Source organism: Lytechinus variegatus, chromosome 4 (assembly GCF_018143015.1).
Source record: "Lytechinus variegatus isolate NC3 chromosome 4, Lvar_3.0, whole genome shotgun sequence".
Taxonomy (NCBI): Eukaryota; Metazoa; Echinodermata; class Echinoidea; order Temnopleuroida; family Toxopneustidae; genus Lytechinus; species Lytechinus variegatus.
In genome coordinates, this window is record NC_054743.1 from 49,583,199 (window position 1) to 49,709,978 (window position 126,780).

The window sequence follows — 126,780 nt, forward strand, 5'->3', positions numbered from 1 at the left end:
GGATGGGATTAAGGAGATTAAGTAGAAAGGATAAATGGATGATGAAAACTTGAAATGCCGCCAAAATCATAAGCAAATCAGGCGCCATTTTGAATCTGCTTTAAAAAAAAAAAAAATGATTACGTGTTTTTTTTTCGAGGGGGTGAGGTGCTTGCATGTCGTGTACATAAAGGGTTTTCGAAGCCAGAATTTTAAAGAAACGGAGTCAACGTTTCAGAATGGTATAAATGTTTCAGGTTATCATGAAATCATTCTTTCTCTAAGTTTGCTTCAATCATCATCAATAACTCCATCATGCCCCTCGATCATCATCTCCATGACCTTCATCTTCACCGTTGCCACAATCACCCCCAATCCTTATCATCTCCATCTTTATTATTCAAAATATAAACTGGTGTATTCATTTAAAGATATAACTATTCTCCTTTATTATAATGTATTAATCGATTGTTTAATGAGTTTGAATTTGCGTTGTCATTTATTTTGACACTCCTTCTGAAATTCTTAATGTAAGATTAATATTAGGTAATTGTTGTTTGGAATGATAATTTACTTTAGTACAAGTTATTAATGATTCATGGCAAAAAAATTAATCAACTTATTATGTTTTGTTATGAGAACAAGAAAATTGATACGAATGCAGAAGAATAGATCAAATCAAATACTCGCAAATATTCCTGAGATGTAGTTACGCAACTTTGAAAGCATTGAAATACACGCGGAGGTTGAAAGTAAGCACCCCCCCCCCCCCCTCCTTCCATTGCAGTCCCAAAGTTATGTGCTTTCGAGGTAAATATTCATTTGGACAGTTTTTCTAAATGTCATATCTTCTGGTTCTACAGAGTTAAAACATAAAAGTACGATATGAATGTTAAAGGTCAAGTCCACCCCACAAAAATGTTGATTTGAATAAATATAGAAAACTCAAAGTAGCAAAACACTGAAAATTTCATCAAAATTGGAAGTAAAATGAGAAAGTTATGACACTTTAAAGTTTTGCTTATTTTTCACAAAATAGTGATATGAACAACTCAAATAAAAAGGTCGATGATGTCCCTCACTCACTATTTCGTTTGTTTTTTATTGTTTGATATATACAATATTCAATTTTTTATCGATTTGACAATATGGACCAACTTGACTGAATCATATATTATTAAACAATCCTCATTCCACATGTTCAGGGAGGAATTAAGCGTTGTTTCACTTGACAATGAGGAGAAAAATAGAATATTCCCTATTTCATATAATAAAATACATAAGAAATAGTGAGTGGATGACGTCATCAGTCTCCTCATTTGCATACCCACCAGGATGTGCATATAACTGTTTTATGAAATTAAGCAAAATTTTAAAATGTCATAACTTTCTTTATTTTACATCCGATTTTGATGAAATTTTCAGTGTTATGCCTGTTGAATTTTTCTCTTCTTATTCAAATCAACTTTTTGTTCGGATAGACTTGTCATTTAAATAGGCACAACAAGGGCCAGCATTGGCTGTGATTTTGTTTATATTACTTTGATTAAAAGTAATATATTGAACACGACGACCCATGACAAGCTTTGAAATGCCAACTAAAGAAGGTTTTTATGTTTTCAATGAAACAGCGTACAAGTAACTGTGTAAGCTAACGATGACATGACCCCACTTCCTTTTGCAAACTCTTTATAATATCTGATTATAAATGTGATGTTTCAAAAGATGCAACATTAAGTTCTAGTGATGAACCAGACTGTGTTCAGACTTAATAATAGAACGGCTTGTCACCCCCCCCCCATCCCCTTCCCATATTTGGGCAATACATTGGACACTCATTGTTAGCGAAAACAATACTCTATATAACTTCGGGTTGTGCGAATGACATACACATTTTGATTATTACTGTTTCAGTTGGTATGAAGCTTATTTGTGTGTATAGCTGTATGAAAAGGCCCAATAGTGTATGAATATTCATGACCATGTTACCACTTCAGCGAAATTGTTATCAGATGAAGACAGAAGGTCGGTCTTGTCATCACTCTACCTCACAGTCATCAACAGGAGCGGTGCAAGAAGGCCAAAAGAGGGGGGGGGGGCAGGGGCGACCAATGGTTTATATAAAGGAAACGGAGAACAGAGCAGGGAGGGGTGGGGATGACTACCAATAATTATTCTATAAATCAAAAAAATAAAAAGGATAAAAAGCATTTCCAGGGGGCGATGTCAAAATGTTTTGAGGGCAGGAGGTGACAACCTCCTGTGAATTTTTAATGATTAATAAAAAAAGAAAAAATGACAATAGGGCATCACTCGTGGGTGGCGATGCAGAAAAGGGGGAGGGGGACAGGGTGACCCCCTCCTCCTCTCATGATTCTGCAATTGGTAAAAAAAATAGGGGGGGGGCAAAAATGGAGTCACTTAAATATAACACTCCTGTCATTCTATGGGGGAGAGGGTGGCTTCACCTTTAGAACTATTGCCCCCGCCCCCATTCAAAATCCACTGATGCTGCCACTATTATGTTGTAATGACGATGAGGGATTCTCGTGTTTAAGTGCTTGTAAAAAGTCAGGCCTGGGCGGTGTTATGCTGCCGCCCCCTTCGATTATAGAAGTATTAAAGAAGTGAAGAAAAATAGGAGGAAAGGTTAGAAGAAAACAATATATATACATGATCGAATAAAGAGATATGAGCCTTGTTATTTTATAATAGCCCCAGAAAAGAAGGGGGATAGGAAAATGGGAAGGAAACGAAATAAAAATCAGAAAATATTGGCCGTTTAGCAATAACATCCCTATCATTAAAGTGGAGAAACAAAATGAGGTTATCATGAGTTCACCTCGCCCAAACCGGTAAATTGCCAATTCCTCTACTGCCAACTCGTCCACTCACCACATGGTCTACTGACATTTAGTCTTATGCCATTCCGTCCATCAACATTTCGTCTATCAACCATTTGGTCCAATCAAGACTCTGACTCATCACCAATTCGTCTATGACCATTTCGTCTCATAACCAGTTGGTCTTATATCCATTTCATTTTCATTTATTTTGCCCAATTAACACTAATTAGTTTGGTCAAAATGGACCAAATGGAGTATGGACTAACCGGCTGTTGGACAAGTGGTTATTAGATGAAATGGTGAGTGGACAAAATAGCAAAAAGACCATGTAAATAGTAGACCGAATGATAGTAAACGAGTTCGTAATTGGACGAACTGGCATAGGACCAAATAAAGATAAAATCCCACCCCCTCCCCATATCTAAATACCCAGGTGCTGTCTCTGATTCAGGGTGTATCATTTTCGTAAGATATTTTCGTAACATGGGCCTACAACGAATGTTTGCAAGAATAGGAGACGAATTTCTCTTATCACAGAAGGAAGTATGCATAAGAAAATCCGTCAGCAAAAAATGGAATTCTACAAAAGTCAAACAAAAATAAATAATAACAGCCTTAAATGGGTACAACGAAAGAATGTGGGAAACTTACATGTATTTTTAGCGACTTCACACTCAATAACGTCAGGGATTCAATGGCAATTAATCATTGGTCTGTGCACGGCAAAAATAAAATTGAAGATGGAACAACGTCGCAAGTGATCTATATTCTACACCGCACCAACAACAAAAAGTGTTGGAATCATTAGCGCGCTTTGTGCAAAATGGTCATAAATCCACTGTAAGTAAATAGGGCATTTTAGTAATTACCTCGCCGACGCTTTCAAGAACGCAGAGAATCTGTTGTCAAAAGCCCTTCATCACAAAGCCACAAAGCAGTATAAACCGGTGAATCAAAACAGAAATATCGTCCTGGATTTGTGAACCAACGATATATTTGCACATTTTTTTGTCCAGTCCAAATCTTAAGACGATGTGCTGTCCCGGTCCACCAACTTTCGACCATGACCTTTCATCTGTTTGTTTTCAATAGATTCTGAAATGAATGCTGCACGTCTGCGAAGTAGATTCTAATATGAGGAAGACTCTGTATGGTGAATAATGACCATTATGATGTCAGACGTCCTCCGAAAAAAGTAACACTTTTTTTACGAGAAAAAGTTAAATTTTGCCACTTTGGTCAAGTGTTAACTTGAAGGTTTCTCTGATTTGTATTAAGGCATGTTCGCAATTTCGAAAAATAAAAAGAAAAGTACGAGTTGGTGTTATTCATCGTCGAGCTTTGCAATTTAACATGACGGAGCATGATATTGGTAAAAAAAATATGGGTGTTTAGTATGCCGTTGCTGTGGGTGCGTCGTGGTCTAGTGGTTCTGACTCCCGCCTTTCAAACAGAGGGTATTGGGTTCGAATCCTAGCCATGGCGTATTTTCCTTCAGCAAGAAATTTATCCACACTGTGCTGCACTCGATGCAGGTGAGGTAAATGGGTACCGGCAGGAAGTAATTCCTCAAAAAGCTGTACGCACCAGAATCGATAGACAAGCTTATCCGGGTTATAAGGAGCGCCTTGAGCACCTAGCAAGGTGGATACGTGCGCTATACCAATCCTCTATTGATATTTACAATATTGTGTAATTAAGGATGTCTAAAAACTGGCAAAAGGAAAGCAAAAAGTCAGGAAAATAACTGGAATTAAACAAATAAATAGGGGGTTGGGGGTAACCCCATATATCAACAATTTTTTTTTCTGAATTTCGGAATCTTTAAACATGTTAAGTGATTTACAATACGAATTGTAGACTTAATAACAAAGAAGAAATGCAATACATATTACAAGCTCTTTGCCATATGAAACTCATATATTTCGAGAATTTCCCAGGTTGCGTTTTTCCATTTATTATTTTAGCTTTTTATATTGTTTTTTGTCTTATTTCATGAGATGGAGTGACGAGCTCACAAAATTCATTGGCAAAAACTGGATTGCATCAGCACAAGACAAGCACCATTGGCACCAACTTGAGGAGGCCTTCGCCTTGCTGAACATGATGATTCATTCATTTTACTTTATTTTCTCTTTAATTCATCAATTTATTTCCTTGTGCTTCGTTCTTTCTATTAATTGTGTGTGTGTGGGGGGGGGGGTCAGTGTTAATGCTACTATTGCTATTTCTGAAGATTTTTTTTTAAATAGCTGATAAGCATCATAAATCCACAATGTCGAGTTAACACTTTCTTGCAGTGATCAATCCACTTTAATTTAACAGCAATTGACAGGCGTGTGCGCCCCGAACGACCTTTGTAAATATTCATCGTTTTTTTTTCTTAGTTGTAGGAGAAATAGGTGAATGTTGTTGTATGCATATCTGCATCGAAATGGCGCGTAAATGGAATTAACGAAATTGTATCGAACACGAGTTACCTCTGTTGCTTGGCGATATCGTTGAGTGTGTTTTCATGGCAGTCTGCAGAATGGTGTAATATAATGAATTGGTAAATGACAAAATAGCTAGCTGATGACACTTTAAAATGACATCATGTAGGATAGGGTAAAAGTATCACTGACGACTCATAGTGGGTATTTCAATCGTGTTTAAATAAATGATAAGACAAAAGCATGCGTTATTCTATTTTGCAAATACCTCATTTCTGTGTGTGTGCGCCCTACAAAAAAATCTAAGTGCTAAATTTACACGTTTAATACTTCGTTTTTATAGTGACCGCATTTTGCACGCTGGTTTGCAGTACTTGAAGTGTTAAAAACAGCATTTAAAGTACATAAATTATATTGAGCAAACAAGTGCTGAAAATAAGCACCTCAAAATGATGATTTTAGCATATACACCGTAAGTTCGTTATTTTGGGAAAACGAGGTAGTTTCGAGTAGTTTTGAAAAAAAAAATAGTAAAAACAAAACAAAAACCACACACACACCAACCCATCCCCCCCAACAAAAAAATCAAGCATTTGTACTTTATAGAAACGTGACTTTATCCCCCTTTTGTTAATTTTCTACGAAAATCAGTCTGTCTTTCAGGGCCTGGGGGGCACCACCCCCTGTGATATTTCAAATAGTAAAAGCAAAAGCTCCCCCCCCCCGGAAAACAAAGATAAAAACGGAAATATCTGAAGGGAGAGGTCTTAGACGTTAGGAAGTCTTTATCCCTGTTCAATTAATGATAAAAACGTCATCTTTAGCTGCCCCTCCCCCCATTAAAATACCCTGGCCCTGCTGATACACCACTAGACTACCCCCCCCCCCCACTCTATACAGTGCGTCCCAGAAAAAAAGGAAACCGGGATTCCCATGTCTCTCTTAATCAAATTCAATAAATTATGAAATTTCATTTACATAATCATATAATTCAATTATTCTTTATTTTGAAACCTAACATGAGGCGAAGACGAGTTTGAAATTTTAATTTCAAAACCAGGGTGCGCAGAAAAATTGGACAGGACTGGTTCGTGATACGGAGATCGTGCAGATTCGACGATTGGCTCATTAAGCACTTGTTTTGTATTCTTTGTTAAGCTTTTCTCACTTATCAGTGAAATGAGAGTGGATTCAGATTCACACGTGAGTTTCTGCGAAAATCGTTTCTGATATGCCTCAACGTTTATAATCTGCCATGCGTGAACAATTTGGAAAGCTGTTGGTTTCAAATGAGAGACGAGATTCCAATTTTGCCACGAGTATCAAATATATAGCAAAAACATATTCAATTAAAATCTATCTCTGAAAACGGGTTTCCTTTTTTGTGGGGCGCACTGTATTTTTCACAGCCAGTCACTTGTCATTGTATAGCCTATTTTCTCATTTTGTAGCCCTTTTTTAAGTGGCTACAAAATAGCCTCATTTTGTCCACTGACAGTCTCCCCACTTTCTCTCTCTCTCTCTCTAGTCTTTTCTTGCTTTCTCTGTTTCTTGCAATATTTGAATATGATCTGACTCCCGACCCTAAACTGATTTCTAAGTACTAAATATCTACTATGTGTCTCCAATCAAAAGTTCCAGATTCATGAAGAATTAAACCATGAGCTAAAGTCAATGAATCTTTGACAGGACTGACGTACAGTATTGTGCATTTAATTACTATAAATACTTTAGCATAATAGGCGATCTCCTTGAAGTACACGTGCTTGATCATATCATTAAATCAATCACATTATAATACGTTCTTTGTGACCACAGAAACAACTCATCAATATAATATAAAAAAGTGCAATTAAAAAAAAGATATGCTCTAATTTTGAGTACATTGGAATATCTTGCAAACAATATTATGAAAATGTCAAGAGTTGAAAGACAGAGTTGTTATTAAATACTGAAATATTATTGAATGCATGAATTGATGAAAATGATTATTTCTTATTCTACCCCTCACTTTCTGAAGACGCTCATGTCGATAGCCCAGCAACAGTATATACACACAGAAAAACGCAACTATACATGACAAGATATTTTGAAATCATATCACCAACTTTTTAGTACTGTCAAAATAGATAACCTTCACATCCCAAGGTTCCTACGTCCAATAACACATCTGCTGCGAATAAATTACCTCACAAAATACAGAAATAGATTAAATATGAAAATCATAATGTTAAAAAAAATAAGCTGAAATACATGTATACATGAAATCGACAACTACTTTTCATAGTGCCTTTTAGACTAGCATTTGAAAGGAAAAAGAAAATTTCTAAACAATTTCTAAAAAAAATTCTAAAAAAGTTTCTAAACAATTTTTCTCCTTTGTTTGGGGGGCGTGCTTTTCATATTTTCAATAAATATGTAATTAAGAGAAGATGATAAAGAAAGACAAACATGACAACAATCTTTGCTTCCAAAATACACAAAAAAAGGAAAAGAATAAAATAATAACTTTCCACGTAAAGCCTAAACACACATCACAAACAGAGGGGGCTATTTCACTTATTTTTTTACACAATGCAGACTAGCAACCATCACATACAGAAAAATACAACAACCTTCTAGATCCCTCAAAAGAAATTACAATACTAGAGCCATGTAACATAATATGTACAATAAACTTTACTGCAAGTCTAAGTATTATATCTCAATGAGTTACAATTAAAGGAAAATAAAACCATTATCTAGAAATGCAGTTATGGTCACAATTAGCCGGGATTTCAAAGAGTTAGTTTAATGAAATCATTGTTTGATGCAACTACATGTACATTACAGCTCTAAGTGTGACCCAGAAAATCATTCCAAGACCTATATTTGATTTTCTGATTGCGTGAAAATCAAGATCTGTCAAATTTTTCAGTTGTGCCAATTAGTGGCCATCATTTGCTCCGGCGACACTTCCTCCAATTTTAATATCTCAGAGGGCATAAGGTTAGAGTTAGAAGTGTAATAGAGTTTTGGGTTCAAAATAATGTTAAGATAAAGATTAGGGTTTCATTAGCTTTGGAGGTTATGTTATATGTTCGGCTTTATGTGTAGATTTTCCACTGGAGGAATTGTCGTCGGAGCATATATCTCATGGAAACCGTTTCATTTTGGAGTTGTGATTGAGTTTTGGAGTCGTCTTTAATTTTTGGAGTTGGCGTTTGAATGCAAACCTTTGTTCAACGGGCTCCACATCACATTTAAAATAGTGAAATCCTGCTTTATCACTGGTGTGTCACTTTTAGGCACACTTAGTATACAACCTCCAGTTTCCCGAAACCCATGTCTGTATCTGGGTTGGTAATTTCCCGGAAAAATATAGTTATTTCCTGCTAAGGTGGGAAATAATGGAAAACTTGCATATATTCTTGGAGGTACTTCAGATGTACCCAGAGATATGCTTGAGACAAGAAACAATAGCTGAAAATATTCAAGAAGTATATTTTGTAGCATTTCCCTGCATTTTAAACTATTTCCAATTTTCCTCACAAAAATATTGAAGTGGCATTTACCACCAGTATTCCCCGGTTACACATCGTAATTCCGAAACACGTAAATTGCCTATACCTCGATGTACGTTAATCCGAGGGTTCGTCAATCCGACTTTGTGGTGTTATTCCGAAGGTTCGATAATCCGAAAGCGAAATAAGGTTCGATGTTCCGAAGGTTCGTTAATCCGAAAACGAAATAAGGTTCGTTAATCGTTTTGTCTTCGGACTAACGAACCTTCAGAATTACGAACCTCATTTCGTTTTCGGATTAACGAACCTTCGGAATAACAAAGCTCTTTTTTTTTCGGACTAACGAACCTTCGGATATACGAACCTTCGGAATATCTGAACCTTCTCCTGCCAACCCTGGTCTGAATGTAACAGACCAATCAGAGTCATTTTCCCTGAGGTGACCTGTTGGAGATACTTACTAAAATCTCCTACTGAAGCTTTATGGGCACATCATGGTCTAGTGGTTCTGGCTTTCGCCTTTCAAACAGAGGGTTGTGGGTTGGAATCCTAGCCATGGCATGTTTTCCTTCAGCAAGAAATTCATCCAAACTGTGCTGCACTCGACCTAGGTGAGGTGAATGGGTACCCCGCAGGATAATTCCTTGAATGCACGAGCGCTGAAAGGCAGCTCAAGCTAAGGCCGGGTAATAATAATAATAATAACAATGCGCCTCAGAATAGATTGTTTTTAGATGGATGGCGCTATACAAATGCCTATCATTATTATTTTAATTAAATTTGATTTGATACAAGAAAATATATTGAAAAAAATATTGAAGCGCTTCATGAACCAATCATCAGACTTCAGTTTTGTCAAGATATCATATAAGTCTTTAAAAAAAAACATGGCTAACCCCCCCCCCCGAATAATAATCTTCTATCACATTCATGCATGGAAAATACAGAATGTGATCTAAATATAAATATGTTCTTTATAATTCTGATAATCTTATATACATATACATGAAACAATTCAACCCTGAATTTGAATAAATACTAAATAAAACATCAATCATCCTCTAATAGTTCCTGCAGATCCCTTAGTAATTCATCAAGTCTATCATCTTCAAGTAAATTAGTTGCTTTTGACTGTTCTTGAAGGGTGTGCGCCTCCTTCTCACTAGGTCTATTTTCTTTCTTCCTTTTGAAATCTTTTCTCAGTCCACTTCCTAATAGAGCATCTTCAGTTCTCGTTTGGAACTGAATTATTTTATCATCCATTTTCTCTTCTATTTCTCCCTCCCCTTCTTCTTTCTTCTCCATGTCATTTGCTGTATTGCTCGAGCTCTTCCCAAGCAAGTCCGTATCGATTCTCTTCTGCAATTGTATAACTTCATCCACTAAATCCTTTTCTTCCTCCTCCTCTTCTTCTTTCTCTTCTATGTTACCCAGCTCTCTATCCCTTAGCAGCGCATCCTCGATCCTCTTCTGGAAATGGATAATTTCCTTCTCTTCCTCCTCTTCTTCCTCCTCCTCTTCTTCCTCTTCTTCTTTCTTCTCTATCATGTTTACCAACTCTCTATCCCCTAACAGTGCATAGTCTGCCTTCTTCTGGTATTGGACAAGCACGTCCTGGTTTGTCTTTTCGGCATACTTGTCTTGATGATGAAGGGACCCTGTCATTGCTATCTTCTTCGAGGTGTCCATTTCCTCAACCAACTCGACCAATAGCCGCAATGTGTCCACATCCAGCGAACGTAATATGCGAAGGATATCAGTGTTGGTCAACTCATTGCTTCGTCCGTCAAAGGCCACATCCCCAAGTCCTTCTCTCTTTGCTCCTCCTTCTTGCAAATTGATCCCTCTGACGTCTTCCTCCAAACCTACATCCACCTCTCTACCTTCCATCACTGTGTCCTCCATCACGTTGTCCAGATCAAAGTCCCGACCAAGCATCATCAGAGACTCGTCATCCAGAGAGTTCAGGTACCTGAGGATCGGATCATTGGCATCCAGTCTTCTAGCGAACATGGCTAGCTTGACAAGACCCTGATTGCTGAGGAGGTTCCCATCAAAGTACTCTGTACCTATTCCTCCTGTGATCTTGTTGATGTTGTGGGCTCGGTTAGGCGGTAGGGGGACTCCATTAGCGATGTCCTCAAGGTCTAGGTTGATCTCTTCGCTATCCAGTTGTTCTTGGTTGTATATTTTCCTGATGGTGTTCCAATCACTCTTACCTGAAGACATACAAGAAAACAAAATGCTGGTGAAAGCAAACCCTACATTTCCATGGCAGGAAGTGTTATTGTTGCCAAAGAATGATTACTATGTGGGAATGTTATCAAGGCTGGTAATATGAAACTGCAATTGGCAATCATGATCACTGTTGTATAGACACATTGTGCAACATAACCACTATCATTTTGAATATGTTCTTCAGTGTATCAACTGCATCAAGTATGATCCTGAGGACTTGTAGATGAATGTGACAACAAAAGGAACCACAGATTGAAAATAAAGGCAAATAAGGCAGTGAAAGAAACTTACACTCAATCAAGAATAAAATGTACATGTAACTTCAAGGTCAAGTCCACCCCAGAAAGATGTTGATTTGAATCGAAAGAGAAAAATCAAACAAGCTTAACACTGAAAGATTCACCAAAATCGGGTATTAAGTAAGAAAGTGCACAACTCAGTGACATGCAAATCAGCCTTGCTCACTATTTCTTTTGTTCTTTTTGTTTGAATTACACAATATTTCAATATTCACTGATTTGACATTTTACTGATTTGACAATGTTAAATCAATGGTAAAACCTCATGTTCTGGGAGAAATCAATTTTTGTTGCGCATTACAGGAGAAAATTATATTAATTTCATATTTTACATAATAAAATACAAAAGAAATAGTGAGTGGGTGATGTTATCAGTCCCCATATTTGCATACCGATGTGCATATGACTATATTGTGAAATTAAGCGAAACTTTAGAATGTCATAACTTTCTTATTTTACACCCGATTTTGATGTAATTTTCAGTGAACATTATGATTACTCAGAACATTATGATTGCTGGATTTTTCACTTTTTATTCAAGTCAACTGTTTGTCAGGGTGGACATGTCCTTTTCGTTCTTCAATCGAAATCAATGTGTAGGGAGGTGTTTTACAAAGTTATTGCCAATGTGCATGTGATATGGGCAATTCCACAGGTTGGGACAAATCATGTAACGTGAGTAACCGACATATTCCAAAGATTTGCCAGGAGCATAATAGAATTTCCCAAGTTTTGTTTTTATACAAAGGATAGTCAGACTGTGTACTTTGTTGTGATACGGAGATGTTTAGTTCCTATCAATAATAATGGAGTTACAGCTCCAAGTATGAGTCAAGGTGTCTCCAAATGTAACGTGAGTAACCGTGGAATAGCCCATATGTATTTTGGGATCTTATTGCTGATTACTTGCTAGAGCGAATTCCCTAAAGGCAACCGCACACCTTATGATTGGTCTGCGACCCGATTTCAGAATAAAATGTAGTAGAATTTGATGATAATATTGAGACTTGGAATATCTTACTGTGTAATGTTCTAAATCCCCGTACGAATTCCTATGTTCAAATCTGTGAAAATGCTCTCATCCTTATAAGAATAAAAGCGAATTTAATATCTATTAGTAATGACGTCATAGCAGTCATACGATTGGCTACAATTTGAAAATAATTTGGCCGTTACTGCAATCTTTCAATATGGTTCTTTCTAGTATTTTTTTCCATTAATTTTAACCTCAAATAAAATGATATGTTCCATTCACATTTAAAGAAAAAAGGGAAAGTGCTATTTGTTCTAAAATCGGATCGCGAACAGTCGTAAGGTGTGCGGTGGCCTAATGCATGATCTGACCAATGCGGTGATGTGTTAATACTGCAGGCTAGTGACATATCAAGTGTAATTTCTAGACTGGATTTACATGTTAATCTTTGTTGACCAAACCTGCCCCCCCCCCCTAAAAAAATCAAATGTTGCTCGACCAAATATTCTAAAATCACAGATGTCAACCCTCCCCATTTTATCATAAGGCTCTTGAAAACTTGTGCCCTCCGCTATAATAGTGGACGGCAGGAGTCTATTAATTAATAATAAATACCACCACCTCCCCCTAAAAAAATGAAATATTGTGTGAAAATGCATACATACCATACATTTAACTATTACGAAATAAGTATGTTAACATAATGGGAACTAACTGCAAAATACATGTAAGGCTCAAACATAATATGATGTCGCTTGGAAATTTTCCCTAATTCTAATCTCCAAAAGTTGTCCTCCTTGTATATTCCACTCAAAATCTGATTAAAAACACCACTTACCCGCATCATCGGGATTGACAGCAGGATTCCTGTCCTCATCCTCCTCACCTTCCGCCTCTTCATCCACCACGGTGGTAGCCCCTTTAGCCTCGTCAACATCTGCAAGCTCACGGGGCTCACTGACTCCATATATGGTCATACCCCACATGCTCAGAGTAGCACGGTGGAATTCGACCCGAGGATACAGCTCGAGCTCCTCGTCTTCGGGCTGATCTGCATTCTCAGGGGTCGGGTTGTATCTAGGAAGTTAAAGTAGGGGGAAATAGTTATTGGAACATGTTTCATTTTAATAATGATCTTGTGTGCTTAATGGACCCCTCCCGCAAGTTAAGTTAGAGTTAACTCAAGAAGACATTAAAACAAATTACCTTGGTAAAGATTTCAGTGTTCACGACACTGCAGCAGCTGTTGCCGCTGACATAAAAAAAGCAGCACCAAAAGTCTTGCTAGACTAAAGCAGGCAAAACAAAAATGAAGTCTGCTGTTTGAGCACAGGTGGGGGAGCAATTCACGAAACAAATAGAGATTTTCACAGACTTGTATGTTGAAATCCTTTCATGTGATTGGCTCAGAACAAAATTCAGGGTGAAAATCACTTGCTACTTGTTTCATGAAATATTCCCCAGGGGCCCGTCTTACAAAGAGTTACAATTGGTCTAATCAATCGTAACTCTATGGAAATCCATCAGTGTCATAAATTTTTCTACAGGAAATTTGCACGTAAACAAAGAGAAGCACAGTAATATTTTAAGAAAACAATTAATGCATGAATACGCATCATAGCTAGAAAATATTTTGAATAAACATACAACCGGCGACTTCACCGACGCACACACCACCGCCACCTACACCTCGCTATAACCTTCGCCGACGACTCAACACCACATCCGTACACCAGGCCACCCACTCACCTGCCAAAGCCTACCCGACAAGTCCGCCGACCAACACGCACAGAGCGCCACCACTGATGTATCTTCTACGCCACCGACACACACACACGCCACCATAACTCGCCCCGCCGTCTACACACCACGTCCGCATACCAACACCAACTTGTACCCGCAAAAACTGCTGACCCACGCACATAGCACCACCTACGACGTCAGCCCGCCGTGACCGCCGGCCCAGCGCTTTCCCCTGCACGCACGCCACAAGTACCCCCACACGCCGAGCGAACACTCACTCCTGAAGACGGACAGTCAACCTGCCCGAAACGTCGAGTCTTTCTACTCGCCGACTCAAGCCAGCATCTCCTCATCCACCCTACTACTCAAGCTGTTTTAAACTCCTCAATCTCTTCTGGTTTACAGTCCTACATTCAAGAAAAGAATACTCTACTCTCAAATCTCCACTTTCTCGCCTATCCATTTCCTTTTTCTTCTTCTATCCACTGTTTCTATAACACTCCACATGGTGTACTGTAATCCACATCAGCGAAAACCGTACTGGTACCCATCTCCAAATCAGTCTACAAACCTGAATTCCAGGGTCCAGTCTCCGTTCGGGTCCTCACCCCAGTTATGAACGGTCATGAAAGGCCAGTCAGTCAGGCCCTCGGTGTGGCTATCGTGGATCCGGGTGTCGATGAGCCGAGATGGTGTACCGAACGGAGAGTAGAGAACTAGGCTGATGTCGCCGCGACGGTAGGCCTGGAGGCTTACGTACGATTTGACGTGCTCCATGCTGCGGACGCTGGGGCAGTTCACAGAGATGGTGACGTTCTTGGTATCACCCTGGCGGAGAGATCTGATGGGATGACAAGAAAGTGGGATGGAAGTGTGATTGAGATGGGGAATGAACAGAAGATCAGGCTCCTGTCTTACAAAGAGTTACAATTGATCCAATCAATCGTAACCATACAGAAATCCATCAGTGTTGTAAATTTATTCTACAGGAAATTTGTGAAATGCTCTTTGTAAACAAGGGGGAACACACCAAATTGTCAAGAAAACAATTAATTCACATACATACATCATATTCAGAAAACATTTATTGAACAAACATGCATTTTAGATGTGGGCGTTGCTGGCTTTCCATAATTATGGATGATCAGATCTATCCAACTTTTTGTGTTAAAGACGGGGCCCATGGGTCCGTAACACAATGGTAAGCAATTAATCACTAAATGAAATGGTCTAGCAAAACCATCGTTGCATGTGCATTTGCCCCGGGGGGGGCCACTTCCATTCACGAGTGGATACCATGCGTGACCATGGGGTCTCGAAAAGCACCCTAAACACGTAATTTCCATATTCTGAAAATGCACCCCTTAACAAGTATTGGCGTGTGAAACACTACCCTTAACAAGTATTGGAAACAAAACGATACTCTTGGCAAATATTCCCTGAAATGAACCCCTAAACAAGTACAGGAATGTTTTATTGTTACGGGTCCTTCGGTCGTCGGCTTTACCTTACTAGTATTTGGTTTAGTACGACCCCACCTTCTACACCTCGCGCAAATAGGACTCTAAACACGTAGTATTTGGGCAAAAGGACATCCTTTATAAAACATTTTAATTTTGTTTATCATCCCCGCAAATTCGACCCTAAACACGTAATTTTCCTAGCGAAATAGATACCCTTTTTTCATTATTTTTGTGTTTTTGACACCCTTATCACGTTACGTACGTAACGTGCCCTATCGTGAAAAGGACATCCTTTTTACGTGTTTTTTTTGGTCGCGCATGGTATCCACTCGTCAATGTAAGTGGCCCCCCCGGGGCATTTGCTCAGTAGACTGACTATGATCCAATCAGAATTGTTCTTTCAAAAGTAATTGCTAACCTATGTGTAATGGGGCTCCAGATTGGATAGGAAGAAGAATGGTCAAAGACAACATAATAACAAGAATATGGCGGAAGCAAAGGACATTAGGGTACAAATGCAAAACATTACAAGCAGATGAAATGAGAGGGAAACGATTACAAAATTGAATGAATGGCATTATTGGAATATATTGTCCTAAATCTGATAACACTCATCAAAATGTAGGAGACTTCAAGACTGCATGTCCATGATATATGGTATAGTAACTATTTTATCGAGGTTGTTTGAGTGATTCTCTCTTCAATATTAGACAGTCATAAGCCTACCCTGAATAGCACTTCACCAACATTTGTCTTCTGATAACCTTCTGTAATTTTAATTGGCTGAGCATTTAACCATTTGTCACCTTGATTTTGATAAGTTGGGAAGCATGGGAACCTGACCTTTACAACGCTATTCTGCCGGAAAAAGGACTGTTTCAAATCAGACATCCCACAAGTTCTCTCATGAAATGCTCCCCTCGTTCTGTTTTAGTGGCTGGCTCGAGGAGAGGAAAGCCGAAGAAGGCATTGAAGAGAATGGAGGAGGAGAGGGTTGGGATGAGGATAGAAGATGAGCTGAATCAGGCAAAGTGGATGGAGGGGGTAAGGCGATTGCTGGGAGCATGAGGTGAATTCGACCACACCTGTTTAAGAGGACAAAACCAGATTTAAAACTCAGAATTGATGATGATGATTTGTCTGAGCTAAATGAAGTGGGAAAATCTTCATTTTTTTTATTATGCATTTATCCTAAAAATCATTTTAACTGTTGCTATTCTGGACTAGATGTAACTTACAGGTCTGGGAAGACCGGATCCACCTCGCACATTTCCTGCGGGCCAACGAGATCCCAGGTGAGGGCTAGTTCCACCATCTTGCCTGCGTCCAGGACTCCAAAACCAAAGTCGTGATGGACGTGGAGTCCGGCTCCGTTGATGCTCCAGCCGTCGTTGTAAGGCTGGGGAATCTTACTGCCTTCAGTGATGAGGTACTGTAAATCTCTCCATGTCAGTTGAGGACTAGAGAAACACAACAACGAGAAAGAGGAAATGATCGGCATGTGCAAGGAAATGGGGAGAGTGTCTTGGAGTGTTGTGGCCCAGTGGATAAGTCTTCTGACTTTGAAACAGAGGGTCGTGGGTTCGAATCCCAGGCATGGCGTGATTTCCTTCAGCAAGAAATTTATCCACATTGTGCTGCACTCAACCCAGGTGAGGTGAATGGGTACGGAGTAGGATTAATTCCTTGAATGCATGAGCGTTGAAAGGCAGCTCAAGCTACAGCCGGGGTAATAATAACAACGCGCCTCGGAATAGAATATTTCTAGATAGATGGCGCTATATAAATGCAAATTATTATTATTATTATGATGAAAATCTATATTTCATTGTTTGAAATAGACATGAAATACTCCAAAACTTTGCTTTGCCCAATTGATTGTGGGCCCGGCAGTCACTGTGCGGCACCAGATCGATGAGGCTCTATCCCTTTAATCGTTTTAACGCCAAACAGGGTAGCAGCAACTCCCATCTTTTAACGTCTTTTGGTCTGACGAGGCCGGGGTTTGAACCCCCAACCTCCCGGTTGTGAGACAGACGCTCTACCAACTGAGACAAAACAGGTTCATGAAGTGATTGTCAGTGTTATAAGCTACTGAAAGCCCATGCATCTGATTGGCTGGGAGAGAATATTTGTCAGTGAAACTCAAGAGACAAAATAATGATAATAATAATATACAAAATGATATATGCTCTCAACACCAACACAATACTTGACACTACCCATGATATCTGTATATGTCACTTTTTTCAACCCCCTACTGGTGCTGGGTCGAATTTTAATAGGCAACACGATTATGCTCTCGACACCAACACTCTACTTGACACCACCAACAATCTTTGTATATCATTTTTGTCAAGCCACGATTAGTGTTGGGTCAAATCTAGGCAACATGATGCTCTCAACACCAACACGAGATATGACACCACCCACAATCTGTGTATATATCATTTTTGTAAGCCCATAAAAGGTGTTGGGTCTAATCTACACATCATGATGTATGGTCTCAACACCAACACTGTACTTTACACCACCCACAATCTGTGTATATATCATTTTTGTAAGCCCATAAAAGGTGTTGGGTCTAATCTACACATCATGATGTATGGTCTCAAAACCAACACTCTACTTGACACCACCAACAATCTTTGTATATCATTTTTGCCAAGCCACGATTGGTGTTGGGTCAAATCTAGGCAACATGATGCTCTCAACACCAACACGAGATATGACACCACCCACAATCTGTGTATATATCATTTTTGTAAGCCCATAAAAGGTGTTGGGTCTAATCTACACATCATGATGCATGCTCTCAACACCAACACCCTACTCGACACCACAAATTACACCCTTAGTTTTGTGTTTGACCACTCACTTTGCCTGCAGCACTACAGCAAACATTCCCGAGGCTAGAGGGGCTGCACTGGACGTTCCAACAAAGGCAGTGGTGCAGTTTCCATACAGGTCTGTGGTAGTCTGCACAATCAAGAGGAAACAATTACTGACCATGAAAGTAAAGAGACAAAGAAGACATCAGGAACCACCATACCTTGAACTCAGGTTGAATTTAAACTTTGGTCTAAAGTTGCAGTTTTACTATGGATAGCAAATTCTGACACAAATCTTTAGCAGTAGAGATCCAATATATCATCACGTCTGTTGCTTGTATCATTCATGACTGGTCTTGGAATAATACATGAATTAATACATTCAGTGTTGTCTTGTTTTAGACAATCATTTTTTCTTAAGTTTGATCAGTTTTATACATCATATAGGCAACAATAACATTCTAATTTCACCTAAAAATTCCTCTTGGTTGTGTAACACAGCATGTGGCCAGGTGGTGACACAACATTTGCTCCTGTAACATTTGTTCCGGCCTTAGCATCTCAGAGGGCGTAGGGTTAGATCGAGGATTGTAATAGAGTTTTTGGTTCCGAATGATGTAAAGATAAAGAATATGGTTTGATTAGTTTTGGAGGTTAGGTTTTATGTTTGACTTAACGTGCAGAATTTCCATTGGAGCAATTGTCTCTGAAGCAATGAAACCTGCCAGGGAAGCATATGCATTCTTACCACAAGGTTCCACCTGAAGTTGCCATTCCTCAGGTCACCAACGGTCGCAGGACCCCCAGAGAGTGTCACAGCCATGATGGCCGGACAGGACTCCACAAAATAGCTTGGTCGGCCATGGTCGTTGATGGCACTGATGGCGATGGTATGGATGTCACCAACGTAGCCGTCTGCCCCGCAGTGGTCGTCGTCATTGCCACCGTTGCCAGCCGCCCAGACGAAGATGGACCCCTTCCCGTTGCGACCCTAAAAGAGAAAAAGATACATTACCGTAAGGTTTAAAAGTTTTCTTTAGAGGGATTAGGGAGTGTCAGAGGTACATTTTTGGACAATGTGATATTCAATGCTGACCAAATATCGCTGATCAAAAGCTTGCTATTACCTTACTATCAGTATCAATATTACTCACATCAGCACTAGAAGCAGTTTTATCATCTTCATTATCAGCAAAATCACCACCATCATTACCACGGCTGCTCCCATCATTATCAATCATCATTTCATCACCACAATCTACGCAGACACTTTACCCATCACTTATAATAAAGAATGTTATCATCATCATCATCCCCACCAACACCACCATCACCATCATCACCATCATCATCATCATCATCATAACCATCACCATCATCATCATCACCATCATCATCATCTTCACCATCACCATCATCACTACCATCACCATCATCATCACCATCATCATCATCACCATCACCATCATCATCACCATCATCATCATCATCACCATCACCATCATCATCCTCATCATCATCACCATCACCATCATCATCACCACCATCATCACCACCATCACCATCATCATCATCACCGCCACCATCACAATCACCACCAGTATCCCCCTGTCGTACTCACTGTTTTCGCTCCATGCTCAAACGCCTCCTTCGTCAAGGTGTGTGGCATCTCAAACCTGATCCCATCGTCAACGGGTCCCCAGCAACAGCTATAGATGTCAATGTGGCTGTTGTTGAACTGGAGGGCCTGGGATGTCAAACGATCAGTGGCGCCACCGTCCAGGATTCTAATACCTGAAACAAGAGATCAAAGAACATGAACAAGGGGAATGCCTCTGGCCGTCTCACCTGCATCACGCAGTTCAATATAGCAGCAGTGCTGACTTTGAAAACTACTCTAACTCGCACAAGATGTTCAGTGATACATGGTTACTCTTATGTCCACTTTTTATGAACTAGACCAATAAACTTACACAGATATGATGGTTATTCAACAAAAAAACCCAACATGGCCAAAGTTCATTGACCTTACATGACCTTTGACCTTGATCATGTGACCTGAAACTCACACAGGATGTTCAGTGATACTTGATTACTCTTATGTACAAGTTTCATGAATCAGATCCATAAACTTTCAAAGTTATGATGGTAATTCAACAGATACACCAAATTCGGCCAAAGTTCATTGACCTTTGACCTTGGTCATGTGACCTGAAACGCGCACAGGATGATCAGAGATACTTGATTACTCTAATGTCCAAGTTTAATGTACTAGACCAATAAACTTTCAAAGTTATGATGGTAATTCAACAGATACCCCCGATTCGGCCAAAGTTCATTGACCCTAAATGACCTTTGACCTTAATCATGAGACCTGAAACTTGCACAAAATGTTCAGTGATGCTTGATTACTATTATATCCAAGTTTCATGAATCACATCCATAAACTTTCAAAGTTATGATGGGAATTCAACAGATATCCCCAATTCGGCCAAAGTTCATTGACCCTAAATGACCTTTGACCTTGGTCATGTGATGTGAAACTCCTGCAGGATATTCAGTGATACTTGATTAACCTTATGTCCAAGTTTCATGAACTAGGTCCATATATTTTCTAAGTTATGATGACATTTCAAAAACTTAACCTCAGGTTAAGATTTCGATGTTGATCCTCCAACATGGTCTAAGTTCATTGACCCTAAATTACCTTTGAACTTGGTCATGTGACATGAAACTCTAATAGGATGTTCAGTAATACTTGATTAACCATATGGCCAAGTTTTATTAACAAGGTCCATATACTTTCTAAGTTATGACGTCATTTCAAAAACTTAACCTCAGGTTAAGATTTGATGTTGACGCCGCCGCCGTCGGAAAAGCGGCGCCTATAGTCTCACTCTGCTTCGCAGGTGAGACAAAAATGAAAACATGTGGGTAATATGAGAATTCATATTTTCTTGTTCGAAACAGAATTCTGAAATAGAAATACTCCAAAAATTTATTTAGCCGCAAGGTTCGTTTTTTCATAAGAAAACCTGGAGTATTTCACAGATGCAACATGACACTGTCAACTTTAATGACAGTTATATGACATCTAGAAAGATCCTTGGCATTTGATTGGTTGTTTGATATCGATCATTCGGACCATTTTACAATGACGTCATCGACTGTGCAATTTAGGATCCATTCATCATGCAATTTTGGATCCATACGATTTTGTCCATTGCACGCGCGCATTGTAGCGACAATCAACAGCCCGAGCTGGCACTGCATGATCATATTTGTGCATCAAAATTGATAAATTTCCTATGAAAAACAATATATTTTAAGTGTCATATAAACCAAATAATGAATGTTTCTTCATTCGTGCATTGGACAGAATATTTCATTCGGTGAAAGATGAAATGAATGATCCATTCAACTCGGCTATGCCTCGCTGAATTGATCTTTTCATCTGTCACCTCATGAATTATTCTGTCCATTGCACTCATAAACATTCATTATTTGTATATTATTTTCTTTGTAGACATGTTTCATGTGATAAGGAAGTGAATAGATATGACCATGTGTACAGTTGAACTTTGAATGTATCTTTTAATAATTCACTTAAAAACTTCAATTCTTTTATCTTGAAGTTTAAAATAGACCACCTTCTGGAACTCAAACTAAGGTTATTTGGGCACAGACACACGAGGTCAGAAACTTTATGAAACTGCCCAAGAAAAAAAATATCAATGCTCACCTCCGATGCTAGCTTCATAGGCCACGCCCACTCCGCAGATGCTGTTATTGGCTGCAGCGGCTACCTCTCCAGCACATCTTGTACCGTGACTGAACACAATAAAAACATTACACATTGAAAAGCCAATTAAAAAATATACACCGAACGAATTCGGCCCCATTTTCATGTAAAAGAATTATTACGGGAAGTTATTTTCCAAGAATCAATCATGATAATGTTGCTTCTGGAAAAAGTGGTCAGGTGTAATAGATATTCCGTACTGCAACTGTTCTGGTCTTTAAGACGGGGACCCCCTCATGGTGACCTAAAGAAATGTGTCATGTGACCACATTGATCAGAATCACATTGTTGTTTTCAGGTTACTGCCGTTTCACCCTTAACTCAGTTGGAGAAAATTAAAGTAAGACTAAACTTTGGACTTGAAGCTTAAAGAAGATGGTTCCATTCTTGATTTGATGTATCTTCAAAAATAAATGCTCCTTTATAAATAACATGATTCATACCATCACACTGAATGACTGAAAATGCATAACATGAAATAAAGCATACAATGCACAGGCTTGTATGGAGAACTTTTGGCAATATTTGAGAGACACATGTATTTATCATCATTCAAACACATGTGGGGGGAGGGGGGATTTGTCGCATTATATCTGAACGACACTCGTCTACTATCACAGTCTGACTTTCAGACTAGAGGAAATGAACTGATATTACATAATGGAGCTGTTCATTGCTAGATTTTTATCCAGACTCAAATGTTCCCAAACTGTTTGCTCAATAATTAAACACGAAAATGAATTAGAGGTCGAGCAGTGTGGATGAGCCAATGAGACAAATGCCTATCAAGTATGTGGATACTTACCGTACTTGACTAGCAGGCTTGTTATAATCAGGGGTGGGGCTGTGCTCATTGCTTACATTGTTGAAATCAAAACTTGCATACATGTCCTACATATTAAAAAAAAACACAAGAAAATGTTAGTTTACAATGTTGAATTTCACCAACACTGTACTTGTGTATTGTATATAGTCTGTTTTCCTTGGACAAATGTGATTGGTTACCAGCAACATACGGCTACACTGTATATTCGTCTGACACTATAAAACACTCTAAAAACACAGAAATAGCTGTGGTTCACTGAGCCGATCATTCTGTGCTGTCAGATTGTTCTAGTACACTGCTAGATGACATTGCACAAAAAGCATAATGTATGTTAAAGGAGTATTAATTGAACTCATTGTGCTTTTTTGGTGGCAATATTTGCACATTTATGTTTCGTTTCATTTTTGCACAAGCATGCATTTCCCATATAATGTACCTTTACCCCAGAACATTCATAGGCTTTCTTTTTTTCCCAGTACTTTCCAGCATGTTAGGTTCTACACACATGGCACGTACGTATGAAAATGCATTCGCTCTATCTTTCAAACCTTTCAAGGAGAGCATCATGTACATAGATATCATGACCTACTTTAACTATCTACTATTTGTGCAAAATTGACAAACAAAATGTGCTGCTTTGCAGGCTCTGATTCATGTATTACAAATGTGTTGATTTTTATTAGCTATTATCTTGAAAGTTATGAATGAGAGCCATATTCACATGCTTTATATCGTTAAGAAATCATTTTTGATAGCACAAAAATTATGTTGGGTGCCTGATTTTAAGACTTATTTTGTCTTCCTTGGCTCCCCCAAAGTATTACTTTTGATCAACTCGGTTCACTTTCCTTTTTCAATTATGTTTGTTTAATCCTATTTTGTACATATTTGTGATGTTTCTATATTATTGTGGAAATAAATGATTTGATTTGATTTGTATTTAAGTCTTTGGAGAAATCTAAATGGACAAATTTTACTGTTTTCTAGCCCGTTTTCAAAAGGGCTACAAACAGCTATAAGAGGGAGAGAACATAGCTACAAAAGGGAGAGAAAACAGCAAGTTGCTCTTTGTATAAAAGAGGAAGCCCCATTGATTGATACATGCATGCTTTAAAAAGCACTAAAGCAGGAGAGCTATTCTATATTCTTTAATAAGAAAACAAATCACTTCAACCTAATGAGATGATATGAGAATAAAAGGAAGAGGATGGGAAAATCAATAATCCTTTTCTTTATCAAATTTTACCCAGGTTTAGGTTTCATTGTTGGAAGCCATGACTCAATGCAGCTAGATACAAAAGAGCGTTTACCACAGACACTGGAGCCAGGTCAAAGTAACTCCCCTAATCTTTGTCACTATTGATTGAGTTGTCTGATCAGATTGTCAAGATTTTATCACTAGAAAGCTTGTATAATCATCGGTGCATAAGTACATGTAATAATAATATGAACATTTGTAATGCGCCAGTATCCATCATAAAAAGATGCTCATGGTGCAATAAAGAAAAGGAAAAAGAAAGAGAAAGATATAAAACCTACTAAAAAGGGGGGATAGCGAATACCTAAAAGCTTGAGTGAATAACCAGGTTTTCAGAGAACTTTTGGCAAAAACATGACCAAACAACAACAAAGTATTCCATCAAAATAATCAGAAATTTCAGAAAACATTCAACATGTTTTACAATTGTATGTACTGTTTTAGTTCTTGGTTGAAATAAAAGAGAGTTTTATGCCCTGAAGAGGAGTTCGCTGCAGAAATATTGCAATATACAGGAGGATTGGGTTTAGAACTTGACCTCAGGTTTGTTCTATGGGTGTGTTTTCAAACCGCCTCGAAGTTTATCAGCACCAGGTATTTTTCTGATCAGGAAATCTGCCCTGATCTACCCCGTTCAGAAAATACCAGGTAATTTTGACAGTGTGGAAGCAAATTACACGTATTTATATCCCTGAAAGAAAATACCAGCTAAAAAGTAGGTACATGTCAAAATTAGAAGAACTTTTGCAGGGATTTTTCAAAGTTCACAGGTACATTTTTGTTGGCAGTGTAAAAGCAAATTATGTGAGCTCTCTAAGCCTAAAGTGTAGTTGGCGTGGTCGACGTGGATGGCTGCCGAGCTTGTGATTTTCAATCTCGTGCCTTGCCTGCTTATCAGACCATGCTGCTCATGCTTGTATCTTCGAGACCTTAACTTAAAAAAGTCTTCTTGAATGCGGATATAAGTATAGGGTATTTTCGAGCCTGAACAAGTTCTTGTAATTTAACATGTACTCTGGTGATTGGGGCCGTATGAATACACTTATTACGAGCTTAATGCTAGCCAATGAATCAGAGGTCAAAGGTCACTTACAAAGTTATCTTTTAGATCAGGATGATGTTGGTCCATTCCTGTACAAAAAAGAGTAAAGAAAATATTGAATTATAATGAAGTTAATGGGCAGAACATATTCATCAATAGTTACTTCACAGAAATTAACTCGGAAACAAAATAACTTGAAAGAAAATTAACTAGTATAAAATTAATCGATACTTTTACATGTATGTAAAGATTTGAAATAAATAAAAATAAAAATGTACATGTTAAAAAATCATTTGATTAGAAAGTTACTTGAGAGAAATTCAGAAAAAATATTTGATCCAATTTGTTTTTTGTGTAGGACTTGATTTTTTTGTAGAAAAAAAAATGTATGTAAAATAATATTTGTTTGTATAAAGCTGAACAGGCTACTCTGGATAAAGATTTGAAATACATAAAAATAAAAATGTACATGTTAAAAAATTATTTGATTAGAAAGTTACATGAGAGAAATTCAGAAAAAATATTTGATCCAATTTTTTTTTGTGTAGGACTTGATTTTTTTTATTTTGTAGAAAAAAAAAATGTTTGAATGGAGATTTTGAAAGCATAATATCCAGCTTGCAACAAACAAGGCTAATAACTGCCAGACATATATTCCTTTTTTTACCTATAAAATCAAAGAAATTTATTTAGTGAAATATCATTGGCACATGCATCATCTTACTGTATACACACGTGACTTCACATTTCAGATGGACTTTCTAATAAAATAAAATCAAGTTTTAATTAATATATAATTCTGATAAAGAAGTCAGACACCAATTTTCATGCAACATCCAATATGCAACATAAACATTCACAACATTTATAGAACATATATCTTTTAAATCTTTTCATATCAGGAGTGTTTCAGTGCATAACTTGTACACATTCAGAAGATTAAAGGTCAAGTCCAACCCAGAAAAATGTTGATTTGAATCAATAGAGAAAAATCAGACAAGCACAATGCTGAAAATTTCATCAAAATCGGATGTAAAATAAGAAAGTTATGACATTTCAAAGTTTCGCTTATTTTCAACAAAATAGTTATATGAACGAGCCAGTTACATCCAAATGAGAGAGTCGATGATGTCACTCACTCAGTATTTCTTTTGTTTTTTATTGTTTGAATTATACAATATTTCAATTCTTACAAATTTGACTATTAGGACCTCCTTGCCTGAAGCACAAAATGTTAAAATAATGGAATTCCACGTGTTCAGGGAGGAATGAAACTTCATTTCACATGACAATGACGAGAAAATAAAAATATTTCATATTTATAATAAAATACAAAAGAAATAGTGAGTGAGTTACATGTATGTCATCAACTCTCTCATTTGGATGTAACTGGCTCGTTCATACAGTGCGTCCCAGAAAAAACGAAACCGAGATTTAGCGATCATTTATCATTACTTAATCATAAATAAAATAGGCAAATGACCTACCAATGTAAAGCTTAGAATCTCTTCTTTCATCTGATATTACTTAGATTATTTTTCATTCACGCATGAGTGAGCAAATACAATTTGAAGGAAGGATATCAAAAACTCATTTGGCGGGGGGTATCTGGGTTTCAAAAAGAAAACCACATTTTTGAAAAGTTCAATATCTCCTCTTTAATTTGATACCTAAATTACAGAAAATGGTCAAGAAATAACAAAGTTCTGGTCATTTGAAATAAGGCTTGAATTTCAATAATTTCATAAAATGAAGAGGTTCTCCAGGCTGGCTTTCAAACTCACTCGACACTCCGTTTTGTTGACGATCAGCCATGCATTAAATCTTTTGTTCACCTTGCGAAAGCTTCTGTAGGAAACCGGTGAAAACTCGTTTATCTCATGAAATTATGGAAATACAAGCCTTATTTCAAATGACCAGAACTTTTTTATTTCTTGACCATTTTCTGTAATTGAGGTACCAAATTAAAGAGCAGATATTGAACTTTTCAGAAATGTGGTTTTCTCTTTGAAACCCAGATACCCCCCGCCAAATGAGTTTTTGGTATCCTTTCTTCAAATTGTTTTTGCTCACTCATGCGTGAATAAGAAATAACCTAAGTAATATCAGATGAAAGAGGAGATTCTAAGCTTTAAATTGGTAGGTCATTTGTCTATTCTATTTATGATTAAGTTATGATAAATGATCGCTAAATCTCGGTTTCGTTTATTCTGGGACGCACTGTATAACTATTTTGTTGAAAATAAGCGAAACTTTAAAATGCCATAACTTTCTTATTTTACTTCCGATTTTGATGAAATTTTCAGTGTTATGCTTGTTGAATTTTTCTCTTTTTATTCAAATCAAGTTTTCGTTGATGTGGACTTGTCCTTTAAGAATTTGAATAGCAACAGGGAATGGCATTAATCTGTGATGTCATACTATTCAAGTGGGGAGGGGGGTTGATGAAATATAGATCATTCCCCCCCCCCCCCTCCTGAACAACAGACTCACTGCTAGGATTAATCACTAGTGGTGACACAAATGGGGGGAGGGGTACCAAAGATTACAGTATAGGCTCTACTATTAAAAAGAGCACTTGGATTAGGTCTGGCCTTAAGGAAGTTATTGAGGCATGTACATCACTGGTCATTCTCATAAAAGTAGGCTTACATATATGTATATGTACAGTACATGTACAGAATACAGTCTACTTAATTGTTTTGCCATGCATGAACATGTACCTATCATGTATGTACATGTAACCACTTTCAGGCATTTAAGTTCGATAGTTTGAACTGCTAGCCTTTTGACAAGGCCTTGTGATTTGGCTATATCCCCATGGAGAGGACTTCAGTCTGAAGGATTTTGAAATAAACATAAAAGACACAATGAGCCTTGTCTAAAGGCTAGACCACTGTTTTTTAGGGCACATATACTGCACAAATGACAAAAAATTCAAAGGGCACCAAAAAATAATCAATGGAAAATAAGAGGGGTATTGCCCTTTCTTTCACAGGCCGTCTCTTTCCCCTCTCCCGCTCTCTCTTTCTCTCTCTCCCGTTTCTCTATCTATCTCAATTGGTCGATCTAAATTTCTCACCACCTCTTAATTCTTCTCCCTTCTCTTTGATAGTACAAATCCTATCAATTGTGTCATTTTTAAGAAATGTAAACATGATGATGATCCTGCCAAGTTTTGAATAAAACGTTCATGCTCATAAAACAAATAAAATAATTACAGATGCAAAAATATATGCACCTTTATATTATAAACAAAGTGAAAAATCATATAAAACTTGGATTAAATAGAGCAAATTTACAAACAAATGAAAGTTGTAAGGCATGCATAACATACAAAACATGCATTTTTAGAGGAACAAAAGTTGCAAAGGTACCAGCTTGCATATAAAACTCTTTTAACATTCTAAAACAAAGAGCAAGTAAAAAAATATATATACATATATTAACTGGTACTCTTTAACAGACTTACCATTCATCTTCCAGTGGAAATGTTATGAGGAAAAGAAATTAAAACTACCAATGTTAGATAACAGCTATAATTAAAATCTACCTTCAAAGTTGGGCAAATATCATATATTCGCCTCACATATTCATTAACTCGTACATTAGCTAGTGACAGAACTTTTACAGTGTAGGTTTCAAAATCCTGGAACGACCTTCCACTAACAATTAGACAGTCTCCATCATTAGCAATTTTCAAAAGGTCATTGAAAACTCATCTCTTTCGTACTCTGTATTTTTAAAATATTACATTTATATAGTTCATTGTAAGTGCTTTGGGTCTAGTGGGAAAAGTGCAGTACAAATAATAAGTAATAATAAAGGTGTATGTGTGACTCTTAACATACAGACAGGTTGATTACATTGTATTCTAGGGAACAGTCAGGTTGTGGAGTTATGGTATTCAGTAGAACCTATCGATTAGTCAACAAAAGATTCCTCTCACATAAATCAGGTTTTAAATCATTGATAACAATAAATGGGAAAAAATACAAGAGCAATATCATATTGTAAAAATTAGAAGATTGATAGCTACAGTATATTAAGCATCCCTTTTATAAAACAAGAATAAGAACCAGCTTTATTTTAACCTCCCCACTCTAAATTCTCAGAACAATACATTTACTTATTTTAATCTGTAATCTTTGAGTGTTTGAGAACTTGTCAGTAAAAAAGTGCTTACTTAGTGCTTACATCTAATGCGAATGCCATGCTTATTTCATTAATTTCTCAGCAATTACGCATTTTTACCCAGAATCACTTGACACATAGTTTTACTTATACAAAGAATTGGGTGGTCTTATCAATGTATTCTGTTCAAACTCATCCGACATTCATCATAATCTTTATAAAAAAGATACCAAAAGTCTTCACTTCATATCATATTACATGTACCTGTCCCCAACCCCACAAAATGGGGAGGGGGGAGGGAAAAGACTTAAACCCTGATGGCCATTACCAAATTGATACACAGAGAAGTTCACAATTAACTTCCAACGGGTCTTGAAATACGCATTATTCACATTTTCTGCTTTCAAGGGCGCAGGCATGTTCTCTTTCTCGAGCTCACTACTGGCGTATTTGTGGTGGACAACTACATGTAGGATGCCCGCGCTGCAATTGCTATTGAATGTATGTAACTTACCATCATCAACGATAGTGACGACCACGCCCTTTCCTGTGTATCCCAGCTTCCATGCAGGCATGAGGTTCATGTCCATTCCTGGTGTAGCACCCTCCTGGCCATCATTGTACTGAGAGGGGAAGATTTTTAATATCATAATCACACATAATTTACAATTTCAGTCAGATTAAAGAATTCTATTCATGGATTCATACAGTACTCTTCATTAATTCATTTTCATTAACTTTTTTTATTATGTTCATTCTTTGAATGCTTGAGCATCCAAACTGGGTAGCCATGCTTAAAGATAAATTCCAGTTTTGGCAACGATCTCAAAATGTCTTTTTACAGAATCTAATATAATGACCACCCAGGTGTTTGTTTGTATGAAAAAAAAATATATGCCAAAGGATTCTGGAAGAAATTGCGTAATTGCTGAGAAATCAGCAAAATAAGCGCGGATTCAGTCACTTCCGTCGGGTCTTTATTCCAGCAATAATAATACACTGTCCCACGTGTGCCTATCTGTGTTGGTGATCTTCAGTGTGAACATTTTTCAGCGTAGACTTCAAGATTTCACAAAGCTCAGTTTATGTAACTGTACCAGATCTAGATCCTCGATGATATACTGACAATTAAGCCTCGTTTTACAGACTTTCTCATGAAATCAGTGTTTACTGCAACTACTGGCATTTCTCTTTAATGTAAGTCTGGATTACAGTATATGTATGCAATGCTGCACTCAACCCAGTATATCCAATAGGAAGAACTTCCTCAAATACTTCAGCAATTATATGGTGCACAGCTAAAGCCAAGGTAATAATAGCAGCGCTATGCTTGCTTATATAGCACTCAATACTTACTTTGTCAGAAGTCTCTAAGTGCTCTACAGTATATGTATATGCAGCATAATTACCCTGGCTTTAGCAGTGCAGCTGTTACGCGCGCTGCGTTTCAAGGAATAAATTCCTGCCAGGTACCCATTTACCTCACCTGGGTTGAGTGCAGCACATTGTGGATCAATTTATTGCTGAAGGAAATTAAGCCATGGTTGGGATTCGAACCCACGACCTTCTGTTTCAAAGTCCGGAGACTAATCCACTGGGCCACAATGCATCAAAAAAGCGCTTAATAAATCCAGCTATTATTGAAAAGCCCTTAATAAATGTTGCATATTATGATCATTATTAATAATTATACTTGCTTATATAGCGCTAAATACTTACTTTGTCAGAAGTCTCTAAGTGCTCTACAGTATATGCAGCATAATTACCCTGGCTTTAGCAGTGCAGCTGTTACGCGCGCTGCGTTTCAAGGAATAAATTCCTGCCAGGTACCCATTTACCTCACCTGGGTTGAGTGCAGCACATTGTGGATCAATTTCTTGCTGAAGGAAATTAAGCCATGGTTGGGATTCGAACCCACGACCTTCTGTTTCAAAGTCCGGAGACTAATCCACTGGGCCACAATGCACCAAAAAAGCGCTTAATAAATCCAGCTATTATTGAAAAGCCCTTAATAAATGTTGCATATTATGATCATTATTAATAATTATACTTGCTTATATAGCGCTAAATACTTACTTTGTCAGAAGTCTCTAAGCGCTCTACAGTATATGCAGCATAGTTACCCTGGCTTTAGCAGTGCAGCTGTAACGCCCGCTGCGTTTCAAGGAATAAGTTCCTGCCAGGTACCCATTTACGTCACCTGGGTTGAGTGCAGCTCATTGTGGATCAATTTCTTACTGAACGAAATTACGCCATGGTTGGGATTCGAACCCACGACCCTCTGTTTCAAAGTCCGGAGACTAATCCACTTATCTAATCATTAATACCTCAGTCACATTTGCTCTACAGCGAGTCGAAGACAGCCGTTTTATGAAACCACCTATATGTAGCTGGAACAAAGAAATGTTAAAACGGCTGTTTTCGACTTGCTGTACGGCCACCGTAGGTGAAATGTGACTGAAGTCAAATCTATTCAAATCAAAGTAGAGTATGAGCAACAATTGCAAAAACCTAAACCTGCCTATATTAGCATACAGATGACATCGAAGTGACATGCTACAAACCTATGAACCTTTTTTATTTTAGGTCTAGACTACATGCTATATACTTACCAGATACCACTGTTTTTTAAAGAGAGGATCATTGAATGGGATAGCCCAGTTAGCCCCTGTCTGGTCTGGAGGTACGACGTCATCGGCTCTTTTCTTCGCATGAGCTATAATCCTCTGCTGTTCAACCCAAGTAACCTACATAAATAGAAACACAAGAATGATAAAATATGACATTCAAGACATCACATCTTAATTTTTTTTTTTCGAGAATCAGAAGACTTTTGACCAGCCAGCCAGAACCCACATCAACTCACCAAAATAAATATAAAGATTTTATAATTATATATAACAAAATTTATCAACAATAACCTACACAAGTACTTGATTGAATGCAGACGAAATTAAACAATGACTTTAATTACATGTATAAAAAGATCAAGATTTTAAAATGATATGTATAATATTAATGTATATTTGTATGTTTTTACATGTATATATCATTAAAAGAAATAAATTAGAGTATTTAGTCTCTCCCCTCAATCAATCAACAAATATACAGTATAAAAAAATTGATCAACAATAACCTACACAAGCACTTAATTGATAGCAGAAGAATTTAAACAATGGCTTTAAGAAAGCAACATTTGAAGTTTGAGAATCACTGAAGCATAAGAAGTGCACACTGTGCTATCTCTGTAAAACCTCCAAGCAGTCTGGCAAAATTGTGTCAAAGAAACAGTTTGCACCCTGTTCTTATTCAATTTTACAGCCTGAATTTTCAACAGAATGAAGAAAAATAATTACTCCAGATGAGCTAATTTTTTAATTGTTGCAATTTGGAGACCAAATTACTAGTTTGACTATTTACAGAGGACCTTCTCAAGGGATTTGTTGGTTTTTGGGGGTGTCCATGGATTAGCATAGGTCTACATGTAAGTTCAAGAAATGGTCTTGTGCATGGAGCAAAACCCCAAGAGCCTTAAGGTCAGTGATGCGATCGAGGCCAGTTTGCCGGCCTTGGCGTTGGCCAAGTCACATGTACAACGTCTATGGGAGAAGGTTATCTCCAGCGGCCCCCATGACAAGGAAATACCAGTATCAACTACATCCCTGGGCCCTGTTTCATAAAAGTGATTAATATGGTAACTTTGCCATCCAATGGTAACTACCATGGTAACAGTGCTCATCAGCCAATCAAAATCAAGGATTCCACGAACGATACCATTGGATGGCAAAGTTACCATTATAATAACTTTTATGCAACAGGGCCCTGGTTAGGATGGAGGAAAGAAGAGTTACCCTTGAATCTTGTGATAATAATTTATTGTAATTTTCAGCAGCCCTCCTGGACCTCTTGCTCATCTTTTTCCTCAAGAATGCATACGTATCCTTCAAAGTACCAACCTGCATGCAATAATGAAATTTAAAAAAAGATAAGACAACAAACGGTGAAATGTGGATTGCAACAATTCAATCAAAATAAGAGTCAGTTAAAAATACCAATATCTCTGTCTAGACATCAATATGGCCTCAGGTAATGAGTCAGTAATCTCAAGAGCATGCAAATATTCAAATGTCAAGCAAACAATAACTTTCATCCCAGTCACCAACAGCCACAAATATATCTCTGTCGTGCAAAAGTATGTGTAGTTTCACGTGAAAATTCAATGAGATATTGTGGTGATTTTAAATAGAAGTGAAATGGAAGTTTGTAAACTGCATTGACTGCAATGTGATATTTTTTGTTTGTCTGACATTTACATAAAATTCAAGCTAAAATTAAAAACTTATCTATTCCAATAGTATGTACAGCACCTAGGAAGCTCTTGCAGCGCAGTAGAATATATATAGTTTTTGCGCTATACATAAATGCATATTATTAATTATTATAATGCCTCTTTGACCACGTGGAAACGCATCATTCAATCGCCCAGTGGGCTTTGATGGGCTCGGTATTATGTACAGGACTGAATAATGTCGCTGTAGGAATGCTAAATTATGACCGTCCAGGAAAGTATGTTTCTGTGTTGCAATAATTTGTTTATCTTGCCTGTATGTCTATGCAGTGGTTGTAAAATAAATAGATAAGGGTGTGCATCGTATACATGTACTAGGTGTTTGCATTTTGAATTTTCAAATGTCAAGTGCAGTAGGATAGAAAGCAAATAAAACCTGAAGAATTAGTACTCCAGATTTGAGAAGGTACATGTGTATATTTGATGCTTGATACGCAACAAAATCAACCAGTACATTCAATACATGTACTCTTATTAAGTATGGGCATTACTATGTAACCAACTTTTCAGGAATGACACGCTACATGTATTCCATGTTTCTAATTAACTCTTCATGCGTTCACCTGTAAACCCCCTGTGTGTTGCATTATTTCAGCAGTGATCCCCTCTACGCAGTATAATACACTCTGTTATTTAGAGTGCCATAACTTTTTATCTGATCATTTTGAAAGAAAATGTTGTGTAGCAAACTTGTAAAGTGTCTCCTGGGCTTTCTTATCGTATATATAAATTTATAGGATAAATTATGGAAAAATGTACAGTAAATTACATTTTCTAAATGCTAAATAAAGAGGCTTTAATAGGAGGAAATCATAATTTGTAAACAAATTTTCGGCATTACTCCTATGTATTAAGATCGCATGCTCGATCTTTAATGAAAATCATAAGTCAGAAAAAATTGGAACCAGTGGGGTTCGAACCTGCCATCTACTGCTTTCCGGGCAGCGACTTAACCACCAGGCTATTCTGGTTCACGGCTAAATCACGATGAACTGGAATTCAAATACCCTCGATCCTCTTCTTTCTGACTCATTAATATGCATAACATGCAAATGCAGTCCGCCGTGGACAATAGATAGTAAATAAAGAGGCTTTAATAGGAGGAAATCATAATTTGTAAACAAATTTTCGGCATTACTCCTATGTATTAAGATCGCATGCTCGATCTTTAATGAAAATCATAAGTCAGAAAAAATTGGAACCAGTAGGGTTAGAATTTTCTAAATGCTTTCTCCTAATACTTCCAACAAAATTTAGCCCCCTTTTACTTTGGTTCTTGTGTTAGTGGCATGATTTTTATTTATCCACTTGGACTGTTCATTACATAAGCTTTGTAATATTGATACCAAAATCATGATAATCTGATAAAAAAAGCCCATATATAGTGGAAAATAAAAGAGAGTAAATTTTTGCCTGGTCAAGGTACTATACTCCATTGAAAGGGTCGCTTTCACATTCGTGCCATGAGTCACAGACTCCTAACAATAAACCTGGCCATGGTTTTGTTTGTGAGGAGGGTTTTATTGATTTTCTCCTCTCCTTTTTCAATGAACCTCCTGGCTGTGATCAGGATGTATTGATTTTTGGGGAAAACTCAACGATTCTGTAATTTGTAAACTGCGATAATCCGTCGAACGCTAAAGTAATGTCGCACGGGCGATCGATCGGGACCGCATACATTCGTAATTCCGAAGCTTCGTAATTCCGAAGGTTCGGTTATTCCGAAGGTTCGTATTTCCAAAGGTTCGTCAATCCGAAAACGAAATAAGGTTCGTAATTCCGAAGGTTCGTTAATCCGAAAACGAAATAAGGTTCGTAATTCCGAAGGTTCGTTAATCCGAAAAAGAAATGAGGTTCGTAATTCCGAAGGTTCGTCAATCCGAAAACGAAATAAGGTTCGTAATTCCGAAGGTTCGTTAATCCGAAAACGAAATAAGGTTCGTTAATCCGAAAACGAAATAAGGTTCGTTAATCCGAAAATTAAATAAGGTTCGTATTTCCGAAAATGAGAATAATTCATTTTGGTAACAAAAACAATGTTGTCGTTACAAGATTACACGATATTATGCAATGATAGTAATAACGATCGATGATACATGCGTGTGTTGTGGCCAAAAGCATGTATATCATTAAAAATATAGGCGCCCTGATCAAGCATAGGCCGATTTCGATTTTATCTGAGCAATTGCTGCCTAAGCAAATGGTTTAAAGATGCAGGGATCAAGTGTGTTGGTCGCGTGCGAGTAACCTCTAGATAATAGGATTTGTATTGGAGGGGATGTCATTTTTAATAACAGCTTCTGCTGGTAATAAAAATAATACTAATAATGATCCTTGTGAGATGTTGAAAGCGCGAATCGCAAGCTCAAACTAGTAGACATTTCAAGACGTGAATTGAGCATTCGGAGCATTTTTTGTAATCGTGAGAAAGATGTGTATCTTTCTAAAGAATTAATGCGAGGGCGAGCTGTATACTGACCAGGGGCCCGTTGCATAAATTGTTTTTACAGGAGTTTTTGTCCTGTGCTAAAGTCAATGGCGGAAATCAGACTAACCTTAGTTTTCAGTTTTTACCAGTTTTCTAAGGTAAAAAGTTTTATGCAACAGGCTTCAGAAAGTAATCTTTTAAGGACTGCATTTAGTGACTCATGAATAGAGTATATATCTCACGAACTAAATAATGAGAGCGCGAACCGCAAGCTTAAAATTTGTGATATTCCAACCTGAAAACTGGACATTTTATACTTTTTTTTATTTGTAACCAGGAATAGAATGAGTTCCTCAATAAACAATACTTGATACGAGCGAGAAACGTGAGCCAAACTTTTCCGATTTTCCAAACCTGAAAACTGGACATTCTAAGCATTCTTGTAAAAAAAAATAATAATAATAGCTGGGAGAACAGTGTTCAGAACTGAAATGGCTTCCCTGGGTAAATAATATCTATATCAATTATCATTCTAGACCTGCATGAAATTTACAAAAGTTTGAGCACGTGATTCGCTCGCAACATCTCACAAGGATGCCCTTTTAACAGTACTTGACCAAAAAGGCGAATTTTACATATTCAGATTGGATTTTTTCCCCCAAACCGCTTGCTCGCTACGCTCCCAGAAATGAAACGTAAATATATAACTCTAGTGATCACTTTAAAAATTGTGCTCAATTTAATTACTACAAAACACACAACCTCTTTACACAGATGATAATCTCATGGTGAAAATATCCGCTTGCACCAAATTGCCCCTATTGGCCCTTTTTTTGCTTTGCGTCCCCCCCCCCCCGAAAAAAGAAAATACGTTCCGCCGCCATTGGTTGAAAAACGCATCGTCTTCATGGCAAACTGCAAAAAGTTCTTAATGTCCCCTTTAGATCAGGTCAGAGCTTATATATTTAAAATTTCTGTTCGCGCTTCTTGCTCGCAGTTATTATCTAAATTTAGTTACATAGGCATCTCGTTTTGAAGATCACAAACATATTGCCCATCAAAAAAATATATAGCTCGCGCTTGCATTATTTAAAAAGGGTTTATCATGTTATTACATATTTACTTTATTTTATAAGTATAAAGCTAATTGACTGTTAGGACTACCCTTTCAAAGAAGAAAAAAAAAAAAACAAGTGGAATGCCTCTGGCCGTCTCACCTGCATCACGCGGTTCAATATAGCAGCAGTGCTGACTTTGAATACTACTCTAACTCGCACAAGATGTTCAGTGATACATGGTTACTCTTATGTCCACTTTTTATGAACTAGACCAATAAACTTACAGAGATATGATGGTTATTCAACGAAAAACCCCAACATGGCCAAAGTTCATTGACCTTACATGACCTTTGACCTTGATCATGTGACCTGAAACTCGAACAGGATGTTCAGTGATACTTGATTACTCTTATGTACAAGTTTCATGAATCAGATCCATAAACTTTCAAAGTTATGATGGTAATTCAACAGATACACCCAATTCGGCCAAAGTTCATTGACCTTTGACCTCGGTCATGTGACCTGAAACGCGCACAGGATGTTCAGTGATACTTGATTACTATAATGTCCAAGTTTAATGAACTAGACCAATAAACTTTCAAAGTTATGATGGTAATTCAACAGATACCCCCGATTCGGCCAAAGTTCATTGACCCTAAATGACCTTTGACCTTAATCATGAGACCTGAAACTTGCACAAAATTTTCAGTGATGCTTGATTACTATTATGTCCAAGTTTCATGAATCAGATCCATAAACTTTCAAAGTTATAATGGGAATTCAACAGATATCCCCAATTCGGCCAAAGTTCATTGACCCTAAATGACCTTTGACCTTGGTCATGTGACGTGAAACTCATGCAGGATGTTCAGTGATACTTGATTAACCTTATGTCCAAGTTTCATGAACTAGGTCCATATATTTTCTAAGTTATGATGACATTTCAAAAACTTAACCTCAGGTTAAGATTTCGATGTTGATTCCTCCAACATGGTCTAAGTTCATTGACCCTAAATGACCTTTGACCTTGGTCATGTGACATAAAACTCTTATAGGATGTTCAGTAATACTTGATTAACCTTATGGCCAAGTTTTATTAACTAGGTCCATATACTTTCTAAGTTATGACGTCATTTCAAAAACTTAACCTCAGGTTAAGATTTGATGTTGACGCCGCCGCCGTCGGAAAAGCGGCGCCTATAGTCTCACTTTGCTTCGCAGGTGAGACAAAAAAAACTTTAAGCTGCCGATCGAGGAAAATAGGACAGAAAAAAATATTGCCCCCCCCCCTATTTGACGAAAGTTGGATCCGCCGGGAGGGAGGCAGGGGGCACTTGCACCCCCAAAATTAAATAAAAAACAGGGAAATTAATATTTTCCAATATGGGAAAGTTCCTTTTTCAAAAATAAATATGCCGTTTTTTATGTTTTTTCGAAATGAAATACTCTTTTTAAAGTATACAAGTTAAGTTAAGTTTTCAGGCTGGAATATTGCAAATTTTCAGCTTGCGCTTCGCACTCTCATTTAAGCCTGAGTCGAATCGATTTTAAAATCGGTGTTCGATCGATGTCATCGAACACCGGTGCAGATTTTGCAAAATCGGTGCATCGAAAAAAAAATACGTCGGCCGGCCGAATCGTTTGGTTTACACAATCAATCATCAATCCGGCCAGTATTAATTCTTCCATATGAACATAAAATACTTTGCTGACATCGTCAATATTCTTAGTATGACCATAAAATCTTGTTAAATCGTAATAATTTAGATGAATTTAGGGCTCGATTCGAAACATTCGTATTTATTGTGATCGCATGCTCAATTGCGTCTAAAAAACTGGATTGTCATTATCAGGATTAATTCTCGAACATCGTCATAACTCATATTCCACAATCTTTCCTCACAATCGTTATATCAGCATTGAATAGCAATTCAAATGACCATCCAGAGAAAATTACGTATTTATTCCCATAAATTTATTTGGGGCTCATTTTGGATCCAACTACACAATCTCAGGCAAGTTACAGCGCTCTCCGTTGATTGCACTTGTTTGCTGGCGCTGACGTCAAGCACGCCTGTCGTTTCGGGAGAGAGTGAGTGTACGGAGCTGCGGACGGGGCTGGTGAATGGACTGCGAATGCTAGTTGACCGAAAATCATTCGGATCGACTCTGCGTGATTCATGTCTTTATTATTGTTTCATTTTAAACTTATATGTTGTCATCTGCAAATATCATTGTTGAAGATATTTTGGGAAGAATTCTGCTTTGGTCCCCGGCCTTTTTTGTGTGTTTTGTGATCATGGAAAATACAAACGAACTTTGCTGTCATCTGCTTGTGCAACGCTCACCCGGCCAACGCCAGCGCAGCGCATACCGTCAGTGCGTAGTAGTGGATATGCAAAGCGCATCGCATCGACGCAAAAACAAGACTAAATTTTCCCCGCCTTCAATATTCGATGCATCGATGTTCGATCGAATTAGAGCTGTCGAACACCGGTTTTCAAAATAATCGATATGACTCAGGCTTACGTCTCATTTGATTGGTGAAATATGCATCCTAAAGAGGTCACTAAATGCTTTCTTTAACAGGTTCCTTTTCTGGTCAGTATGTTTAAGCTCGCGTTTTGCGCTCGTGTTAATTCTTTTGTTAGATGCACATCTTTTTAATGACAGCAGAAATCTGCTCGAATTTAAAAAAACTTATTTTCATTTTTTATTTAAATACCCTAAAGTTTTAGCTTGTGATTCACGCTCGCAACACCTCGCAATAATGCCATTTTAAGAATAATTGACCACAAAAAACGTTTTACAACTTCACCTTTGAATTTGTTTTACCAAGCCGCTCGCTCATTATACTCTCTCCCGAAAAATAAAGCCTAATTATACATTTTGCCATAATAAGAAGTCACTTCAAAAAAGTTTTTCTCTACTTAATCACTATCAAACACAATGACTTCAAGCAGATGATAATCTTAAGGTGAAAATATCACCAAAGTGCCCATTTTGAAGTATGAGTTTCATTTTTGGCTTTACCCCCCAACGAAAATTCGTTCAGCCGCCCTTGCCTTCCCATCCTCATAATAATTAAACGGCAACAGTGCCCCCGCCCCCCTCCCCTTGCCTCTGCTTTCACGGTTTTCATTTTTCGGATTAACGAACCTTATTTTGTTTTCGGATTAACGAACCTTATTTCGTTTTCGGATCAACGAACCTTCGGAACAACGAACCTTATTTCGTTTTCGGATCAACGAACCTTCGGAACAACGAACCTTATTTCGTTTTCGGATTAACGAACCTTCGGAACAACGAACCTTATTTTGTTTTCGGATTATCGAACCTTCGGAATAACGAACCGTCGGAATTACGCCACAAATGTTCGGATTAACGAACCCTTTTTCGTTTTCTGATTAACGAACATCGAGGTATAGGCAATTTACGTGTTTCGGAATTACGAACCTTCGGAATAAAGAACCTTCGGAATTACAAAGCTTCGGAATTACGAAGTGTAACCGATCGGGACATATGTACGGTATACAAAAACGCCAGGCTATACATTGTAGCTAGGCACGCTCCGGGGCATACAATTGTTCGAAAAACAATGGGACAGGAGACGTCTATGGGAAATGTGTGGTTGTGCAAAAATGCGAACGAAACACGCCTACCGATGTACAATAATGCGAACGTAACGCAGGAAGAGTTAATGTACAATACCTCCAATACAATACAAACTTTTTATTTTAGAATATTCTTTAAAATGAGAGATAATTTTGTCCAAGATTGCTTCAAATACATGTACATACATGTAAGCAGTTAGAATTGTCACAATATAATTTCTTCATTTTTTTTACCTATCATTATGATTTTTTTTGGGGGGGTGGGGGTTGACGTGAACAACTCTTGACCAAAATTTGTTTAACAAGAGAAAGTCAAATTTTGAACGCACATTTATTTCTCATTGAATGGCCTGATGATAAATAAAAAAGGTAAATAACAGACAATATTGGCCTTCAATAAAATTCTATTGAACCAGAATTTATCCCCTTGCACATAATTTGACTGACCAAATACAACATTTTGGTCTGTCCAAACAATATTCAACCTATGTATATTTCTTACCTGGCCATCAAATGTGAAGCCATGGTCAGCAGCGACTTCTCGAGCCACTCTCTCTCCTCCAGCCACCTTGACCGCCCACTCATTGACATACAACCCTTCTTCATCGCTGCTGGTCAAACATGTAACTGTTGTTATGCAGAGAAAGGCCAGCAAGACCAACTTGACAGCCATTGCTGGAATGCCTGTACAAGTGAGGAGTTTACATGTAGGAGTCAAATCAATTAATCAGTGGAATTATTTTAACATAGGACAGGTGAAAACACAGGTAACACAGAGAACACAGTAAAAAAATAAAGGTTATCAACCTAAATTTTAGGAGTGGAACACCTAAATTTTTTGATAAGCAAAAAAAAAAAAGAAAAAAAAAAGGTCATCAACCTAAATTTTAGGGGGGGGGACCACAAACATGTCAGGGGGGTCCATGTCCCCCCCCCACGCTTCCGCCGCCTATGCTACGGTTCTCAAGGTACCGTGCACGGCGTTTACTGTGACCATCTACGATCGACAGGGCATCAATAGACGATACGTTCGAGCGTATAATCTAGCGCCATGGAACATGCAGTTAAAAAAATAAAAATAAGATTGGTTTATTATCAGTAGAGGCGCTGGTCCAAAAATTGGGATTGTCCCAGAAAACAAGGATATCCTCATAAACCAAGACAAATCATGTCTTGATAAATTGAGACTGTCCTTGTTTATGGGGACGTTTTTTTTTCACTTCCCCCTACGGGACAAAGACAGCAATTACGGAAATTGAGAGTGCTAAAAATAGATTCAGTGACCTCAATTCCCCCCAGTTCACCGTCTATTTTTCATGACTTGTCTTCCAATAATCTTGTTATGAAACCTGATATGTTTACATTGACTAGCACACTTGATTGGTGTCGGCACTTGACAGGTGAATGAACTTTCCTAGATTTCTTGTGTGAAGAAATCCTTATAAATTGAGACAGTCCCTGTAAACTGGGACGATCCCAATTTTCTGACCAGCGCCTCTACTGATTATAGCAGACACAAATCTATTACCATGCAACATCTGCTCAGATTCCATTAAAATGAATGAATGAATCTTTATTTCGTTTCAAATCCGATAACAAACAACAACAACAGTAAATCAATGTGATACAAGCAAATAGCAAAGAACAAAAAGTAAATATTACAGGATAATATACATAATACATGCACTACTTTTTATAAATATAAATGTAAGTAACACCCATGAGAATAGATGGAAATGAAACGTGGTGACCTACTAAAAAGCTTAGCTTGTAGACCATAGGCCACCAGAATATTAAAAAACTTACATTAGCAATCATTTAAAACATCATAGAACAAGCAAACAAAAAATTGTAGTAACCAAGGTACATATATATATATTTACAAAAGATACACTAAAAAGTAACAAAAGTGAAATGCAGAATGCAAACAAATCCTATTAGACCTAAACTATAAGAATCTAAAATTCAAAAAGAAGAAAGAAAAGAAGAAAAAAAAGAAAATAGGCAGAGCTCTATTTTTGCATAGATAATTGTGGAAAGAATACAATTTATAAAGTTAGACGAGATATAACAAGCAGGCATTTGTTTACTGATCTAAGTATTTCTTCAGCAAATCGGTCTTTAACTTGTTTCTAAAAACACTGAGGCTAACTGATTGCTTCAAAGAAGAAGGAAGGGAATTCCATAATTTTGGCCCAGTATAAACAAATGTATTTAGCCGAAAACTAGTTTTGACCAATGGCAAGTGGAGAAAAGAAACTTGTCTTGTATAGTAAGAATGGATTTGGTCATTTCTAACACATAATGAATAAAGGGCAAGAGGAAGTTCTCTTTTATTTAATTGATACATAATGCAACCGAGGTTGAGATCAAATATGTCATGTAAATTAAGGAACTTGTTTTCATGAAACAAAATATTAGTGTGGTATCGTGAACTAACTCCACATACTAGTCTAATTACCCTTTTCTGCACTTTTAATAACCCATCCAAATGAACTTTAGCAGCGTTACCCCAGGCAAGGATGCAATAATTCAAGTAAGGCAAAATGAGAGTTGAGTACAACATGCATAAAATATGTTTTGGGAATATACTCTTCAATTAATGACTCCTGAATTTCTGGAGAGTAGTTTACATAAATGAGATATGTGAACTTTCCAATTCAGCTTACTATCAATGTGTACCCCAAGGAATTTTGTACTCAATACTTCAGTAATCTGAACATCATTAATTTTAATATTATCTGGCAATGTTGATAGGGTATTGCTGAATAACATGTAGTTTGTTTTAACAAGATTTAAGGAAAGTCTGTTAGCAATGATCCATTCGTTAACAGAAATCAATTCTGAATTGATAGTTTGCAATAAATTGCAGGGGTTCTTTTCAGAAAAAAATATGCTTGAGTCATCTGCAAACAGGATAAATGAAAGGATTTTTGATGACTGAGGGAAATCATTAATATATATGAGAAACAATATAGGTCCAAGGAGTGAGCCTTGTGGCACTCCACATGTAATTGACTGCATAGGTGACTTAACACCATTTAAAAAAACAAACTGTTTTCTATCAGAGAGGTAGCTCTTGAACCACTCCAAAACCTTACCCCGGAATCCATAGAAAGATAGTTTATACAAAAGAATGTCATGGTCAATCGTGTCAAAGGCTTTGGAGTAGTCCAAGAATATACCGACAGTATGGAGCCCATTATCTCTTGCAGAAGAAATTTTGTCAATGAAATGCAACAGAGCATGAGAGGTAGTGTGTTTTTCACGAAAACCAAATTGTTCAGGAGCGAGAATATTATTGATTTTCAAAAACTTCATAACACGAACAGAAATTATTTTTTCAAGAATTTTAGAAAAGCATGTAAGAAGAGAGATGGGCCGGTAGTTTCCAACTTCCTGAGGATTTCCCTTTTTGTAAATCGGCACAACTTTGGCTATCTTCATACTCAAAGGAACGATTCCATGTACAATAGATAAGTTGAATATATGGGTAATAGGAGAAACAATAACATCAATGACTTCTTTAATAAGCTTGTTAGATAGTCCATCATACCCAGCAGCCTTATTTGTTTTCAAATTATGAACAATGTCAATCACTTCCTTTTCAATGACAGGAGTAAAGAAACATGAACAGGGAAGTCGACTACCAAGGTAATCATGGAAAAGTTTTTGGCTAGCGGGAAGACTAGATGACAAATGATTTCCTATTGATGAAAAGAATTGATTACAAGCGTTACTCATTTGTACATGATCTTCAGTCAAAACCCCATCTACTAAAAGTTTAGAGGGACCCTGACTCTTTTGTTTTGAATTTAGCGTTTGTCTTATAACTTTCCAGGTTCCCTTCATATCTTTGAAGACTGACTTAAACTTTTCATCATAATATGATTTTTTAGCAAACAAAACTTAGCATTTACTCATGATATGATATATGAAGAAAAAATCACACCAATTTTTTCTTACATCCTGTCACTATAATCAAAGAATGCATTTACCCATCTGGAATCATGATGTAATTTGTCATGCACGAAAATCGTTGTTTTTTTCGTGGAGGCATGGGAGGGGTATGCAGCAAGTGCGATGCAGGTTGGTAAATGGTTGGTAAATTATTAAATGATTAATCATAATTTTCATAGTATTTGGAATAGCAAGTGCAATTTTTTCTTGATTGTATTTCCTCTAGTTATCATTTTTTTCAGCACTGAAATAAAGCCGGCCCGGCTTTATTTCAGTGCTAAAAAAATTTAAGGTGTCCGGCAATAGCCAGAACAGAAAACTTCAGCCCAGGGCCAGGCTAAGCATGCCGAGCCAGGGAGCTACGCCGCGCCGCCCCCGTACCGTACGGTACAAGTCCGGTGAGTCGACCCACACTGCACTGAGCCGAGTGAACTGTGCAGCGCTGCTGTTAGTGTTGTTAAAATTACGACTTGTCTCTTACCGATTGATAACTTACCTTGCTTTGACATTAGGTGAAGACTACCTTCTGGCGGCCATCTATGGGCAATCTTTATGATCAATTCATATTCATGTTAAAATCTTCAGCAAAGTTGAACTTTCTCTTGTCATGCTTGTGTTGACGAGTGTCGGCCACACCTACCGGTATGCAAAATTCCAAAATCACTGCAAATTATAGGCCGGCCGACTTCGCGGTTGGCCTCCGGCTCCGCACAGATTTCGGCCCTATATTAATCGAGACCTATTGATCGATTGATTCCATGAGTCCGTCCTCGCCATCATCTGTCAAATCAGAAAAAGGCAAAGTTACCCCCTCCCCCATTAGTTTTTAGGGCTACACGTTGGTCTTTTCTCTCTATTTCTCTCTCAAATATCAACATTTATAAATTTGACAGAAAAAATAATCTCAATCCAAGACCACTTCTAATTTATAAGGAAAGGGGGGTCTACATATCATTTGTGTAAGATAGATTAAGACTAGTAGCCCCCTCTTCCCCTAAGAAAAATAATACATAATCATCATAAAATAAATATTGAAATAAACAAGGTCTATACTTCAATGTAGCTATATCATCACATGTATATACATATTCAATGAAGTAAAAAAAAAACACTTCTATTTTACATGATGCAAATTTATTTCCTCCTGATCCTGGAGGGGATTTTTTTTTAAATGATATAAGGCTCATACAAAAAGGGCTTCATGTACCATAGGCTCTCTCTCTCTTTCATACTACCTGTTCCATGCATATCACTGACTTTGTAAAACAGAATAATTTTAGAAAGATCATATTGTATCAGTGTTATCTGGGTTGGGCTCAGTATTCAAATCTCAGGGGCTCGCTGTTGCAGAAAGTGTTGCTTTTAAGCGCAAGTAAAAAAAAATCAAATGCAAGTCCGAATGCACTCTTCTCATAGGTTGAACATCAAGACCTGTGTGATTTTAGAGTTGCTGATCGCAACTTTTTCTGCATCAGGTGCCTGGTGTAACACTTCAGAAAGAAAAAAAAACTCCTTTACAAACGGTTAGATGTGTATATTTGTTAAACATATTTAATAGTGTACTTTTAACAAGAAAAAATATCTATTCTCGTAGAGATATTGATAAAAAAAAGTATAAATGGCACAATATACCACTTATCAGTTATAAATAGGGTGAGGGAAACTATGTCCCTGACCACAGGGGTTTGAAAAAAAAATGAGCCCTAAATTTGTATTAACATTTTTTTTTTCATGTGCTTTCTCTACACATCAAATCATGTCCCTTATCAATGATTCTGAGAATGCACGACTCCAGACAAATAATGAGAAAGATAGTGTTATTTCCTAAAGTCTATGCCTCTGATTATTGTTGGTGTAAGACACCTAAACCCAACAGGAGTGCATCACATCTTTATATCCAGGAAGAATCCTTTTCATGTTTTTGTTTTTTCTAGTCAACATATGTATAACTATAAAGTTGAGTGTTGGGCCACTGTTGGGTACCTATTGGCAGAGATGCCAAGTTCAAAGACCAGCTATGCGTGAGATTTTCTGTGAATCTGAGTGAGATCACAGACATTGTGTACAATGTAAATGGGGATAGGCTGTGATAGTTGCGTGAGACAGAGATTTGAGAGTCCAAAATGCTTGAGTCTCACGCATAATGCGTGAGACTTGGTAGCTCTGTATTGGAGGAATGGCTGACACTTTGAGTCATTCATCATTCACTTTACACATGATCTTTACCAAACACAACTGTTTAAAATGTAAGCCTTCCTTTGATTCAATAATAAGGATTTATCATTTCTTAATGGATTTTATAGTTTTGATGATAAACGAACCCACAATTAAGATACAGGCAACTCTGCCTATAGTAAAAATTCTGGAGACCACGGAAATGTGTTTGACTGACGAGAGATAGTAGAGACATTATATAAGACTTGTTTTGAAAAATCTGGTAAAAAAAATATTGCTTCCACTAAAGCAATCATTTGACTAATTGAAGGTCGACTTTAAGGAAACCGAAACCCAATGAAGAAGCAATCTTTAATATTGGAAAGAGTAAAATGAGAGGAGCAATTTAAAACAAGTTCATCAGAATCAATTAAGAAAAAAGGTAGTTACGGATGTTTACAAAGTCTAACTTTCTATGGGGATCCTCTAATTGGCCACAATGTTTAAGAATCACAGATTTTGTGGACAACTCTCCATTTGTTTTGCACATAAATTTTTCCAATTATCTTTCAAATTGCATCTTGCCTCACCACATATGTCAAGGTCAGGAGGACACGATGTAAAATAAAGGGAAAAATCTGACATTTTGTGTACAAAACACAAGGAGACATTTATTATACTATTTTATAAACCAATTCTGATGAAACAAGTTTCAGATTGCTCCTCTCATTTCATTCTTTCTGATAAAATGGAGTCTCTCCTTGTATTTTGGTTTCCTGAAAGCAGATTTACCTCTATAATGCTCCATGTTCCATGAAGAATCAAAAGTTTACAGTATAAGGAGGGGAAATGAAATACTTGATATTTCACATAGTGAATCACAACAGATACAGTATGGCGCATTATATGCTCTATCATTTGCACACCCATGATTAGCACATCATAACACTGGGTGATTTCAAGTTTGGTGTTGGTGCTAAGCACCAAACACAACATGAAGCTGGTCCTGAAAAGTCCCTGTCGAGGTGTTGAGCTGTCTATATTGCAATTTGTATCATTTGTGTAAACTGAAAATAGGCCTTGGAGCTCGGAAACACAATCCAAATTGTACTTTCAACACCAACACTGGACTTGAAATCACCCATTATTCATTTTACATTCAAATTTCATGAAATCTGCAGCGTCATGCCTGATGAATTCTCTATTTATAAAGCTAACTGTTTGATGGGGTCGACTTGATATTCACCGAGACAATCTGGGTGTTTTGACTTTAAAGGTCAAGTCCACCCCAGAAAAATGTTGATTTAAATCAATAGAGAAAAATCAGACAAGCACAGTGCTGAAAATTTCATCAAAATCGGATGTAAAATAAGAAAGTTATGACATTTCAAAGTTTCGCTTATTTTCAACAAAATAGTTATATGAACGAGCCAGTTACATCCAAATGAGAGAGTCGATGATGTCACTCACTCACTATTTCTTTTGTTTTTTATTGTTTGAATTATTCAATATTTCAATTTTTACGAATTTGACGATTAGGACCTCCTTGCCTGAAGCACAAAATGTTAAAATAATGGAATTCCACTTGTTAAGGGAGGAATAAAACTTCATTTCACATGACAATGACGAAAATAAAAATATTTCATATTTCATATAATGAAATACAAAAGAAATAGTGAGTGAGTGATGTCATCAACTCTCTCATTTGGATGTAACTGGCTCGTTCATATAATTATTTTGTTGAAAATAAGCGAAACTTTAAAATGCCATAACTTTCTTATTTTACATCCGATTTTGATGAAATTTTCAGTGTTATGTGTGTTGGATTTTTCTCTTTTTATTAAAATCAACTTTTTGTTGGAGTGGACTTGTCCTTTAATAAATGCTCTAAAAGCAAGTCTATGCATTGAAAATGAATGTGATTTTTTTAATTTTTTTTTTTTGGGGGGGGGCTCTGATTTTGTTTTCTGAGGTCTTGCATTTCAAGCAGAGCAAATAAAAACAAGAACCATAAAAGTTTTGTTATTTTGATAAGGCACAAATATAAAAGAGGATGCATTGTGACTACTTCGTCTGACTCCACTTTTGTTGGGAAGGACCTCCTCCCCTCTTCCAAATTTGAAGTGAAAATGGTTTCGGATAGGAGGGAGGAAGGGGGATTGGAGGGGCTTGCCAATTTTTATGTTAACAAATTCCCCTTTATTTTCTTTCTTGATTTCACTTATAAGGGAATGGATAAAGATGAACTAGGACAGTTTGTGAGGAAGTTCCAAGAAGGGCTATACTACTTGTCCTATAAATTTGTATAAGTATCATTGACACATGACATTCATCAACCTTTCTTGTACCTCAACAATTTGTAAATGTACGAAAAAAAATATTTATTGATACCTATCAAAACAAGTCAATAAAGGCTAGATAAAGATATGGACTGATTTGGGCCTCAAACTTTTAACAAAAAATTTAGAGAAAAGTAGAACTCTTTTGAAACAGATAAAAACAAATAATGAATTCCTTCAGGTATATGAGATAGTCATGGCATAAGTGGCAAGATTTACCTAGAAACATTCTCTGCTAGACTATGGAGACTTTTGTTCTTCAGATAATGAGATTGCCACCATGGCCGTAATTTTAGAAAGAACTTTCTCTGAGCTTTCCTCAAAATTCATCAATTCAGCCCACACTGAACTATATGCAGATGACCATTGTAATATTCTGAGTAAATGTGCATCCTCAAAAAATTATCACTTTGTTTCTTGTTTTCAACCTTTTTGAACTTTAATCTTTTTCTTGCACGGGTTTGTTGCTTTGTTGCTTGCCACTTTTCAATGATCAAAATGAAGCATATAAACTCAATAAGATTTCATCAGCAAATGCGAGAATAGTCATGCACATAAACTGTGGATAAAAACAATATTTCTACAGGAATCGTATACAAAATCATATTTTAGCACATATTTAAGCAAAATGTGCAATACAAAGAGCTGCATAACGTTCGACTGGTGTGCCCAGACCTTGAAAATCAATCACTTTATTAATTGATTGTATGCTGCCAGCAACCCCACTGATTGACAGAGTCTTTAAGAAACTTCTGGGGTGGATTCCATCCAAGCCGCCCCCCCCTCCCTCCCCAAACCTGCAGGCAGAAACACTGATTGAAGAATTATCAACAAGTGGGTCTTGACACAAGACTACCACAATTACAAGTTGATAGGCGAGAAAGTGGAGATTTGAGAGTAGAGTATTCTTTCTTGAAAATAGTCCTGAAAAGGACTGTAAACCAGAAGGAAGGTTGAGTGGAAACAGCTTGGGTAGTAGAGCTGATGAGGAGATGCTGGCTTGAGTCGGCGAGTAGAGATGATGAGAAGTAGAGAGACTCGACGTTTCGAACAGGTTGACTGTCCGTCTTCTCTCCTTCTATCCACTGTATCTATAACACTCCACATGGTGTACCGTAAACCACATCAGCAACTGTACATGCCACCATGCAAACCTTCAAACAACATCCAATTACAAGTTGGTATCTAAAAAAAACCCTTCTGTGCACAAGTCTCAGTCAGGATGTTTAGGCTATTAAGACTTATTTCCTCAAGCACAGGATTTGCAATGCAAAATAGAAACTACCCACACCCAAGCCTTTTCAGGAAAAGACAAAATGACAGTTAAATCCAAGTAGAGAGTTATCAAAATTTAATGTTCAGATCCGAGGCCGGAAGATAGCTGAACTGATCTGGGGCCGTCTTACAAAGAGTTGTGATTGATCCAATCAATCGTAACTCTATGGAAATCCATCAGTGTCGTAATTTTTTTTTCTACAGGAAATGTGCAAAATGTCCTTTGTAATCAAAGGAGAACACACCAAACTGTCAAGATATTAATGATTTTATGGATATACATTCATATCTAGAAAAAAATTTGAGCAAACATGCACAGTGCCAAGTCCGTCACCCAGTTTAAGGCCCTGCTCAAAACATACCTTTTCAATCAATGAATCCCAGATGTGGGTCGGTCATTGGAGGTGCACATCAATTTTAGTCTGTTAGTCTTTTTTTTCTCTCTCCTAATGATTTTTGTCACTTTTTGTTATTATGCCCATTGAATTTTTTTTCCCATGTAAAGTTAAATACCGAACACAGCGCGCTTGAAACGCCCGTATTAAGCCCCCTATAAATGTTTTATATTGTATTATTAAATATGTTGACTTTGCTGGCTTTCCATAGTTGCAATTAATTCTGTAACCTCCGGCATGCCATGCATCATTGTTTTGATATCGAATCAATGTGCTCCTCATTGCTCGCAAAAGGACATAGTGTAGATTTCCTGTATAAGGAATTATGTCACTGATGGATTTCTGGGCCACGTCTTACAAAGAGTTACTATTGATCCAATCAATCTCAACTGTATGGAAATCAATACATAGCATTATCTTTTTCTACAGGAAATTAACACTATCTCCTTAGTAAACAAAGAGAATCACAATGAATCTTCAAGAGGACAATAAATATATGAATATACAGCATATCTAGAAAATATTTTGAACAAATTTGCATTTAAGATGTTAACGTTGCTGGCAACCCATAGATGTGATAGATCTGGGGGGTGTTTCACAAAGATTTAAGTATGACTTAGAGTCGCACTAAAATACTAAGTTGCGTACGATATGAAAGGATTGACTGCATTGGTCAGATCGTGTCATGGGGACGCGCACTACTGCGTATCTATCAATAAGATCGCGCGTTGCATATCTAGTACGCGTCGGAATTTAAGTGCGACTTAAGTCATACTTAAATCTTTGTGAAACACCCCCCAGATCAATCAAAACTCTTTGTAAGACGGGGCCCAGGTACTCCAGTGCATTGAAGACATGGTCAGAGTGGAAGTCCAATAGAAATGGAATAAACGTCCGCTGGGTAGAGGATGCACATCCAGCCACTGACGTTTCAACAAGATGTTGCAGAAACCATATCTCTGTATCCATTCTTTCAAGTTCCTTGGGATCTTGCGGATCTGTTCACATCCAGTTCAACGATTCGCTATTCATAGTTTTTCTTTAATATGTCTGGCTTATTAATTAAGACATATCTTAACCGAGCTCCTTCATATGTCAAAGTCCATTGTTATGAGGCCAATCATCAATCTTCGTCATCATCGAGATCGAGATCGACGTCCAGGTCCAGATCTTGAAAGAGTGACTCGTCAACTTCAACTCTATCACCTACGGAGAGAGAAATGTGCATACAGTCAATGACCACTGGTGGATCACCTACATATAAATACCACTAATCATATCCAACTAAATAGAGTAAAATTCACCAGGAAAACGGTGGTGATTTCATTGCTCAGAGCATTGGACTCATAATCGCAAGGTTGTGGGTTCAAATCCCAACTCTGCCATTGTCTCCTCTTTGATAAAAAGGCCCGAGAGTGATATCTGTCGTCTATAACGTCAGCCACTATGACTGATTATTAACCTAGACGTAAAATGTTTCATAGGTAATTGGTTATATACCAGCTAGGCGTTTACCAGCAAAATGCTGTCCTGCCGAGTTCCTACGGGAGTTGCACAAACAGCTAATGAATAAAAAAGTTCATGAATTTTCAGATTTAGCAATATTTTGTGAAGAGTTATATGCATGCCATAATGAATTATTGAATATGCAATAGGTGGGCTGTTGATGTCATAACTTTACTTTCATTTTTCTTCTGTTATTATATGAAATCATATCTTTCACACATGTGTGTATGATATACATGTCTCCCTTGTAAAAAAAATAAGTTCATGATCACAATTTGCAGGAATAGTTCAAGTTTATTTATTCAAAACCAAAAACATCACATCATATTCAAAATAGATATACATACAACAAGTACATAAACATACATCAATTAGATTATAGCATAGACAAATTGGTTTTAGGACCCCTTTAAAAGCAAAGCTTGTGAGTAGGGCCCTGAAATACTTAATGATTAATATTAACATAAAACATAGGATATAACAATCTACAAGATACAAAAGGAGAGAAAAAAATATGAATAATAAGGTTCAGATGCTAAAAATAGAATGGATAGTGATTCTAATGATTATTTTCAAAATGATGATTACATTGTTCAAAGGTGAGGATTATTATTATAATAAAGGATTTTACAGGATGATGGAAATGGAAATGTTTCAGTTAAACTAATAATTTGACTATGATCAGACCTGCCAACCGCTGGGAATGAAAAGTGTATTCTGTGATAAAAAAAAGTGTATTTTCCCCCAAAAAAGTGTATTTCAAATTAAAATGCATGGCGCACTTGCTCATCGCGGCGCTCAAGCTGCATGCAAGCCAAAATGCCAAACAAACATTTAAACATGTGTATATCTCACCCTGGTTTTAACAAAATGTTTGAAAACAAGTTACCTGAAATAACATTGATCTAATAACCATATTTGTGTAAGTTTTATGAAATAGACATATAAAGATGATTTTTCTCAATGAATTACGAATTTGTAAAAAAAAAGAAGAAAAAAACGTACTAAACACGCCAAAAACGTACTGGTTGGCAGGTCTGCATGATGATGAGAATTACATTGGTAATGATGTTATGATGGTGATTACAATGATAAGAGCTGTAATATTAACCCTAATAACACTAGGGGCTGAATCAGACCCCCCCCCCCCAGTCTTCTTAGGCATTTAAAGGTAAATGCTAGTTTTGGTAACGATATCAAAATGAGTTCGTACAGAATCCAATGAAATGAAGTGTCTGTTTGTATAAATAAAACGCATGTGCCAAAGGATTCTGGAAGAAATTGTGTAATTGCTGAGAAATCAGCAAATAAGCATAGGATTCGGGTAGAGCATCGGGCCCGACGCTCTAAGCAATAATTATACATTGTCCCACGTGCGCTTATCTGTGTTGGGGATCTTCGGTGTGAACATTTTTCAGCGTAGATTTCAAGATTTCACAAAGTTCAGTTAATGTAACTGTACCAGATCTAGATCCTCGATGATATACTGACAATTAAGCCTTGTTTTACAGACTTTCTCATGAAATCAGTGTTTACTGCAACTACTGGAATTTCTCTTTAAAGGACAAGTCCACCCCAACAAGAACTTGATTTCAATAAAAAGATAAAAATTCAACAAGCATAACACTGAAAATTTCATCAAAATCAGATGTAAAATAAGAGTTATGACATTTAAAGTTTTGCTTATTTTCAATAAAATAGTTACATGAACAAGCCAGTTACATCCAAATGAGAGAGTTGATGACATCACTCACTATTTCTTTTGTATTTTATTATATAAAATATGAAATATTTTTATTTTCTCGTCATTGTCGTGTGAAATGAAGTTTCCTCCCTGAACACGTGGAATTCCATTATTTTAACATTTTGTGCTTCAGGCAAGGAGGTCCTAATCATCTAGTTTCATAAAATTGAAATATTGTATAATTCAAACAATAAAAAACAAAAAGAAATAGTGAGTGAGTGACGTCATCGACTCTCTCATTTGGATGTAACTGGCTCGTTCATATAACTATTTTGTTGAAAAATAAGCGAAGCTTTGAAATGTCATAACTTTCTTATTTTACATCCGATTTTGATGAAATTTTCAGCATTGTGCTTGTCTGATTTTTCTCTATTGATTCAAATCAACATTTTTCTGAGGTGGAATTGACCTTTAAACAGCCCAGTCTTTTTAGGGTTAATGATAAACGAAGCGACAATAATTACATGTATATACTTACTTTCATCCAAAAGATCCATATCTGATGTATCCAAGTTCGCATTCTGGAAGAAAAGCTCCTTCCCTAAGTGATAAAAAAAGTGGTAAAAATAAACAATAGATTTCTTACTTTTTTGACCAACATGCAGAGAACAGTGACAGATACACTCTTCAAGTACTGCTGTGCTGATGAATGTACTGGTATTAAAATAACCAATTCCATATCTCTGCTCTGCTAAGTAGCATGATAGGGCAAGGCAAGAAGTAGGACTTACATTATGCTTTGGGAGGTAGACCTTATAAGGATCTATCATGTGAAAAGGGCCAGAGCGATAACTTGGGGACTTTGTTTGCTGATGATGCGATTTTACACATTTGAACAATTAAATTCGGCAATCGTAATGATTACATTCCTTCCGTACTGAATTATTAGAGAAGCTAATACATGGCAATAATTCTTGGGTAACACCTATTCCCTATATAATAATCATTAGTATCAATGGTGCAATATCATATGGAAATCTTGATCAAATAAAAAACGTTGAAACAATTATTATACTTCCCCATAATATTCATTAAACGTGCAGAGAGTTAATCAAACATGAATAATACATGAAAAGTTCACATGAAATAGGATTAGAATAATCATATGTTTACTCAATAGTTTTCTTGTTCAATTGTTGAATCAGACTGCTCTGCTAAAGCCAGGGTAGTTACAGCATCTTCTTTTGGTCAACCTAGTACAAACATCAGACAAAGTAAGATATAGGTGCTGTATATAATGCAAGTATAATTATTTTGATCATCACCTGTGAGTTTTCCCGCTGTACTGTCAGATGCAGCGCTCTGTTTGGCTTTGAGTTCTTTCTGCTCCTGATCAAATCTTTCTTTCCACGCTAGAAAGCTCTCTATCGTGACGAGGGTGCCCTTTAACTTATTTGCCTGTCAGAGAAAAGAATGACAAATAAATACAATGAAATCTGCCTCTATACCATAGACCACTCAAGGGTTGTGATTTTTGTTTTACCTTATAAGCCTGTTCACAGTTGTAAACTGAGCACAACCAGTTAGAGGTCATTTGAGATAAAACCATGAAGGTGGTTTTTAAATTCACTGACATCTGCATTTGTGATTTGATAATTACTCATGTATTCCATTTAAAAATAATTCTTTTCATCACATCCAAGCTGAAGAGTAACAAAGTCTTCATACTCACTGGGATATGACATTAGCTAAAACAAGAGTCAAATGTGGCAAACGCAGACAACAAAACAAACAGATTTCCAAACTTTACCCATGATGTACTATTCTAGTCACCTCGTCCATACAATTCATTTCCTTCTCAGAAGTTTAATGCTTTGCCAGGAAAGGTTACGCAACATCTTCATTTGAAAATGTTAGAGCGCATCCTAATGATATATCGTAAAGGTCAAATAAGAAAAGTTGACCATGGGCTAACCGTGAGCTGACTTATTGTTATAGAGAAAGCATGAATGTTTGTAAGCTAAGCAGCCAGAGGACCAACTGCTTATGGTGCTCTCTGGGGGAACCAGGGAACAAATTACAAGGGGTCCAAAGGCAATTTCATCCACAAAATGCTCAAAAGACCCCTGCAAAATAAGGAAAAGAACCATAGAAAGTTCCTATCCATGGCAATAAATTATTAAAGCACATGTGGCAGATTGAGGCAATGAGTTGTAAAAAGTTGGGAAAACATTACTTTTTTGCCTGGAGGGACCTGGTAATGAGGATAAGTGCCTTACTGAAAGGGCACAATCACACCAAATGGGAATCGAAGCTGTGGTCATCCGACTGCAAAACCATCGCCTTTTCTCAGGTGGTTTTTATAGACACATTTCCTTTTTTTATGTGTTTAAATGGGGGAAAATTGTTAAAGGGAAACTAAATGCATGGTCTTTAAAGGTAAATGAAACCTTGGGAACATATACATGTAGGCTTGTGTAGAAACATAAAAATCAAAGAATAAGAATAAAGAAAGTTTGAGAAAAATCAGACAAATAATGAAAAAGTTATGAGCATTTGAATATTGCAATCACTAATGCTGTGGAGATCCTCCCATTGGCAATGCGACAAGGATGTGTGATGTCACTGATGAACAACTTTCCCTTTGGTGGACTATAAAATACCCTCAAAATGTCTCTTTTTGCTTTTTCTTATGATGATACAAACTCTTTATCCATGATGTACATGTATTCTTAAAAAATATGTATTACATGCCCTCATGTAGAAAGAACACATGATCTATGGATAGATGTGATAAAAGAGGCAATTCAAGTGAAATATATACTAAAGTAATGGGGAGAGTTGTTCACAAGTGACATCACACAACTTTGTCGCATTGCTAATTTGCTATCTCCATAGCAATAGTGATCGCAATATTCAAATGCTCATAACTTTCTCATTATTTGTCCGATTTTTCTCAAATTTTTGTTGATCTGTTTCTTTGATTTTTCTGTTTTCACACAAGCTATCTTGTTCCAATGGTTTCATTCTCCTTTGAAGACATGTGATCACTATTAAAGCATAATATGAGTGTGCGTAAGAACATTTATTGTTTATATTTTTGTTCAAATCAAATAAATTTCCTTTCTTGCTGGTACACCAAGTTTGCTTTCCCCAAAGTATTTCTCTGTAGTTACAGGTATTCCCAATGCTTTTTTTTTACAAAAGTCTTGGGTCAGACTGACTTTGATAAGAAACTGCGAGCTCCATGAGACCTTCGTCATGATGGCGTCACTGCGGATGCAGCAGGAAAGTTTCACCTATACATGGCTGCCAAAAATAATATTTTCTCAGGATTTCGGATCTCAGAAAAGTGGGCAAAAAGTGGGGAGGAAGAAGAGTGTTGCTAATGGGAGCACATACATGTACATGTATTACGCCCGCCTGTAATGCAGAAAATGCTATCAGTTATCAGTCAAGCAAGAAAAGTGGAAAGTGGCGACTTCACCTTTGACCCCCTGACCTCAAAATCGATAGAATTTGTGGGATCCATGCTAGTATCATGCACACCAAATCATATGAGCCTACACTAAGTTAAACTAAAGTTATTGAATTAACAATGACTTCAGAAGGGTAAGATGAAAACATGTCATGAAAACACGGACAGACAGATGGACGGACACCGGGCGTGATACCACAATACGTCCCGTAGGACGGGCGTATAAAAACAGAGGTCAAAAGTTCAATTTACCGCTTCCTCCTCTGCTCTTTTCTTTTCTTCCTCTATCCTCCTCTTTCTATCATCTTTCGTAGCCTTGATTTCATCTATTTTCTCATTCAGGAACTCCTGTGAGGCCGACACGATGGCAAAGATCATGGCCATACCGATATTCTCTTCAATCTGTCATAAATGAGAATGAAATAAATTCAGTTGAAATTCAACACAAATTGCTTCACAAAGTGAAATACTGTACTTCATAAATTCATTAAAAAGTTTGAAGGAAAAAAAAAATTATATTCACAGCCTATACAATGAATCCCAGAAAAAAAGGAAACCATAACTCGGTCATATATACATGCCATGTACTCTACCATTCTGTATAATTATGTCCAAGACATATGTTAGGTTGATTTTTACTGTTATTGTATCATTTTGTGAATTTCCTTTTGTATAGTGACAACTGACAAGTGTATAGAATTATCTGTGTTCGACCGACATTTTAAATGAAATGAAATAAATGAATCAAATGAAAGTTTTTTGCTGTCACAAATTTGTTTCATGTAATGGAAAAGATATGCTTCTCTTCTCTCATTTGAAACCCATCTCAACGTTCATAATGCACACAAGACAGTGGAAAATTGTGCTACCAAATTTTCATCGGCAAGAGCAAATTACAATTTTGAGTGAGTTTTTCTGGCTTTTACTGCTATCTACTCGGAAATACATGGATTGTGCAAAGGTGTACATGTAGCTATCCGATGTCTCTTTGAGTTTCTTCTATCTACATGTAGATATTCAAATATCCTGATGAAGTGTGCACTGGACTTAGACCAATAGTCACTACCTGGTGTCATCTCCTATGCTTATCAGGAAAGGAATCTCAAAGCGCTCTTTAACTTGTCGAAAATGCTCTATATAATTGATAAATGTCAGCGACAATCATGTTGCACACTTTCAAGGTGAAGTTTGTTATTCTAAAAATTCAATTGTTTTTTTAACTTGCAAGTCTGTCTAAAGTGTTTTCTGTGGGCATACAGTACAGAGAACTGTAGGCATTTGAAAAGTAAGCATTTAAGATTAGCAGAATCCTGGCACTGAAAGTGTTGTAAAAGGTTTAGAATCCTTTATACCTGGGCTTGAACTAGTTCACTAATCTGCTGTTCATAGTCTTGGGCAAGCTCGTCATCGAGTATCACCTCAAAGATTGGTGCTTCTTCTGGGTAGCATGGTGTGTAGGTGAACTTAAGGGTGACCGAGAGCTGACCTGCGGAAAAAATACAACAAATATATTTAGTAAGCTGACGTTCTGTGAGTCAATACCCGGATATGCAGGTTAATAATTGCACAATTAACTTAAATAAGACTTGCATACTGATATGCCTTTTGATTTTATATCCATGTTTTGTTTTCTTATTGTTTGAAATAGACATGAAATTAAATACTCTACAAAAATTTGCTTTGCCCAATTGATCGTGGGCTCGACAGCTGCTGTGCAGTGCCAGATCAATGAGGCTTTATCTCTTTAATCGTTGAACTCCAAACAGGGTAGCAGCAACTACCATCTTTTAAGGTGTTTTGGTCTGACGTGGCCGGGGGTTTGATCCCCGACCTGAGACGGACGCTCTACCAACTGAGCCAACACATCGGTTATATGAAGTCAAGTTGTAATATTGATCGTCTTGTAATCTGGGGAGCTTTTCATGAAAAGATGACTTAGCGATCCAGTGCGACGTGATTTTTCAAGTAATTGCATTTTGCATCAAATATGAAAATTCCAAGAATTAAACTTATTTCATTTTGGCATATCATTAGGAAAACTAAAATCATATTTTTACTTTGCGGCAAGCCCTATGGTCGGAGTAAAGTCCAATTCGACCTCCGGTCACAGCCGATGATGACGTTGTTACGATTTGGAATTTAATTTGTTTTTATTCATTCAGGGAGGCTCTAACTGGACTGAATTTCGATTTCAGTAGTCCTACCACTATTCTAAACTCTGATCAGCAATATTTTACTAGTTGGAATACCCATATCAAATGTTATTACAATTAATTTAAAATTCGGATTGCAACGAATCGTATCATGTGAGATGGACGTTCCAACAATTTATACATGTATATGTACCATAGAGTAACAGTCAGTTACTACTCAGACACTTATGTTTTTAATCAAGCAAAGTCAAATGACATGTTCATAACAATCCCCTGGAGCAGGGGGGGGGGGGGTAGCTCGGCTGGTATAGAATATTGAAAGCCATTAATTATATGAATGGATGTCAACTTTGCACTGTCACATTTAGATGTATTCAGTGGGAGGCTCACAGTGGTAAATCAAATTTAATTCAGTATGTAAGGTGACCATACACATACAGCAAAAAACTGTCAAAGATTGCTCAAATATACAGCTATGGCACAGGCATCTTAACAAACCTCCAAGCAATGCCTTTGTCCTCCTAACCTTTTGGATGATTCAGCTACATTTTTCTAGTAAGATGTACTTGTAAACCAATATAAATTGAGATGGTTGATTACAGGGTAAGATTTTGATCCAAGATGACAACGGCAATTTAGAAAGTAGTCTAGACTGGACGTTGATGTATACATCAACATCCAGTCTGGATTACTCTCTTTCCCAAAGCTACCATAGAGGGCCTCCCAATTCCTACTTGTAGCTCTGGTTTAAATTATTGTTCTCAATTTCATACACAATATTCCGTTATTAGATTTATGCCTGAAATTTCCATCTGTTTATGTTCAGGATTTGTATTTTCCATTTGTATTTTCCATTTGTATTGTATATACAGGTATGCTTGTATTTTGCTTTGCTTTATGTTATACAGGGCCCCCAAGTACAACAGTATTTGACTACTTATGGGGTTACCCTGTTTCAATAATACCAAATAAAGGAAAAAATAAATAAACTCCTAATCCCTCATCTAGTTCCAAAAGGGCAGTCTGCACCATCCCGAGTTTTCAAATTAGCGCGCTATTTCTGATCTGGCAAATTATCCCGATCTGAACAATCTCGAAATCATTTGCAATGCAGACGCAATTATCGCACTATTTCGTAGGATTAATCTCGAGATTGCAATCCCAAGTCAACTTCGGATTATTTGCAAAATAGCACGCTATTTCACAAATTATCGCGCTAATTCGTAGGTGCAGACGCACTAGGGATTATTTATACACGGCAATGCATCGATGCCTCGCTCTTCTTGCGATGGTGGAGATGGGGTTTCTTGAATCTCGAGATTAATCGCGAAGAGGGCCGATCGGGCTAAAATCTTGAAATTGGGCAAACTCGGGATGGTGCAGCACCGCCTTATATGAGGAAGGATGAGGGGATTAGCACTGGGAATGTGATTCGAAATGGGATTGGAAGTCAGGAGGCCCTCCATGTTAGCATTGGGGAAAGAGTGCTTCGAAACACCAATGTCTCATCTGCACTAAGTTAGAAAGCAGCATTTACCTTTTTCTTCTTCTTCATCTTCACCCGACTCCTCCTCTGCTGACACTGTCACCTGGAATACATGGAAAGGTTTCGTCTCCAGTACTAGAATCATAAAAACAAAAACACATTAAAAGCACTGTAATTGCACATGATGCCAGCCAATTCAATTCAATTAAAAAATTGTCTTAATTGATGATCAAACATCAAATTTACTGTCGCACATGAAAAAACAGCAGGAGCTGGAAAATTCATGTTTACAAGTTTTTATCAATTGGCACAATAAAACATAGCAAAATGCATTAAAAAGGCTAAGATACATTTAAAAGGAAATGCCAACATCAAATTAAAGAATTCTCTAGGTACCAAAAAAGGCATAAGTAGGTGAAAACAAATACTTGTAAGTCTATATTTACAAAGAAAATCACTCCATTTTCGTTTCGAAATATTCATATTCATCGTTTTTCAAACTACCTTAGCTTGAATTGAACCCTACATGTACATCGTTTGTGGACAGAGTTCTGTTCCCTAAGGCTGGCCACAAGGACAGGGCCAGCCTAGTCTAAGGCCAACGGTGTGGCCTTGGGCTTGGCTTTAGATGCCTAAGTCCTTGGCCCTGGACCTGAGGTCTTGGCCTACATGTATGACACACAACAATTGCCTTTTTGCCATAACAGCGAAAGTAAGCAAGGGTCGGTCTGTAATGTAGTTTTTAAAGCTGTATGACATGAAAGGGCATAGCTTTTATTTTATATGGAGAATGAGATTCATTCAGGCATAGCTTAAAATATATCAACAATGGTCCATGTAAACATTTAAATATTTTCACATTTATATCAATTTAATGTTTGAAAAAAATGTTGAAAATGTATGATAATTAGAGTTGGGTGGCACATTTCTTTTATCATTATATCAAATTTGAATTTAGAAATACTAGTATTGCCATGTTATTGTAAACAGTTTGACCTAGATCTCCCCAATTTCAATGGACAATATCCAATCATGAACTCAGCCGGATAATTGAACAACTGTCTGGTTTCTATGTCTTGCTTGCAATCTGACTTAGGATTCCAGAATTGTTTTTTTTTTTAAACAAGTGGAATGCCTCTGGCCGTCTCACCTGCATCACGCGATTCAACATAGCAGCAGTGCTGACTTTTAAAACTACTATAACTCGCACAAGATGTTCAGTGATACTTGGTTACTCTTATTTCAATCTTTTATGAACTAGACCAATACACTTTACAAAGATAGGATGGTAATTCAACAAATACCCCCAATGTGGCCAAAGTTCATTGACCTCACATGACCTTTGACCTTGATCATGTGACCTGAAACTTGCACAGGTTATTCAATGATACTTGATTACTCTTATGTCTAAGTTTCAAAAGTCAGATCAATAAACTTGCGAAGTTATGATGGTAATTCAACAGATACCCCCATTATGGCCAAAGTTCATTGGCCTTTGATCTTGGTCATGTGACCTAAAATGTGCACAGGATGTTCAGTGATACTTGATTACTCTTATGTCCAAGTTTTATGAACTAGACCAACATACTTTTAAAGTTATGATGGTAATTCAACAAATACCCCCAATTCGGCCAAAGTTCATTGACCCTAAATGACCTTGATCATGTGACCTGAAACTTGCACAGGATGTTCAGTGATACTTGATTACTATTATGTCCAAGTTTCATGAATCAGATCCAAAAACTTTTAAAGTTTTGATTGTAATTCAACAGATACCCCCAAATCGGCCAAAGTTCATTGACCCTAAATGACCTTTGACCTTGGTCATGTGACGTGAAACTCATGCAGGATGTTTGGTGATACTTGATTAACCTTATGTCCAAGTTTAATGAACTAGGTCCATATATTTTCTAAGTTATGATGACATTTCAAAAACTTAACCTCAGGTTAAGATTTTGATGTTGATTCCCCCAACATGGTCTAAGTTCATTGACCCTAAATGACCTTTGACCTTGGTCATGTGACATGAAACTCTAATAGGATGTTCAGTAATACTTGATTAACCTTATCAGTCAGACTGCAGGTCCCAAGAAAGTGGCTTCTTTCATCCAAGTGATATTCATGACTTGAGATGTTTTGCATATTTAATGAGCTTGATGCAAACCAAAACCCCTCTTTTCATTCGGTCATTGCTGCTCTAATTGTGCATCGAATTTCATGAATTTGGTACCATTGTAAAGAAGAAGAATCATTCTTTCAGGTCATGTGTTTGGATTTATTCAAAGATTTTGTAATATAGGTTAAAATTTTGATCTAAAATATGCTACAAAATAAATATTTTCACCTGACAAAAGCTGCTATTTTCACACTTTATTTATGTTTGAGCCTAAATGATTTTTATATCATGATAAAGCTGAATATGTATGCTTTGAAATGATATAGGTTTCAAAATAAGAATTGGTTTAATCGGGTCAAGATCACACTTTTCATTTGCCAAGTACATAAAGCAGTTTGAAAACAAGAATACTGCACTCTGATTGGTCAAAGAGACCACCCAGTGGCAAATTCCAACGGTTCCAGTGCCTGGGTTCGTGGGAAGGTCACACTTCCCATGTGGTAATCTCCTCAAATACCCCGCGTCTGTTGTTCTGTGAACCTTATCCAGCCAATCAGGACTCTGGATTTCATGCAAGTACAAAATTTCAGAAATCTTGTCTTGTACCTTGGTGGGAAAAGTGTGATCTTGACCCGATTAAAAGGTGCCGCATATCAAGAGTGGTATTGTGAGAAAGTACAGAAGTTCAGCTTTATGGCGATATAGATATCATTGAGGCTCAAAATAAAAAGTTTTGCACAATTTGCAAAAGAAAACAGAGGAAGAAAATTTAGTTTTGAGGCACATTTTCAGGCCAGAAATTTACTTATTTAACAAAATATTGTATACAAAATAAATGACCAATATGAAAGAGTAACTTTTACTCTATCTGATGGTGCAATAATATTTCATTTAACTTGAGGTTAAAACAGGTAAATTCTTAGAGAAAGAAAATCTCACGAATCACGAGATTTTGCAAGGGGGAGGATTCAGCCACGAGATGATTTGGATGAATCTGGCCTTTTTGCTCATTAGCATAGGGACCTGCGGTCTGACTGTTATGGCCAAGTTTCATGAACTAGGTCCATATACTTTCTAAGTTATGAGGTCATTTCAAAAACTTAACCTCAGGTTAAGATTTGATGTTGACGCCACCGCCGTTGGAAAACTATAGTCTGTAGTCTATAGGCTATAGACTATAGTCTCACTCTGCTATGCAGGTGAGACAATAAAAAACCAAGATGGCAGCGCATATAACCGATAATAACCCTTAACAAATTAAAGTTGTATCCCACTAGGTCTAGGGCCTAGATCTTTGAATTTGGAAAGTAAAAAATCTCTGGGGCAAAATTTTCACCGCCAAGATTGTGTTGTTTTTTTTGCAGTACACACGCACACGAATGGGATGCATTCCCTTGCTCCATGGAGAGTAAGCACACATTAGTAAATGATTTTTACTCTCTAGGAGCCAGAGTGACCAGAGGTCCTGTATTTCCCGGGATCGTCCTGTATTTTGCTCTTTTGTCCCAGCGTCCCAACAATTCCTTTCCGGGACGCCTATTTGTCTCGTATTTCAGAATATTGAACAGTACAAAAAAAGTGAAGAATTTCAATAAAATAACTGGCAAATAACCAACAGATGACGAAGCAGAGACAACAATACAATCGATTACTGTAACCTTTCGCAAGTTCTGCTGTGATTTTCTTGCGACCCAATATTTTCTTCAATCTTCACACAAACACACGCAAAGTTAACATGTATACTAGCTTCTACATGCAGCCTCCTGCATATGTGTGGCAGGCTAATGATGCAAACAATCTCACATGATAAACAGTTTTTCCACCAAAATAATCACAAAATCGGCGGGAAATCTTTCTAATTATACTATGTATTCTCAGATTACTTTATTTGGTGATGTTATTGGAGGAGCAAGTTATTGAGTTTTCATAACTATATCTCGTTTCAGCTTTCCTTTTGAGTCTTATTGTGATCTTGTAATGGGATGAGAGATGCCTAATTTTTATTCATTTCTAAAACATTTTAGTTTTCTAACAATTATTCAAATATATTTTAAAAGCCCAACATATCATTAAGATTTTTTGTTAGATGTTTATATTGTTTTGGTTGCTTGAAGTTTGAAGGTTTTTTCTTTCTTTCATTTTCTTTCTTTGAAATCCTTCTTTCTTCATCCTTTATCCTTCTAGACAGCTGGCAGCCGTCTGTTTGAAGGAGTTTTTTAACATTTTTTTATCTCCTCGTACACAGACTGCTTGCTATCATGCAGCCACCATTAGGGGAGTAACAATGCAAAATCCCCCAACGGGGCTCGTCAATATTTGTCTTATTTCATATAAAAAAAACTGTACCAAAATAAAGATTATTATTCCGTTTTGACCTGAAATGCACCAAAACGGGAAAAAGGGGGGGGGGGGGGGGGGAGTGACTTACTTTGGCTGTCGCGCAACTTCACTTCCCTGTTTTCTGTTTTATCCAAACTTAACACATAAACATATGGCCATTGAGTCCCCTGTAAAGATCAAGCTAAAACTTCAGTCTCTGTATTTGGTGAGTGGAGCCAACAGAGTTCAGCGGAACAACCAACATAACAGAGACCGAAGCTTTTGGTCTTATATCCTTCCTGCTTGCTTTTTTTCCATTATTTCCACTCTTTCCTAGCTTTCTTTCCTGATCCTTTCTCTCCCTCTGTTCATTTATCTTTCTTTCCTTCTTTCTCTTACTTTACCTTTTTTAAACTTCATTTCTTTTATTCTTTCATTCTTTCTTTCCTTAAATTTGTTTTTCCTTCCCTCTCCCTTCCTCTTCCTTTCATTTTTCTTCTGCTTCCATTATTTTCTTTCTTTTTTCATTTTCTCCCTTAATTCTTTCTTCCCTCTCTTTCATCCTTTCTTTAATCCTTTATCATATTTTTCCCTTCTAATTCTTTTTCCCCTCATTATTTCTTTATTCCTCTTCCTTCCTCTCTTCCTGTTTTTATTTCTCTGTTTTTTTTCAAGGAATAAAGAGAACATCTTTTCTTTCCTTCATTCCTTTTTTTCCTCCTTTATTTCTTACTTTTTTTCTTTTCTCTCCTTTATTTTTTTTCACACATTCATCTTCCCTTTCTTTTTCTTTCTTTGTTCATTTCAAATGACAGAAACCTTTTCTTTCATTTTTATTCTTTCTTTCATTCAAACTTTCTTTCTTTTTTCCTTCATTTTCCCCTAAAAAGGCTAAATTTATTCTTTTTTCCTCTCAATTCATCTCTTTTGTTGTTTTCTCTTTTCTTTCTCTCCTTCAATCTTTTTTGTTCAATCTCCCTTCCTTTTCTTTATATATATTTTTTAATTGTGTAGCCTTCTTAGTAATTGATTTTTTAGAGAATAAGAGTCCTGCCTATCCAGATCATAATATTAGTCTAATTTATAGGGCCTAGGACGGGGATATCCGGTTAGCGGCTTACGCTTGGTCGATCTGCTCTTGCATCGTGCTTTGTTGAGTGTCCCATATTTCACTTTGCGAAATATGGTCACCCTGCTAGGAGCCTCCTGGCTAGTCACGTCTTTCCACATATTTTTTTAAAGATCGGTCCCAGACGTAAATTCTGTTAAAACGAAAAAACACTGACATACACACACATGGCAATATGTGGGACTGTGAAAAAAACTCGAACGTTAAAAAGATTGACAACTCGCGGAAAACTTACCCGAAAATTCATCTGGATATATTGATTCTAAAGCTTCGATTTCATTGACTTGCTCCTCCTTGTAGTCAGTCATTTGTATTTTTAGTCGTTGAAACCACCATAAACTCTAAAGTCTGCTTGTAAAGCAAGGAGTTCCAAAATAACATTTAGAATTTTCCACAAACCGGTTCTTTCACATGTGTCAGTATGATAAGGTGTCGTTGACGATGAAAATAGAAAAAAAATCTGTGGCTTGGTTCTCTCAGATCAGTCTCGAAAGTTGGAACTTTGAAGGGCAGTGGCGGATCCAGAGGGGGGCGCCCCGGGCGCGCCCCCCCCCCCCTATTTTCGCCGGATTTTTTTTTTTTTTTTTTTGATGGTTATATTTACTGGATTGGTACAATGTAGTCAATTTCAAGGGCTAGATCTAGTCAAACTATATTTTAACTTACGCTCATGGCCTTTGTGTTCGCACAAATGCACCTCTGTCATACTGTATTGCAATATGTAAATTCCGGAATTCCAGGGCGCGCTAGTCGATTGGTTGGAAAGTTGCACCACTTGTAATCGGGAGTGTGTCTTTTATTCATGAAGTTACAGTGATTTAAGTGTGCATTTTTCTTCTAAAGGTGCTCTCAAAATACGACTTTTGGACATTATTTTTTGAAAAAGTCCTTGCCGTGGGAGGGGGGTATCCCCCCTCCCACACCCTCCCCCCGCTCAGTCGCTTCGCTCCCTCGCCGCTGGCGCCCCCCCCCCTATTTCAAAATCCTGGATCCGCCCCTGAAGGGGGTAAAATTGAACGAGTAAAGTTCATAGCGCAAAACCCTAAAAAATCATCAAAATTGGATAACAAATTATGATGTTAGTGAATTTTAAGGTTTAGCAATATTTTTGTGACAATATATGCACATCGTAATGAATAGGGGTGGGCTGATGATGTCACATCCGGCCCACTTTCCTTTTCTTACGTTATTACATGAAATCACAATTATTTCATTTTTTTATACATGCGTAAACAACGTGCCTCCATTATGATGAAATAAGGTGCACAGCAATAAAAAAAAACTAATGCACTTTATCAGTTGTCAATCCAATTGTTTTCGTTCTTGGTATTAAAAAAAATTGAATAATCCTTATTTCATATAATACAATGCAAAATAACCAGTGGGGTATGATGTCATCGGTAATATAGTTTTTCCCGTCTAATTTCATCAGAGTTGCATTCAAATTAATGAAAGGACGTTCAAATTATAAATATTTCGTCAACCCTTTGCACACATGGTTCATTTTCATTTATTTTGCATTCAAATCCGTTCTAAATTATAGTCCTTTGAATTTTGTACAAATTTAATTTAGAAAGAAATTCGTTCAAATTAATGACCCAAAGGTATCATTCAATTTCGCGACGACGAACTGATCATTTAATTTCGCCTAATTAAAATACCGTTTTCAATTTCATTTATCGGCACACATAATTGCACTTTAAACGTCCATTTTTAGATAGCATGTTTCTGTGTTCATACTTTTTCATTACGCTACACAATTTTTTTTTTACTTTACCCTATTTTTTCTAACCTTTTTTAAAATTATTTTATTCCATTATTTTTTATAAAGTCTTTATTCATGTAAAACTCATAGGATATGGTTGTAAACGCTAATTCTCTTAGTGAATGATGAGTGGGTGCAGGGGCGGACCTAAGATTTCCCAAAGGGGGGCACATCATTTCCCGAGGAATTTGACGAGCGAAAAAAATGTTTTTAACCAAAGAATAAGGGTATTTCGTCCACGATTTTTTTTGTGCCGAAAGGGGGGGGGGGCGCACGAGTCGGCTGTGCCCCTCCTCCCCCCTGGATCCGACAGTGAGTGGGTGGATGACCTATGCCAATGGCAGGTGTTTTTCCCTTCTTCATTTAAAAAAAATATATATATATAATTGTAATTTGTATCGTTTTGGGGTTAAGGTGGCACAAAAACGAGTTGTTGTTCCGATGATGGTTTGTCAGATAGATGATACATTTCAGCAAAATTGTAAACATCCAATTTAGGAGTAAAATCCATTTCAATAATTATTCGAAAGAAGTAAACAACAACAACAACGATAAACACTATCCTATGAGTGACTGCATATTAATGATTTTGAATTCCTAAACGTTCGCAAGGAAGGTACCGGTGCGAATTTGAAAACGCTTCTTCAGCTATTTTAATTTGATCGTGATTTATACATGTTTAAATGAGATAACCATGAAATCTCGTGCCAAGTAGAATTAAATTGAATTAAGTATTTGGATGTTTAAATGTTGATCTAATAGGTCATTCAAATTAGTTGCAAATTGAATTATTACATCTTTAATCGGTTGAAATTTTGACGAAATTGAACGGGAAAACCTATAAAAAAAAGAGGACAAGTGGGGATGTGACATCATCAGCCCACCTCATGAATATTCATGTGGACATGCTATAGAACTGGAATAATGCAAATCTTTGTTATCAGATTTTGATAAAATTGTCAGCATTTTGCTTTGTGAATTTTATTCTATTTATTGAGACATATATATCTTCAGCTTGCAGATCCCATTAATAGCTACTGATTTAGAACTCTTATCGATCTCTCTTACATTCATTTATGATCATGTTGGAATTCATTATCATGATTGTAATATTTCGTGTGCTTTTTTGCTTGGCTGAAGATTATTGATGTCAAGATGTGTAATTTACAGTAAGTTCATATACTCTCGAAACTGGAATAATATCCAAATTTGACTCCCGGGGAATGGAGGGAGGGGCACTGTTGATCACAAAGTGTACACCACTTTTTTTCTCGTCCATGGATTTTCATGCGTCTTGCACCCCCCCCCCCCGGAAATACATCTGCATACGGCCATATATACTTCCACCATCCAAGGCAGGGACAGTGCCCCCCACCCCCGGATCTGACTGAATCATTTTGATGGGTTTAAAGGAGAATGAAACCTTTGGAACAAGATAGCTTGTGTGAAAACAGAAAAATCAAGAAACCAGATCAATGAAAGTTTGAGAAAAATCGGACAAATAATGAGAAAGTTATGAGCATTTGAATATTGCGATCACTAATACTATGGAGATCCTCAATTTGGCAATGCGACAAAGATGTGTGATGTCACTTGTGAACAACTCCCCATTACTTTACTATATATTTCACTTAAACTGCCTCTTTTATCACATCTATCCGTAGATCATGAGTACTTTGTATAGGAGGGCATGTAATACAGATTTTTTAAAGAATACATCATGGATAAAGAGTTTGTATCACCATAAGAAAAACAAAAAGAGACATTTTGAGGGCATTTTATAGTCCATCAAAGGGAAAGTTGTTCACATGTGACATCACACATCCTTGTCGCAATGCCAATGGGAGGATCTCCATAGCATTAGTGATTGCAATATTCAAATGCTCATAACTCTCTCATTATTTGTCTGATTTTTCTCAAACTTTCTTTGTTCTTATTCTTTGATTTTTATGTTTCGACACAAGCCTACTTGCTCCAAAGGTTTCATTCCCCTTTCATGCCCTCTATGGTTTTTATATATCTCTGGATTTCTGGATCTCCATGGACCAAGTTTTATGCGTTTTGCAGCTCCCCCCCCCCCTCCTCCCTCCTGGAAAAAAAATCTGCATACGGCCATATACCGGTACTCCACCATCCAATTTGGCAGCTATATATTGCCCCCCCTGGAGCTGAATGAATCATTTTGATGGGTTTATCTCTGAAGAAGAATGAAGACATTTTTACTTTGCTTTGCATGCTTGAAAGATATTATTGCTAGACCTTCTCTTCTTCTCGACTGAACAATTGACCTCTTGCTTGATTTGAAGAGCCTTTGACACTTCTTCTCAAGTAGTGTACATGTGCAAGGGTTTTTTTTTCTTCTTCCCATTGCCTATTCGTCCATTCACCCTTTCGTCTAATAACCAGTTAACGATCCAATGGCCATATATATACCTTTTGATCTATAGACTTATTGTTAATTGTGCAAAATTAATAAAAATGAAATGGATATTACATCAACTTATTATGGGACGAGTTGGTCATATAGACAAAATGGTGATTAGACGAAGTGATGATTGGCCCAAATGGTTATTGGACTAAAGGGTTGTTAGACGATCTGATGGACGAAATGGCATTAGCCTAGATGAACGTATATAGACCATTGTACGTGATAATTAGACGAGGTGGCAGTAGATGAACTAGCAATTTATCTTCTTTTCGAATGAATAATTCACCTGCTGATTCAACTTGTCTTTGCCTCTTCACACGTATCGGAATAAGGGTGTCAAAACACAAAAATATTGAAAAAAGGGTATCTATTTCGTTCAGAAAAATATACGTGTTTATAGGGTCAAATTCGCGGGGATGATTAAAAAAATCAAAGTGTTTTATAAAGGATGTCCTTTTTGCAACAACACTACGTGTTTAGAGTCGCGAGGTGTGCATGGAAGTTGTCTGGAGGTAAAACCGACGACCGACGGACGCCTGACATATATAAAATATCTCAGTACTTGTTTAGGGGTTCATTTCAGGGAATACTTGCTAAGAGTATCCTTTTGTTTCCAATACTTGTTAAGGGGTGCATTTGGAAATACTTGCCAATAGTACTTTTTTCCAATACTTGTTAAGGGTAGGGTTTACACGCCAATACTAATTGTTAAGGGATGCATTTTCAGAATGTGGAAATTACGTGTTTAGGGTGCTTTACGAGACCCCATACGTGGGTTGGTGGGTATTCTGTGATGAGAATGTATGCAGGTGTGTAATTTTTAGTTGAGGGCCAGATTAGAAAGAAGTATGTGCGTTTCTATGATCTTTGCATGTGGGTAAATGGGGGTAAATACGTGAGAGGGTGAGCAGAGAAGTATGTGTATCTGTGTTGAGAATGTATGTGGGTGCGTAAATTACCTATGAGGGCTGATTAGAACGATGTGCTTGATTTGTCTGTGATGATAGTGTATGTGGATAATGTAGAGTCTAAAGCCCCTTTTACACCTTCACGGAAGCAACACGGATCATCCCGGATTTTCAATCCGGGGTCATCCGTGCACAGTCCGGGACTACCGTGTACACTCCGGCTACTTATCCGGCGCCATCCTTGATGTACCGGCATGTCCGGGAGAAAAATTGAACATGTTCAATTTTTCATCCCGGAGTACACGGACTGATAATCATCCGTGTTCATCCTTGTAGCCTCTTTGTACATCCGTGTAGCTACCGAATGCATTCGGGAGGCTCCGTGTAAGAACCGGGTGATCCTTGTTGATACCGGCTTTATCCGGGGTCAAATGTTTGTATTGTTTGCGTACATGAACAATAGTCCGTAATCATAACCAAGCACGAGCATGCTCCAGGTGCTGCAAAAAGGGACGAAACTTCATTCTAGCAAGATGCCGGCGACAAGAAGTGGTAAGGTCCGTGTAAGAACCCAGTAACATCCGTGATCATCCGGGTATTCCGTGTTGGCTCCGGGAGCATATCAAACAGGATCCCTATTGCTACCTTGCCTATCCTTGTAGACTCCGTACATATCCGTGTTAATAACCAGTTAACTCCGTACTCACTCCGGGAATGCTAGGAAAATACAAATTTGGCACCCCGGATCATCACGGATTGAGATCCGTGATGATCCGTGTTGCATCCGTGAAGGTGTAAAAGGGGGTTTAGTGACGGGTGCATGTCTGTGAAGACAATGCACGTGCAGGACATGGTGGGTGTGTTCATAAAACTACGTTTGATAAAAAAAAATCACATAAGTTCGCTAAACAAAGGAAATAATCAGTCCAGCGCAGGGGCGGCGGAAAAGGCGACACTTGCACCCCCCCCTCTGCAAGAAAAATGTCCCTTTTTCAAAATGAAATATTCTTTTTGAGGTAAAGGCTCATACATTTTAAGTTAGAAATCACGTTTTTTTTTCATCACGCTTCGCGCTCGCATCAATTATTGTTTAGTTAGGTACACTCTACACTCATCCTGTTCATGGTTACAAATACGCTTAGAATGTCCAGTTCTCAGGTTAGAATATCACACATTTTTTAATCGTATCCTGCTCTCTCATCAATTATTGTTCAAGTAAGTTACCCACTCTGTTCCTGTTTAAAAAAAATGCTTAGAATGTCCGGTTTTCAGGTTGGAATCTCACAAACTTTCAGCTCACGCTTCTCCCTCGTATTATTAGATTGGTGTATCTTATTTATGGGTCACTAAATGCCGGCTTAGACAGGTTCCTTTTCTGGTCAGCATATGAAAAAATTCAGCTCGATCGCTCTTTGCGTTAGCCTTAATAATTATAATCCCTTACAGTTAAATACACATCTTTTTCATAATTACAAAAACTGCTCGGAATGTTTAATTTTCATGAATTACGTAATCTGTGAAAGGTAAAAAAGTTTTAGCTTCCTATTCGCGCTCGCAACATCTCCCAAAGATGCTCTTTTAACAATAATTAGCACGATAATTGACCAAAAAGCGAGTTAGAAAACTTCAGATTTGAAATTTTTCCGAATGATTTCATTTTCTGACCACCTCCCTCCCGATCAGTTGGACAAGGCTTGATATCTTTGAGCAGTATGTTCAAAAGCAAAAAAGTCCTTGAGAAAAAAAACTCACCGAATCAAAACGAAATATTTTTCATATAGATATTGAACATTTATTGTTAGGTCTGAGCGTAGATACTATTCACAACACAAGAGGTAATATTGTATTTCGTAATTAGAATTAATCAAAGTCAAATCACCAAAGTGAACAGATATGGAACTTGCCGACTTAAAAAAATTATTGAATCTCATGGAGTTTGTATAGTAATCTCACTTTCCCCACTTATTCATATACAGTCCTAACAATTTGCATAGAAAATCTACATTTAGTTACCAAGAGTAACATCACGATGAAGTCACAATCTCCTTATCTAGAAAATCTAAGTTTCTAAGTTAAGAATTAGCTTCTTTAAATAAAAAATATAAACAAATAACGTTAATAAAGCAAGTCTATTTCAAAGAGATAGAAGTGGCATATCACACATCAATACATAAATTATGGAGAAATTACTTTAGAATCACAAAAAATGCAAATTAACCGTGCAGGTCAAATATATACATGTACAGTATATATTTAGCAAGTCAATTCTGTTTAGCTCCCTTGCAATATGCTATCGAATGTGTAAAGTACATTAACATCATAATTTATGTTACCACCATATATACAATAGCACCATATATATTAGCACCATAAATACACTAGCACCATATTTTAGCACCTTAAGTACATAAACACATTATTAAAAAACACCATCAGACAGGTCTGGAGCGGGATCATGACCCTTTGATGGAGGAAAGGGGGGGGGGAAAATACGTCATATGGGGTGTTGTCATTTTTTTTCTTCTAAGTGGAATTGTAGGGATATTAGACCTATAGGCCCGAATTCTGAACTCGGGTTTAAATTAAACCCTGGTTTAAAGTTGTGGTTTAACTATGGAGAGCCAATTGGAGCACAAATCCCTAACAGTATACGCATCCAATTTTTAAACTCATTTGACACTCAAATCATTCAGTTATCTGGGAATGATAACTGAAGTTTTTTTCTTTATTATGAAGGCAAAAGGAAATAAAATAGTGAACATAACAAAGATACAAGATAAACTTATTTTGCTCCCCATAATTTTAGCACTGACTTAGACAGTGGTCTAGATTAAACCCGACTTTAGTATACGGACCATAGAGTTTCAAAGCCAAGACCTTTCCTTACATTATCGCAATCTTCTCTATTCTTTCTTCCTTGTTTAAACAATTTATTTTTTTCTCTTCTTTTTATTTCTTCACTACTTGGAAATCTATAGGGGTGCCCCCCATGGTATCAGGTCAATAGCACCATACATACACCAGCACTATGACTTAAACAATATTATAATTTCATGAGCACCATAAGTCTATCATACATTGTGCTGCACTCAACCCAGGTGAGGTAATGGGTACCTGCAGGAAGTAATTCCTCAAAAAAGCTGCGAGCACCAGCATCGGTAGACTAGCTAGCTTATAGCCTTGAACACCTTACATGCGGTATATATCCTTTATTATTATTACTTCAATAAAAGGCACGCTTCTTCATTAGTACAAGTATAAAAACAAGTGGAATGCCTCTGGCCGTCTCACCTGCATCACGCGATTCAACATAGCAGCAGTGCTGACTTTGAAAACTACTATAACTCGCACAAGATGTTCAGTGATACTTTGTTACTCTTATTTCCACGTTTTATGAACTAGACAAATACAAGATGGTACTTCAACAAATACCCCCAATGTGGCCAAAATTCATTGACCTCACATGACCTTTGACCTTGATCATGTGACATTAAACTTGCACAGGATATTCAGTGATACTTGATTATTCTTATGTCCAAGTTTCAAATGTCAGATCAATAAACTTGCAAAGTTATGTGGTAATTCAACAGATACCCCCATTATGGCCAAAGTTCATTGACCTTTGACCTTGGTCATGTGACCTAAAATGCGCACAGGATGTTCAGTGATACTTGATTACTCTTATGTCCAAGTTTTATGAACTAGACCAACATACTTTCAAAGTTATGATGGTAATTCAACAAATACCCCAATTCGGCCAGAGTTTATTGACCCTTAATGACATTTGACCTTGGTCATGTGACATGAAACTCTAATAGGATGTTCAGTAATACTTGATTAACCCTATGGCCAAGTTTCATGAACTCGTTCCATATGATGTCATTTCAAATACTTAACCTCAGGTTAAGATTTGATGTTGACGCCGCCGCCGCCGTCGGAAAAGCGGCGTCTATAGTTTCACTCTGCTATGCAGGTGAGACAATTATTTAAAAACAAATAATCATTCATCAGAGTTAGAAAACGTATTTTATTAATCATATTTCTACATGATATTTTAAAATCAATCCATGTTTAGTGAAACAATAAATATATCTACTCCTATCCTAATATCACCTTCGCGTTTCCATTACAAATCATCAACTAAAGCTTTCCTGGTTAAAATGGAGTCGAGCCTTGTGTTTGTTGAGGCGATTGCATAATCGATGGACACGTGACGTCATCTTACTTGGCCCACATACAAACACTCCAATATCTTGTCTGTGGAAATATAGAGGAAGATAATAAATAATCTTGTTAATCATGAAATGAGGTAGTGAATTTGTTGACTAACCAAACGAATACAAAGAAATCATTCAAAATAAAATCAATCAATAATGTATGCATCCTCCTCATAAATTACAACCAAAATGAATTACTTTAATACACGATGCATATCATCAGAATTTGATATGTTTTATGAGGCCGCTATCAATTTCACGTTTATCCACTCCCGATGGCTATCTACTTCATTATATCAGTTACACAGTAAATTTTCTTTTCATAAAAGTATATAATAATAATAGGTCCATTTATATAGCGCAGTTACTATGTGCATACACTCTACTGCGCTTTGATACTTGGTATCATATTATTACCCCGGCTGTAGCTGAGCCGCCATATTAATAGGCGCTAAAGCGTTCAAGGAAAAATCCTACCGGTTACCCATTCACCTCACCTGGGTCGAGTGCAGCACAATGTGGATAAATTTCTTGCTGAAGGAAATTACGCCATGGCTGGGATTCGAACCCACGACCCTCTGTTTCAAAGTCCGAAGACTAATCCACTGGGCCACAATGCTCCACATATACATATCATACATATTAAATATTGTTTATACATGTATTATGGATCCGTTACGTATTATTATATCATATTTTACACATGCATTTAGCAATGATTTTAAAGCAGAAATAAAAAAAAATACAACCAAAAATATCTGGAGACGAAATATGAGTTTTTATTAACCCCCCTAATACTCAAGTTTAGCGACTTGTTAACTTTAAATTCATTCCCCAAAATACTTTTGCAACCAATCCCGTCTCCTAACAATAATAAAAAAAGAAATAGTATAAAGTCTATCAAAAGTTTGATAATGAAGTAATAATGTACCTACTTCGGATTGCATATTGTGATGTCACTCAAAATTTCTTTTAGATTTGGACGCCCCTGTATGGGACAGCAGCACAACCGAGTTCCGGTAGAAAAGTTATTCTTAGATTTACTCCCAGACGTGTGTAAACGAAGATTTAGAAAATCAGGTCTATTCATCTCCCATAACTATAGAAGAAAGAGGGGTAGATGACAAAAACAGAGAAGAGGGAGAAGAGAGAGAGATAGAGAAAGGGGGATAGAGATAGGGAGAAAGAGAGAGAACAGAGAAGAAAAGGACAGTAAATATTTGCGGATAATTTTCTTTGCGGTCTTACACAAATTACAAGAAAGCTATGTTGAATAACCGATTTGTGATGACACAAAATTAATGATATAAAAAAATTGTACCCCTCCAAAAAATAAACAAATAAATAAAGGGGAAAATAATAATTCCGAAAGTCATACTAACAAAAAAATCTGAAAATGTCCCTTTCATTTTCTGAAGGGGGGGGGGGGTAAATTAAATAAGTCTATCATCAACAGCAAAACAAAACAAACACTTGCATAACAAATGAACATTTTATGTGTATTGCGATCATGAAAACTAAAAACATGACGAATCTGTAATACAAATAGAAATTATGGATATAAGAATTATAAATGTTTGATATCAATAGAAACTGAAGAAAAAAGAATGACAGACACCATACCTTGTGCTGCAGGGAATTGATAGTTTCAGAGAACCACTGAAAATGACTTTCATCTCGACAAGTCCATATGAAATATAAACGGGAGAGTTTGAGTTTTGATAGCTCCTCACAGCTAAGGGATCTGAAAGTAAATTGAGACAGAAGATCATTTGATAGGAAACAGACACATCAATTAAACAAATTCAGCACAAGCAAATTAAGAAACAACAGAAATAATATCGGATAACTCCCCAAACTGACAATTTCGGAACTCTGCACGAGTTTCTAACCCTGAAAACTCATGAAAAATTATTGTAAAGAATACGTTTAAGTTTGTGTTGCTTTGAAAAGAACCAGTTGAAATTTGCAAAGCAAATCAATATTCTACCACGATAATGATCTGCTAATTAAGGAAGGTATTCAACGACTTGGAATTTGCAAACCGACATTCTTCTCACCTAATTGTCCGTTAATTTCTAAAAGCATATATACACTGCGGACATTAATCATCTATTTCATTAAATAGGACATTACCGTTTAATGCAACATATTTCGCCAGAGGAAAATGGGTGTGTGTTTGAGTTTTGTCAGACGTGTATCAATCAGATATGATTATTTACCTTTTGTGATCACTGAGACCTATAAAAAAAGAGCAAGCAGTGATTTTTGGTGAAGGTTAACCCAAATTCTTCCCGTATCATATTATGCAAAAACCTTGTCCTGGTGCTATGACAGTAAATTACTCACGAAAGGTGATTTAGTGTAGCAGCAAATGGAGTCACACCTATGCCACCAGCGATGCAAATACTGACGCGATATCTTAAAATGTCTCCACTCGCACTACCTAAAGGCCCATCTATCAGAATTCTATAAAAAAAATAATTAAAAAAAGTATATTTAAATCAAGATGATTCTCAAGTTTATCGTTAAAATGCGGAGAAATCATTAGGAACGATTAATGAGCTCCAAATATTCTAGAGTATAATTCATTCTTACCCTTCGAAGTATCTGAACCAAGTACTTTTAAACAAATCAAAATGAATAATTATCTGCTTATTTTGGAGATAAGACCCTGATTTCACAAAATTAAACTCCCTCTTCAACAGTGTTGTTACACTCTTTCTTGCCTGAAAATTTGACGAGCCAAAAAAAGGAAAGAAAGAGCAAGATATCTAACGCTTTATGAAAAGTTTGCATAAATTATTCACACAACTCCAATCCACAATATTCATGGCTCAAGAATGAAAATAGTTCAATAATTTTTTTTTTCAAAATTGTGCATACCCAAGACTTCAAAACGCCATTTCCATTTCCAAACAACAAATCATTACAAGAAACTCATTCAATCAATAGACTTAAGTAGATGATTTGTTGTATTTTTGTGTAAAATTATGATCAATGCAGTGCAGCACATCTAAAGGATTGGATGATGTTTATCAGAAAAAAGGGAAGAGAAATATATACAATATATATGTAATCCTAAAGAAAATAAAGACTTACTTTGGCATATTTTCATAAATATTATCCCCTGTTGTGGCTTTTAACCTATATTGAAGGAGCTGACGAAACGAATCTGAAATAAAAATCCAAGAAAAATATATGCTTAACTATAAGCATAAGAGATGCAGCGCCAAGTGGGGAGGGGGGATGACTGCCCCTATGATTTTTGAAGTAATGAAAAAAGGGGGATGAAATAGAGGGACAAAAAGGGGAAAAGAGAAGAGTAAAAAATGAGGTATCTGATTCGTGTAACTTAATATTACCCTAAGCAATATAAAGGTTGCCCCCACCTTATAACACACTGGGACCATCTATGAAGCATACTGTTATAATCAGAGATGAAACTTGAAAATAAACATCAGCAAAAGTATGTTTCTGTATCATTTTGACATTATAATTACACAATTCTCTTTCACTTCAATTCAAAATATCTTATAGAAGCATGCAAGGTTCATAGAGTGACAATGTTACATTAACACTATACCGAGACTGGAATATGCACGATTACAGGTTAGGCACACGAGTCAAAATGATAGTGATAAGAAGCATGTTTAAAGAAAACTACCAACATCAATTGAAGAAAATCATTTAAAGTTACAAGTCATCCCATTCAACTTTTCCTTTTTTTATCCTTGATACAAAATTTTCATTTGCTTACTTACCTGTCCAGTCGCCACAGACTTTTATTTGTAAACTAAACGTCGGGTTTGAAATGGTTGGACACTGAGATAAAAAAAAATGTTGGAAAAGGAGAGATAAAATGAGATTCATCATGACATTGACCAATATTCGTTTCTGTGATGTATGATAAAAATTATAATCCACTTACGATACATTTACTTCCAAACATTCATGTATGTTGCATTCACATTAGAAAGAATGGAGAACATTACAAATATATTGTACCATAATGATGAAAGCAGAAGTTATTACAGATCATAACTTACCGAACTAAGTGTAAAAGGATGCCACTCTATGCATGAAATAGCGGGACAATTGATAAGAATATACTGAAATAAAAAAGAGAGAGAAGAAAATATATATCTCAATAGCTAAAAATTCAAAATTACATTATCTACCCATCAAATTTGTATATATACTCAGTATAAATGATATAATTGCAACATGATAAGAATACTGAAATCCATACAATCTCAATATCACATTTGAAAATAATTTGAAATGATAGCAACACAATGTGGAGAAGTTGGAATTATTTGAATTCGCCAAGCATTTTATTCATACACGGTATATTTTAACGATAAGATGTGCTATCTAAATGCCAAATATCGTCAGGTGCGGATCCGGCGGGGGGGGGGGGGCACGTGTCCCCCCCCCCTTGAGAAACAAAATTAAAATTCATAATGTAAAAATGCCATCAAAACCGAGGTTTGCCCCTTCTTTTGGAATTGAAGACCTTTTTTTTGCTTGTCAATTTTTTGGGGCACAAATTTAACCTTATATAATTTGTGGTTGAAAACCTTTTTTTTCTTTCCTTTTTGCTTGTCAATTTTTTTCGGTTACGAAATATCCTTTATTTGCTTACTTGTAGTCATTTAACAATATTCTGAAGAATAATCTCAAGCCAAGGGCAACACCACCCCCACCGGCCCAGCCCCCCACCCCCAAGAAAAGTATTGAATAGCGCTCAAAATTTCATCTGTTCGGATATGATATATAAATCAGGACAATTTAAAGTTCAAAACAGTTAATTCATCATACCTGACCGGGTAGTGCACTGAAATATTCGACATGTAGCCGAAGTTCTATGACGTCACCCGGTAAAAAACGAAGATTTTCGATGGTAACCGAACGGCGCGATTTAATCCATCGCCACACACGGTCAAGAATGTAGAGAGATGCGGGGACTAACAAAAATCTCCAAGTCTGTAAAAAATTACATGTATGGCAAAATAAAATTTCTTGATGAATGCATAAATTCATCATACCATTGAGCACAAACAGAAGTTATTAAGTTACCAAATTATTTGAAGATTTATCCTACTTTCTTAAAAAAAAATAACAATGATCTACATTTCACGACGACTTATCAACGATTGAAATTTAAAAACTAAAGATGCATATTACATGCCGATTAGTTCTGTTCCTGTCTCACAAAATATACTGAAAAGCAGGTTTATTATTGGTTCATTGAACATCTTCAAGAGACATTTTCATCATCATTTTTTATAAAGTGGACCCCGATCTTATCCAGGTCTTACCCGAGATTTGTGCGAAATAAAACGAGGTTTCTCGCTGCAAACAAGCGAGGAGTTGCCAGCACTCGGTTCTGGGTGTGGTATTATCCGACTGTACTCTACTCTCTCATTCGGATCCGGTTTGACGGACATCGGTTCCGGAATCGGATCGTCCGGGTACACGCAACCCGGGGTATGGTTTTCCGTGTTGCACTGTTCCTTTAAAATTCCACTGTAAAATCATGGAGGGAGGAAGAAAATGGTAAAAACATAAATGGAAGAGCCGTGGTGTAGTGGTTCTGACTCTCGCCTTGTAAACGGAGGGTCGTGTGTTCGAATCCCACCGCGGTCTAGCGTCCTTTTGCAAGGTGTTAATCTACACTTTGCCAGCACTCTCGACCCAGGTGCTAAATGGGTACGAAAGAGGATGCGAAAGATACTGTATGTTTGAATATGGCAGCACAATAATAAGGCTGCGATGAATGCAAGGATGCTTCCCAGGGAGTGGAAATTGTGCACTTTTCGTGCGGGATCGAAATGAATCCAATGACCGGGGTAATAATACGCTGTACATAACGCGCTTTGAGCCGTTAAGGTCAAAGCGCTATATAAAAATGGGCTATCATTATTATTATTATTATTATAACTGGCCTTATGTTACCTTCGCAAAATTGTGTCTATTTCATATCCATACAGAAAACATTATTTTGTTGTGCCAACTGCTCCCATGTTGCAGCTTTGTTTAGGGGGAGCGGGTGGGCGACTATCACTGGCCTACAGCAGAGAGGGCTGGGGGCATGCCCCCCCCCCCCCACTAAAGATGCCAATACCAAGAAGAAAAAGGAAAAGGACGAACAAGACATAAAAAGAAAGGATAATAATGTAAGATTTTAGTATGCCAAAATCTATCACAAAATAAAAAAAACATTTATTAAGGGCAAAACTGTTACTCGCTCACTTGGGATTTCAGAGTTTTGTTCTTGTTTTTACACGCGCCATAGTGTGCCCAATAAATTGGTTTGCTCATTATGCCACTTGCAACTACCTCCTATTCTCAAGCAGAGAAAAAACAACCAACTAAAATTAGAGAGAAATAGGAAAAGAAAGACGCAAAGACACATTCAATTGAGGGGAAAGATGATGTCACAATTATGTCTGGCGTTATACCACCGTGGAGGTAAGACTATTGTGTACGCAAATCATACCTAGATGTTTATATTGTGTTTTTCAGGCCTATTTGGTTTCACTATAAAGTGATACAAACATAAAGAACACAAATAATGGAAAATGGATTTCCGACGAAAAAGTGGCCTTTGTTAAAATCTACACATTTGTATAAAATGTATTTTGTTTGATCTCGTGTATTATATGCCTTTTATCACTGTAATTGTATATGTAATCGTCTTTTTTACGAAAATGTGAAATAAAGTTAATTGAACTGAATTGAAAGAATATCATATTTTAAGTTCGTATCAACAAGTCTCATCGTTCAATAGTTTGTGTACATGGGGGGGGGGAGTGCTAGAGACCATGTATGTATGCAGCTGCAATATGACCCCCCCTCCAAACACACACACATCCTTATTTTGTCACAAAAAACAGTAAATCACTTTGTGTGTTACTGAATCATATTGAACCTCAAGGTAGCTTGCTTGTTTCGTTCACTTGTCAGCTTGTATTTTAAATCCAAGAAATTGTGCATAATTATCCTGTCAAAACTTAATCTTTTATATAACCAACTTGTATTTTTTTCTTCTTCAAACAAATTTGGTTTTAAAAAATTAATAATAATAAATAAAAGATATATTTTATTCAATTTAGCAGCTACGAAGGCTGAATTGACATTGAATTTAAAATAAAAACATATAAATTGCACATAAACATGATAAAATCTCAATTACAATAATAATCTTAATTCAATATAACCATAATAATTCAAATATACAGTGATAATTCAAATTTACAAAAATAATGATTCTAATTGCAATACTAATTTCGATTAACCATAATTATTTCAATGAACAATAATGATTTCAAAATAAGAGAAATAATCAAATAATCAAATAAACCTCAATTAAAAAAAATAGAACGTAATACATAACAATCTTTTGACAAAAATCTTTAAAGCTTTCAAACAGAATATTTCATTTGCATTTCATCTACTCAACTTTAAAAACCCCATCAAAATCACAGGTATACATTATTATACAAATTGCTACATATAAGAAATGAATGCACATTGCACAACATAAATCAATCGGGTAAAAATATAAAAAAATAAACGGGTACATAACGTCAATTGAATAGTTTCACATGATTCTAAACTGTATAACGGATTTGTCGAAAGTTATGTGAATCGAGCAACAATAATGAATGCTTCTAAACTGTAAAATGGATTGCTCAAAACTCATTGGAAATTTGGAATTGATCAAGATTGGGTTTCCTCAGAGCTGGAGGTAGAAAATAGATTCAGTCACGCCCAGGAAACCCTACGCAGTCATGGAGGTCGTTTTGACCGGGTCAACGCCGCTAGAAGTCAGCTGTACGCCGCAGGGAATCTCCCTGAATCATGTAATTAATTGCAAATGTGATATTCTCTTGGTGGTAATCATAATAATATGAGAAGGAAACTAAACTCATTTTTTCAGTGAAAAAAAAATAATAAAACCACACATCTGGTTGTGATTGTGGAATATGGGTGAAATAAAGGTGACTCGATGCTTCTAAAAATATTTAGTATTTTCTTTACTCATTTTCAAAATTTTGCTCAAAAACATTAAAATAAATTGTAAGTTTGATACATGTACTTCCACTATTCATATGACATAATTGAAACAATGTCAGAATTGAAGAAAAACAATAAGTTGTTGCAATATATTTCAGATATCAATATTATCAATGAAATCACGATAACCAGTCATTGACGAAAGCACAGCAGATATTTGTCCAAGAATATTAACAAGACTCTGAATAAAAACGAATGATTCATGTTCATTTGTATTTATATTTTGTAAATGCATGTAGTTTCTATTGAGGATTTATTTGTTGGTTTTGGTTTGGGGCTTTTTAATATGTTTGTTTTGTAGTCAAGTGGTGCAATTGAACTTCAGTAATCTATATAAGAACCCGCTATATTAAAGCAGGAATGATTAATATACACAATGGATCATGCATAGCTCCTACAGTATGTTATATAAAAATATCTGTAATCAGTTGGAAATTTCTGCAGCAATTTTAGTTGTAGCAAATCCATTGACACAGCTTGTTACAAGAAGCAGCTAGGTCAGCAGTCAATTACATATTTATTATTATTATTAACAGTAGTAGTAGTAGTAGTAGTAGTAATAGTAGTGGTATTTAGTAATAGCAGTAGTAGTAGTGGTATTTTCTCAGGCATAAGCAGCAAGCAATGTGATAAGGAGATATGAGCGATTCGAGACATATTGATTTGGGGACCTCTTATTGATCACAAGGTTTGTCTAACGTGCCAAATTTTTCATGCACAATTAATGTCCTACTTACCCAAGTGGATGACACAATAGAAGAATGTAGAAAAGTAAGAAAGCGTGGTGTGACATCCAAAATACATTATGTCTCTCTCTTCTGAAATGAGGATAAATAATCAAAAATAAGGAATAATTACAATTTGTTAATTCAATTAAATTCAATTTAGGAATTGTTAGATATAAACGAATAAAAAACAATACAATGCTGTAGTCCGAAGAAGAATTGTGCAATTTTTACATTAAAAGATGATTTACAAGTAATAATCTTCAAATGTAAATCTTTTAATATATTAATATATTAATACTAATATTTTAATACAATGTTTATTCCGAAGTCGGGTTTCAATCCGAAGTCGGGTTTAAATTAAACCCTGGTTTGAAGTTGTGGTTTAACTATGGAGAGCCAATTGGGGCACAAATCCCTAACAGTACACATTCCATTCTTTAACTCATATGACACCCGAAATAGTTCATAATTGTCTGAGAATGATAACTGAAGTATTTTTCTTCATTGTGAAAACAAAAGAAAACAAAATAGTAAACATATGAAATATACAATATAAACTTAATATCTTAATTTTTGGCTACCCATAATTTTAGTACAGTGTTAGACCTTGGTCTAAGTTAAACCTGACTTCAGAATACGGGCCTTAAAGTCATCTACATTTGAAGAAAAAAAAAACCATTAAAAAAAACATTAAAAATTTTTTTTAAAAAAATACATTAAAAAAAGTGTCGAACTCGCTCTCGAATTACACCCCTGTAATAATATTATTATTTGTCAGATTTTCTTGAAATTATTGAATTCATATTCTAAATCGTGCAAAAAATTAATTTCCCTAGTTTTCACAATGCTACATTTTTTTCTGAAAAAAAACCCATGCAATAATCTCATAATCTCGTATTTTTCTCTTGGTAATAATAGAAACCGTATAGATTTGCATGAACAAGTCAAGCAAATTATAAAACGGTGTTCCGTTTATTACTCACCTAAAACAAGGCAGCGATGTGATGACTATAAATAAGAGTATACACAGCATACAAGAACCTGTTATTCCAGCCACTGGAAATAGATTTCAGAAAAGCGGAAATGTTTTAGAAATGTCACTTTCCAAGAAGAAGAAAGTTTGAAAAAAAAATTAAGAGTTGATATATTGACGGGATACTTGGGTATTTTACGGATGCATATAGACTACGTTAAAATCATCAATCAACATATAGCAATTTACATAGAAGCAATAGAAATATGGACAATGGATCATTTCTTTATCCTAGATATGATTCTAATTTGCAATCATTTATTATCATAAAGAGCAGCATAATTTATTTAATCAAATTATTTCAAATGATATTTCCTCATTCCTGTTTATATACTTTTCTATAGAAAATGAGAATAGTACGAATTATTATTCTCATTTTGATATAAGACTAGTAAATAATCCATTAAAAAACAAACAACTTACCCGTTGTTAAAAGCATCGCACAAGGATTCTGTGAGTACAATCATTTATAAAAAAAAAAAATTCAATCAATACAAATTACCTTAAAAATAGTTGTTTCATACTGGTGCGTATACAACATTACTGTTCGCATAAATAAAGCAGTCATCTTATTTTTCAAAATGACAAACGAATGAAAAGTCATAATCTCAAGATCAACCATAATATTTTTTTTTAAATATCATAGCTGGATCCAGAAACGAGAGGAGGACTCGCTCTGATTGGACAAGGGCATAAAGAGTGCACCTCGTGCATATGATATATTTTTTTTACTACTGGAAATAATACTTATGTTATCATAGGTGGCGAAAATGTGTGGGGGGATATCTGTAATCAGTTGGATATTTCTGTAATAGTTGTTGTTGTTGTTGTAAGTTAGTAGTAGTAGTAGTATTTGTAGTAGAAGTAGTAAATAGCGTATCCAGCTTCAACTATGACAAAGAAATGTATTGGCCCATGCAGAAGAATAATAGAGTCTCTATTGTCCCCAGACAAAAATTGGGCCCATGAAATGCTTTGTAGCATCTGATGAAGAATGTATAGTAGTAGTAGTAGTAGTAGTAGTAGTAGTAGTAGTAGTAGTAGTAGTAGTAGTAGTAGTAGTAGTAGTAGTAGTAGTAGTAGTAGTAGTAGTAGTAGTAGTAGTAGTAGTAGAAGTAGTAGTAGAAGTAGTAGTAGTAGTAGTAGTAGTAGTAGTAGTAGTAGTAGTAGTAGTAGTAGTAGTAGTAGTAGTAGTAGTAGTAATAGTAGTAGTAGTAGTAGTAGTAGTAGTAGTAGTAGTAGTAGTAGTAGTAGTAGAAGTAGTAGTAGTAGTAGTAGTAATAGTAGAAGTAGTAGTAGTAGTAGTAGTAGTAGTAGTAGTAGTAGTAGTAGTAGTAGTAGTAGTAGTAGAAGTAGTAATAGTAGTAGTAGTAAATTAAATTACCTTAAAAATAGTTGTTTAAAACTGGTGCGTATACAACATTACTGTTCACATAAATAAAGCAGTCATCTTATTTAGTTAGACTAAAGCGACGACACTGGTGTTGTTTAACACTTCTCTGGTGTGGACATATATAGATTCCGGGTTGGTGTTAAATCAACACCAGATTTTTGCAGTGTATATCATGAAATCATAGAAACAGTGGTATAATTACGCAAAATTTTTGAGGGGGTTGTGCTTTTGAAAAAGGGGCAGATTTTGTGAGTGAATGATTCCAACAAGCCAGTAATGTTAATGCTCAAATTATAGTTATTCTATATATTTGGCAAATACAATGTCAAATCGATAAATGATTTGATAATGATGCCAAAAATGCAACACTGTAAATAACCCCTTTAATGACTGTGTTGATTGGGAATATTACAACCCCACCCTCGTCCCCCTCAGTAAGTCAATACTGGAAACAAAAAAAGTAGATAAAATACCTGGCCTGGAAAAGTGGCTACATTGATATCAGGGAAAGCACTGTTGAATCCGGAAGAAAACCGCACTGCGTTGAACGAATGGGCCGTACAATGAATAACTATTTACGAAGATGATAAAATCGAAAAGATAGATAGTTCAATTCTACAATCATTTTGGTGGCTTGGTGTGATATTTTAGTCTCGTTGGTTACAATAGTAAAGCAAAGTAATTCTACGATCATGAACCCGAAGCGAAACTTATGGTAAAATAAGGGTGAAATTTGTTTTCGATGTTGGTGGTTTGGTTTGATTCTATAGTGTCGTTACAAAGTTAAACAATAAAGGAAAATATTAATGTAATTGTATGAAGTAGGAAAATACGTTAGATTTCTTTCCTACACACTGAAGAGAATTAAAAGAAATATGTAACAAGAAACAAAATGCCAAAACACACAGGATTTACATAAAACAGAGGTTATTAAAAAAATATGGAAACACAATGGAAGTTGAAATGGTAGTTGATTGTTGAGAGTAGAGTTTACAGCTTGCAATCAAAACCAAAATATAAATCCGTAATTCATTTAGATACACTCTAAATTACAGGGATTTAAAATAAGTCCAGATGGACTGTAGTTAGGGACCAATCGATTTCTGGATTTAGTTTTAATCCTAAAGACTTAAATTTAAATCTCAAATGATTTAAATTTATATCTTTCGAGATTTAAAAATGAATCTTAATGATTCAAACTAAATCCGGAATCCGTTTGGTCCCTAACTACAGTCCATGTGGACTTATTTTGAATCCCTGTAATTTAGAGTGTAATTAACCTTCATTTATCAATACATTTCTTTTTATATTCATTCATACATTCATCCAATTATTCGTTTATGGATGCACTATATTACTGGAGGTATATATGTATCTCATATAAGTAGGGCGAGTTGGTAAAAACCTGATATGTCGAATTTTTCCGGGGGGTATAGCAGTGTTCGATAACCTATGTAATCGAATGAGTGAAGCTTCCGAGTTTATCACAAATCCAGGTTCTGTTGTATTTTAAGTTTGAAAGAAAAAGATTTATGAAGATTTGCAAAAAAGTAGTATTTTTCTCAATTTTTGCAACTATGTCTGCCTGCCACCTCGTTCTGCGTTCACTCATTTTTTAACCTCTGTTTCCGTACCGTCTCTCATGAAATTTTATTTTGAGAATTTGAACGAATGTAACTCAAACCGGTAACCCTACAATTATTCAATTCACTCTACAAATACAGACGTAAAACCCGTTGTCATGGTTACCTGTTGCTATACACACACACCCTGCGCACATAATGTGTGTGAATCGATAGTGATCGAGCCATCGTCTCATCGATCGACTTGACTGAAAAAAAAATTGAACAAAAAATGAGAAGGAATGATATACTGTAGACAAGTGTGAAAATTAAACAGAACAAAGTTTATACCACGGTAAAATTTTGGTGAGAAATAATCCTGAAATACGAAGAAAAAAACTAAAAGTTATTAGGTATTACTCTGATAAGAATTTAAACCTGGGTTCAACTCCACAGATTCGACTAACTCGCGTCTTCCATATTCATCACCATGATGACAGGTTTATGTAACTAATAATCAATTGGGATTTTGTGGTATCATAATAAATATCCCATTCTCCAAAATATAGTTGTTTTTTCTAGCAGGTTGAAAATAAGCCACACATCACAGCACTGATTATCATTAAAATCAAGTGTTTCATCCAATCAAGAAAAAACATAACACAATCAGCAGCATTGATATAATCAATACATTTAATGCAATAGATACTATAATCATTATAATCCCCCAATTACACAGGGTTCTTTAATTTGAAAATAAATTACAAGAAGATTATACAATGTAATCATCTGCAAACATTATTGTATTCAATATGACATACAGTATTCAAATCAAAATCATCACGTATTTAGGCACAAGCACAAAATTTGAGGCAAAAATTTCATGACAAAATTTGTAACATATTAGAAGGAATACTGAACACTAGCGGTGCATCTCTCATGCCATCATCCAAAAAGTCCTGAAATGCGGATACTGCTTCTTTTTCATCTCATCTTCCCAGAGATTTATAGTTTTTCATTAAAATATTTTTCCATTTCATAATGATATTTTAAGGCCGAGAGAATTATGTCAAAGTCACGGAATCATGAAATTAGCATATCATTTCTGTTACCAGTATTATAATTATCATCATTGTTTCACTTCTTGTTATCAACATTATCAGTAATATTAGTATGAAAAGAAAATACATTGTAAAAAATGAAGTGCCAATTTAGCACTTACATGCTCGTATAGCGACTGCACTACGAGTGCTGATTTTCTAGTTTAAATTTGAACTATAATATAAGCACTAGTACAGTCACTATACAAGCACTGTAAGTGCTAAATTAGCACTTCATTTTTTTACAATGTATTTTCATTTCTACAGTGTAATAAATAATGATAATGATAATAATTATCATAATAATATTATTATCATCATTCTTATTATTATCATAAACATTAATTCTATTACGTAAAATTCATGCAAGTCATCAGATGATTTTATAACTGTTATCATTATTATATAATTATAATTTACCATACATGGTGTCATACCAGTTTTGATCTCCGTAATCTCGCAGCAAGATGTTTGCAAACAGGTAATAAGAGTGCAGCACAGTTTAGGTTCAGCAGTGCAGCGGAGCCTCTCGATACACACAAAGTTATCTAAAAAGGTATAAAAAAATTACAATTCGGTATAATAGAATATAGATCTAAATCCAAAACGTCCTATGATTTATATTTCTATCAAAATGCCTTAGAATAGCGTCATCTAAACTAAGAGCAAACCACCCCCCCCCCCCTTTCCCCTCGCAGCGGTTTAGACTGCATCCCCTTTGGTAATCAGGATGGCTCAATCAACTCTAGAAATTACCTCTTGCAAAAAAGTTGAGAAAATAGGACATAATTGATTCTTCAATTATTTAATGTGTTTTTACGGGGGTAGATATTGAGAAAATTTAATCAGGGCTATGCTTCGGTCACTAACATTAAGCCGTTAATTCGAAACGCATTGCAGAGTACATGATTCACATTTTATTTGCAGAAAGAAGAAGTCATCAATATCGACATGAAATATACATAGTAAAGAAAACGAGGACATGGTAGTTAGAACCTCCCACTTTCCCGGTCAAAAGATAGACAATGAATTGGGAAACGTGACACAATGTAATTTTGCTAATAGAAGCATTTTTTTTTAAATTTCACTCTTAAGCCAGTAAGTGGAGAGAAATCTACTAGTAAAGGCACCTGGCCCCCGTTACACAAAGGTTAACGATTATTGCTATTTTATTTGGCCTATCAAGATCATTGTTGCATGCGCATTTCGTGGCATGACTAGGAACCAATCAAAATTGTCCTTTCGATTTACGATTAATTGCTAAACTTTGTGTTACAATGCCCCCCTTGATGACGAATCACAAATCTGCTCTCGCGAGTTACATACGACCTTACGTACGACTGATGACCTTAAATTGAGCCCCAATTTTGTTTATTTTGTTCTTATCTTTATAAAACTTCGACAAATTTGAAATTATGTATTCAGATGCTTATTGACTAACGACAATACAATTTTGTTTTACATTAGGATGACTAACTTGTTTTATAATCTACAACGACTGGATTTCAACTTTGATGAAATTCAACAACTTGTCAGCCAAACCCAATCTTCAATAAACAAAGCATGGTTGTTTAAACTACGGTTTAATTTGTTTTATAATGAATAAAGGTATACTTATACCATGGAAATACTAGTAGATCCATGCTCTTACACATGTATTAATGTCTTGGCACAAAGAATGTACCTTCCTATTTTCAAAGGGACGTGACATGCATGGTGTCATGCGCAAATTTCGAACAGTTATTTGGAGCATTCCCTACTGAAGTCCTCAAGAACGATTCGCCGCGGGGGGGGGGGGGGGGGCAGTCAAATATATGGCTGTACACACGCGTGACCAAGTAATTTCCAAACACTCCCTAAACGATACACAATAACCCTATAAACAAGTTTTTCGCGGGCTTTATTTACACATTTTGGCCCCTAAACAAGTTGTCGCCAGAATATGACCCCTAAACAAGTTAGTTTTCTACTTGCTAACAATAAGATTAAAGAGACAAAATTATATTCATGGATGCATCCGCCCCCCCTGGCATTAGGGTTAAAACGCCACACTTTTCAGAAACGAGGAGAAAAAAAACCATGGGGAAAAAGCTTGGGGGAAAATACCCTAACACGTTTGGCTAGTCTTAAAAAAGCTTTGGAAGAAAAAAACCTAAATGCGTTTGACCCCGCGATTTACAATTTGGCCAGTCTTAATTTCAAAACCATTCTTTTTTTCTGAAAATTGGTGTTTTTGATACCCTTTACGAGTGCACGCGCGGCCCGCGCCCAAAACCGAAAAAATATCCCTTTTTTGGTCACGCGTGTGTACAGCAGTATATTTGACTGCCCCCCCCCCCTCCGGGCGCTTCGCGCTGAATTCCATTCCCTCCATTTATGAAATACTAGAAATACAAATTTCATAGTATGATACACAACCTCGATTTTGCGAGTACTACAGACAAGCACTACAATCGAATAAACATAATAGCCTATCCATTTGTGGCAATTATATTTTGAAAGTAATTAAGCAAAGGTATTAACATATCATAATGGAATATATAACAATTATCATAATAATCATCTTCATAGAAAAGCAAGAGCATTATCGTTAACACTTTAGTTTAAATGACACTATTTTCAATCACAGCACTTCTTAATTTCAGAAATATCACTCATCCACGGTTTCATGTAAACAATATCACTTCAAGCGGTGCTAAGAAATAAGAGTCGAATTCATTTCACACTGACGGATCAATCCAGCGTTCATAAATGCAAAGTTCTTGGATTCTTGGCATAGACCACTGTCTGCTGATCTCCCGACGCTTGTTACAAAAGGAAGGTAAATATTAACTTTATGTGTGAGGGTGTGTGTGGGGGGGAGGGTGTGTGTGTGTGTGTGTGTGTGTATGTGTGTATCCTTTGATGTATAGATATATAAATGTTCAAAGCAATACTGTGTGTAGCAGAATATAACATCCATACCTGTTGGACGTCTGTTGGCAACTCTTGATTTCAAGGAAGGGCGTGAAACCTCCGAGTAGCCAACAGCCGTCAAACAGTTTAGTTAGTTTAATAGCATGGGCGAAAATCCCAGGGGGACGTGTCCTCCCTACTAAAATATTCCCTACTAAAATAGTAGGGGGACTAAATATCAAATGTCCCCCTACTATTTGTGGTCTTTTATGACATACATCATTCAAAATCGAAATAAAACATGTATTTTAGGACGAGATGACCTTACTTTTTAACTTTTGGGATGCTAACCTTTTTTTTGTGCTTGTCAAATTTCCAGCCCCTTGTTCACCCTAACTTTTGGGAGAGATTTCCGCCCCTGTTTAATAGTCTAAGGCCTGGTCACACCGCCCGAACTTTGTTGAAGCGTTCCTTGAAGGGTAGGGAGAGGGGGCTGAATATCGACAACGCTCGTCACCGTACACAAAATGGGGGAAAAAATCGAAAACACGGGCGTTGCTTTAGCGGTGCACCGCTGAATGCGACGTTGCTTTAACGTTAGTTTAGCAGTGACGCGAGCGTTGATAGAGCGGTGTTCTGCGCATGCGGGCGTTGACTCGGGGGGGGGGGGGGGTTGGTTAAGCGTCATATCGCTTTTGACAACGGAGCTGAACAGGTCTCTTTGATAGAAGTTCTGATAGATTCCAAATGGGCTCCTGGTCCATTTCTCTCCATGTTTATAGCCAAATGCTGGTACCGCTAAAGCACCTCCATACCAATGCCAAACCAAAGTTCATTACCACATTGTATCATTGCTGCAACGCCTGACACCCAGGGGGGGGGGGGGGCACTTACATTGACGAGTGGATACCATGCGCGACCAAAAAACACGTAAAAAGGATGTCTTTTTCACGATAGGGCACGTTACGTACGTAACGTGATAAGGGTGTCAAAAACACAAAAATAATGAAAAAAAGGTATCTATTTCGCTAGGAAAATTACGTGTTTAGGGTCGAATTTGCGGGGATGATAAAACAAAATTAAAATGTTTTATAAAGGATGTCCTTTTTGCCCCAACACTTCGTGTTTAGAGTCCGATTTGAGCGACGTGTAGAAGGTGGGGTCGTACTAAACCAAATAAGGTAAAGCCGACGACCGAAGGACCCGTAACAATAAAACATTCCTGTACTTGTTTAGTGGTTCATTTCAGGGAATATTTGTCAAGAGTATCGTTTTGTTTCCAATACTTGTTAAGGGTAGGGTTTCACACGCCAATACTTGTTAAGGGGTGCTTTTTCAGAACATGGAAATTACGTGTTTAGGGTGCTTTTCGAGACCCCAAGGTCGCGCATGGTATCCACTTGTAAATGGAAGTGGCACCCCGACGCCTGACACCGTTCCCGCAATCCCGTGTCCGCTCGTAAAACGCTTACAACCGCTCCATCAAAGTTTGTGTAACGTTTGATCATCACCGGGCAAATCTGGAGAAGCAGCGGTGGTCTAGCGTTCAAGATTTCTGCGTTGACCTACCGGACCCAAGCGTCCATGAACTTGCGTCTAGCGGTGCAAAACTTTGACTTGGCGTCGTTGGAGCGGTAGTAAACTTTGCCCGAGCGGAAAATTGCCCGCTCCTCACCGCTCGCAATATTTTGTGCAGCTCAAAACTTTCGGTGCGGTAGGAGGGACCATCAGCGGTGCCTGAGCGTATACGGCGTTGCCTTAACGGGGGCCAACTTTTTTTTTAAACGTTGGTGAACGGTGACGAGCGGTGATGATTCTTTTTTCACCGCTCCAGCAAAGTTCTGGAGGTGTGAGCAGGCCTTTACTCCAACGATGTTGTAGGACTAAGCATGTTCATCGATCAAAGTAAAGATGTCCATTACTGCTCTCCTTCAGATAAAATTATGCGGATGCACCACTTGTGTTGGCAGGGGTATCGTGGACAGCCAAAAAAAATCCATAAAAAACAGTCCTAAACATGTAAGAATGTTGTGTGAAAATACAAAATTATATATGTATTGATTGATTGAATTTATTCTTCTTCATTTCAAACAAATTTACAACGTATGTAGGAACAAATCAGAATATATATATACATGTATATATTGGCGAAGAAGCTCAAAAAGCATTGAAGCTAGAGACGTAGCCTCTCTCTCCCTCTCTCTCTATATATATTTCCACTCACATCTATTTAAGAAATCATTTTTGTTTCTTTATAAGTTTGAAAATGAAGGAAATCGTTATTTATGTAGGCCTACTTAATAATCTCTTAGTATGATACAAACATATCTTTTTTCTTTCAAAATTATTCTTCACGATTTTCATGCCTTTGCAAATTGTTACCAAGATTTTGATTGACAAAAATTATTTGCCTATGATTATGTTGATAGTTGATACTTTTACATCTCGTTTCAACTAATGTTTGTAAATATGAAGTAGTGAACGTTTCGTTAGAAATAGTAATCTATGGTTTTAATTTCAATAACCGTCAACGAGACTTCTGTCCCAAGCAAGCTCTACCATGCACTTGCCCCCAAAAGTTCCACGACAAAAGAAAAAAAAGAGAGAAGAACAGGATTGCAAAGTGTGAAATGTTATATCATTTGACGAATATCATGTTCAAATCTGTCACAAAATTACATTTTCATATCACAAAGGCCACAATTTTTGCTCACTCGCTTTGTTCACTTATGACTTGCCCCCCCCCCTTGTCGAGCCCACTATAATATATATATAGAGAGAGAGAAAGATTTTTGGGGGAGAGGGGTATTACCGCCCCCTCCCTCCCTCTGATCTCAGCAAGAAATGCGCAACAGTCGTAATTGGATATCACTGTATATAATTTTCTTCTTAAAAAGTTAATATTCCAAGCCGTCGATATTACATGTACATAACAAACGGGTGATCCAAAATTCAGACAGACATCAGTGCGAAAATGAAAGATCACTGAATTCAATCCGGTCAGAGTTTCAATGTTGTTGTTTTGTTCTTGCCTTTTGTATCTTCACAGAGGAATCAATCGTCATGAATTTCAAATTCCTGCAACTAGTTCACTTGGTTGTGATCACTTCAACCCAAATTGTACACGGAGCTGGAAAACTGGTTCCATACCGGTTTGTAGACAGGCCTGTATGCGATGAGGATTTGGAACTAAAGAGTGCTTTCTGCATCAGGCGAGGTCTCCAATCAGTTCCCCAACATCTTCCAGAGGACACCAAGGGTTTGTACCTCAGGGAGAATAACATCACATCTCTCCTGAGTTCGTCTTTTCGAAGATACCTTCAAATGGCAAAACTTGATCTGTCCTTCAACGACATTCGATCAATAGATATCAGAGCCTTCCATCCTCTTAAAGATTTAACCCTATTGAATATATCATACAATGATTACCTTGTACTTCCCAGTCCAGGACTCTTTAGGTGGGCGAGAAAGCTTTCGCATATTTATCTACACCATTCATTTTTGAGATCGATTCCGAATGACATTTTTAAATGGAGTCGTAAAGTTGATACCTTGGATCTTCGTGGAAACAGACTAGATGGCATAAATATCAGTTCATGTGGCCAAGTTAGGCATGCCAACTTTCTAGTTAACGACCTGAAGACCCTCACAAAAAGTGCGTTTAACTTCCGATGCAACTGTGATGATCTGATTTTGAAAGGAAATCCTATAACATCTGTTGACCCAAACGTGATTGCATCACTCAATGTTAAACTATTAATACTCGGGTACCTACAAGGTTTGTCACATGAAGAACTTAAAATTGTGATGATCGGAATATGCCGTTCGACTCTAGAAACTTTCAGATTAATCGATGGCGCTGATTTGAGTGTCGTTCCGAAAGATCTATTTGATCCACTCCGCGATTGCCCTCTTAAAACCCTTGATATCTCTCGAAACCAACTACGCAACCCGTATCCTTTCGTATTCTCAAATCTCACGGGTGTGAGGCAATTCAAGCTAATATTAAATAAAATTGTTACACTCGAACCAAATTACTTTGAGGGCATGTGGAATCTTAGGGTGTTAAATGTGAATTCTAATAGGATCAAACAAGTAAATACTATCAGGATTCCATGGAGTGTAAATCTGAATGAGCTACACATAGGATACAATGATTTGCCAGCCATTACAAATCATACATTTCGTGGTTTGCACAATCTTACGTATTTGTATCTAGCTTCAAACAGAGTTCTCAGCCGTATAGAGACGGAAGCCTTCGTGGATCTAATAAGCATTGAAACTATTGATTTCTCCAATTGTAATATAATGATTTTCCAGATAGTGATCCCAACATTGATATCACTCTACTTTAATGATATGGTATCGTGGCCGGCATTAATCAGACCACGATTGGCCTTCAGGGAAGTACAAATCCTCCAACATTATGAAATGAGACAGTCGGGACTGAAGATTGAAAACCTATGGGACGCATACTGGAACGTATCTCTGTTTGACCAACTCTTCAACCTCATCACTTTGGATCTGAGCAAAAATCCTCTATCCGCTTCATCAGGTGATGAACAAGATCTGCCGGCAGAAGTTTTCCGAGAGCTGTCCGCTTTACAAAACCTCTCTCTAGAAGACTGTGACCTTTCAGACCTCCACCCGGGAGCCTTCACAGGATTGAAATCGCTTCAAGTTCTAATACTAAAAAGAAACAAACTTGAAAAGCTGCCGGTTGATCTCTTCAAACACCTACTCAATTTAACAATGATTGAACTCGGTGATAACCTTTTGACGGACCTTGATGGAGATATTTTTTCTCGCAACCGCGGACTTAGAACGCTTCTCCTTTCGAACAACAAATTCACGCGTCTCGATCAAAATACATTTAAGCCAATATATTCCTCCCTAGCACTGATCGATCTTTCAATGAACCCAATCAATTGTAACTGCGATCTGAAGTGGCTTCTTGACTGGCTACGTGGACCGCTTAGCCTCCAGGAAAAAAAATCAAAAATAATGACGATCTGTTCTTCAGAATCTTTAGAACCTCTCAGGGGCAAAAATCTTATTGATTTTGATCCCAAAGATTTCTGTAGTATCAGCATCGTCCTCATATGCTTTCCGTCCCTAGCCATCATTTGCCTGATTTTCATAATTGGGCTCGTGTATCAAAACCGTTGGCAGTTAAGGTACAAATTGTTCCTCGTTAAACTTGCAGCCATCGGCTACAAGGAGATGCGAGACGCTCGGGACCATAATGACTATGAATTTGATCTGAACGTAATCTCTTATGATGATGATGATGACTGGATTCGTGAACATCTCCGACCGGCTGTCGCAGAACGACTTCCACAGTTTCAGAGGAATGTCTTTGGCGATGATGAACTCGTACTAGGGATGCATTACTTGGACTCTGTTGACTATGTGGTAAGTCACAGTTATAAGACCGTCGTTATCCTCAGCAGAGCTGCAGTTCGTGATCGATGGTTTATACTTAAATTCCGTACAGCCATGGACCATGTCAGCGATACCCAGACCGAGTTTGTAGTAGTGGTCTTCCTTGAGGATATCCCAGATAATGAGATGCCATTCTTAGTGAGGTTGTACCTTAGTGATGGAAGGCCGTATATTCACTGGACTGAGGATATAAGAGGACATGAGTATTTCTTTGAAGAGTTGACAAAACATCTTACCATTAACCTCCGCACCGACGACAGAATTCCCATCGAATAATTCCAATAAGACTTCAGATACATTATTTATGATATAGGGGAAAGCCAGTGGAGGTCAAAAAATGAAGACACTGTTGAGATAGTGCACTTCTATCCAAATGAAAATCGTACGATCTCCATCACCATCTCCGTGTGGTTGCATCAGTTAGCATGGTTAAGGCATCAAACGTCCACTTTGCTACTGCACCTGCTGCTGTAGCTCTAGTCCAGTATGGCCCCTGTGAGAGCAAAGCTGCCTTTCCAAAGATGGGCGCTGGTTGGGAAAGGGGTCTCCTGAGTCTGCTGGGCTTTGGGGAAAGGCAGCTACATTCTAGCAGGGTTCATATTGGACTACTACTACTGCTGCTCAACCACCACCCCCCTCTCTCTCTAAGAGTCAGGCAAAAGCTTCTGCACATGCAGCAGCGCCTGCTAAGTAAATGTACAAGCGTCCGTGTCAGTAGGTCCATTGTGTCCTCAAATGCCATGGGAGTTGATGGTCCGTGAAGGATGCCTTTCTTGTAAAAAAGGGAAGGTGGGTTCATATTTCACCCAAAAAAAATCCGAGAGCGGAGTGAGCCACAAGCATAACTAGGAAATGGAGAGAAACTAGCTCGGAATCTGGACAAGTGGACACACCGCTTCAGAACATTCCGAAACAGATTGAACAAAAGAATCATGGACTTACCCCTAATATTTCCCTGAGGTAATAATACTTTGGTTCGTACTTGTAGTGGTAGTACACACTAATGAAGACTGCAGCATTCAGGAGACTCCATAACATCTATAGAAAAACAAAACGATAAAACAAAAACTGTAATAAGCCAATGCAAAACGATCAAAACCTCAATAACATTGATTTGTTTATTTCAAAAAATGAAGTTGTATTATAATGTTCCATCAGCCGTTTGGGGTTACCTATAGCCATTGCTACATCTTCACCATGATCACGACGATTCTTGTTATAAATATGTAAAGGATTACAACCATAAAAATTATGCTACGACTTGGGAATAATTTCTTTTCATTTCCGAGTGTGCACATAGCGGCATTTCTAAACTTATAAATCTACATATTTTCAATACCATAAGATCGTTTTCAATTTCAATTGTTACATCTTCACCATGATCATGATGATTCCTAATTAATGTTATAAATATGTAAAGGATTACAAACATAAAAAAACATGCTGCGATTTCGGTATAATTTCTTTTTACTTCCGAGTGTGCACATTCATGCAGCATTTCTATGTACATAATCCTCAATATCATACATTCGTTGTCAATTTTCACCAATATCATCACAGTCGTATACAACACTACTACTCCTACAGTTTTGAATCCGGGGGGGGGGGCACTTCCATTCACGAGTGGATACCATGCGCGACCATGGGGTCTCGAAAAGCACCCTAAACACGTAATTACCATATTCTGAAAATGCACCCCTTAACAAGTATTGACATGTGAAACCTACCCTTAACAAGTATTGGAAACAAAACCGTTCTTGACAAATATTCCTTGAAATGAACCCTTAAACAAGTACAGGGATGTTTTATTGTTACGGGTCCTTCGGTCGTCGGCTTTACCTTATTTGGTTTGGTACGACCCCACCTTCTACACCCAGCACAAATCGGACTCTCAACACGAAGTGTTGGGGCAAAAAGGACATCCTTTACAAAACATTTTAATTTCGTTTGATCATTCCCGCAAATTCGACCCTAAACACGTAATTTTCCTAGCGAAATATATACCCCTTTTCATTATTTTTGTGTTTTTGACACCCTTATCACGTTACGTACGTAACGTGCCCTATCGTGAAAAAGACATCCTTTTTACGTGTTTTTTGGTCGCTCATGGTATCCACTCGTCAATGTAAGTGGCCCCCCGGGATTTCTGTTCATTTCCGAGTGTACACATAGCAGTATTTCTATGTACATATCTTCAATATCATAGGTTCGTTGTCAATTTTCACCAATATTATCACAGTCGTATACAACACTACTCCTACTGTACAGTTTTGAATGCATACATGTGTAGTAATAGGTTCCCTGGATTTGCTCCGGCGAAAATTGCTCCACTATAAATTTTATACACTAATAGGATTCCTAAATTACTCACTGGATTAAACGTTATTAACTTAAGTAAACCTAACCTTAAAGGGATGGTCCAGGCTGGAGATATTTATATCTCAATAAATAGAGTAAAATTCACAGAGCAAGATGCTGAAAGACCAAAATCGGGTAACAAATAACGAGGTTATTGAATTTGGAAGGTTTGCATTATTCCGATGAAACAGTTCGCGGCATGTCTTTATGAATATTCATTAGGTGGGATGATGATGCCATATCCCCACTTGTTCTTCAATAACTCAGTTGTTTGCTATCCGATTTGGATGAAATATTCAGCATTTTGCTCTGTGAATTTTACTCTATCCATTTAGATATAAATATTTTCATCCCGGACAATCCATTTAAACCTAAAATAAAACCATATTTTGAACCCTAACCGTACATCTTAATTGAAACGAATCCCAGAGAAATTGTCGCCGGAGCAAAATCCTGTCACCACTCTAATGATTAAGAATGATAATATTCAATGTATACTTAGTAATTATTGAGGTATTAAAGTAGCACGATTTTTATGATTAGTCCATTATATTAAGTTATTGCAAAGGACCACTGCATAATTGTTGCACTATCGACACGTAAACGCACGTAATCTACCAATTCCATCATGTCCATATGACTATTTTGCAGGAGTTTCCGCATTTTATTCAGAAATCAATGATAAATTAACATGTTCACATAATTGAATGAATACAATATAAATGTGACAATTTAAAAAATACATTGTAAATAATACAGAAAAGACTGATAATCAAATCATACCTAAGCATGTGATATAGTTCGGTAAAATACAGGGGCCAGCTATTATAAGCACAAATGTGCTTGAAGCAATAGCAGCCAGGAAAGGGGGCTACATAAAAACCATCATAAATTATATTTGATAAATTGATCGTCACCAAATATGAGATTTAGATATATATATATATATATACATTTGGAAGAAAAAAAATTGGTAAAAAGAAGTTGACATTTGATAAATTGATCGTCACCAAATATGAGATTTAAATATATATATATATTTGGTAGAAAAAAATAAATGGTAAAAAGAAGTGCATGTGGGTGGGTGCAGGTGAATCAAATTACTATACTTAGAAATAAGAATTTTTTTCAACGAAGCTTTAAACGAATAGAGAGATGTACATTGTTTTATATCATGTGGCAATGCACTATGGAACACTCTAAAAACAAGTTTACCAAGTAATGGGTACAATGGGAACATGCACGTAGGATGGGTAAAATGAGACCCAATATTTTGTAAATTTTACGCAATTTTGCCTCGAAATAGCCCAGTATGGGGTAAAACATGTAAAAAAAAACCCCAGCAAACAGCATCGTTCCCTTTCTACCCAATATTGGATTAAAAAATTACTCAGTATTTTTAGAGTGAAGAAAAGATACCCACTTGCTACTTTGCAACCCCCTTTTTTTACAATAATAAAAAGAAGTGGTGCATGGTCATGGATAGTTCAAAATTACAGCATTATTGTAATGGGCAATTCCATAAAATATGTACATCCGATCGACCCCCTATATGTGGGACCTTCATGAAATTGTCTATCTCTGATTTCTTGTTCTGTTGACAGTCTGTGATGTTATCAAAGGACCATGACTTGGTCAGTTTATGAAGTGAAGTAACACTTGAGAATAATGGGGGACGGACGTACAAAAAGGTTGATCATTTTATGGGATTTGCCCTAATGATATATGAATACAATTGCTATTTATCATATGTTCTCCTGATACCAACATTATGCATGATGGCAGTTAGGTTTCCTGTCTTTACCCATATACAGGTAATGATTTTTTCCACGCATTTTGAATTAGAAATATCAATAATTATAGATTAAAAAATACTTTTAGTTGTTTTTTTACAGTAATCAGTTAATACTCAAAGAAGGGGAGCATGAGGAGAGGGGAACATGTTGAGAGATAAAGCAAAAGAGGGGGTAGGGGAGACGAAAAGGGGCCGGGGCGATCATATGATCGCCCTGGCTTCTTTATGAAGTATTAACCTTCACATAATAATTTATACAGCCATGTATAAATGAAGTTTCGTTTGAAGAACATGCAGAAGAAATATTTTGGGGAAAATGTTAGAAAATGTCTCACGGGCACAGTTATGAGAGTAACCCAGTGACTGTTTTTAAACGGTTGTGATTTTTTTTGCGGGAGGGGGGACGCAATAAATCTACAATGGGGGCTTGACATCGAACTCTGTTTATACTCAATGGGAAATGGGGGCAGATATCTAAACTTGAACTAAAATAGAAATATTTTTCTACCTCTTTCATTTTTTTACTTTTAGACGAAATTTTCGAAAATATTCATTCCACGAAACCTATCGTATTTCATTTAAATTTAAACGATGTGTAATTCGGCAGCGGGGATAGTAGTTGTTGCACTGGTGTAAAAACTGGGGGTGAGGTAGTTTCCGGGCACACATCCTGATTGAAATTTTGATGACTGGTGGGCCTTTGCACAAGACTAGCCGCTTGCAACACTTGCTGTTTCAATTTGGCTTTCAATACACGAGTCATTGTAGGCTGGGCATTCAGACTCCTTAACTCGATTGAAGGCTTTGCACAACAGACTGGGGGACCCTTCGGTAACCATGGAAACAGAACGGATGATATAGGCAGACGACAGACCCATGTCGGAAGTCATTGACATCGGAGCCACTGGGCGGGAAATCGGGTTGACATTAGAATTCAACAAAAATGAGATCGGGGTCAGATTCCCAATGACCTGTGACCCCTGACACCTTTCACGTTTCACTTCTGAATCCCTCTGAACCAAACAAACGAACTACTTCCAAAAATTTGTGAAAATCTCTTTTTTAACCACTCTTCTTCAAAAGTGATGATTTAAAGCGGTAGACTTACGGACTGACATACACAAGGTTACACGATTTTTTCAGCAAAGTATGTGATCACGATAATAAGTAGGTACATGTATGAGAAAGAAGTCTTTGATAATATTGTGTATCAAATTGGCCCGTTTTTTTGTTCGTGTATCAGATACATTGATGAACAGATGAAAAGCGTGTATCTCGGGTTTGTATGTTACCCCTTAAACTCGGGCTTTAACCATAAATGAAGGGATGATGGGATTGATTTCTTTTTCTCTCGTTTTGTTTTGCGATTTTATTATATTGGTACAATTTCATGCACGAAAGTATAAAAAGAGAGGGCCAAAAAAAAGTTCGATGAGTTTCTTTTTTGTTCAAAGTTCGTCAATATGTGATTCCGTACCTTTCTGGACCAAAAAGTTAAAAGTTGCGCCCTAGTGCGGAATAGGGTTGGAATGCATCATGTATCGTTTTGCTTTCTCGAAGAAATGGTTCCAGACTCAGCCTCCTGACATGCCTGAAGAGATTTGCTTCATCATTTGCCTCATTACAACCGCAGTGACAAATGGGTTTCTGGACCTTGCTGTCATCATAATAGCCTCTTGTCGAGGCCCTGGCGGCTGCTTCCCGAGCGAAGCGAGGGATTTCCTAATTCGCGAAGCGAATTATATAGGCCTGGCGCGAGCGCTCTGCGTCGCTATATCCCTTGCTTCGCCATGTTTGCTCGGAAAGCAGCCGACAGGGCCTCGACAAGAGGCTATCATCATAATGGCACTCTGCGCCAAGTAAAACCTTCATGCCACGGGAGGCGCCAGGATGATTTTAGATTGGAAAAGATGACATATAATAGTTTTTACATCACATTTTTCATTTCTTATTATTAAAAATATTTGTATAGCTACAGAGCCAAGATCTCCCGTTTCATACCTTTCTACCTTCTTTCTTCACTCTCTATTTTTTTCACTACTTAAATATTCATTGGGGGCGATCGCCTCCTGAATACCCCTTTGAATGTGGTGCCGCCCCTGCTTCATGCTGCCATATCTGAATATTATACACTCGAGTTCACGCTAAACCATGTATACAGAGGATCATTTTACTATCGAAACCAAATCGACTCGGAGTCAATCTCTGCTGAATTCCAACCATTTCCGACATGAAGATTTTTTTTTAAATGAAGCCATAGTGACATCTCATAACTTCCACATACCAGAAGATGTAGTCATTTCTATTTTTGTTTAGTAAGTCCACATTCTCTACGAAATAAAATCATTGGAACTTTTGTGAATCTCTTCATTATTGTTATTCCCATTTCTTTGTAAGTACTGGGTAATATAATATAAAAGATGTTTAATTGTATAATGAAGCGTAACCATGGTAACTGCAAGTCTATGGCAGTCTCTACAAACAGTTTCACTCTAAAAAATGAAGTGCTAATTTAGCTCTTAAAGAGTGTGTATAGTGACTGCACTTCGGAGTGCTGATTTGTCTAGTAGTTTGAACTAGACAAATCAACACTCCGAAGTGCAGTCACTATACACGCTCTTTAAGATCTAAATTAGCACTTCATTTTTTAGAGTGTTCGATCAATATCATGCGTAACACCTTACCTTACTCTTATCTTATATACTTTATCTTACAACCCCGGATCAGTTGCTTTTTTCAAGTATGTAATATACACATCAATGTACATGTTTCCCCCTCAAATGATTTATATAACTGGTTTGAATAAAAATGAATAAAACGGCTGTTTTCGAGTCTCCGTACGGCCGCCGTAGAGCAGGTGTGACTGCGGTATTATCAACTCACTGTAACCATCGCTTTGCAATTTCCTAATGAAAAAAAAATATCCTCTGATGATAAACCGTGAAGATTGGGGTTATAGAGCTTAACCTACAATTGAATGAAAATAAAATAGATGTCCTGAACGGCAGACTATGAGCATAACAAGCAGACATCAGTATGAGATATATTGGATTACTTCATATCCCATCGCCATGACAACGGTAATGCGGTATCCCCCTATCTTCCAGCGTTTATCCATCTGTTGTTATGTTAGGTGACATTGACTGACGTCTGTCCAGTCAGATTTTACTGTGTGGTCTCCCCCATTTATGTACTGTCCATCTATTATGTACGAAACACAATGAACTGACGCGACTACACATTATTTGAAAATAATTTGGGGGTTCGGCAGAGGCATGGGAACATTTTTTTTCATTTAAAGAGAGATTGCTGGTTTGGGAAATATTTGAAAAGCAAAAAAAAATGTTTTTCCGTTCTACAAACAGAATTGATTTTGGTCAGATAATAATTGACAATAAAATGAGAAGGTTTTTGCTCCTAAATACAAGTATTTTGGTCACATTTCTGCAAACTAACCTTATTTCCAGGGGAAACTGGCTGCCTAGGGCCAGAAGCAGCAACAGCCCAGCGTCCCTGGGTCATTGAGTTTGACGGACCCCCCCCCCCTTCCCCTATCCGGTCCCATGGCTACGGCTAGTCTGCTGTGCAAATCCTTCACTCGAGTTAAGGGACTGAATGTGCAGCCTACATGTACTCATGCCTTGTGTACTGCAAGGCTCCTGAATTGAAACAGCGAGTTTTGTTTGTGTTAGTCTTTGCGTGGAGACACACTTGTTGATCAAAGTTTCAATCATGCAGGGTCTGTGCCTCCAGACTAGGCTATATTCGGCTGCATTCATGGGGATTATCCGAACGGCTTTATATACAACTGACAACTGATCATGACCGTTGAATAGTTGTGTAGGTCCATGATGAAAGTAAATATTATGGTAAATTTGCCATCCAATTGTGACTTCCTAGGAATCCTTGATTTAGATTGACTGTTGAACACTGAAAGTCGTTGGACGGCACCATAATGTTGATAAAAGGGATAGTGATCCTGTTTAGATTTCCCTTACATACATATCAGAAGCGTTAAGAGAGAGAAAAAATAGGGGGTTCCAGCATGATGCGCGTAAGAAAACTTAAAACCGCTAGCGAACAACGCGAGAAAGAGAAACGAATGAATCTTTTTTAAATGAAAATCTAATTTTGTGATATATTTTTACATAACATTAAGAAAAAATTACTTATCATAACATTTTTCTTTCCTTTTCCGTTGTTTTTTCTTGGTCGTGGCCCCAAGACCAAGACCCCCCCCCCCCTCATCTGTACGCCAGTGATACATTTAAAAAGTTCAGACAAAAAGATCTTAAACGTTTTTTTCTTTATCCATTTATATCATAGTGATACTTGGATAATGGGGATTCTTAAAGCCAATGTAGGTAATAAAGTGCATCGCTTGCGTATTTTGTAAGTACATTTCATTAACAACATCTATATTAGAGAAGACAGAACGCTTTGGATAAGGCTATTAATTGAAGTGGCCAAAAGGGAGAAAATTCCGCAGTTGTTTTTTTGTAACCACATATGTTATTGGAAAGTAAACCATCTAATTATAGAGGCAGGCGACCCCAATTTCCGACCCAGACAACCTGACTTGGATGTTGCCACTTTAAAGTTGTCAGTAATGTGTCTTCTAACTTCAAAATATTTCCTGGAAGATATTCCGTTTGGGAGAAAAGCCGGCACTGGAATTAGGCAAGTTACCCCAGTTCATAATGAATTTATTACCTTCTAAATCCCAAAGTGTGCTCGACGAATCACGTGCAAATATTTGTCTGGTTTGCTTGCACTTTTTGTAACTTTGGGTTCACGATAATGACCAACTTCTACTAATTCTCCCCTGATGTTGTTGATGATGCCCTTCTTTAAATTCGGATTTGTCCACATTTTCTTCACACTAATACACAGCCAAGTTACACTGTTAAAAAACCCGTGATTTTACAGAAAATAAACAGAAGATTTTGCAGAAAGCAATAACAGAATCATTCTGTAAATTCATAAAACAGGAATTTTTCTGCAATTTAACATAACAGGTCTGTTAAAAAAGGGGAAAAGGGTGTTTTATTCAAGGAAATTTGTAAGATTCCATACACCAAATACCAAATTCCTGTAAGATTACGCAATTCAATAAGATTACAGATGATCTCGAGACTCTGCTGCAGGAACTTCTTTTATTTTAAGGATAAATTTTCTAACAGTGTACAATTTAAACCTAGTAGAAGTATAAACGTCTAATACTTACAGTTTAGATTCAAATTTGTCACACAGAAAGATGTTGTTTCTCGAAATAGGCAAAATGTGGTTTACATTGATCTAAATCAGCCTACCATTATAGCCATGCCCAAGGGCGCCGGAAGCGGGGGGGGGCAGGGGGGGCACTTGCCCCCCCAAATAAAATTTTTGGGGGGCAAAACGAGATTTTGCCCCCCCAACGTGCCCCCCTGAAAGATGAAAAATGATAAATTATTTAATGACAAAAGTAAATGAAGGCACTTTTCTGCCTGAAAATTGTCATTTCCATTGTCAAAAATGAAAAAATTTTGCCCCTGACGGGGCAAATACATTATCATAGTAAGCCTCGCATCTTTTGACGAACAGTTCCTCTGTGAAACATAGCTTTGATAAGCACCTTTTCCATCTTATTACAGTGTGATAACGTTTAACATTTTAATGAATACATTTCAGACTAAAAGCGAATGGCAAATTGATAGTGGTCCACCAATGATATAGGTTTATAATTCTATGATGCTGGCTGTGTCGTCTAACAAACGCGCGGTCGCCCAGAAACGCTCAGACCGTATACCGGACACGATATCACTAACGCGCGTGAACACTAGTTACTCGAGCAAGATATGGAATCTATGTCATAGCTGTCAAGCCCAGAAACCATAACATCTCGAGAAACTTGTTTCAATTATTTCATTTTCAACTAAATATAAATTGAGTTAATACAGTGATAACAAGAGAGCGGTGATTGCTCAGTCGGTAACGCGTCTGCCCGTCGAAGTCGAACCAAAGATCGTAGGTTCGAGTCCACCCTGGGCGGATGACTGAAGTCAGTGCGTTGTGTGTAAACGTCTCTCCCATGTTTCATAGATGCAGGCTATGTTTCAATGGAAAACACTCCGTCCCTCGGATAGGACGTTAAATGGAGGCCCCGTGTAGAGGAAAGTCACCACCTTTGCACGTTAAGAACCCACTGCACTATTCGTATAAGAGTAGGGGGAAACCCGGTGTCGAGGTCCACCTGTATCCCCCACCCCCCCCCCCCCAATCAGTTATATCGGGAGGAGAGACCTGTGGATCATAGTGATTCAGTTCGCTTTTCGCCTCCCAGGCACAGGTGACGCCAAACAAATGATAATAACAATTCAGTGCCCTAAAGAAACTACCAAGGTTATTTCAACTCAATATAGACATGTTATCAGAAAATTACACTCAGAATAATCATGTGTAGAGGATTATAATTTATGATTTGTAAAAATGGTGAATCCCACTCGAAAGCAACTTAGAGATAATGTTTAGCATGTAAACAATAAAATCATCGGTGAAAGTGTCTTCTTGACCGGACTCATATTATCCGAGATATGAATAAAAATGTAAAGAATATAAAAGAAAAAATAAGCGTCACAGTATACTGCTCTACTATAAAAACAAATCTTAAGATATTTTCACAGCCCCGTATTTTCCTCTATTCCTTTTCATTGGCATGACTGGAAGGCGTTTTGTCTGATACTATTTCAGCTCATATATAGCACTTATGTATTTTAGATTCCAAAACTTCTTCCCATTACCTGTTACTAATCAGATCGAGATGGCAGCTATGTTCTCTGGTTCATCCCAGCTTTTGTTATTCATGGACGTTTGCAAATATAAAAAATAAAAAACCCGGGAGTGGGTGGGGCTGCAAGACCTAAGTTTTCGAAGAAACGTAAGAGCGAGGGGATTTGTGATGGGGGAGCTTTTGCATTTTCTAGAATAAAATTGAAGGATTTCATGCACACTTCTGGTGAATTTTGTGAATTTTGCCCTCTCGATCGGCGGCCCCGGCTGCGTACGGTCATGTTTGTCATCTTAAAGTCTTTAAAAGGCCTATATTACATTGGTTTGAAACAATTTCGTTTGCAATAAGGCTCGTAATTTTGCTGGAACTGCGACCCTGGTCATGAAGAAACACCAGGCTGGATCAGAAGGGAGGAAACAGAAGGAGCAAAAAGAAATCCAAGACTGTTTAATTCTCAAGACATTTATTTTTTAATGCACTTAGAAACGCAACTTTTATACTCCATTTTTACACAAAATCCTTACCGTGGGGGGGGGCCCATAGCCTCTCCCGCTCGATCGCTTCGGTATCTCACGCTGTCAAAAATATTGTGCCCCCTTCAGGATTTTGCCCCCCCAAAACTGAAAGTGTTCCGGCGCGCCTGGCCATGTCCATTTAAAATATCGTGTAGTAGCGCCCCCGCCCCCCCCCCCCCCGACTTCCACATTTTCCCCCAAAACAAAATACTGGAATATGTCAAAACCACATAATTGAATACTTTTAGAATTTGAAAGAAACCACGGGATGAGGTACAGACAGTTTAAGTACCATCAAAATGTGGCTTCAACAATATTGATGGGCATAATGACATTCACCGACGATAAATGAGCACTAACATGACTGTAAATGGGGCGTTGCAAGAAATTGCAAGTACATTTTCAGTCAATAAATCAATCATACGTTTTAAAATTAATTGCTAATTTGCGATTGATTGAATTGCTAATCTCCTTCTTGAAACCACGGACCTACGTTCATAAACGAGCAACGTAATGTGATTTTCTACACTTAAAATTGATTTATTGATAGTAAAATTGCAACAGAATATTTGCAAATGATTGCGAATATTTTATTGCAACACCCCCTAAGACCACCAAAATTTTAAAGTGCATTTTTCTAAGCAAAAACAACGATGAATGAGCCAGCATGAAAGTACTGCCGCAAGCACATAGTCCATAAAAAGAAATAAAATAAATATCAGTGTAGATTTTAAAAGTTAGAAATTAAACATGTTCTAGAAATGTGTACATTATTTCGTAAGTACGTGTATTCTTATTTCCCTTATTTTATTTTCCTGTATAAATTCATGACAATAAATATAGGAGACCGGGCTCTATTTTACAAGTTGTCCAAACTGTCCTGTGTTTTTGTAAACTTTACATCATTTTCCTTATAACCGTTCTTTTTTTTCATACTAAACGTATAAGACGAAAAAAAACATGACAGGTCCATTTATAGTACGAGCTCCGTCTAACAATTCTCGTCAGATAATAAAGGCTGCAACTCTAAACTTGATCTAGCTTCAAAGTTTCAAACGCATTTGAAATGTCTGACCAAATATTGTTAATCGAGAAACCAGATTTCCACCCAAGCCTGCTGTCTCAATTGATCTGGATAAAAAATAATAACACTCTATTGTGTCAGATTACAGGAGAGCTCTCTAAATACACATGATCAATAGTTAATAGGAATTAAACATATACTTGCAGTGATCAGCAGAATTCCTACCCTAGTCAGTATGCAATTTCAACTTTGTAACTTTTTAGGGGGTTGGAATAAGTGTGATATAATACAGCATAAAAATCGGCAAAAAATGATTATTCATTTATCTATTCATTTCGTCCTTCTTTACCAGGGTAGCTCTGTCAGCAGTTAGAATACATTTTTTATTAAAAACCCGTGAAATAAGATATGGAATTTGGCTACAGGCAGTTTACCTCTATAAATGCACTGTAAAAACCGCGGTGTTAAAACTGACACCAATTTGTGTTCATAGAGGACCACACCCTGAGGTGTTAAAATTACACCCTAGAGATTAAACATAACACCAAAGAGTGTAAATATAACAACAAAATGTGTTGTAATAACACATAGAGGTGTAAAACTAACACCACAAATTTAACACCGGTGTAAAATAACTGGTGTGGTCCTTTATTTAGGCCTACACCGGTTAACACCACAGTTTTTGCTGTGTGTAGTACGGAGCTGCAATTTACCATTATGTTTGATTATAATACATGTAATACAAATGTCATGAAACTATAAATGCCCCCCTCCCAAACAAAAAAAAAAGAGATGAAACTCGCTTATGCATGCACTTAAAAAGAGAATGTAATTTAGATTTAAAAAGTGATTTTTAGTTCACCCGGAGAAGAAAATAAGTGATATTGGGTGATATTGAAACGATCTAGATCGAGCACATGATGTTCTACAAACATGACAAACACCAACCAACGAACATGACGAAAACCGTCATAACACTGGCGGATTCGGTGGGGGGAGTGGTGCACAGCCGGCCCAGGCCATCCCCCCCCCCCCTTGAGAAGCAAAATGAAAATCTGTAATGAAAAAAATGCCATTAAAACAGAAGTGTGCCCCCTCCCCCTCCTCTTATGAAAGTCATTTTTTTCTGGGACAAAATATCACTAATTTTTAGTTTAAAAAATTGTTCTGTTTTTTACTTGTCAAATTTGTGCTCTGAAAAAAAAATGTGTCCTCATTTCGGAAAATCCTGGATCCGCCCCTGCGCCGTGATTAATTTTGTGGTTTTCTTCACCACAAACGAGTTGTTCATCCAGGCGATTGTGCATGAAAATGATCGACAATAACAGTAAAAATTATCTAAAAAAATCATTATTCAAAAAGTGACAGTTCCAATAAAAGACTTAAAGATAACTCAACAGATTATTGTCCCATGCGTGCGGTGACCATGGGAACTAAAAGGGGGATTTCACCCTCATGAAAAATTTAAATTGGTGAAGGTTGAAAGATTAAGAAAAGCTATTAACTGTTATTCTTTTATTTGTGACGTCATACGCGAGCAGCATGCAAATAAATTTAGAGTTTCCATGAAATGAAATTTTAAAAAGAAATAGGTTTTTTTTGCATATTCATTATATCATCACTCAATCATTTCACACCCGCTCCTGAAGAAAACAAATTTAGTCACATGGAGCTCGTAACACAGATTGATTACAAAATCAAGCGTACGATCAATCGCCAACCTTTATGCTATACTGTTACGGGATGCAGGAAACATTAAGGCATTAAAATCTATGTATTTATGTTATTCACATTTATATCATATAAAATATAAGGCAACAGCTCGAACATGACGTCACAAATCAAAACTGAAAATTCTAATGACTTTCTGAATATATTTTCCTCGAACCTTCACAAATATTTTGCTGTGGTATTTTACAACGAACTTTTCGTCATTGTAAAATTCCCGTTTAATTACTGGTTTAACGTGATATAGATTGATATGAAATGAAAGAAATAAACCAAATAGTTAATATAAAACAAAGAAAGAAGCAGAATAATTCTCCAATAATTCCATTGCTGGAAACTAGAAGTTAATCACTCGGACAAAACAACCCGGATGGCTGAGTTGGTCTGAAGCAGACAACAATAAACAAAGAAGGATATTTTTTCACTTCATAATCACAGATTTTTACACTGGACTCAAAAGAAATTGACATTCTTCATTTTCGGACTAACAAATTTCAACACTTGCTTTGGCTCAACTTTGTTACATTCATTGGTATCGACAGGTTTTCCTATTAATCGGTGCAACAGTCATGTACTTCAAAAATATCAAGACAGACAAAGAGTTCCATCTTTAGAATATATTTTCACTGTCAGATCATTTTTATTCTTTGGTAAATCCCATGATTAGTTTCCATGGGTTAGTGTTTTCAGACTTCAACATGAGGACAAAAATAGCAAGCAACGTATTACGAATCCCGCATTGATTATATTAAAAAATCCAGAAAAGTGCATTTGTTAAAATACTTTATTCCATGATTATCCAACATCCGATCAAGAAAAATGTGAGCTAATTATAGGCCTAAAGTGTGGTGAAACAAAGGATAAACTTACTTGAGTTTTTTTTTGTGTGTGTTTGTTTATTCTGTGACATCCCAGTCATTCGATTCACACATAATGACGTGCATCATAACTTTCAACAAATTATCATTAGCGTGATTTTAAAAATAATAATAATATAGGATATTTATATTGCGCACATTTCCACCTTGTTAGGTGCTCAAGGCGCTCCTATATTACCCGGCTAAGCTAGGCGTTCATAGCGCACACAGCTTCTTAAGGAATTACTTCCTACCGGTACCCATTTACCTCACCTGGGTCGAGTGCAGCACATCGTGGATCAGTTTCTTGCTGAAGGAAATTACGCCATGGCTGGGATTCGAACCCACGACCCTCTGTTTCAAAGTCCGAAGACTAATCCACTGGGCCACAACGCTCCACATGCGCGGGTAAACTAAAATTGTTTCTCTTAAAAAGGATTGGTCAAAATGACCAATCTGTTGGTTAATATGTGTTCGACCGATAAAATTGGTCAATATCAACCAAAATTTTGGTCGATTTGAACCAATAATTTGGTTGCTTTTGACCAATTTTATCGGTCCTACACATATTAACCGACAGATTTGTCATCTTGACCAATCCTTTTTTAGAGTGTAGGGTCATTTTAGGATGCGAGATATAAAATCGCAAGCGACATAATATATACATGTACATGTATATAATTTTCATTTCATTTCATTCTTTTATTTCCATTTTCAACAATTACAGTTTCTTCTGTACATGTTGACATATATAAATAACAAAACATATTTCAAATATTCCTGTACAGAAAATTATATTCAAGATTATTACAAATCAGGTTGGAAATGGAGGAGGCTGCTAAAAAGCGGAGCTTGTAGAATGCAGCCTCCTAATAAATATTCTTGCAGTTGTTTAGCATATAAAAAACTATATATTCTGCTGTCTTTAGATGAATTATCATCAAAATCTCGTGACCATGTTATCATATTAATCTATAATAATTTTCTTCATTTGTTTCATTTGATTATTATCATGATTATTGTTATTTTGGATTTGGTTCACGAGAATGAACTCCAGTGACGTCATGTCCGGAGGACTGTAATACTCAACGACAAATCAATAAAATAAGATAACCAATTAATCAAAATCAATCAACTATTTCAAGTTCAAAACCTAAACATCAAAATGCAAATAAAAACGTGTTTGATTGTTACTTGGATTAGGCTTATAGGCCTATTGTCTTTAAATTTCTAAGATTTGGGCTTAAATGATCACTAATTCAGTTTTTTTATCTCCAAACTCCAATTTAAAGATTTCATCGGCGAATCCGATTATCAAAACTCAGACAGCGATTAAGAGATTTGGGGACAAAGGCTTTTGGGAGAGAACAGTTACATGAACATTAAACTATCACAACAGGCAATCGATTAGTAAATAAATCGCGGTTTGGAGTTTCTCTTTCTCAGTTTATTGACCCTTTTCTGACGAGGATAAACAACGTGAATTTATTTATAGGAAGACGCAAGACTTTTACTTATTATCTGACAACGGAAATAAGGCAACTGAGAGAACGGATAAGAGCGGGGGCGGCGTCAGGATTTTGATAGGAAGGGGGGCAAGTCGAGCTAAAAGGTGACATCAATTTTTTTGTTTTAATTGCGTCATGGGGGTATTTGCTGGTAGGTCCATGGTATTACATAGGTACAAGGCCCAGAGCTCTCATTTTCACATTCTTTCTTCCCATGTCCTCCCTATATTTCATTCACTCTCTTTCTTTATATCTTCTTACTTGAACCCCACTGTTACCCCGAGATTAGAGCAGGCCTATAGGACCCCGGTGAGAGAGGAGGGAGAGAGATGGATTTAGAAATGGATTATAGAGATATATAGATACATAGATATATTTTATTCCTTTGTTTGAACGATTTGAATATTAATAAAGTGATGAATTACTACTTGATAGACAGACAGATAGATAGATAGATAGATAGATAGATAGGTGGATGGATGGATGGGTGGATGGGTGGGTGGATGGATGGATAGATAGATGGATGGATGGAACGATGGATGGATGGATGGATAGATAGATATAAAGATAGATAGAAAGAAAGATACTAGAGATAGATAGGTAGGCCTATACATGATGTAGGTATTATAGATAGATAGACAGACAGACAGGCAGATAGATATATAGATAGATATTAGATAGAGAGAAAGATACTAGAGATAGATAGGTTCATGATGTAGGTATAGGTAGATAGATAGAGAGAGAGAGAGAGGGAGAGACAGACAGACAGACAGATAGATAGATAGATAGATAGAAAGAAAGAAAGATACTATAGAGATAGATAGGTTCATGATGTAGGTATAGGTACATATATAGAGAGAGAGAGAGAGAGAGACAGAGAGACAGACAGATATAGATAGATAGATAGAGTAGGATCTCCAGACCCATGACACAACTGAGACAGGCAGTGGTCATTTCTCTTGTCATTATAAACATTTGATTTTTTTTAATCATTCTACAAATACTATTACAGATTATAAGACTCTGGTTGATCAAAATCATGGTTTAAACTTTAAAGAAAATCTCGGCCTCCTTGACATTTATTTACAGCGGATCTATGAGCATGATGAGAGAATGAAACGAGAGACATTGGAGAATGAAGGCCTATGCAGCATCAGAGACCTAAATATTACTCTCCTTTTGCATATCAAGGTAAAATAGAATTTCAAAGGGAATGGTCAGCCTAACTGTTAACAGCTCACGTTTTTAAAGGTCAAGTCCACCGCAGAAAAATGTTGATTTGAATCAATAGAGAAAAATCAGACAAGCACAATGCTGAAAATTTCATCAAAATCGGATGTAAAATAAGAAAGTTATGACATTTCAAACTTTCGCTTATTTTCAACAAAATAGTTATATGAACGAGCCAGTTACATCCAAATGAGAGAGTCGATGATGTCACTCACTCACTATTTCTTTTGTTTTTTATTGTTTGAATTATACAAAATTTCAATTTTTACGAATTTGACGATTAGGACCTCCTTGCCTGAAGCACAAAATGTTAAAATAATGGAATTCCACGTGTTCAGGGAGGAATGAAACGTCATTTCACATGACAATGACGAGAAAATAACAATATTTCATATTATAAAATACAAAAGAAATAGTGAGTGATGTCATCAACTCTCTCATTTGGATGTAACTGGCTCGTTCATATAACTATTTTGTTGAAAATAAGCGAAACTTTAAAATTCCATAACTTTCTTATTTTACATCCGATTTTGATGAAATTTTCAGTGTTATGCTTGTTGAATTTTTCTCTTTTTATTCAAATCAAGTTTTTGTTGGGGTGGACTTGTCCTTTAACAACTTTTCGTTTCATTTCCTCAGATTTTATCAACGTAATGACAAAATGAAGACAGAGAGATTGACTCACCGAGAAGGCGTATTTGAACCCGCTGTTTCGAAACCAGCCCGTTAGTGAGAATCTGCTTCGTGCCTTGGTCCCTTTAATCCCCGGCATATAATATCCCGTCGTCGATGTGGTGATCGAGTCCTCAGCTCCACAACCCCCCATCATCGTTTTGCAGGAAGCCCCCAATGTTCTAAATACTTGCCCCTATTTTTCTTTTATCGCAAGATCTCACCAGAGGGTAGCGTGTAAAAAATGTTGTGATGTGTTCATTTTACTGTAGGGCTGCATAATCTGTCTAACAGCATCTCTTTGCACTTCTGAAGATACAAGTTCCTCTCAATCCTTGGTAACAACTGTCCAACCATGGACCTACCATGGTCCAACCAATCAGCGGGTTTACCATGGACTTAGGTCTTGTAATTACTGATCAAAGAACAACACTGAGCTTGATCCGTTTCAGTAGCTTCCGTTGTACTCTAGATGGGTAGGATGTCACTAGTCTGCTGGGCAAACCCTTCATTCGAAATAAGGGTCTGAATATGCAGCCTACTCATGCCTTGTGTACCGAAGGCCCTGTATTGGAACAGCAAGTTTTGTATGTGCTAGTCTTTGCGTGGAGGCACACTTGTTGATCAAAGTCCCAATGAGGGTATGTGCCTGCAGACTAGGGTGTCACCTCGCCGAAGCCAGTTTTCAGTCAGAAGCCGTTTCCGAAGAAGTAGGCAGAATCACTAAAGTTTTCAGGATTATTGAAATGTCAGTCTGCAAGCCCAGCCATCGTCTGCGGTTTGGAGTGGAAGTCCAGGCATCGTGGGGACCACAAGCTCTGTAAAATAAGATAATATTCTGACAAATAAATCTGATATATCGCGCTACAGTCATAAATTTCTTGGCCCGTATTCTGATCGCAGGTTTAGCTTAAACTCAGGTTTAAAGTTGTGGTTTAAGTATGGATAGCCAATTGTTACATAAATCACTAACAGTATATAGACATACCATACTTCAGCTCATTTGGCTCTCGAATCATTCATAATTGTCTAGGAAGTATAAATAGATAACTGTCTTCACCATCGATGAATAAGAGCACAGTAAACGTAAGAAACATACAACTTAATGAAAAATTAAACTTTTGGCCTTCCATACTTAAACCAGAACTTTAAACCTGAGTTTAAGTTAAACCTGCTATCAGAAAACAGGCCCTTGGGTGACAGAAAGGGATGTTTTTATCATGAATAAACGCGGAGCCAAAACTTTTTAATACCATGGACCTGCTACACAGTCCATGATAATACAATGACTTGTGTGAAAGGGTATTATATTAGTTCAGAGGAAAACAGAATGGAGAAAGTTCCAAATCGAAGTAAAGTCATGGCTATTAATCTGTAAAAAAAAGGAAAAGAAAATAGACCGTTAGATGCAAAATCTGTAATGAGTTTTTTGTGTCAAGTACAATGGAGACTATATAGGCCTCCATAGTGAATCATCGATTTGTCAGAAAATTAGCATATTATTATAATGTTCACACATTAAGACAAATCAAAATCTGCGTATAAATAATGATAAAACTTTAAACGATGATTAATCACGTTTAGGCCTATATATTATTTTGAGAAAATAAATGAGTTGCCACATCACAATGAAATTGAATTCTTGTCAATTTCAAAACCCCACAAAGTGATACAGAAAATGGGTAATTGTGAATCTTGATAATTATTGATAATTAATGAATTGATTAATTACTAATGATTGTGCTTATCCAATTTCGTTCGGTCCTGCAAATGCTTCTATGATTTAACGTCCTTTTTTAAAAGTATCTTTTAGGGTAAATATAGGATAGATTTCTCTCTGTGACGGACTGTCCTTGGTAAATTATGAGAGACGAAAAGTGACCCCCCCCCCCCTCCAACTGACAGCCCAGTAATATAAGCCCTATCCAATGACAGGGGGAGACTAGTCTGCTGTGCAAACCCTTCACCCGAGTAAAGGGTCTGAATTGCAGCCTTGTGTACTGAAGGCCCTCTCGCTCAGCAGGTTTTGTATGATTGTGCTAGTCTTTGCGTAGAGACACACTTGCTGTTAAAAGTTTCGATCAGGGTTTGTGCCTGCAGACTATAGGCGGAGACTGTGGCATATTCCTCAAAAGCACCCACACGCCATCCTTCTCCCAAAATATATTACTTTCCGTTTCTGAGCTGGGAAGCAGATACACTGTCGAAATATAGGCCTACATACTCCATGGGTGATTTCAAGTTCGGTGTTGACCTTGGTGTTGGTGTTAGTGTTGAAATTTCGATTGCTTCCCCTAGCTCCAAAACTTATTCAGAGTTTGTAAAACTGATCTAGATCACATTATTGACATCTAAACAACTAGTGAGTGACTTTTCGGGACCATCCTCATTTTTGTTTGGTGTTATAATCGTGTAAAAATTGACCCAACACCAACACCAAAAGGTCAACACTGAACTTGAAATCACCCAATGTATCTCTTTATCAGTCGAGTAGCCTAATCGCTTGATAGTTAGGCCTACATAAATGAACTGGATTATTTGTTTAGCTTATAGGAGATTATAGCAAATTCTACATGGTTAGCAAAGTCTTGTTGAATACGCTAAAAGAGCCGCTTCATATTTAAGCCGGAATTGATGGATTTGGAAGCGCTGGACCCTGACGGGATTCCGCTCTTGAACTTAACCGTCTGGAGGTCGCGAATTAAGGTGTCAAAGTTAATCCCTATTCGCCTTTGATATGCCCCAAACCACCTCTAAAATCGCTACCCATTAAATGGTGGGAAAGTCACAAGGAACCTTTGTTCGATGATAAGTTCATGGTTTGAAAAGCAGATAATTTTCACGGTTACGGTCATACAATAAAGAAATGTGGAAGGTCGATTTATTACTTCCGATAATGATACAAAAAGGCCCTTTCAACCAGACAAGAAGACTGAATAGCGGGAGACGAAACAGTGTCTTCTGGGTACTGCTGCTATCATTTCTGTATTTTCGGTAATGTCGAATCCTAGGATTAATTTGGGTGATCATTATATAGTTATGCCCTCTATGGGGTCAGGAGATAGGGCGTGTTAAACCTATGGTTAAACCATGGACCCTACTACATGGTTAAACCCAGGATGACATAAAAAGTGCCGAGAATTCATCGTTTTCGAACGAGTCTTGTATATTGTTTGTAACAATGGAACAGTCTCATGACTTCAGCTCTTTCTACGAGTTACTGGCAAATACATTATCAAGGAATAGGAGTGTCCTTTTATGTTGATTTAGATGAAGCATAAATTTATCGTGTCGTGTGAAGATAAAGTCTCGTTGAGGCAAGGCACTATACAGCTTTAATTCAGTTTTACCAGGGAGTTTGGAGTCTGATTTTACGTTTCAAATTTAAAGTTTAATAACAATTAGTGCCGTCTGGCAACTCCCAGCTATCTTTCTGTTTCACACAATCGGTTGAGATATCAACACAAAACGTTGATACATCAATAGAGGAACGGATCTAACATGTTTACAGTCAAATAACAGGTAGACCTAGTACTCTTTTGTCTGACAATTGTTTTAGACGACGGCTTTCCAGATGACTGCCCCCTCCCCACCACACTATATAGGATGGGCAGTAGCCTATCATTTACTATCATTCTTCTCCACCCCCCCCCCCCGAAAAATAACAATAATGGAAAAATATCTTAAAACAATAAAAATAAATCAAAAGGTAATACTAATAACTGCCTGGAAAAAAAGTGGAAGAATAGAGACGTATGCATTTCACTTTGTAACATTTTTCTATTTTTGTAGTGGAGACCTTTTATACTAAGCTTGTCAAAAAAAAAGAATTATGTGTACAGTTATCATCTCTTACTCACTTTCCTGTCCCATCCCTCCTAGTGCCCCCCCCCCCCTCATCCTCTCGATCTTAATTGGCAGGTCACAACATACTTCAATCAAAACTTGATTCTCACCTTTCAGTTGTCAAGTCCACCCATCTGCTCTCCAGATTTTGTTTTGAGTCGTGTTCTCAATCTCTCCCACTATACATCCAAGCAGATAAACGGAAACCAGAAGTCAGAGGCCCCGGGCAGGCCGGGTGGGGGACCGAGATGTGTGTGTGTCAGTTCTGGTGTGATTCCTCCCGGATTCCTCGCAAACCGAGCATCTGACGTAGTTTCCATCTACGCATGTCCATGTGAGAAAACCTTTCGCGCCCTGTCCAACAACATCATAACAGGAAAATCCTGGGATTCTCTCAAAAAGATACCATCCAATAACTAAAAACGTAGAGGACCGAAGCTTGCCAGGGTTGGCTCCTTGCTCACCCCCGCTCCTAATTGCTGCGCTCCGTCTGTGCGACCTGTATAATTATGATGAATACAAATTTTGTGACCTTATATTACCGCGATGTAAACAGTGCAGTGCGAGGGAGCAAATCCAGTCAATCAAATTTACTGCTCAGACGATCTCATTGTGGCGGAGCCGGGCTTGTGAATGAAAATCAGCTGTTCGTTGTTGCCCTTGATCGGTCGACTGAGCTGGGGACAAGGTGACACGTACGGCCTCGCTTAAAGGCGTTCGAATAAAAAAGTAATGAAGTAATTTTGATCATCTACCCTGTGAGCGCATGCATGTTTATTTGTTTATGGTGGGTCTTAAGCTACTGCTGTGAGTTAAATCTGAACTAAATCCAAATTACACTGTAAAAACGCTGTTTAAAATTTTAAGCACGTTGTTTGAGCCCGTCACGTACTCTTACAACCAGTGTTTAAACTTTTAAACAACTGTTCGGAATTTTTAAACAACTGTTTAAACTTTTTAAAACAAGATGGTTAAACGTTTTTAATCTTTTTAAACACCTCTCCAAAATTTTTAAACAACTGTTTAAACTTTTTAAACAATTTGTTAAAAAGTTTAAACAAACTTGTTTAAAAGTTTAAACAGTTGCGCATAAGTTAAGACAACTTGTTGTTAGAGTGACAGGCTTAAACAACGTGCTATTTTTTTACTGTGTAATAGACATATAGGGCCTATATGGATGACAGGCAGAACGCTACATAACGCAGCATGGCCCCGAGAAGCTAGTCTGCAGGCACAGACCCTGATCAAAAATTGATCAACAAGTGTGTCTCCGGGCAAAGACTAGGACATACAAAATTTGCTGTTTCAATTCAGCGAGAGGGCCTTTAGTACACAAGACATGAGAAGGCTGCAATTCAGACCCTTTACTCGAGTGAAGGGTTTGCACAGCAGACTACTGGGAAGCCGAGTTGATGGGTTATGTTTTTGTACATCATAAGCTAGGTAGCGGTAGCACCCCCTTGAAATTGAGTTGGTGTCCTAAAATGTAGAAGTTTGATCAATACACCTTCGTTTTGTAACTGAGCGAAACAAACCTTTTCCTCCTTTTGTAATTTTTGTTTTCCTACGCGAAATCATCTTCATTTTGGAATGAAAATTTATTTTGCATTAATTTGTTTCGTTTATTTTTTTTTCCTTGTCACTATGCCTGTATTCTGTGTGTGTGGGGGGGGGGGGCTTTCGGGGCTCCCGGTAGGCTAATAAGGGGAAGAAAAGAGAGGAAAAGAAAAGTAGGGAAAGAAGAAAAGAAAAATGGATAACGAAAGAGAGAAAGTAAACCCCCAAAAAAGGGAAGGGGGAGGCGCCGAATCGATGTTTTACTTAGGGGCACCAAATTGATGTTCGACATAGGGGAGGGGGCGCCGAATTGATGTTTGACCTAGGGGCACCGAATTGATGTTCGAGTTAAGGAGCGCCGAATTGATGTTCAACCGAGTGGGGGAGGGGGCGAATTGATGTTCGACCTTGGTAGGCCGAATTGAAGTTCGAAAAAGGGGCGCCAAATTTATGTTCAACCGAAGGGGGCGCCGAATTGTTGTTCTACCAGAGTTGTTAATAGACTATTAATAACTCTGTGTTCGACCGAGGGGCGCCAAATTGATGTTTCTTTTTCTTCTTCTTCCAGGCTGGTACAGTCCGCCACTGGCGTATTATCGTACCTTGTGCTTGTCAAGTGTTGAGTGTACAGTGCAAGTAAAAAAATTCTACAATGGACTCTATGTGCAGCTAAAAAACCAGACTGAAGCTTAACGAAGCTTGACACACTGCACCTCCAGCTTGACAGGCTCCAATGAAGTGCAGTTGACAGCTACAGGTGGTAATGAATACCACAGCCTGATAGCGTCTGGATAAAAAGATGTTTGGAGAAATCGTGTCCTTGCATAGGGAACCTGGAGTTTTTGTGGATTTCCCGAGTGCGTGGGGCTGTTACTGGAATGAGATTGGCGGACGGAAGATCAACCAAGTCATGGAGTATGCTGTATATCATATAAACTTTCTGCTAAGCTCTCCTCTCATGAAGACTTGGCCACTGAAGCTGATGAAGCATAGATGTTACGCTGCTTGTGCGGCGGTAGTCATCTAGGACAAAACGGGCAGAACGCCTCTGTACCATTTCTAACTTTCTGATGTTCTCCTGTGTGGATGGGTCCCAAACCACCGCAGCATACTCAAGACAGGGAGTATCAGAGTCTCGTAAAGTAACACCTTTGTCTTTGGTGGACAGGCCCTCATGTTCCTCTGCAGAAAGCCCCGTACACAGTTAGCCTTCTTGGTGATTGCATCCACATGATGATTCCATTTCAAGTTGCTCTGCTATATACTTGGTGGAGTCCGTTACCTGTAATCGCTCCCCATGAATGTCATAAGGAAAGGACACTATGGATGTTTGTCTCTTATTTGAGACATGCATTACCTGACATTTTTGTGGATGGAATTGCATTAATGAGTCGGTTGCCCATTCCTGGAATGCATCCAAGTCTTGCTGCAAGCATCTTGCGTCATTCTGGGGATGTTACCTTCCTGTACAAAATACAGTCGTCTGCGAACAATTTCACTGTTGTGCCTGGAGAAACACGGCTTGTTTAACCTAGGTCAGGGTGCCGAAATTTTGGTTTACCGAGGGGCGCCGAATTAAAGTTCGATATATTATAGGGGTGCTGAATTTATGTTCTACCAAGGGGGCGCCGAATTGATGTTCAACCTAGGTCGGGTGGGTGCCGAATTTTTGGTTTACCTATATAGGGGCGCCCAATATTGATGTTCGACATGTTTGACCGGTGGCGCCAAATTCATGTTTAAACCTAGGGAGGGGCGACAAATTCATATTCGACATTTGGGGCTCCATGCAATATCAAATTTCAAATAGTACATTTGTAATTACATTGCACGTTTTTGTATGTTTTTTATGGCAAATAGATAACAATAATACTACTATTAAATAATGCGAGCGCGAAGCGCAAGCTAAACAAAAATGATATTCCGACATTAAAAAATTGACACTCTAAGCATTTTTTTTAATCATGAACGGGATAGGTATACATTTACGCTATTGACGCAAACGCGAAGCGGGGGGGGGGGGGAGATTTCGGACCGAAAAACGGGACTTTATTGGTTAATTGGTTAAAATAAAGAATTTTACAAGACATAATGTCATGATTAGGTCTATAGCTTTGACAACATCTTAGATGATTTTTTTTTAAGTAAATGGAGGGGCTTGTCGAAAAAAGGCAAAACTTGTATGAAAGGCAAGCCCCTAAACTTACTTAATCGCCTAATTTACAAACACAAAAAATAAGTTAATGACAAAAAATAATAGTGATAAATATTTACACCGTGCAAAACAATCATTAAAATCAATAGCGCAAGCGCGAGCTAAAAATATTTGATATTCCGATCTGAAAAGGGGTCAATTTAAAAACTATTTCAAGCACAGTCTATGAAAACTGTGAAGTGGATTCGGGTGCGAACGCGAAGTGCGAGAGAATTTTTTTTATAGTGACATGAAATATTTTTAAGAATTATTTTCCAAGTCTTCCCTTCACCTTATTTCATTCACTCGTCTCCCTCCTTTTATTTTTCTCTTCCTTTGCTCTTCGCCTCACCCCCTTCATCCGCCCATGGTACCCATTTAGCTAAGATTTCTCATAATTTCCTCGGTCGCTGCGCTGGACTAGCATTATTATTTTTTTGACATACTTGTTCGCTTCAGTCGTGATTACTTTCTTGACAAACAGTGAATAGAAATTTAATATTAGTCTTATGCAATAATAATAATAACAAATTAATCAGCTCGTGCTTTGCAGCTCTCGCATTATTTATCTAGTGAAATCTTTTCAAAATTCAAAAGGTGCTTTCGGCAGGCGCGGATCCAGGATTTTCCAAAACAGGAGGGGAGGGAGGGGGAGATTTCCCTGAAGAAAATTTGAGAAGCATAAAAAATGTCCTCACTTCACTATGAAGGACATATTGCCATAAAAATATAGGGAGGGGGCACAACAATAGAAAATTCGATTGTGACTCTCAACGAGGGGGGGGGGCACGAGCCGGATGTGCCCCCTGGATCCGCCAGTGGCTTAAGACTCAAATTTTCTGGTCTGTCACATTTTCTGAATGACACAAAATTTAAGCTCGCGCTTCGCGCTCGTATTATTTGACTTATCCGATCGCTTCACTCCCTCAGAATTGGTAGTTTCGCTCCTCGGAAAGACTGACACCACTTAAAATATAATCAATCGCTCGTTAAGTCTCTGCTAAATATCAAACAATTTTTCCTTCTGTTCATGTCGTATACACCCGGTCTCGCGTAAATTATAAATCAACTGTTATCAAAAAGCAATCAGTAAGAAAGAATGAAGCACATTTAGCAATTGGCATATATCTTCTAATCCCGTTAATCTTTATTTTATATCTTTCTAGTCCATCTTAAATCCCTTCCCGTATTGGTCTGGATATGATCCTGGATGTCAGAGTTACTTTAGATAAAGTTAGACGCGAGGTTGTCTTCAAAGACGTAACATGGGTCGGTGGCCGAGAGGGAGGGGGGGGGGCAAGAGCCAAGAATTTCCCGGTCATATCATGGTATGAACAGGCGTAATGGTGTAATGAGGCGACGATTTTGAAAGGGCCAGATATTGCGTATCGGGCAGAATATATCTTTTTAAAAAATGCGAGCGAGCGAAGGGAGCGAGCAAAAACTTTGACATTTTAAATACAAATATCCAATTTTGTGATAGATTTTGACATGATATCCAGATATTATATTTCACTCTTTTCTCTTTCCATTCCTTTTTTTTGTGGTCTGTACGCCACTGTGAACAGGATTCTTTGCGAATAGCGTGAAGAGTAATAATAATAATAAAAAAACGAGGGGCACAGTATGGTGCATGTGCTAAAACGCTGCTTAATAAAAGTCCCGAGGGAGCAAAGCGAGCGAGAGAAAAATCACCTTTTCATGAGACTTCTAACTTTGAGATATTTTTGACATTATATTGAGTAAAAAAATCATATCCTACACTTTTCCTTTCCTCCTTGTTTTTTCTTGGTTGTAGAACTTTTGTGTGTCATGGCCCAACCCTAGCTTCTATATATACTTAATTATACGGCAGTTGTATGCGGTTTGGGTCCGGGGCGGAGCCGCTGGAACTTTGTGATATCAAAACCATTTAAACCTTCTAGATTGCCTATAATGAAAATAAATTCTTTTTATTTGATAGAATTTCCATTATACTCAGCAAATAACACATTTCATTGTTTCCATTCATTTCATTATACGTTGTCTCCTATAATTTCCTTTATTTCCTTTTGGGTGTGGAACCAAGACCCCCCTCCCTTCCTGCGCCTGTACGCCAGTGAAAGAACGTAAAGATTAATGTAGGGGGGGGGGGGGCGTTGAGTCATTTGAAGGTTATAGATGAAGAGCCCCTACTACGTGGGGTCTGGGGCAAAGCCCCGGTAGCTTATTTGCATAACATTTTGAAATCTTGTAATACATTATTGTCTTGTAATATTAGGAACAACTTTTCCTTCGCATATGTATAATTCAGACGAATAATCAAATCACTACAGCTTAATTGGCATTCTTTTAGCGCTTTGTAAGTAAACAAAAAC

The 126,780-nt window shown here is 37.1% G+C and overlaps 3 protein-coding genes across 6 annotated transcripts; all 3 read right to left on the reverse strand.

The window, feature by feature from the left end:
- Positions 1–9,613: 9,613 nt before the first annotated feature.
- On the reverse strand, positions 9,614–45,417 carry LOC121414232 (PC3-like endoprotease variant B). Of its 2 annotated transcripts, none has more exons than XM_041607343.1 (15): positions 45,274–45,417; positions 41,320–41,501; positions 33,221–33,325; positions 31,982–32,116; positions 29,884–29,992; positions 25,287–25,324; positions 22,915–23,000; positions 22,050–22,138; positions 19,929–20,101; positions 19,056–19,298; positions 18,355–18,455; positions 16,715–16,936; positions 14,585–14,854; positions 13,109–13,347; positions 9,614–10,979 (listed from the first exon to the last, which is right to left on the reverse strand). In XM_041607343.1, the coding sequence occupies exons 1-15, from the start codon at positions 45,284–45,286 to the stop codon at positions 9,811–9,813; spliced, it is 3,174 nt and encodes a 1,057-aa protein (XP_041463277.1). In that variant the 5' UTR covers positions 45,287–45,417; the 3' UTR covers positions 9,614–9,810. The 2 variants fall into 2 exon arrangements, with proteins under 2 accessions (XP_041463277.1, XP_041463276.1); XM_041607342.1 differs by having other exon boundaries at positions 41,320–41,517; positions 45,269–45,417.
- A 6,468-nt stretch (positions 45,418–51,885) lies between these two features.
- LOC121414233 (RWD domain-containing protein 1-like) lies at positions 51,886–67,243 on the reverse strand. The gene is made up of 7 exons (XM_041607344.1): positions 67,047–67,243; positions 61,299–61,382; positions 58,961–59,094; positions 57,861–58,010; positions 55,456–55,588; positions 54,669–54,731; positions 51,886–52,146 (listed from the first exon to the last, which is right to left on the reverse strand). The coding sequence occupies exons 1-7, from the start codon at positions 67,117–67,119 to the stop codon at positions 52,064–52,066; spliced, it is 720 nt and encodes a 239-aa protein (XP_041463278.1). The 5' UTR covers positions 67,120–67,243; the 3' UTR covers positions 51,886–52,063.
- Positions 67,244–75,940: 8,697 nt separating this feature from the next.
- On the reverse strand, positions 75,941–117,385 carry LOC121414234 (NADPH oxidase 4-like). Of its 3 annotated transcripts, XM_041607345.1 has the most exons (17): positions 116,840–117,385; positions 99,313–99,408; positions 90,468–90,578; positions 89,118–89,199; positions 87,842–87,939; positions 86,399–86,426; positions 85,926–85,998; positions 84,952–85,032; positions 81,454–81,661; positions 80,954–81,118; positions 80,179–80,241; positions 79,894–79,954; positions 79,232–79,304; positions 78,479–78,598; positions 77,753–77,873; positions 77,065–77,228; positions 75,942–76,169 (listed from the first exon to the last, which is right to left on the reverse strand). In XM_041607345.1, exons 1-17 carry the CDS (start codon positions 116,981–116,983, stop codon positions 76,049–76,051), a joined length of 1,809 nt encoding a protein of 602 aa, XP_041463279.1. In that variant the 5' UTR covers positions 116,984–117,385; the 3' UTR covers positions 75,942–76,048. The 3 variants fall into 3 exon arrangements, with proteins under 3 accessions (XP_041463280.1, XP_041463281.1, XP_041463279.1); XM_041607346.1 differs by lacking the exon at positions 80,954–81,118 and having other exon boundaries at positions 75,941–76,169; XM_041607347.1 differs by lacking the exons at positions 99,313–99,408; positions 116,840–117,385 and having other exon boundaries at positions 75,941–76,169; positions 90,451–90,532.
- Positions 117,386–126,780: the final 9,395 nt, after the last annotated feature.

Coding starts and splice junctions, on each gene's coding strand:
- LOC121414234 (XM_041607345.1), bottom strand. CDS start 116,983: ATGATGGGGGGTTGTGGAGCTGAGGACTCGATCACCACATCGACGACG. Junction 78,599..79,231: donor ATTTATGAAAATATGCCAAA/GTAAGTCTTTAT, acceptor TTTTTTTTATAG/AATTCTGATAGATGGGCCTT. Junction 76,170..77,064: donor ATCACAATATGCAATCCGAA/GTAGGTACATTA, acceptor ATATTTCCACAG/ACAAGATATTGGAGTGTTTG.
- LOC121414233 (XM_041607344.1), bottom strand. CDS start 67,119: ATGACTGACTACAAGGAGGAGCAAGTCAATGAAATCGAAGCTTTAGAA. Junction 61,383..67,046: donor ATATCCAGATGAATTTTCGG/GTAAGTTTTCCG, acceptor TTATGATTCTAG/TACTGGAGACGAAACCTTTC. Junction 59,095..61,298: donor AGATGAAGAAGAAGAAAAAG/GTAAATGCTGCT, acceptor TTTTTTCCGCAG/GTCAGCTCTCGGTCACCCTT.
- LOC121414232 (XM_041607342.1), bottom strand. Junction 23,001..25,286: donor CTGATCTAAAAGATAACTTT/GTAAGTGACCTT, acceptor TTTAATATGTAG/GACATGTATGCAAGTTTTGA. Junction 19,299..19,928: donor TTGAGCATGGAGCGAAAACA/GTGAGTACGACA, acceptor TTTCTCTTTTAG/GGTCGCAACGGGAAGGGGTC.